At 39.9% G+C, this 121,896-nt stretch overlaps 1 protein-coding gene across 1 annotated transcript; it reads left to right on the top strand.

The window, feature by feature from the left end:
* The first annotated feature begins 1,921 nt into the window (after positions 1 to 1,921).
* LOC114665889 (NLR family CARD domain-containing protein 4-like) lies at positions 1,922 to 54,740 on the top strand. Its single transcript, XM_028820545.2, has 9 exons — positions 1,922 to 2,043; positions 10,541 to 10,637; positions 17,698 to 17,958; positions 24,239 to 26,221; positions 33,165 to 33,257; positions 38,196 to 38,366; positions 44,010 to 44,102; positions 44,205 to 44,372; positions 53,555 to 54,740. Coding segments are annotated over exons 2-9 (3,123 nt in total). The 5' UTR covers positions 1,922 to 2,043; positions 10,541 to 10,636; the 3' UTR covers positions 53,908 to 54,740.
* The last annotated feature ends 67,156 nt before the right edge of the window (positions 54,741 to 121,896 follow it).

Below are 121,896 nucleotides of genomic sequence, written 5' to 3'. Positions count from 1 at the left end.
TTGAGTCTCCTTGCTCCATCCCCGTGGTCCCCTCCTTATCCAGGGCGGTTGTCCCCTCGCGGCCCAGGGGACGTACAGACTGCCTCCCGGTCCTTCCAGGCGTCCCAGCTGGGTCTGGCCCCCAGCCTCCTGCCACAACATTAATTTGGTTCTTTGAGCTTTAAAGACATTCCTAATATGCGGCCAAAACAGAAATCTTGAATGTATTGTAGTCTACCTATTAGGATACTAGAAAACCTGGGGTTATTATGTGCAGTAAGAGTCCTGTTATCATCTGTTCTTGATTATTTATGGTATCTATTATGGATCTAAATAAATAAAGGTTCTTTCTGGAACCTTCAAACAGATGGTTCTTTTGGGAAACAAGAATAGTTCTCCAATGCCATCATCACTCTGAACAACCATTGTAGCACCTTTATTGAGTGTGCATGGAGTCTGCATGTTCTCCTTGTGTCTGCATGGGATTCCTCCAGGTGCTCTTATTTTCTACCACAGTTGACAATGCTAAATTGGCTATTTTGTGTGTGTGTGGGTGTGTGTGTGTGTGTGTGCGCTCACCCTCTGATACACTGGCACCCTGTCAAGGGATTGCTCCTACCTTATGCCCTAAAGGCTTCCTCGTGACCCTACTCAAGACGAAGTGAGTTTGGAAGAAGGACAGATTTTCTTTTATGTCTGCTCTTAATCTTGTCAGGCTTTTTAAGAGTTGGCTATACTCATGCCTGGAAAGCTTATGTGGTTGGATGTGGAACTAGGAATTTCATTGTACTTTATACACTTTAAAGTACTACCAAGAAGTAAAAAAGTTTTTAGTTGCCATTTAGAGGCAGGTTACTGGGGTGAAGTGGGTGGGGACTTAAAAAAAGGCCCCTGCAGCCTGCGGAGTGCGCACCACCTCCCCAAACCCGACACAGAGAGACACAAAGCAAATCCAGCAACTCACATGGCTTTTATTCAGCTGTGGGAAATGCTTCCCAATCATTGCTCACCAATGCACAGTACAATAAAGCACCATAGCTCAATAATAAAGCACCCAGCACTTTGTCTTAAGTCTTCTCTCCTCCTCTGACTCTGTCTCCGTCTTTCTCCTTCTGCTTCCACCCCTCCTCCAGCAAGCTTTGTCCTCCACCTGCTGACTCTTGGTCCCTGATTAGTGGCAAGCAGGTCCTTTTAAGTAATCCCCGGAAGTACTTCTGGTGTCCCTATGGCTTGGCCCGGGAGCTCTTCCAGGTAAGCCTGGAGCCCCACAAAATAGGACTCTCCATTCCCTGCAGCACCCCCCCTGGTAGCACCCACGGTATCCAACAGGGCTGAGTCACAAAACTGATGTCCTGTGGGAAACCGTTGCACTGCCATCTAGCGCTGTGGGAGAGATAATGCCCTATGCATGCTTTCTTCCCTCCAGGTCCTTCCAATAAGGAGGTGTCCCAGCCAGGTAAAGGCTCTGGCCATCCCTCACACCTCTCACTACTACTTCTACAACTTACAACTGACAGCAAAGTTCTACAAGTACTGAGCTATACCTGGTGCTTTAGTTTTATTTATTGTGAAGATGATGGAAGTGATCTGTTACATTGAGTCATTCTTAAATGGAAACACTGAACAAAACCATGGATGGTGTGATGGTAGGTGATTATTTCTGAATATTGTGTTTTTTACTGTAGTACCCTGCTTGTTTGTTGTCATGAAATATGCTAACCTGTTTATAGCCTGGACTAAAGGCACCATAAAACTATCAGGACGCTGACGTGGCCGACCCCCCCAAGTCTTATCTCGGTCTGTCTTTTATGTGCCTGTCGTCTAAAGGTCCGATCATATTCACATGCCCTGCCCTGGCTTCTTCTGTTTGCTTTATTTTATGGTGTGTGTGTGTGCGTGCGCGCGTGTGTGTGTACGTGTGCGCGCGCAGCTTGAAGCGATTAGAAAGAGGAAGTCGCGCATTTCATATTCGCTTCCGTGTGTTATACTTCCCTGAAGAAATAGGAGATAAACAAAAAAAAAATTCAGAGATGCAAACATTGACATTACTTTTGCTTTTCACTTGTAAGTCTGATTTTTGTATTCTTTTTATTTTGACAGTGATTGTTGTAGTTAAAGGAAATGATTTGCTTGACAGCATATAGAAACGCGGATAATAACCTGTGGAGTCTGAGGAGCAACCAGCGTTGGTCTCTGCGTATTCGTCGAAATGATACATTTTGCTGTGAATCACTTCATTCAGCTTCTCCGTATATTCGCTAGTCGTTACGGTTCGAAGAGGGAGGCGCATCGATCGTCTTAACCTATCAGTCGGCGAGTTTAGGGTGTTAGGTAGGGCAGCCAGCTCTGGAGGCACGTCCGACCCGCAAGAATAGCGTTACAGTCATACTGTCCTAAAAGACGTCCGCTCATGTGTAACCCGAAAAAATGAAGTATGTAATATTATAGTGAACAATGAAAAAGAGATCACAGTACAGCTAATTAATACTGAAATGGTTTATAGCTCTCCCGGACAGTAAATAGCTAACGGAGGAAAGAACTGCAGCGGGCTGAAATAACTAAATTGAACAACAGTTATTAACAGTTTTGATTAAAAGTCCCAAATAAGAAAATCGATACAATTCTGGGACCCAAAAAGAGGACTACCATAATGACAGTTGAGCTGTATGAAGACAATTAACAATGGGCACATATTAAACAATAGTAATTTTTTTGTTGTTGGTGTTGACATCCAAGCATATATCTCACATGAATATTATTGCTAAAAGAGAAATTTGAAAAGCAAACAAATTGTAGTGTCTCATTGATGCTAGAAAAGTAGGAGTGGAGTCAGCACTCTGCGGAATGCTGGTGGTAGAGTTAGCCCTGAGAAGGACCGTTGATTTTTTCAGTGGCTGGACCTGCTACTGCTTTCATGGTTCACCTCCTCCACACTTCTCAGGTCTTCTGCAGCTCTGCGTGCCTCCGTCTGTTTTATCCCATTGCCTGCGCATGTATACCACCAGCCTCACCTCATCCCCTCACCCGGGGTCAGAGGCCACCCATTTACCAGATGCTGACCCCCGATTCCAGGGTCAACATCCGAGGTGTGCTGGTGGCCAAGCACACAGGCCGATGGGAAATAGCAGCAGGGACACGCATTCAAAGTGCTCTTTAAGTGCTGGGTCTGCCCTGGTCTTTTCCATCAGCATCAGTCCCAACACTTCCTCCTCCACCTCAGGGTTGGCAGGTTCTTAAAAAATTATAGCCCAAGGACAGCTTATAAATAGCTTTGGTCCCAAAGAAATAGCTCAATAACTGACATAGCCAAAGTTACACACCGGAAAGTGGTTAGGGCCATTGATAGTGAAGGATCAGGTATATACCGGACAGTTTTGGGGGAGGACCTAATACGTATACAAGTGTGAAGTGTGGATGGATAATAAACATGGTAATAATTTGGAGCAATGGGGTGTTTTAAAAAGCAGCCCAAAATACATTGTTGAACTTTTAAAAGTAGCCCAAACTACACAACCTGCACAAGCCCATTTTATTTCCCACGGACACACCGATCAAAATTAGCCCAAATTGGTGGGAAAACTGTGTACCTGACAACACTGCTTTACCTCCATGCTCTCAAGAGCTGCTTTTATGGCCATCTTCCCCAGGTATTCCTATCCCTTTTGACAGTCTGCAGCTAACCTCATAAATGTGTCCCCCTTAATGTCTGCTCCCAGGGTAATTCAATACCATTAATAAAACAATAATTATTATTCAAAATCGGGAATACGTTATTGAGGTGTGTGTCACTGCCAATGTAAATGCTTAATTTCAACTTTAAAGTTTATCATTTTTCTTTATAATGGGTGCAGCATGAGGGTGTGATGATTTCTGAAAGGACTGTATTAAAAATAATCATTGCAATTTGTTTACCTTGTCTTAAATAACATTCTTTTAATGTTTTTCTTATGAGCTCCAACATTAGTACATTCTCCTGAATGAGTTTGCAGATTATTAAGCATATTTCAGTTTTTAAAAACCAAAATGGAAAGAGGGGCATCAGATATACGGGTATGGGTGCATGGTGTGATAAACTCCCAAAAATCCATTAAGTGAGGGGACTTGACAATATATTTGGGGGCTTAGTCCAACTAAATGACCCTGTGGAGCAGTTCCTGGGTTTTCATATAACAATTCAATAAACTAAGTACCAAATGTTAGTCACGTAGATAAAGTTATGCACGATTTGTATTTTGATAAATCTTGACGATGACTTAGGTGAACAGTTCAGTCTAAAATGTTTAAGGCTGCCAATTGACTTTCTGCTGAACGCCGAAGTCCACTCTACAGCCAGTCTCACCCTTTTGATATGTTATGATGTTCTTGCAGGTGTCAATGGTCCAACAAACATATTCAACACTATTGGTAGATTTAAATTTATAGAACCAATCTAAAATAGTGTTAAGAGAAGGAATTCATCATCCCTGAGGTGCGTCAAATTTAATACAAAAATCTTCATCACACCTCTGTTACAGATTTACTGTAGATTCAGTGCATGCCATAATGGATAAATGTGCAATAAGGCACCAACCAAATTATACATGAACATTAAACAGCATAAAACACTGAGTGGCACCATATGTACCTCCACCATATTGTGCCAGCCTCCATGATAACTGAAAATCTTTACATTCTTGTGCTTTTTGATATCTCAGACTAGAGCACCAGGTCCCCTCAAATGCTTGTTACTGACTATCTCTGCATCAAAGAGCCTGTATGTCTGGTCACTATTCAAGGAGTGGGTGTAGAGGTGGTCCAATTCTACAAGTATTTGGGGGTCCGCATTAATGACAGGTTGAATTGGTCTTGGAACACAGAGGAACTGTAGAACAAGGTGCAGAACAGGCTCTTTTTTCCTTAGGAGACAGCATTCCTTTAAAATGGGCTGTGACATCCTTGTCATCTTCTATAACTCTGATGGTCAATGCGATTCTCTTCTCTGTGGTGCATTGGGCTGGTACCATGACTTCAAGTGAGGCCCACCAAATCAACAAGCTAAGTAAAAGGGCAAGGCTCAGTTATGGGATACATACTGGACCACCCGGAGGTTGTAGAAAAAGACAGAATTAAAACAAAACTGAGTGCCATTATGAACAATGCTACACATCCTCTCTGACACACTAACACTGAGGATGTGTAGCTCCTTTATACCAACAGCAATACATCTGCATAAGGCCTCACTGGGACCGAGACTGCCAAGTCAGAACTTACATTTCTTTTTTAATTTTCTTGCCTTACAGTTATCCAGTGTATGTACAGACCAAAGTGTGTGTATGTACAGTAATCCCTCCTCCATCGCGGGGGTTGCGTTCCAGAGCCACCCGCGAAATAAGAAAATCCGCGAAGTAGAAACCATATGTTTATATGGTTATTTTTATATTGTCATGCTTGGGTCACAGATTTGCGCAGAAACACAGGAGGTTGTAGAGAGACAGGAACGTTATTCAAACACTGCAAACAAACATTTGTCTCTTTTTCAAAAGTTTAAACTGTGCTCCATGACAAGACAGAGATGACAGTTCCGTCTCACAATTAAAAGAATGCAAACATATTTTCCTCTTCAAAGGAGTGCGCGTCAGGAGCAGAGTCTGTCAGAAAGACAGAGGAAAGCAAACAAATCAATAGGGTTGTTTGCTTTTAAGTATGCGAAGCACCGCGGCACAAAGCTGTTGAAGGCGGCAGCTCACACCCCCTCCGTCAGGAGCAGGAAGAGAGAGAGAGAGAGAGAGAGACAGAGTTTGTTTTTCAATCAAAAATCAATACGTGCCCTTCGAGCTTTTAAGTATGCGAAGCACCGTGCAGCATGTCGTTTCAGGAAGCAGCTGCACAAAAGATAGCAACGTGAAGATAATCTTTCAGCATTTTTAGACGAGCGTCCTTATCGTCTAGGTGTGCGAACAGCCCCCCTGCTCACACCCCCTACGTCAGGATCAGAGAAAGTCAGCGCAAGAGAGACAGAAAAGTAAGCCGGGTAGCTTCTCAGTCATCTGCCAATAGCGTCCCTTGTATGAAATCAACTGGGCAAACCAACTGAGGAAGCATGTACCAGAAATTAAAAGACCCATTGTCTGCAGAAATCCGTGAACCAGCAAAAAATCCGCGATATATATTTAAATATGCTTACATATAAAATCCGCGATAGAGTGAAGCCGCAAAAGGCGAAGCGCGATATACCGAGGGATCACTGTATATTTATTTACTTATTTACTTATCTACCTATCTTATGTATTTATTTATTTAAAGAGCTTCTGTAAAAAGACAAATGTTCTCCTGCGGACTAATAAAGTATCTATCTATCTATCTATCTATCTATCTATCTATCTATCTATCTATCTATCTATCTATCTATCTATCTATCTATCTATCTATCTATCTATCTATCTATCTATCTATCTATCTATCTATCTATCACAGAATTACACACAGAACTAACAAACTCTGCTAATTTAAGAAATACTGATATTAAGAATAACAGGAAAACAAAACAACCAATGTGAGTGTGAACACTAACAGCAGTTATCTGTTCAGGATCTTGTCTCAGCAGCTCTTGCAGTCAGCACTGCTTGAATGAGTCCCAGAATCTGCAGTTGTGGGATGTTATTCCGTTGCTGCAGAATTGCCTGACCATTGATCATTTGTCTGGTTGCGGGCCTGACAAGAGAAAGGAAAGTAAGATTAAATGTGTTGTTCTTTTTCATTATTTTAATAAACCTCAGAAGGAAATTGCTCTTCACCTACCGCTAAACTGCAAAGGGGTAAAAATCTTTTCTCTGGGCCAGGTGTTGGCTCTCTGCGCCTCTGCCTGGATATTGTAATCTAGGGCATCCCAAAAGTGCTCAATGGGGTTAGAGGAGAAACAGAGGTTAGGAGCATGCACTGATACAGCACATTGCTGCACCCACCACATGACAAACCAACTCAGGATCCCAGATCAGGACCCGTGTTTATCCGTGCAACGGGTGACACCTCAGCACCACACTAGTTCAGATGGATTGGAACAGTGTGAGGTATTTTATGGTGGCTGGAGTGCCAATTCTGCCACCAACCCCCAGGTACTTCCCTGCAGGTTGGAGGGCCTACTTGAAGGGCTGGATGCAGATTAATGTCATACCCAGGATGGAGCAATTGCAGATTAAGGGCCTCTCTCGGAGGCCCAACAGAGTAGAGTCACTTTTGGCGTTTATGGGTTCTGAACTGGCAACCTTCTAATTACCAGTGCAGATCCTGAGCCTCAGAGCCACCACTCCGCCACACCACAATGGGGTTAGGATGAGGAAAAAATACAGGACATGGCAGCGCCTACACATTGGCATTCATTCTTCTGGGCACTTGCAACCTCAGTGACTCTGTGTGGCCTACTTCTAAAAGGAGTGAGGAGAGAGCATCTGAGAGGTCATCTTGCTCAGAGTTCCTCACTGATTCTGCATGCTGTCAGTTTCAGCAGCATTACACATGGCAGATCCGTAATGGTCTAGATTGAAGTGGTAGTTTTGCTGTGGTGTTATTTTATACAAGGGCAATTATACAGTACTAGCCAACCAGCGGCGTAGCATATGCTGCATAATTATGTATTGATGGGTGAACACTTCCTGAACGACACAGTTGTCCATATGGGGTGGCATTGAGGATACGACTGTGAGTGAATGAAAAGATGGACCTCTGGAGAGAGCAACATACAATTGTCCGTGACTGAAAGCGGGATCGTCTGTGACGATGGAGGTCACGCTGGTGAAAGTTACTTCGCCGGTAGGGATAAGTGTCAGTACTTGTTCATTAAGGTGTAGTGAGTCTTCGTTGTTGACGCTTAATATAGCTTGCGTACTGAGTTGTTCCGGAGTCACAGTTGAGAAACACTTTTTTAATGTCTTTTAAGCACAGGGAAAAAATGAACATGTGAAACATCCGTAATGTAATAAGCCACCAAGAAAAGTAACATTGCAACAATGCACGCTACAACCCGATCGCTGTAAACAGAAGTGAAAACAAAATCGAGCCTGGTGCATTCTTTAACTGCCTTGTGGCACAGTGGTAGTGCTGCTGCTTTGCAGTAAGGAGACTGTGGAAGATTGTGGGTTCGCTTCCCGGTTCCCCCTTTTTGGATAGCGCTTTGAATACTGAGAAAAGCGATATATCAATGTAATGAAGTATTATTATTCTTATGCATCCAGCCCCCTCTCTCTCGCGCGCGCGCGCGCACGTGTGTGTGTGTGTGTGTTTGTTTCTCTCTCTCTCTCGCCTGTATGTGTGTGTGTGTCTCTCTCGCGCGCCTCTGTGTGTCACTGTCTCTCTCCCTCTGGCTCACTTGCTCGCTGCATGTGTTCCTGTAGGCATATGCCGCATAATTATTTATTGATGGATGAACACTTACGGAAAAACACAGTTGTCTTAAAGGGGTGGGTTTGAGGATACAACAGTAAGTGAATGAAAATATGGAACTCTGGAGAGAGCAACATACAATTGTCTGTGACTGAAAACTGGTTTTGGCAGATACATGCATATCTTTTTGAAAGTTTGGCCCTGTGCCTTATTAATTGTCATCGCAAAGGCCAATCTAACAGGAAATTGTCTTCCTGTAAAAGTAAAAGGCAAATTATCTGCGACAAACAAACTGTTTTACACGCTGCATACAGCGAATCACATCCGCAACAAACATGCATCTTCATAGATGGTCCTGCCGCGTCCACCCTCGTTCTCAAAGCATACACACCACCTGGTCATGTGCCCGCTCGCAAGAGCAACTCACAGAGACCCGCCCACCAACTGTAAGACCATGGCCTGTAAAACAGTTTGCGATGGTGGACGCGGTTGTGCATTGTAACCGAAAGAATAATGAAAAGTCAACGTGGCTCAGAGGTGCATGTGGACTGTAGCAGAGACGAATGCGAATGACGCCGTGTTTTGTGAGTTGCTGTGTCCAAGTTGGTGGGCTTGGCTCTGCGAGTTGTCGTCGTATCCAATGGTCTTAGAGTTGGTGGGTGTGGCTCCGTCCTGCATGCTCCATGGGTGTCTTGCTCGCTGGCGGCTTAGTGAATTATATATATATATATATATATATATATATATATATATATATATATATATATATATATATATATATATATATTGGACAGTCATTTATTCCTCCAGTCTGCTAAAGCCACAACTGCAATCAGGAAATGTAGAGCAGTTTAATCCACCATATCCAGCAATACTGGCAAATGATTGCTTACCTATAGCATGCCAGTGGCCCTCTCCCTTCCTTCTGGTGACATTCACTGCAGAGAAAAGTGGCCAAGTGTGGCATTTGACTTGCTGTGACATATGGCATCTTTGAGGGTAAGCTGATTGAGTGTTGTTCTGTCTAGAGCACATTTAGCAAAAGTGTACCTGGTGAGCTTTCATGTATTTGGCAAGTTGCAAAGCCTCACTGCACAAGCTGGATTGCTGGTCAGTGGGCTAAAACAAGCTGATCATGTTTTGTGAAAGTAGACAGAACTGTAGGTTTCTATCCATCCATCCATTTTCCAACCCGCTGAATCCGAACACAGGGTCATGGGGGTCTGCCGGAGCCAATCCCAGCCAACACAGGGCACAAGGCAGGAACCAATCCCGGGCAGGGTGCCAACCCACTGCAGGACACACACAAACACACCAAGCACACGCTAGGGCCAATTTAGAATCGCCAATCCACCTAACCTGCATGTCTTTGGACCGTGGGAGGAAACCGGAGCGCCCGGAGGAAACCCACACAGACACGGGGAGAACATGCAAACTCCACGCAGGGAGGACCCGGGAAGTGAACCCAGGTCTCCCAACTGCGAGGCAGCAGCGCTACACACTGCGCCACCGTGCCGCCTGTAGGTTTCTATTCCAGAAAATGTTTTTTTTCACCTATTAGTATATATTTATTTGATTATGTATAATTAGGCTTCCTACCCATCACTCATAAATTCTAACCTCAGTCAGTTAGTTTACATGCACACACATAACTGCCAGTAAACTGTTTCTCTAACCAGAATAAGCAGGTTTCTGTGAATAACCAGGTTATTGAGGCACATGTAAATGGCAGTCTTGTTGTACTTGCTCCTCTCTATTTTACAACTGCTTTTCTTTTCTTTCTCATTTCTGTTACTGGCCTTTCCCCATCTCACTTCTTTCCATAAAAGATGACATTTTAAAGACCAGTTTTACATTGTGGTGCACTGCTAAGTGCTGCTGTCTCACAGATCTGAGGTCCTGGGTTCAGATTCTGCGCCCAGTCAGTGTGTGTGTGAGGGTTTGCATGTTCTCCATGTTTTTTTATGTGCTCTCCTAATATGTCCACAAAAAGTCACTGCTTATTAGGTTAATTGAAGATTCTGATTTAGTATAAATGAGTGTGTGTGAGGTAATTCTTCAGTAGATTGGCATTCTGTTGAAAGACAGACCCTATGTCATCTCTGGAGCTGCCGGGATAGTCTGCAGTCCATAAAGAACTTGAACTGGATTAGGTGGATTGAAGAATGTCATGATAGGTCTGACTGTACTTTTGTCTATTTTGCAGAATTTGAAGTCAGACTCCTGCAGATGAATGCATAAGCTGCAGCAATTTCTCTACATTCTGGATCGCCTTGTCTAAGACCACAAAATTGATCGGAAAAGTAAGTGTTCAGAGATTTGAATTAAAATGCTGAATCAGTTTAAGGAATTTGTATTCTCTCTTTTACATACTAAACTTGAATGTTGTTGATGAAACCATTTCTGGTGTTGTACTGTGTAGTACTTCCAAAAATCTCTGACTTGCTTGAGAGGCCCACCTCCGTTTTACTTTGGATATCTTTTTCTGGCCACATTACATTGGAACATTAGAACACTCTAGACGAGAATAGGCCATTCAGCCCAACAAAGCTCGCCAGTCCTATCCACTTATTTGTTCCAAAAAAACATCAAGTCTAGTTTTGAAAGTCCCTAAAGTCTTATTGTGTACTACACTGCTTGGTAGCTTACTCCAAGTGTCTATCGTTCTTTGTGTAAAGAAAAACTTACTAATGTTTGTTCAAAATTTACCCTTAACAAGTTTCCAACTGTGTCCCCGTGTTCTTGATGAAGTCATTTTAAAGTCACAGTCTTGATCCACTGTTCTAATTCCCTTCATATTTTTAAACCCTCTTAATCTTCTGTTTAAACTGTATAGGCTCAGCTCTTTTAATCTTTCCTCATAATTCAACCCCTGTAGCCCCTTAATCAGCCTAGTTGCTCTTCTCTGTCCTTTTTGTAGCCTGGAGACCAAAACTGCACACAGTACTCCAGATGAGGCCTCACCAGTGCATTATAAAGGTTGAGCAGAACCTCCTTTGACTTGTACTCCACACATCAGGGTGCTATATAATCTGACATTCTGTTAGCCTTCTTAATGGCTTCTGAACACCTGTCGGGAAGTCGATAGCTTAGAGTCCACTATGACTCCTAAATCCTTCTCATAAGGTGTACTCTCAATTTTCCAACCGCCCATTGTGTATTCAAACCTAACATTTTTACTTCCTATGTGTAATACTTTACATTTACACTGATGCTCTGTGCAAGAGAGGACAGAGCCGACTATACTTCCTTTGAAGGTTGGTGTCTTTCAACATCTGCAATAAGATGCTACAGATGTTCTATCAAACGGTTGTGGTGAGCGCCCTCTTCTATGCAGTGGTGTACTGGGGAGGCAGCATAAAGAAGAGGGACATCTCACGCCTGGACAAACTGGTGAGGAAGGCAGGCTCTATTGTAGGCACGGAGCTGGACAGTTTGACATCTGTGGCGGAGCGACGGGTGCTGAGCAGGCTCCTGTCAATCATGGAGAATCCACTGCATCCACTGAACACTATCATCTCCAGACAGAGGAGCAGCTTCAGCAGCAGACTGCTGTCACTGTCCTGCTCCACTGACAGACTGAGGAGGTCGTTCCTCCCCCACACTATGCGACTCTTCAATTCCACTTATCGGGGGGGTTAACGATAAAATTGTACAATGTCATTGACAATATGACTATATTGTTATACCTGCCTTGCACTCTCCACCTTGCACTTTTTAACTTTCACTGTGTTTTTATCACTCTTTAATTAATATTGTTTTTTATCAGTATGCTGCTGCTGGAGTATGTGAATTTCCCCTTGGGGATTAATTAAGTATCTATCTATCTATCTATCTATCTATCTATCTATCTATCTATCTATCTATCTATCTATCTATCTATCTATCTATCTATCTATCTATCTATCTATCTATCTATCTATCTATCTATCTATCTATCTATCTATCTATCTATCTATCTATCTATCCTGACATTAAGTTTCATCTGCCCAAGCCTGTATGCTATCCAAGTCCTTCTGTAATGATATAACGGATTCCAAATTATCTGCTAATCCACTCTATCTTGGTATCATCTGCAAACTTATCCAGCTTGTTACTTATACTTTTTAAATTTTCATCAAACATTATAGTTAGGTATAGTTAGAAGGTTAACTTTAACCTCCATTGAAGAAGGTTCTAAATTATTACAAATGTAGAATGCAGCATGTCTGCATAAGTGAGTGCTATGATGAATTGGCACCTTGGCCAGACTTGTTTTCTGCTTTGCAACCTTTGCTCCTGTGTCTCCTGAGACCCTGTATTGAAGTAACTGTGATGGAGAATGTTATGTTCATGGAATCTCTGTATATATATTTTCCACATGGGCTATCTCCAGGTATTCTGATACAGTTTAGGTTAAATGGTTTCTGTAAATTAGCCTATTATGAATGGGTGGGAGTGTCAATACGTGTGCCATAAATAGAAGTCTCCTTTACTTTGGATGTTCCCAAGATTTGCTGTTGTTTTCTGCGTCTTTGTAATGAAAAAATGGTCAACTAAATAGTTTAATTGATTATCTCTATCTGTATCTATATAAATATATGTAAAATCTAGCATCTGTCTGTCTGTATGTCTATCCACTTTTCATGAGAACTACTTAACAGATTTACATCAGGTTTTTTTCTCTAATTTGCTTGAGTATTCCAGTTAATTTTATTTTGCGACTTCTTTCTTTGCACTATGTATCATAGTTCACTTGTGGTACCGATTTATTTGCACGAATCCGAGAGAGATGCAGTGGGCTGAGGGGAGGGGGATGGGGCCCTCCTCACTCATGTGCCAGCCTCAGGGTGTATCTTACATCCTCTTAGCTAGCGAACGAGAGAACAACTTAACGGATTTAGATCGAGCTTTTTTCTAGAATTTGCTTGAACATTCTGGTTGATTTTGTGACTTCTCACATCGTGCTAAGACTCATAGTTTGCTTGCATGCGCTATATATTTGCGATAATCTGAGACAGAGGCTATGGGCTGATGGGAGGGGGAAGCATGATGTCAGGAATAGGGAGCCGGGCAGGGCCCTCCTAACTGTCATTTTTCACTATTACGTGGGCGGAGTCATGGGGGACAGTTAGAACAGTATATAAAACCCAACGTCTGTCTGTCTTTTTGTCTGTATGTATGTCTGTTTGCTTTTCATGAGAGAACTACTTAACGGATTTAGATCGTATTTTTTCTATAATTTGCTTAAACGTTCTGGTTGATATTGTGACTTCTCTCATCGCGCTAAGAATCATAGTTCACTTGCAGTACTGATTTATTTGCATGAATCCGAGAGAGAGGCTGCAGGCAGATGAGGAGAGTCACCATTCGAGTCGGTCTACCTCTCGCCACGTGTTGGAACGTACCTTGCCTCCGCTTAGCTAGTGATACCCGTTTGATCAACAGACATTATCATCTACATATTTTTAAGGAGTAACGTTTGATGTTTTTGAGAGAGAGAGATCAGAGCTACATGTGTTTTAGTTTGTAGCTGCTCATTGCCAGAGATATCACAGCCACGTGCTTTTCTCCCCACATGGGAGCTGAAAACGATCATATACAGTGCCAACATTTGACGTTGGAGTGTACCTACCTTCCGCTTGGCCAGAATTACATTTGTTTCTTTTTTTTATTGATTTTTAAAGTTTGTCCTGTTTCACTACTATGCGGGTGGAGCCGCAAGGGAAAGCTAGTTATTAATATACTGGTGAGCGAGTATCACTTAAATAGTTTTCATACCTGCTTCTCTATTCAACAGTCACATGCATATTAGGGTAACGGATATGTCTGATCTGGCCCAAGTTAGTGAGTGTTGGAAAATATATCACTGGCCATTGACTGGCACATTGTCCAGAGTTGCTTTCTGTCTGGAATCTAATAGTCTCCATTGACAACAACCATGAACTGGATTAAACTGGTTAGATAAAGGATGGTTGGGTTGTATAAAAAAATGTTCTCCTGTCAAATCAACACTTAAATGAACACTTGTGATTCTTAATTTAATTCTGTCAGGCTTGACTGGCAATTTTAAACTGGCCACCAGTGATCTTATCTGGATTATGAATGTTTTAAGATTCTTTGTTGGCTTAATTGGTTCAGAAGATGTTTCTACAAAAGAGTCATTATATCATTTTATATATCCAAGACAGAATGTGATATACTGACTGACCAAAATCCTAAGTGAAATTGTAAGTTTGTAACCAGAGCTTGGCTACACGTGAGTGCAAACACATATTTTGGGATAATTTCATACAGGAAACATTTGTCATTATCTAATTTCCACTAAATTAAACATAGTGTGGTCTGGCTAATGAGTGCTGGGCTGGAAAGGTGGTAAAAGAAAGTCATTAAAGAAGACACACAGAGACCAGGACAAAAGACTGACCTTATAGTACCTATTTGGGAGAAGAACTCAAACTGGTTCTATGAAAGTCGTTTAAAATATCACTTTGGGTAAACAGACAACAGGGGGCAGCATGCCTAGGAATGCCACAGAGTGCCATAGAAATTATTGGAAAATAGGTATTGGCACATGCTCTGCAAACATGTAATGCTTCCCCAGGACACTACATAAGAAGCTGGCCAACGTTACAGTCATACATCAAGGATATACATAGAAACACTCTTTTCTTATATCTTCTGCTTTCGGCTGCTCCTGTTAGGGGTTGCCACAGTGGATCATCTTTTTCCATATCTTTCTGTCCTCTACATCTTGCTCTGTTACACCCATCACTTGCATGTCTTCTCTCACCACGTCCATAAACTTTCTATTTTCCTCTTGCCTGGCAGCTCTATCCTTAGCATTCTTCTTCCAATATACTTAGCATCTCTCCTCTGCACGTGTCCAAACCAACGCAATCTCGCCTCTCTGACTTTGTCTCCTAACTGTCTAACCTGAGTGGTCCCTCTATTGTTCTCGTTCCTAATCCTATCCATCCTTGTCACACGCAGTGTTTTCTTATATACTCTTCAAAAACTAATTTAATACTTTTGCTGTATAGGGACAGGCAACCTGGAAGACATAAGAGATGCTTTGCAATCAAATTAATATGCGATTATGTGGGATAGACATAAGCTTGGGTATATTTCCTAAATCCACCTGATTGTTATGATTAGGAGTTACAGACCTGACAGGAAGGGTGTGAGACCTCCAAAATATACCACACAAGCAGGCCAGGACATTCACTGTTCTGCCCAGAAGAGGTTCACCCCAAGGCGGCCAGTCGTCATACTGTTACTTGGCAGGTTGCTGCCCACACAAGTCTAAAGATAGGGAGCTTGCTTTAAAAGTTAGAAAATGTAATCATGTCTCAGAATTCACAAATTATGCCTAACAGACAGAGCCGACTCTACCATATAAATGAAGCAGGCAGTTGTCAAGGGCATCCAAGCACTTTGTTAGACATACACGTACACACAAAACGCCACTGGAATAAACCCCGCTCTTTACCCCTGCTTACATTCACTAACAACTTACATGAAAACCCAAGGGTAACCCCTCCATTCTTCGACCTCAAAGACAGGCCCGAGTTGCCCAAAACCCCAAGAAGGGAGCCCCAGCCCACCCAGTTACTCTCTGATCTGGCTTTCAGTGGTTTCGGCTAAATATTTTCACATTTTCCTCGGGCAACAAAAAATCTAGAGACGGCCCAGCCTGTAAGGGAAAGAAACAGTAGAAAGTATGGCTTGTAAACAAAAGTCAACATTGAGTCTTTATAGAGTGTTTATGAACAAAAATGGCATAAAAAGCAGAAACACTTTTAAAGAGCAAAAAAAATGTGCCTAAAAAAGACAATCTATGACAACCAAGTCCAAAATCGAAATCCAAAGATCAGAATCCACAGACTGAAGTAAATAAATTAAACAGGAAACATTACTTGCAATACACTTCAATATTAACTTAATACTCCACTTCTGGTTTATCTTTCTAGCCAACTTATAAAGCCAGAAGGAGGACCCAGTAGCAATGACATCATGGTGGACCCTTCATGGGGTTCCACACACAAACTACACGGAATGGGACCACATTTGAAGATACAGCAGATCGTTAGCAAATTATAAACAAAACTAACAGAAATAGCTTTAGAACATGAAAAATAATAACTCAAACATAACAAAAACAACAGTAAAACAGACAATAAACAAGAGTCAGGGAATAAACCCTGCCTGTAACATAACACCGATGGCTGCAGCCCAGTGTCATATTTTGAGGAACAGAGGGGCTCAGAATTTGGCCTTTTATGTGCATATTGGCACTTAAAGATGAACAGAAGCCTGATGCCACCAGGGAGAGCTATAATGGGATGGCCACAGGACTTTCCAGGGGTGCTCGTAGCCCCAAGCTGGAGTATAATTCCACCGCAGCAACAAAAGCCCACTAAATGTGAAGTCAGGAAGTGAGATAATGGTAAGGCTTATTTTGAGGTTGGGGCAGCTACAAGAGTGCCCCATATTGTTACACTATGAAAACCTTTATTTTAAAACTGTTGTTCAGCTATTGTACTGTCAAACACCATGCAATGGAAACTGTTGTTTTTTGCTGCCCACAGTGAACTGAGTTGAACAGGACATCCTTATCAATTGACCCGTGTTTTATACAGAGCCTTCTACACATCTCTTCACAAGCCAAATACAATTTCAATCACTGTGATACTCACTTAGTCCTGTTCAGGGTCTGAGGGCCAGAATCTATCTTGGCAGCATCAGGTTCAAGTCAAGATGACAGTCCTTTCAGTTATACACACACACACACACACACTCACATGGACCTAGTTAAATTTACATATTAGTGTTTGGGATGCAAGATAAAAAGCAGACAGCCATAGACACTGGCAGAGCATGCAGACTTTACTCATACAGTGAATGGGTCAGGCTGAAGGGCAGTTGCGCTAAATACTACTCCTCGTCAACAGACTTACAATAAAACACATTTATATTTATTTGGGTAACAGCCACTTATTACCAGAGCGATTAATACGTTTTTTTATAAAACATAAATCCCTGTAGTACAAGAAAAGACTGGAAAATTTCAGAATTAGTAACAAACTAACACAAAATTCTAAATTATACTCCCAAGAGGACTACAGATATTTATTATACAGCCATCAGTACAGGGAACTGAAATTCTTACCAGCCATGGCAATAATCTTTATTCTAGAAATACACAATTTAATTTTATTAAATGTTCTTTTTAAGCAAGTGCAATAATAAAATGATAGCGTTCAAAAACTATGAACTGAAAATGTGCAACACAGGCTTTAACTAGATATTTTTTATGAGGATGACATATTATTGGCATAAATAATGAATTACCTGGTGTTTCAACTTCTGTTTTTTATTTAGTGGATTTTATCAAGAAGAACTATGAAGCACTTGTCCAAAGAATGGGGCAAACAACCATCACCCAAATTGTGGACTACTGTTATTCTCAAGACATTTTGGATTCTGAGGAAAGTGAAGCCATCCTTTGTAATAAACAAGAACAGAAGGCAGCACGGATGATGATCACCATGATTAGGAAGAAGGGAGCAGCCGCCTGTGATGCATTCGTTGCTTCTTTAGAAAAGCATAATCGTTACCTTTATGAGGATTTACAGGATAACTGTAAGTTATTAATATTCAGTTATTTTGAAAGTTTTCAGTTATTAGTGTATTGATATTCTGATATTGGTATTTTTTCATTTCACCTATTAAAAGTATTAACCCTTCAGAAACTTTCACATTTTATTGTTATTCAACTATGGATCACACTGGTTTTAATTTGACATTGATCAACAGAAAAAAATACTTTTTAATATTACAGAGAAAACACCTCTCCGCAAATTAAATTACAAAGATAAAACACAAAATAATTGATCTCATAAGTATTCACCCTCTTTAATATGACACACCTCTAAATCACCACTAGGGTAGACAAGTGGCTTTAGAAAGTAAAAGATTAGTAATGGAGATCACCTGTCTGGGGTTTCAGTTGAATGTAGTACAAATGTTCCTGTATCTGGAATGGCCAGCTTATGGTGGGTCAGTATGGTGGTCTAACACACACATGGAAGCCAAAATGAACACTTCAAACAATGAAATGAAAAGCACAAGTCAGGGGATGTTGAGAAGAAAATATCCAAACCACTGAATATTCCTTGAAGTTCAGTTAAATCAGTTATTACATTATGGAAAGAGTGTGGTACAACTGTATGGTAATTCTGCCTAGAGAAGACCATCTACAAAAACTGTGTGATTGTGGAAGATGAAGACTAGTGAGCGAGGTCATCAGGAGACATAGGAAAATTCTGAAGGGGTTACAGCCTACGAAGGCTGAGACTGGGAGACACTGTGCAGACAAAAACTTTTGCTTGGGTGCTTCACCAGTTGCAACTTTATAGGAGGGAAAGCCATTATTACAAAATTATTATGCCATGTTGTTATAACATGTCATCTTGGCTAGAGCTTGCCAGAAGGCACAAGGGAGATGTCAGCTGGAAGAAGTTTCAGTAGTCTGATGAGTTAAAAAATTGAGCTTCTTTGGCCTACAGAGTAAACACCATGTTTAGTATTAAACAAACACTACACATTATCAAAAACATGTCATTTCCACAGTGAAGCATGGTGATGGCTGCATCATAGCTGCTTCTAAAGGTAGAGTTTAAAATGATGGCAGCAAAATACAAGGAAATCATGGAAGAAAAATTGATGTGGTCTGCAAGAAACCTGCATCTTGGGAGAATATTTGTTTTCCAGCAAGACAACAAGCCCAAGCATAAAACCAAAGCTACACATGAAGGGATGGATGGATGGATGGATAGCCCTTTCTTCTATAGTTCCTTTGTGCTCCGAGTCCAGTCCAACCTGTCATTGATGTGGACCACCAAGTACTTGAAGGAGTGGACAACCTGTACATGCACTTCCTGGACATAGAGGCTGTTTGGTGTGGTGAAAGTCAATAACCACTTCATTGGTTTTGCTGATGTTCAGCTGTAAAGAATCCTTTCTGCACCAAGAAATATAGTTCTCTATCTGATTCCTCTCCTCTGTTTCACCCCTGTGAGAGAATAATTTGGAGGTAACAATAGTTAAGTATTTTGGTCTGCAGTGCATATTGAAATATATAAGCATTTGTTTTAGAAATGTCATGAAGATATCTATCGAAATGGTTAAGTGAATAAAAGACAAGAATGTACTAGATGGAAGATTAATGTAATACTCTGTATGTACTAGGAGATGATTAAGAGATCAGTAGATGTCCGAACAACAAGACTGTACAGTTGTCACATACACAGAGATTTCAAGAATAATAGCTGAACCTAAATGATAAAAGAAGAACAAGAATATAATAGAATAGACCTTTATTTTAATAAGGAATTTGGAATTTACCCAACAAACCAATCAGGTTAAATGTATGCATTAATCCGCACTATTATGTAAGTTTAGTTGTGTACAAAACAGAACTGTGCCCTTACTGTTTGGACCATTCTGTAACAGACTGCTGTGATGAATGCTCCCTCTTCGGCATTTACTGAGGAGTAAAGTAAAGGCGCAATGGCCAAGTCCCTCCTGCCTGATTACTGACTCAAAGAGGTTTTTTATCAAACTTGCCCTAGTAGAGGATACATTTTTCTTTAAATAATGATTTCTTCCACACAGACCCTTATTAATACACCCCATAAATGCAGAATCATCAGAGAATTTCTGCAAGTAACATGACCTACTGATATATTTATAGTCTGTGGTGTGCAGAGTGAAAAAGGAGACAGGACTGTTCCTTGTGGTGGTCCAGTGTTGCTCACATCAAATCAAGTTCAGAGACACGGTCTGTTCAACAGACAGTCCAACATCCAGGACCCCATAGGCTCATCCACCTGCATATCTCTGAGCTTACCACTTAACAGGGTTGGCTGGATGATATTGAAGGCACTAGAAAAATCAAAAAACATAATCCTCACAGTGGTGCTAGCTTTGTCCAGGTGAGAATAAGCCTTGTGGAGTAAAACAATAATTGTATCCTTCACTCTGGACTTGATAAAGGCTGTTCACTCATAAACTCCATGCAACCTGTGCAAAGAAGAATGGGGGAAAACAGCAGTGTCCAGATATGCAAAGCTCACTGAGAAAGACCTGCGAAGAACGATTCAAGGCCAGCTTGGCTGCCAGAGGTGCATCTACTAAATACTGACTTGAATACAATTATGTTATATTTGCAATCAGTTATTTTATACTCTATATTTGTAATTAATTTAGACCACTTTGCAGAGATCTGTTTTCACTTTGACATTAAAGAGTCCTTTTCTGTTGATTAGTGTCAAAAAATCAAAATTAAACACCCCATGATTCAATGTTGTATAACAATAAAATGTAAAAACTTCATGGGAGGTGAATACTTTTTATATGCACTGTATATTACAATATTTATAATAAATTCTGTGGTAGCAATTCGGTAAAATGTATTTGCCATGTATTGTAATTTTTAAGAGGAATAGCAAGGTTTACGAAATAACAGCATTAATGAATAAATGATTGCATGTTTTCTTTCAAGGACAGTTTGAATTTGTTCGAGGTGCTGCTTCTCCCACCTCAGAATGTGCTTTGTATTTCAATGCAGTGGTATTTTTAGCTACAAGCCACAGTACATTCTTCTTACCCACAATTGCCCAAATCACTAATCTCCCTAAGTATTAAAAGTAAAAGTGTCTGAGGGTTATGGAGACTGCTGATTTGGAGTAAACATATAATTTCAACATGAGAAAGGACAATTTGGCTGCCAAGATAATCTCCTGAAGGATATCATTCTTTTAAACCAAAAAGAAATCATTTGGATTTCATATTCCAGCAGTGTACTAAGCCGATTCAATGTCATTTCAAGGATTACATCTGACCAACAATCTCTCTACCATGAAAGCACCAGACTCCTTTCACCTTCACTCCATAAGCTCGGAGGAAATTGTGCATTTGATAATATCACTTTCTGAGACAAGGTGGGGTTTTCAGGCTGCATTTGTACGTTTCTATCAGAGAAGCCTCACAAAAGATGAACAGAATGAGACACCCTGAGCACAGTCCATCAGGGCTTATGAATAGCTGCAATTTACTTTTCGGATTTACATGTTTGCAAGGGTTTAAATGGGCAGGCAGGGTCCTAAAATCAGGTTCATTTTAAAACGGTAGTGTGAATGCTGAGAATGATCAATTTGCAAAACTGGTTTTCGTTTTAGACTTTCTTATGGTTTAATCCAATTTATATTTCCAGTTGCATGTTATTTTAAATTTAAAAAAAAGATATGACATGCTCAGGTGAACATAGTGGCCCACTGCCTTGTTCTTTTCTCTGCCCTGACCACTGTATGTGCTAACATTTACATTTATTTGCTTACCAGATGCTTTTATCCAAAGAAACTTGCAAAAGAGGGCAACGTAACTGAGTAAACATCAGTCTGGGGGGCTGTGTTGAAACAAGTATTACAGAAAAAGGTTACACAATTGGGGCGGCACTGTGGCGCAGTGGGTAGCGCTGCTGCCTCGCAGTTGGGAGACCTGGGGACCTGGGTTCGCTTCCCGGGTCCTCCCTGCGTGGAGTTTGCATGTTCTCCCCGTGTCTGCGTGGGTTTCCTCCGGGCGCTCCGGTTTCCTCCCACAGTCCAAAGACATGCAGGTTAGGTGGATTGGCGATTCTAAATTGGCCCTAGTGTGTGCTTGGTGTGTGGGTGTGTTTGTGTGTGTCCTGCGGTGGGTTGGCACCCTGCCTGGGATTGGTTCCTGCCTTGTGCCCTGTGTTGGCTGGGATTAGCTCCAGCAGACCCCCGTGACCCTGTGTTTGGAGTCAGCGGGTTGGATAATGGATGGGTTACACAATTGACCTTTAAACAATACAGAATGAGAAACTAGTTAATCTTTTCTTAGTTATAAGAACATACCAAAGACATTATCAATTAAGGCCACGTCATATTAAACAATTTTTCCAGAGAATTTCAGTTGTAGAATTCATTTACATAATCTTAGTGAGTCTGAGGAAGTTGTTGATGGACTCCAGTGATGCTAGTTGGTAGATTAGATTAGATTAGATAAACTTTTTTAATCTCATGGGGAAATCTAAATGCATACAGCAGCAAAAAAAAAAATAAGAATACAGACTCACAAGACAGATAATACCTTCAATCAATAAATAAACATAATGAGTTAATCTGGCAGAGCCATTAAATTGCCTGATAGTAGTGGGTAGAAAAAAACCCCAGAGGTGCTTCTTAGCACACCTTGGTAGAATGTCATGTGTTGTGACATGACCAGCGACTAACCACAACTTGGCCACAACATGCTGCAACAAATCAAACAGGTCTGAATTTTTCTTTAATCTTCCGGATGGGCACAGTGTTCTCAAGAGCTGATAACCAATGAATGCCCATCTGGAAAGAAACATCATAAAATGCAGCATCAAGGAGTAACAAACACAAAAAAGAGAAATTCATCTGTCTAATGTCTTGTATTTTATGTACCACAATATCATGGAAGAAAGGAGAAAAGGTCCAGAAATACAGATGAACTTTTTTTACATGTTAACCCTTCGTACAGTGCCAGCTCCGTCAGGCAGCACATTACTGGTGGTCACAAAAAGGAGCAAGCATGACTGTAATGAAAGGTTGGCATTCAACCGGTAAAGGTAACACACCTAGTGATTTTAAGTCGGCAATGAGATCTGCACTTGTGGTTGGCAAGTCTGAAATACGCCACGTCTAGAAGTAATGGGAAACCACCTTTAGACATACATAGATATTCACAAAACAAGAGAGTCTTCAAATGCTTCTTAAACACATTGAAAGACTCGGTAGTTTGGAAGAAAGTGGGCACCTCATTCCACTAGCAAGGAGCTACACAATAAAAGATTGAGATTTGATGGTGTGCAGATGCGGCATCACCAGATGTCATTCACTAGTAGCTCTGAGTGGGCAAAAAGGAGCATAGGACATTACAAGTGTTTCCATATACATAGGGGCTGACCCACTGACCACTCTCTAGGCAAGCATCAAGGATTTGAACGTAATGCATGCTGCAACAGGGAGCCAATGTAGTGATCTGAAAGGGGAGTGACATGTGCCCTACCTATCTAAAATGCAAAAACTAACGTCACTCCAGTATGAAACCTGCGCAATCCAACCAAAGCAGCGAGGACCAGAGCCTGTCTTGTCAACATTGTGTGTAAGGCAGGAACCAATACTGGAAGGAGCACTAGTCCTGTGTAGGGCATTCTCACTGATAGAGCTAATGATTAACCTAACACACTTGCCTCACACGTGAACAGTGGAGTACCCAGTGAAGAATGTACTGTACTCCTACACAGGGAGACTGTGCAAACACATTGACCAGAAGACACGAGCTGTGTCCACCACTGTATTGACCATTACTGAAATTCTCAATGAACAAATATCTATATGAGTCGAGGGTAAGGAAGACTGCCACAAAGATCATTGCTGATCCGACTCCCCCAAGGCATCACCTGTTCATAAGACTTTCCACCAGCAAATGTCTTTGTGAAATGAAAACTTAAACAATATGTCACCTAAACAGTTGTTTTCGACATGCACTAATTCTTACTAATCATGTCTGAACTTCTACTGAGTATCTATAAACACCTGCATAGTAGACTGCCTGGTCATTTTAATCCTACTGTATCTTTATATTTTTATATTGCCCATGTATGCTGCATAATATTTTATCATTATCTTTTGTATTTTGTGTTGTTCTTATATATTGTTGCAATATATCAAAACACCAAGTACACATTAGAGTACCTTGGCAATAAAGTGAATTCTGATTCTGATGATGCCATTGAGTATGTTTGTAGTTGGATAGGTAACAGATTATGTAGTGAGTTATTTTATTTTTATAATTTTATTTTTTGCAGGTTTACCACAGCAAATGACTCAAAGGGACATCGAAAAAATGGCTGAAGATTTAAAGGCTTTTTACGTCTCAGCAACATTTCGAAGGTTTCACCCATTAGGAAAAGACATTGACATCATTTTTGATTTAAATACAACATTTACTGATGCTGAACTTTGGGAAAAAGACCTTTCAAACCGAAGGCGGAAATGTTTGTCGTTTACAAAGCTTCTAGATGAGTTTAAGAGTCCCACCATCATTGAAGGTGATGCTGGAAAAGGCAAGACAACTCTGCTGAAAAGAATTGCTGTCCTCTGGGCATCTGGCGAATGCACACCTTTGAGAAAATTCAAGTTAGTGTTCTTTATTCAGTTAAGCACTTCCACTGAGAATATTTATGAAACAGTATGCAGGCAGCTCCTTGGAATGCACAGTGATATAGGAAAGAAAGCCTTTACAAAAGCCATATCTGAGCTAAAGCGAGAGGTTCTCTTCCTTTTGGACAGCTATGATGAATTTAAACCATCCAACTGCCCAGAGTTGAACTCTCTCATTAAAGAGAACGCTCACTTCAAAAATATGGTAGTATTGACAACCCGTACTGAGTCAATATCAAGGGTGCGACAGTATGGTGAAACAATCACAGAAATAGGAGATTTCACAGTAGAGAATGCTACATTACTGGTGAGAAATGTCTTGGAGCCCGAGTTGTCTAACACTCTCCTTTTAGAACTTCATGCGTCCAGCACTATGAAAGAGTTGATGAAGACACCTCTCTTTGTTGTCATCACTTGTGCTATTCGTATGGGAGAAACCAGCTTTATACCAAAAACCCAAACAGCACTTTTCTGCACCTTATATGACCTCATGATTGAGAAGAACAATTATAAAATGCATGGAACCTCCAACCACATGATTAGCGAGAGCATCGAGAGGTGCAAGCAGCTGGCCTTAGATGGAATATTTCAGGAAGAATTTAAATTCACTCTTGATGATTTGCTTTCTGAGCATCATGTGCAAGTATTGCTGGACACTGGGCTTCTCAACAAATATTCTGCACATGTTCTGAAGCCAATTTACCGTTTCTTTCACAAGACATTCCAAGAGTACGTTGCAGGACGTAAACTGACAGAATTATTAACGTCTGCTGTAAATGAGGAGGTCAACCAAGGACTTAAGTACTTAAACAGAATCGATAATATTTCAGACATTACTAACAAATACCACAAGCTGCTGTTGTATATTTGTGGGTCCTCCCAGTATGCTGCAGGAATAGTTATAAAGCACATGGCAGGTATTCATACCCATGGGAGACTTCTTGGCGTGTCTTCTGGTACTAATGGGCAGAATATTGTATTGGATGATGAGCAAGGTGAATCACTGCAAAACTTGGGTGAGCTTCAGAAACTCCAAGAAGCCAGCATGAATGCTTTTGTGGGTTGTGCGCTGAGTTTTTTTTCTGAAAGTTTATCTAAATCTTCTTTAAGCACAGAATTTAAAATATTTTTCCAGGACAAAACATTATATATCAATAGTATGAAGATCTCTGAATCCCTATTTGACTTCTTTAAATATTTACCTAGCTGCCTTACCGCACTGGGCCTCATCCAGTTGGACCTATTTCCAGTTAGGCAAGGCAACGAAAGCCTGAATCAAAACAGACCAAAGACTTTTATTCCCAATAAGGCTGTCTCTCTGTTCTTTGACTGGACGAATACCTTGAGCACCATAGAAGTATCCTTGAAAGACTTTCAGCAATTGTCTAGGAAAGATGTTACATATTTGGCAAAAATTTGTTGTTCAGCTTCAAGTGTAAGGCTGCATATTAGCAACAGTGATGGTATAAAAGGTAAGCTGCGTGACATCCTAGAGGCCTGTGAACAAAACATGGAAGATCTCATAATTGAAGATACACCTCTAACCCTGAGTGATGAGCAGCAGATCTGTTCCATGAAACATTTGAAGACATTATATATTAGCTATCTGGAAGCTGAACAACTGCAAGGTTATTTTTATTATTTTCTTTTAAATATGAACATAATATTGTCAGATCTACTTGATCCAATTTCAGGGCTGTGAAGGAACTGAGCCTCTCTCAGTAGCATTGAACACAAGGTGAAAATCAACCCTATAAAACGATAATCCATCTCAGGTCCCCCTCACACATATATCTACATTCACATTCACTGGTGGTCAATTTAGAATTACTAGTTAACCAAACATGGATGTTTTGGGATGTGGGAAGACAACCAGAGTACCAGGAGGGAGACAAATGAAGAGGTCCTACTACTAGGTGCTGAATGTAAACCCAGAATGCTGGACCTATAGGGCAGTAGCAACAAACCACTGTACTGCAAATTAGTAAAATACATGACAGAAAACATGAATAGAAAGACTGAGGAAATTCACAATGATGTATTATGAGGTCAAAGATGCATTTTTATATATTATAAAACTAAGTTCTCAGTATAGTTCAATGCAAAGTACAAAAGGCAATTCATTGCTTAAAAGCATGAACGGAATAACCAAATAAAATGAATTCTATTAAAAAACTTTCCTTAAAGTTTTCCAGATTAACCATTCCAGAAATTTTCTCTCACTTATGCATATCACATATGATCAGGTAATTTAATTGGGCAGATGGCGTTCACACCTAACAGTCTCCGGCACTCCTCTTTCTAGCCTTTTTTGGGACCTAACCAATAAACCTATTTAGGAGCCTGCACCACTGCTCTCTGAGGAGCACTAAATGGTGGTTGCTTGGTTTATCTATGCCAGGAGATGGGCTTGGTCTTGTATGTGGGCATAGGCAACCTGAGAGCTGCATAAATGGACCATGACCACTGTTGTCATAGCTGCGCAGTTAACTTTGTGTTCTTGTAATACAGGGGTCCCCAACTCCGGTCCTGCAGGGCCACAGTGGCTGTAGGTTTTCATTCTAACCCTTTTCTTAATTACTAACCTGTATTTGCTGCTAATTAACTTCTTTTGAATTAATTTTATTTGACTTGCTCTTGAAGACTCAGGCCCCTTAATTGTTTCATTTTCCTTAATTATCAGCCAAACAATAATGAGATACAAAATGAGCCAAAACATCACCAGCAAACTGTGTCCATGATGCAATATTTGAAAATAAAGAAAGATGACGTTCTCATGAATGTTGATCTGCTCAGGTCCCCAAAACATTTTACCAGTGCTCTTGGAAAAGAGAAAATCAACAATTTCAGAAATGTATGCTATTGCACAATGAGAGCAGCAACAAGCCATGGAATTAAAGAACGAGTTTAATGAACAGCAAGACTCTGCGCTTAATTCAGCAATTGGTTGGAGTGAAACTGGTTGGAGTTTGAGGCCCTGACTTAGGTGGTCTTCTGTTGGCTCACTCACTTCACATTTCATTTGTGTTTGGGTGCCATCTAAGGAAATAAATTCAGAGGAACATACCGAGGCTTTGGAAAACATCTTGCATCACCCCAGTCCCAAAGGTATCACGTCCTGGTGAGCTGAATGACTTCCGGCCTGTCGCTCTAACATCACATGTGATGAAGACCATGGAGCGGCTGCTGCTTCACCACCTGAGGCCACAGGTCCAACACGCCCTCGACCCTCTGCAGTTCGCATACCAGGAGAAGGTGAGAGCGGAAGATGCCATCATCTATATGCTACATCGATCCCTCTCCCACTTGGACAGAGGCAGTGGCGCTGTAAGAATTATGTTTCTAGACTTCTCTAGCGCCTTCAACACCATCCAACCTCTGCTCCTTAGGGACAAGCTGACAGAGATGGGAGTAGATTCATACCTGGTGGCATGGATCGTAGACTATCTTACAAACAGACCTCAGTATGTGCGTCTCGGGAATTGTAGATCTGACATTGTGGTCAGCAACACAGGAGCGCCGCAGGGGACTGTACTTTCTCCGGTCCTATTCAGCCTATATACATCGGACTTCCAATATAACTCGGAGTCCTGCCACGTGCAAAAGTTTGCTGACGACACTGCTATCGTGGGCTGCATCAGGAGTGGGCAGGAGGAGGAGTATAGAAACCTCATCAAGGACTTTGTTAAATGGTGCGACTTAAACCACCTACAACTGAACACCAGCAAAACCAAGGAACTGGTGGTGGATTTTAGGAGACCCAGGCCCCTCATGGAACCAGTGATCATCAGAGGTGACTGTGTGCAGAGGGTGCAGACCTATAAATACCTAGGAGTGCAGCTGGACGATAAATTAGACTGGACTGCCAATACTGATTCTCTGTGCAAGAAAGGACAGAGCCGCCTGTACTTCCTTAGAAGACTGGCATCCTTCAACATCTGCAGTAAGATGCTGCAGATGTTCTATCAGATGGTTGTGGCGAGTGCCCTCTTCTATGCAGTGGTGTGCTGGGGAGGCAGCATTAAGAAGAAGGATGCCTCATGCCTGGACAAACTAGTGAGGAAGGCAGGCTCTATTGTTGGCATAGAGCTGGATGGTTTGACATCCGTAGCAGAGCAATGGGCACTCAGCAGGCTCCTATCAATTATGGAGAATCCACTACATCCATTAAACAGTGTTATCTCCAGACAGAGGAGCAGTTTCAGCGACAGACTGCTGTCACTGTCCTGCTCCACTGACAGACTGAGGAGATCGTTCCTCCCCCAAACTATGCGACTCTTCAATTCCACCAGAGGGGGTAAACGTTGAACATTATTCAAGTTATTGTGTGTTTTTTACCTGCATTTTTTATTACTCTTTAATCTAATATTTTTTGCTGCAGGAATATGTGAATTTCCCCCTGGGATTAATAAAGTATCTATCTATCTATCTATCTATCTATCTATCTATCTATCTATCTATCTATCTATCTATCTATCTATCTATCTATCTATCTATCTATCTATCTATCTATCTTAAAAAACAAGTCAATTAAAATGAAAGGAAAAGGAGTTAATTAGCAATAAAAACTGGTCAACAATTAAGAAAAGGGTTAGAATGAAAACCTGCAGGACTGGAGTGGGGGACTCCTGTTGTAATACATGTTTTTTATAACATTCTTGAATATGTGTTGTGAGAGACGTAATGGAAAGGCTGGCATCCAACTCAGATAAATGTTATTCCCTTATCCAGCCAGCAGGCCCTAATGGATGGATACACATCCCACTGAGAACAGCGGATTCCCCAGTACAATAGGTGGCAGTGCTCCTATAGCATGGCTCTGGTTTGAAAACCCCCAAGGATTCATGGGAATTATAGCTGTGAAGGGCAGCCACATTGGGTTCCCTCGGTGCTCTAGGGGGTCTCTGCTGGAAGAGGATGTCCTTGTTTTATGGCAGTTTCACCATATTTGAAGTGATTCATATGTGCACTGGAAGTACTCCCGGGTCCACCATAAAAGCAGCTGCTCCACCCTACTCAGGCGAGTCACAGTCAGGAGGGAAGGAGGACGAGGGGAGGTAATGAATAACAGAAGGAATAGAGCTGTATTTTTTGGTTTAGGTGAAAAGAAAGAAATTTGGAATTGTTTCTGGCTGTAATAGAGGTGCATTGCCTTATAAAAATAATCTTTTTTGGACCAGAACCTGCATTGTAGTCAGTTGAGTCTGGAGTTTGGGGTATGAGACGCCTTCTACAGGCCATAGTATTTTGTTCTTTACTGCTGTTGAATTTTATGCATAAATTGGTGTAAGCTCTCTGAATCTGTACTCACTGAATAGCAATATATAATAAAACACTGAAGTGAATTCAATCACAAAGACACATTTAAGAAGACAAAAAATGAAGAGGGAACTAAAAAGACTTATGTATTACTTTGGCTGGCTGTTCAGTAATTTTATGACCTATGAACAGCAACTATCCCTGAATCTACTGGTGAAATTTCCATCGACCTTGTGCCATTTACTATTTGAAAGTAGTAAGAAAAGCAACTGTGCAGGATGGCTGAGGCGTTTTTGATTACTGTGTTTGACTGTCTAAGACAGCAAGTGTGTCATATATTCTGAACAGAAGACAAATGTGTGCCAATGCTTTGTTCTAACTTCACTCTCTGCAGTGCCAGATGATGTGATGCATGTGGTGAGGATGGATTCTACTGTTCGTCTGTAGAAGTTTTCTGAGAAAAGATGAAGTTATGCAAGTTTTCTTTGGACATCTGAGGAAGTAAAGGTGCTTGAGAGCCTTCTTCACAATAGCTGTAGTGTGTCGTGTCCACTTCAGTTCATAAGTGATGGGTACTCCAAGAAATCAAAAGATTCTCACCTTTTCAACGGCATCTTCTCTAATAGGTGGGAGCGTGGTCTGCCTTGCTGCATCCTGAAGTCTATAAGCAGCTTTTTTGTTTTGCTGAAGTTAAGTGTGGGATTATTCTCCTAGAACCACTGAGTCAGTAGGTAGATCTCTTCTCTGTAAACCTATTATTTGTGGCAGTCATGGCTGGGATGGTGGTGTCATCAAAAAAGTTAAGGATGGAGTTGGAGTTATGTTTAGCCACACAGTCAGAGGTGTGCATAGAGTACAGATTGGGTCTCAGCACACTGCCCTGTGGAGTGCCTGTGTTGAGGGTAAGAATGGAGGTGATGTGATGCTACCAGTCCAGTTAGGAAGTCCAAAATACAGTTGCAGAGGGTGCTACTGAGTCCTAAATTAAAGAGTCTGGTCATGCTGGTACAACAGTTTTGTATTCTATAAATAAGACTCTGACATAACATTTTATATTTTCCAGATGATCCCAGATGTTATGAAGTGCAAGGGATATGACACCCTTTGTGGACTGGTTGTGACAATATGTAATCTAAAGGTGATTTTTGACTGTCCAGAATATACTGTTTAATTTGTCCCAGCACCAGTCTATCAGTATACTTCATCAAAATTGGAGTGTTAACCACCAGTCTGTAGTCATTAAGGCAGTCCAGTCTTATTTACTAAGGCACAGGGATAATTGTTGTCTTTAAATCAGATGAGGCCCACAGATACTGTCAGCAAAATATTAAAGATTAATACTGATGATGTCAGTAAATTGGTTGCTAAAGGTTTGTGAAACATGCCCAGAAATTCCAGTGGGAGCGGATTCTTTATGGACATTAACTCGTTTCAAATTCTACTTTACATCATGTACATAAACAAGAATGAATAATGTGGTGCTGCAGGCAATCAATGGTGGGCTGCTTTTGTTGTGATCAAAGCAGGCATAGAAGGCATTAACTAAATGCAGAAAAAAGACAATGAAATTGGATTCGATTTTAATTTGTAGTCCGTAACCTTCTCTAATCCATGACAAAATTTCAGCAAATTATTACAGCTAATGAATTCTATCTCTAGGCTACTAATGTACTAATGTTTATCCACTCTAATTGCTTTTCGGGTATAATTCCATGTTACCATTTCCAAATGCATTTCTGAGTTCCTTCAGGAAATATACAGATTATTTTCATAGACGCACAGGCCTCTACAATTTTTTTGATGAGTCCCATTATGACATCAGCATACTTATCCAAATCTGATGAAGGGTCCCTAAACATGTTCCAGATTACACAATCAAAGCAGTCCTGAAGTTTTTCCTGTGCCTCTTTAATGCAGAAATGCATTGTTCTTCTTGCTGGCTCCTCACCTTTCAGTTTCTGTTTGCAAGTTGACAGTAGGATATTTACAGGTGTTAAGGCAGTACAAGATGGAGGCACAGCTACAGGAGGTAAGCATCCTTTACATTTATGCTCCTTTGAAAGTATTGCAAGTACTTTCTGAAAAGCTTCAAAACTGAGAGTGATGATGTGCTTAGTGCTGCTGCCTCCTGCTGCCAAATGCCATGGCCAGTCACGTGGTTCACTTGGTTTTCCACCTGTTTCGTCTTGGTAGAGTATTATATTACTCTACTTTCCCCTTTTGTATTATTAATATGTAGCCTTTATCAGAATGGCTCAAATCTCACAGACTTATCACTGTTTATAAGGTATTGTACCTAATAACTTCTCCCCACCTTCTCTTCTACATCTATAACTTCAGGTAATTAGGTGTAGTAAAAGACAAGCAGGAATTAAGTTACACTTTAAATAATGTATTATTGATAATATTCATAAATAGTAACAATATGCAAAGTATGTTTGAATATTGGCAACCATACAACCTGATAAATGCTGATGTGTAGTTTCAGGCGGCACACAGACTTGTAAGTTACCTAAAATGTCTCAAGGCATCATTTGTGGTCAGCTTTCTTCAGAACAGGCCACATGCATGTCTCAATATGGCTGCTGTGCTGTGCTCTTCATTGTGTTGTCCTTTTCAGTTCATGGTGTGAGATGCTCTTTCATCAATTTGGTAAGAGAGAGTGAGGTAAAGCAAGCAAATTTATATGTTTTCTGTCCAACCCCTAAAGCCAATAGGGCGTCGTGGTACTTAAAGGCTTCTGATACAAGCCAACTGCAAACAGCCATACTTCAGACCAAGGGGGCAGAGAATACGTTCACACCTGCCCCCGTGAAGCTTGCCAGTTAGGCAGTCTGGCTTTCCTGTGGGGGTTGATTAAGAGAGCCATGCAGAGAATCACTGGCCAAACTTGTTTGAGGCACTTCCCCCAACCCTGTCGTAAAAATTACAAAGGACTGGTTCTTAAAAGGGGGGAAGGGGTTCTTAACCATCTAACCATTGTTGTTCTTATCAGTGATAGGCATTAGTGTTACAAGGTACCAATAAAGACATACAAAATATTTATCAACTTGTATTTTAAAACATCACAACACCACCCATATTCTAAAGATGTATAGATTAGGTTTATTAGCAGTTCTAAGATGACCTCTGTATGATTTGGCTCTGCAATTAAATGGCTCACAGTCCAGGGTTAGATTCTGCTTGGTGGCCAATGCTGATGATGATAGGCGACAGCCATCTTTGACCTTGAATTGGATAAAGTGAACATGGAAATTATGTTATGTCTTAAACTGTTTCACTCTGCACTGTTTAAATATATTTCTTTTACAGGTGGGCTTTTTGAATGCATTCAGAACTTGGAGAAAGTCCACAATCTGACCCTGGACAATGTAAAGATGACATACACAGATGCTGAAAAAATTGGTAATTGTTTGCATTATTTTTTGTTGATTTTGTACAGTATATTGTCTGAGCACAATACAATCAATCAAGGAAAAAATCTTTTTTTATTTGTTCTGAGTTATAGTAAAAGTGAAACATATGCAAGGACATTTATAGTATGTTTTGGGTCAATATACAGTTAGGTCCATAAATATTTGGACAGAGACAACTTTTTTCTAATTTTGGTTCTGTACATTACCACAATGAATTTTAAATGAAACAACTCTGATGCAGTTGAAGTGCAGACTTTCAGCTTTAATTCAGTGGGGTGAACAAAACGATTGCATAAAAATGTGAGGCAACTAAAGCATTTTTTTAACACAGTCCCTTCATTTCAGGGGCTCAAAAGTAATTGGACAATTGACTCAAAGGCTATTTCATGGGCAGGTGTGGGCAAGTCCGTCGTTATGTCATTATCAATTAAGCAGATAAAAGGCCTGGAGTTGATTTGAGGTGTGGTGCTTGCATGTGGAAGATTTTGCTGTGAACAGACAACATGCGGTCAAAGGAGCTCTCCATGCAGGTGAAAGAAGCCATCCTTAACTCTTTTAGGGTGGATGTCGACTTTTGTCGACAGGAGGGGTTGAAGGCTAATGTCGACAAAAGTCGACATCCAGGGATAGGGGGCGACAATCAGCTGTTAATGGCGACAAATCTCACTGTCACGTCACAGGCATTCCCTCTGTGCTTGGAGGAATGCTAGACTCGTTGACTCGGCAACTAAACCTTGCGTGTGCGTGAGTTACGAAATGTAAACAAAGGCAAGATGGCACCGACATGTGAAAAGGCAGCGAAGCAAGTGCAGAAAAGAAAACACTCGGCAGACGATGTTTTGCGCATTATCGTGGAGTCAGACTCTTGATTTTTCAGAATCGGATTTTATTGGCAGTGATCAGGAGATCGAGCAAGAGAGTGAGAAGCAGGCATCAGCTGATCAGACACCAGCCGATGCCGCGCCAGCGGATCTGCTGCCAGTTGAGTGCCTTCGCGCAGCCGATGCATCTGCGGCAAGGTTCGCATGGGATAAATACACAGACATTGATCCGTTGAGAGCCGATCTGGCTACCGGAGTTTACAAGACGGCATGGCTTGCTGTTGGACACGACAGATCACCAGCTGCTGTACTTCAGGCTGCTCTCTCCTGATGCTGCTTTTCAGCTACTGTCAGACGAGACAAACAGGTAGGCAGAGATTTTTTTTGAATCGCGGGCTGCGTTTGCATCGCATTCTCGTTTTTCAAAGTGGAAACCCACAACGAAAGACGAGATGAAGCGCGCTGTGGCATTACAAATAGAGATGGGACAGAACTGGTGATATAACTTCAGGGAGCATTGGTCCAAACGTGTTTTGTCCCCTGGTGGCTTAGGTACGTGCTGCTGCAAAGTTTTATTCACTTCTGTAATAAACAGAAGCAAATCCCTTGGGGTGAGCCAGGCTATAATGCCATACATAAAGTTCATAAAGTTTCGGAAGATGAAAAGAGGTGACAATACGGTTTTCATGCAGGCAGAAAACTTGGTGGCAGTGGCATGGCGCGATGGCAAATGGGTGACTTGTCTCTCTACAGTACACACTAACAATATATGTGAGAAAGTGCAGCAACAGACAATTGAAAAATAGGCACCAAAGCAACACATATTGTAAGGAGTGCAATGTGGCAATGACTGAAATTGGCTGCTTTGAGCGAGATCAGACTTTGCTGTGTAAAATGTATGTGATATGTATGTGAAATCATAGAGTATGCAGGCTCATACAACATGCAAGACAGTAACATTTGTCAAAAGTAAATATTTTTTGTTGATTTGATATGTTAAACAATTGCTTTGTGTTCTTTTCTAAAAAAATTTAGTTTTTGGAAAAATATTCAGCCCTGGGAGAAAAGAAACAAAAAAAAAATTAGCCCTAAAAGAGTTAAGCTGCAAAAACAGAAAAAAAACCCATCCGAGAAATTGCTACAATATTATGAGTGGCAAAATCTACAGTTTGGTAAATCCTGAGAAAGAAAGCAAGCACTGGTGAACTCAGCAACGCAAAAAGACCTGGACGTCTACGGAAGACAACAGTGGTGGATGATCGCAGAATCATTTCCATGGTGAAGAGAAACCCCTTCACAACAGCCAACCAAGTGAACAACACTCTCCAGGGGGTAGGTGTTTAGATATCCAAGTCTACCATAAAGAGGATACTGCATGAAAGTAAATACAGAGGGTGCACTGCAAGGTGCAAGCCACTCATAAGCCTCAAGAATAGAAAGGCTAGATTGGACTTTGCTAAAGAACATCAAAAAAAGCCAGCACAGTTCTGGAAATACATTCTTTGGACAGATTAAACCAAGATCAACCTCTACCAGAATGATGGCAAGAAAAAGGTATAGAGAAGGAGTGGAACAGCTCATTATCCAAAGCATACCACATCATCTGTAAAACACGGTGGAGGCAGTGTGATGGCTTGGGCGTGCATGGCTGCCAGTGGCACTGGGACACTAGTGTTTATTGATGATGTGACACAGGACAGAAGCAGCCGAATGAATTCTGAGGTGTTCAGAGACATACTGTCTGCTCAAATCCAGCTAAATGCAGTCAAATTGATTGGGTGGCGTTTCATGATACAGATGGACAATGACCCAAAACATACAGCCAAAGCAACACAGGAGTTTATTAAAGCAAAGAAGTGGAAAATTCTTGAATGGCCAAATTAGTCACCTGATCATAACCCAATTGAGCATGCATTTCACTTGTTGAAGACTAAACTTCAGACAGAAAGGCCCACAAACAAACAGCAACTGAAAGCCGCTGCAGTAAAGGCCTGGCAGAGCATTAAAAAGGAGGAAACTCAGCATCTGGTGATGTCTGTGAGTTCAAGACTTCAGGCTGTCATTGCCAGCAAAGGGTTTTCAACCAAGTATTAGAAATGAACATTTTATTTCCAGTTATTTAATTTGTCCAATTACTTTTGAGCCCCTGAAATGAAGGGATTGTGTTAAAAAAATGCTTTAGTTGCCTCACATTTTTATGCAATCGTTTTGTTCACCCCACTGAATTAAAGCTGAAAGTCTGCACTTCAACTGCATCTGAGTTGTTTCATTTAAAATTCATTGTGGTAATGTACAGAACCAAAATTAGAAAAAAGTGGTCTCTGTCCAAATATTTATGGACCTAACTGTATGTGTGCTAGCAGCCATCTGATGTATCTAATTAGTTTTCCACTTTCTTAACTTTGTTTGAAATTTACTTTATTTTATTGTAAGTGCATTATTGCCTTACCACGCCTCACGTGTGTTATAATTATGTCTACTATTTTCTGTAAGTAACCGAGGAAGAAGTAATGAAATAGCTATTGGAATGTTAGTGGTAATCATTCATATACTATCAGAAATTGTTTTGTAATGAAAGGCAATTCTAATGCTTATTTCTACTCCTTTAAAGAAACACGTTTACTTACTTTCGAAAACCAGCATTCTGAACACCATCAGCCTGTTAGAATGTTAGTGTGCCCTTGTCTTTTAACTCCAACTCCAAGACAGCATTAAACCTTCAGTAAGGAGTGGTTTCCCACATTACGGTAATGATGAAAACTATTTTTGTCTCCCTTGGAGGAGTCTAGATGTTTTATATCCCTGCTGAACAACAAACCTTTTAACTTGGTGAAAATCATATGGTTGCAAGTGAATGCAGAGGCCTGAACTGTACTCATCTCAAACCAGTGATGGTTTGGGCATATGGAAGGAGCCCAGTCCTGAAAGTTGTCAGTCCACCTGCTCCAACAGTGAAATTAGCATGACATAGCAACAAATATGAATGGTACGGAGAAAAGGCTAAAGAGAGACATATAAAAGGACTGCCATAACTATGGGCCCTCATAATAAATCCCCTAGGAGGTATACAACCCCCCAGTGCTTGGTTACCCACATTATCCTTACAGTGAGCACTTCCACAAATGACATGCAGTCCATTCTTGGTCTGATTCCATTAGTTTCCCTGTTTGTGCCTCCTTATATCCTCCACACCATGTTTCTAGGCCAGCACCCTACATATCTCTATATATATAAAATCCAATGTCTGTCTGTCTTGTCCGCCTTTCACGAGAGAACTACTTAATGGATTTAGATCAGGTTTTTTCTATAATTTGCTTGAACATTCCGGTTGATTTTGGGACTTTTCTCATTGCACTAAGTATTATAGTTCGGTTGTGGCACTGATTTATTCCTGCAAATCCGAGAGAGAGGCTGCAGGCCTGGGGGGTGAGGTGGGACCTCAGGAGTAGGGAGCCGGTGTGGGGTCCTCCTCACCCACGCACCAGATTCCATTCAAGTAACTCTACCTCTCACCACATGTTGGAGCGGACCTTGCCTCCACTTAGCTAGCAATATCTGTTTGTTCAGCAGACATTACCATCTAGAGATTGTTAACGACTAACGTTTCACATTTTTCAGAAAGCGATCTCACCTACGTGTGTTTTAGACGGTAGCTGTTGATTAGCAGAGATATCATGACCACATGCTCTTCTCCCCACGAGGGGGACGCTCTCCCATCAGAGCTGAACATGATCAGATACAATGCCAACGTTTGATGTTGGAGCGTACCTACCTTCTGCTAGGCCAGATATACCTTGCCAACTTTTTACATTTTTGGCAGAGATCACAGCTACATTCTTGTACCTGATAGCAAAACCAAAAATATTGTATATCAAGAGGCCCTCAGATACGAAAGCTATCAACACAAATTATTACATTTAGTACATTTTGTTTATTGATTTTTAAAGTTTGTCTTGTTTCACTACTACGCGGGTAGAGCCGCAGGGGACAGCTAGTTATTATATATATATATAAGTATGCATTATTTTTCAGGTAGTTGCATGTGCTAGAAATGATTACAGATTTCGGTGATGTAAAAATGATCATCTTTATCTCATTTAATACAGGTCAAGGTTTAAGGCATTTGAATCAGCTAAGACTTCTGCATTTATCCAGAGTAACAGAAATTGGAGACGGCTTCAGCTTTGTTTTTGATGCAATAACCCACCAAGTATCTCCCCTTGAAAAACTGGAAATTGTCAATTGCTGCTTAACAAAAGAAGCTTTCATGATCCTTGGTTAGTAATTTGCTCTTCTTAATGTTAATATAAGTAAAACAATTCCTCACATTTTCAAACCCCTCTGCATACATAAAGTATTACAAAAATGAGACTCGGCCTGCAAGTGTTTAGATCCAACTGTTACTGTGAGGCATTGCAAAGTATTCTAGAAAAAATATGTTGTTCTTTTGCCACTATGTTATTTTTTCCATCCAAAAAATAGAAATCTATAAATGAAATGCAGGTATTCATTTACACCCTAGTAAATGTGCAAAGCAATAGGATAGGATCAACAAACCCAACAACCCCCCAATCACATAGCCAATTCATCAGCAGCAGTTCAGAAATCATTTTAAAGACAGACTGATGAAATCTGAATCATTTAAATGTTAAGTGGCTTTACATTAAATGTTAAGGGTTTAAAAAAAACTTAAAAATAATTTTAAAAATATCCTAGTACTAAACCTTTTGTCATTATACTACGGGTGCATAGAGTGCAGGTGTTTACATAGGTCATTGTTTTACCTCCCTCAATAATATGCAGTAGGGATGAATGGAAACCTCAGCCTGCCACATTGAACTTTAATGGGATGGCCCAAGGACTTTTTGAGGATGCATTTTGAGGAGGAAGATGATGTTGAACATGACATTGTTAAAGTCTTGGTTTGGAGACAAACGTTTGTAGAGCAAATGCTTTCTGAGCTGGACTGAGTCCTGCCATGATACAACCAACCCATGAAACACCAGCAAAGCAAGTCAGAGGCTACCATGACCACATTAAGCAGAAGGCAGTAACCAACACTGACTGGGATCACAGTTTAATGCTGGGCATTGTCATGGCATGAACTGCATACTTCCATGCTCATTCCTACCGGACAAATATAGGGACTTCAGTCAAAGTTAAGAAGGACATCTTTGGGAAGTGAGTGGAAACTGGTGTAGATAGAGAAAACCTACAGTAATACAAAAAGAATGTATCTGCTACATAGTGGTGCTTCACTAACCAGGAATCAAACCTAGGTCCCTGGAGCTGAGGCAGCCATGCTAAGCACTGTTCCACCATGAAAAACATAATTAATTGAAATGTACAGAATAATAAGGAGTTAGGGCCTATGTCATTTTATACTGTACAAACATACATGCATTCATATACCGTATTGGTTCCATGTTAAGTTGCTCTTAAATTTAAGACACACCTCCTATCAAAAACAGATTCTTAGAAAAAAATTCAGGCATATACCACAATTACTAGTAAATATACCAGTATATTAACACCTTTGTTATTCTTTGTGGAATCACTTTCACTTGTCAAGCCTGGACGAGCTTACTTGCATATGGACTTGTGGAAGGGAAAGTGATTCTGCATGGGCAGTCTTCTGAAAAGAAAAGGGAAATTTTTTTAGTGATTCTGCATCCGCGGGATTCTGATAAGATTTCTTTCAGAAGTCTGCATGCACAGAAACGCTTTTTCTTTCACAAGCCCACGCAAGCTTACTTCCTGCAGCATGTTTTGTTTTCTTATATTGTCAGTGTTTGGGTTTAAATATGATAGTTCTTCCCCTGAAATGCATGACTTCCAAGACTTTTAGGGGCGTAACAGTGAAATACTTCAACATTAAGACACATCCTAATTTTAAATGTGGAAACCTAAAAAGAAAGTATTTTTTAAATTGGAAATAATAATGAGGTGAGGTGTTCCAGGCACGTCCAACCGGGAGGAGGCCCCGGGGAAGACCCAGGACACGCTGGAGGGACTATGTCTCTCGACTGGCCTGGGAACGCCTTGGGATTCTCCCGGAAGAGCTAGAAGAAGTGGCCGGGGAGAGGGAAGTCTGGGCATCTCTGCTCAAGCTGCTGCCCCCGCGACCCGACCTTGGATAAGCGGGAGACAATGGATGGATGGATGGAAATAATAATGTTATATCTGAGGATAAGCTCCTTGTGTACTATCCATCCATCCATTCTCTTCCGCTTATCCAAGATCAGGCCGTGGGGGCAGCAGCTTGAGCAGAGATGCTAAGACTTCCCTCTCCCTGGCCACTTCCGAGGTGTTCCCAGGCCAGCCAAGAGTGCGTAGTACCTCCAGCATGTCCTGGGTCTTCCCCGGGGCCTCCTCCCGGTTAGACGTGACCTGAACACCTCACCAGGGAGGCGTCCAGGAGGATTCCTGATCAGATGCCCGAGCCACCTCATCTGACTCCTCTTGATGCAGAGGAGCAGTGGCTCTACTCTGAGCTCCTCCCGGATGACCGAGCTTCTCACCCTATCTTTAAGGGAAAGCCGAGACAACCTGCGGAGGAAACTCATTTCAGCCGATTGTATTCGCGATCTTGTTCTTTCGGTCACTACCCATAGCTCATGACCATAGATGAGGGTAGGAACATAGATCGACCGGTAAATTGAGAGCTGATGGACCCTCCTTTCCAGGACCCCCGAATAGACTTTTTCAGGGAGGCTGAGAGTGTGATCCCTCTGTAGTTGGAACACTTCTTAAAGAGGGGGCCCACCACCCCAGTCTGCCAATCCAGAGGCACTGTCCCTGATGTCCATGCGATGTTGCAGAGGCGTGTCAACCAAGACAGTCCTACAACATCCAGAGCCGTGAGGAACTCCGGGTGTATCTCATCCACCCCCGGGGCCCTGCCACCAAGGAGTTTTTTGACCACCTCCGTGACCTCAGTCCCAGAGATGGGAGAGCCCAACTCCAAGTCCCTGGGCTCTGCTTCCTCATTGGAAGACATGTTAGTGGGATTGAGGAGGTCTTTGAAGTACTCCCAACACCGATCCACAACGCCCCGAGTCGAGGTCAGCAGCTCACCATCCCCACCATATACAGTGTTGACACTGCACTGCTTCCCCGTCCTGAGACGCTGGATGGTGGACCAGAATCTCCTTGAAGCTGTCCAGAAGTCGTTCTCCATGGCCTCCCCAAACTCCTCCCATGCCCGAGTTTTTGCCTCAGCAACCACCAAAGCCGCATTCCGCTTGGCCTGCCGGTACCTGTTAGCCGCCTCTGGAGTCCCGCAGGACAAAAGGGACCTGTAGTACTCCTTCAGCTTGACGGCATCCCTCACCGCCAGTGTCCACCAACGGGATTACTGCCACGACAGGCACCGACCACCTTATGGCCACAGCTCCTGTCAGCCGCCTCAACAATAGAGGCACGGAACATAGCCTATTCTGACTCAATGTCCCCCACCTCCCTCAGGACGTGGTCGAAGTTCTGCTGGAGGTGGGAGTTGAAGCTACTTCTGACAGGGGACTCTGCCAGACCAGGCCTGACCGGCATCCTCCCCCAGCAATGAAGCCAACTCACCACCAGGTGGTGATCAGTTGACAGCTCCAGCTCCGCCCCTCTCTTCAAATGAGTGTCCAGGACATGTAGCCGTAAGTCTGATGACACAACCATGAAGTCGATCGTCGAACTGAGGCCTAGGGTGTCCTGGTGCCAGGTGCACATATGGACATGCCTGAACATAGTGTTCGTTATGGACAATCTGTGACGAGCACAGAAGTCCAATAATAAAACACCACTCGTGTTCAGATCAGGGGGACCATTCCTCCCAATCACGCCCTTCCAGGTCTGACTGTCATTGCTCACATGAGCATTGAAGTCTCCCAGCAGAATGAGAGAGTCCCCAGCAGGTGCACCCTCTAGCACCCCCTCCAGGGACTCCAAAAAGGGTGGATACTCCAGACTGCTGTTTGGCGCATACGCGCAAACAACAGTTAGGACCCGTCCTCCCACCTGAAGGCGGTGGGAGGCTACCCTCTCGTCTACTAGGGTGAACCCCAATAAACAGACTCCAAGTTGGGGGTCAATAAGTATGCCCACATCCGCTCAGTGCCTCTCACGAGGGCAACTCCAGAGTGGTAGAGAGTCCAGCCACTCTCAAGGAGAATGATTCCAGAGTCCACACTGTGCATCGAGGTGAGCCAGACTATATAGCCAGAACGTCTCAACCTTGCGCACTAGCTCAGGCTCCTTCCCCTTCAGAGAGGTGACATTCCACATCCCAAGAGCCAGCTTCTGTAGCCAAGGATCAGACCGGCAAGGTCTCCGCCTTCGGCCACCACCTGACTCACACTGCACCTAACCTCCTTGGCCCCTCCTACAGGTGGTGAGCCCATGGGAAGGGGGACCCACGTTGCCTCTTCGGGCTGTGCCCGGCCGAGCCCCATGGGTGCAGGCCTGGCCACCAGGCACTCACCATCGAGCCCGACCTCCAGGCCTGGCTCCAGAGGGGGGCCCCAGTGACCCGTGTCCGGGCTAGGGAAAACGGCATCCAATGTTTGTATGCATCATAGGAGGTTTTGTGAACCACTCTTTGTCACGTCCCTCACCTAGGACCAGTTTGCCTTGGGTGACCTTACCAGGGACATAAAGCCCCCAACAACAGAGCTCCTAGGATCATTTGGACACACTAACCCCTCCACCACGATAAGGTGGTGGCTCAAGGAGGGGTCCTTGTGTACTAAAATATGTTAATTTCAAGTTTTAAGTATTTCTTCTGTACAGGGTATGTTTCTTGTCTGTGAACCAAGACAACATGGTTACCACAAACTGCAAAATCAACTGTATTACTTTCATTCAAATTCTAATGCTAAACAAAAGTACATTTTCAGAGATTAACTCTCACCTAGTCAGAGTGTATAAAGATTGGCCACCTTCACAGGTCACGATCAAGACATGAAAAATCTTTTTTTAGGCAGGAAATCTTTCAAAGATGACCCAAGGTTTTATAGTCTTCAAATTTGACAACAGAAAGAATGAGTTTCTTTTTAGTTGAATGCTCATGAACAATTAATCATTATCCAGATATGTGCAATTTAAGTGAATAGATTTGTTACTTCTGAAATAATGCTTTGCCACATCCAGTGCTCCAAGGAGAGTCTTAAGCTATGAAATTCTGATTGGAAGAAACTGAAGAAGTATTTGATAACTTGGGATGAATTTTTATACATCTCTGTGACCCAGAGTGAACTGAAGCAATGAAACCATTGTGATTCTCCAACCTCAAACTCCCTAAACTTCGAACTTTCTGATCAACCTCATAGATATAATAAGACAACACCCAGAGACACTTCAATGGGTTGGAGTACCAGCCTAGTAAAACCCTGTTTAATAGAGAAACCTATTTGCTGTTAAAGAAAATAAAACAAGGTACCATTAGTCAAATAAGTGAGCAAAATAGCCTCTTGCCAATGAAAAGATAAGCTATTTCCAGAGACATGTAGTGATCTCAACAGATACAGGGTCCCAAATGAACACTGACTACTGGGTTAGTTGGTGCTTATCAGTTCCCAAGGTCGGAAACGATAGGATGGAGAAATAACAGTAGACCTCTTCCTTTCTGGGATTGTCAGCTTTGTGGCTGAATGAGAAAAGAATGTAAGTAACAGCACTCCCACATGCTATGGAGAAGAATTAGCGGTATCTCCAGAACCCTGAAGACGTTTCCTAAGCGCTCATGCCTGACAACAGACAGAAACTTAAAATGATAATGGGTGTGAATCATTTTATATTTTTTTAACACTCTCCTACAAATGTACTATATCCTACTCTCATTTTAGCTAAATTTGCTTCTTTCTTCTTCTCTTATTTTATTGTTGTAGTCATTGCAAATTAAAACTGGAAGTTATGCAAATTTTGTCTTGCAGTTGAAAACCTTCAAAACATTCCACAGCTTAAAGTACTTGACTGTTCAAAAACATCCCTTGGACAAGAGTCAAGTGACTGCATTGGCCAACTAGGTATGAATGATTACATACTGCTTCTCTGATGGGTTCTTGTTTAACTTTTAAGTTTTCTTCTGAAATCAATATTTATGACATTTTCATTTCTGTCATTTGCAGCTGAAAAGTTAAATGAGCTCCAGAAGCTGAAGATTCTGATGTTGCCATGGGGCTCAGATATAAATAAAATTCTGATGAAGCTGCTTACCAGTCTAGAACAGAAAACAGGCTTGAAAAAGCTAGGTTTTCAGAAGTGGTTTCTCACAGATGTGCATATATGTCACTTAGGTACGGATTTATGTTTTTCTTGAGGGGAAGGTGTTTAACAGATATGCTTCAATGAAAGGACATTTTATTTACATCTATTTTTGCCTTATGTACAGATTTTCATGAGGGATATTATAACAACCAGGACTTCATCTGTTTGACATTCATTATTTTCAACGCCAATATACTAACAACCCAATTGTGTTTCACTCGATCAGAATATGGAACCAATGTAGGAAGTACTTCAAGATAGAGAAGCTTTTATTTGTGGCACCTCTGCACGAGAACCACCTTTTTCCACCCTGTCAAACGTACGCAGTTTTTAATATCTGGAAAACATTCGGGATTAAATCACATAGAGATCTGTACATAGACAACGTTTTTGCATCCTATGAACAATTACACTCCAAATTTAACTTACCAGCAACACATTTCTTTCACTACCTTCAAAACTGAAACTTTGTTAAACAGAACCTGCCCAATTTTCCTCACCTCCCACCTACCTCTATACCGGAAAAAATATTGATCATTCTCAAGGACTCAGACAGCATCTCCGTAATATATAAAACTATTTTACAGTCCTTCCCTTTCAAAGATCCAAGAGAAAAGTGGGAAAGGATCTTTTACTCAATATTTCAGAAAAGGAGTGGAGAGTAGCAATGCACAGAATTCACTCCAGCTCCATATGCTCAAAGCATAGAATTATTCAACTTAAAATTTTATATTGAACGCATTTCTCTCATTTAAAATTGTCCAAAATGTTTCCAGGGCAAGATCCAACCTGCAAATGCTGCAATCAAGTTCCAGCTTCACTGGGCCACATGTTTTGGGCCTGTGCCAAATCAACATCATTCTTGACCATAATCTTTAAATGCCTTTCAGACAGCCTTGGTGTCACAATCCCTCCTAATCCATTAACAGCTGTTGTTTGGGGTACTTCTAGAGGGGCTTCAAGTGGAGAAGGACAAACAAACTGTAATTGCCTTTACTACACTACTGCCATGTAGACTTATCTTGCTCAATTGGAAGAATCCTAACTCATCTAGTCAGTGGGTAACTGATATTATACACTATTTGAAACTGGAAAAAAATTAATTCGCACTTAGAGGATCTGTACAAAACTCTTTCAAAACCTGGCAGGATCTAATCAATAATATTTTATAATAAGCATTTAAATTGAGGAAGCAGGTTCTCTCCCCTCTTTTACTCCATTTATCTCTATTCATTTATTATTTTGTCTATTCATTTGTCTTTATTAGCATAAAGTTTTACACTGCTGGCCTAGCTCTGTTTCTCAGGGGTGGAGGTTGATTTGTTTCAAAACTTTTTCTTTTTGTAAAACTCGAGTTATGTGTATGGAGTGTTATTTGATTTTAAAAAATTCAGTCAAATTAAAATATATAAATGTTAAAATGTAAATCAGCACATAAATAGTAAGACCAGTCTGTTCATCAAGCTTGATATTTAGCAAATGTTCTAGTATACCGTCTAAACAATTTTTAAACATCATTTTGTTTTTGCTTTAACTGCATTGACGCAGTAGTTTGTTCCACATTATCATGGCCCTTTCTATAAAGAACAGCTTCATGGTACCTACTGTATGTCAAATGTACTTTCACAGATATAATCCTGTATGTTTTTCAGTAATTGGAAACTATTTTTTATAGTATTTTTGAAAATTTTAAATATTTGAATCAAATACCCATGTTGGGTTTTCTCTTCAAATCTAAAGTTCTGTTCCCTTATCATGTCTGAATAGGACAGGCACCAGTAATCCAGTGATGTTCTTGGCTGCTTTTTTAAATGTATGTGATTTTTATATTGTGTTGATCAGAACTGCATACACAACCCCAAATTAAATCTAATAGGCTTATAGCATAGTCTTAGCGTATTTTGTCTTTTTAAATACTGGTTGGTCAAGTTAATTAGAACTTACTCCATTTTAATTATATGTAGATTTTAATGAAATGCCATCCAGTAGATTTTACTAGTGTATTCCATCTTTCTCTATAAATCCTAGAGGTTGTAGTGTGTGAAAATTTCTGCTGTAGTGCAGCTGCTTGTGAGATATTTCAAACATCTTGTCAAAAAGCAATAATCATAGCACCGTTAAAGGCATGAAAGCAACAGGTCTAGTGAGTCACAGGTCACATCCTCTGTGACAACACCTCTAAACAGCAGGCCACTACATAATAACAACAAAGGCACAACGTGGCAGCACCTATGAAAAGAAAATGGCATCAGAAAAGGTAATTGTTCAATTTTTGTTTATTTTTAAATAATCTTAAAACTAACTTGAAAATAAAATTTGGAATTTGAAGACATTGGGTATCAAAACCTTAGACATGATGTCAAACCCTTATGTGAAACCTCAAGGCAACTCAAGAAAAATTCAATAAAAATACTGATCATAACATTCTGCATGTGATATATATTGAGTTCCACTCACAATAATGGCTGTTAGGAGCTGGCTACTTGAATTAATAAACTGGAATATCTTTTAAAGCAGCCACTGAGTGTACATTTCCAGTAGGCAGGCATTTCATTACATTACAATATCCCAAAATGAAGAGTCTAAAACTGAGAAAACCCTTCTATAAACATAAAACAATCCACGAAAATAAACAATGTATAAATTATTCAATAGAATTAAAATGTGATAGAAATACAAGCATAATAAAAAGGGTAGGTGAACTAAAACAGAACTAAAGAAAGGAAAAATACTTGTAAATAAGCAAATAAGATGGAAATCCATAACTAAAAACCAAAGGAAATATGCAAAAGTGAAGACTAAATAATAGAAAGGAAAAAAATAAAACCCCCTGAAAAAAATCTGAAAAGATATAAAAATTTCTGAAAGTTGTAATTTCAACCAGACTCTTACAAAAATCTTAAAAAAGGGACAAAATAAATTCCAAGGAATGACTAACACAAAATAATCTTTAAAGAGTCCCAGAAAGAGAAGAGACTAGAGACATAGCAGCAAAGTTAGTTAATTGAGGACCTTATGTATGGCTCTCAGGTAACTTCACCCTAACCACCACAGCACCTTAGAGTCTTAATCCAGATCATGACTTTACTCTGCTGACACAGGATATACGGGTTAGGGACCGGGGTGGGAAGGTGAATGAAACGTAAACAAAAGATATGTAAAGGACTGGAGGAGAATTGGAGAATTAAAAATACAAAGTTAATCAAACTGAATCGGTAGATGATATACAATTTTTTTTTTTAATGAACAGGAGATGTTTCATTGGAATCAATTCATGAGCACAAATGAATTGATTGAGCACAGCTAAATAGGAGTGCTGTAGTACAGGCGTAATGATACAATTGACTTTTGTTTTGCAGGTTAATGTTTAAAGCACAGTTCCATGTACTGGCCATCTGGTTCATGATTTTCATTCACATCACTTATGATCCTTGTACCTTATCAAAATATTATTTTAATTTGTAACAATTATTTGCTTTCACCTTTAGTTTAACTCACAACTTTTTACAACTCATTGGCTGCACTGGTCATTTGTTATTCACTGCTTCTTTCAATTTTGAACTGAATCATTGCCTGAGAATCAAACGCATAATACTCATTCATTTAATTCATGAATTTAATCATTATTCGTGAGATAGTCACACAATTGTTGTTGAATTTTTATTTCCTGAAGTTATTGTTATTTTTTTTTATCAATTTTATTTAATGCAAGTAACATTACATACATTCAAGTGAAACTTAACAATACTTAAATTCAATTCAACCCCCACCCAAGAGAAAGAGAGGAAGGCCAACAGACAGAGTAAATATTTAAGAGTAGAAAAGAGGAAAGATAATCCTTTTCCCCAATATAAATCCTTATTCTGAAATGCTGTTGATTAAATCCTGTCAGGTTTTTAAAAAGTTTTGAACAGATCTTCTAAGTGAGAATTTGTTTTTTTCCAATTTCAAATAGTATATACAGTGACATCAGTTACCCACTGACTTTAAAAGGTGGGCTAGGATTCTTCCAGTTGATCAAGACAAGTATACATGCTCATAGTGAAATAAAGTAAATTATAGTTTGTCCTTCTCCACTTTAAACTCATCTGAGAGTACACCAAACACAGCTGTTAGTGGATTAGGAGAGATTGTGACACCAAAGCTGTCTGATAGACATTTAGAGATATTGGTTCAGAATGATGTTAATTTGGCGCACATCCAAAACATGTAGCCCAGTGAGGCTGGAGCTCGATTGCAATGTTTACAGGATGGATCTTGCCCAGAACATGTTTGGGACAAATTAAAACAAGATAATAATGATAAAAGATTTTAAGTTGAATAATTTGAATGTTTTTCACATAGGGAGCTAGAGAGAATTCTGTGCGTAGCTGCCTTCCACTCCTTTTCTGAAATGTTGAGTAAGAAGTCCTATTCCATCTTTGAAATTAAGGGACTTTAAAATGTTTTAATATATTATAGCAATGCTGTCTGAGTCTTCAAGACTGATCAATATTTGTTGTGGAATTGAAATTGGAGGGAGGTAAGGAAAATTGGGCAGATTTCATTTAGCAAAGTTTCTAATTTGTTAATATATTGTTAATTGTTCATATAGTGCAAAGACATTATATACAAATCTCTAAATGATTTAATCCCGTACATTTTCCAAACATTAAAAACTGTGTTAGTTTGAGATGATGGAAAAATGTCCAGATTTTTATAGCTTGTATATTTCCTGCACATTAATAAAATTGAAAGTTGGGTAGAGCCATGCTGCCTTCTGCTTTAGGTCGTTGTAGGGTCGCCCTTTGGATACATGAATGTTTTGAATTTCAAATAAATGAGGTTGTGATTGAATCTAATTTCTTAAAAAATTATTTGTTAATGTATATGGGGATGCTTTGAAATAGAAAAAGAAGCTTAGTAAGGATATTCATCTTGAAAATGTTAATTCTCCCTGCTAAAGTGAGATGGAGGGTAGACCCTCTATGCAAGTCTTGCTTAAGTTTTTCCATGCAGAGAGCAGAATTTTGTTGAAAAAGAGCTTTTTGTTTACTTGTGATGTTTACCCCTAGGTATTTAAACTGATCTGCGTTGATAAAAGGGATGGTGTGCAATCTAATGTTGTGTGCTGGAGAGTTCACTGGTAAAGGCACACTTTTATTCAAATTAATTTTGAGTCCAGATATTTTTTGAAATTCTGCAAGTGTTGTTAGGACTGCAGGCACAAAATTCTGTGGGTCTAATATATGTAGTACCATGGCATCTGCATATAGTGATATTTTCTGTCCAAGTCCTTCTCTGATAATCCCCTTTTTATCAGATACATTTCGATAGTGAGCAGCCAGTGGTTCAGTGGTGATTGCAAATAGCAGTGGTGACAGGAGGCATCTTTGTCTAGTACCACTTTATAGTTTGAAGTAGTCTGAAGTAATGTTTTTAATACAAACTGAAGCTTCGGGACTGATATATAGTAGTTTGAGACTTTATGGGTAAAAATATTACATTAAACAGGCATTGAAGATTGGAAGCTAAGTGTCTGCCTTTAATGAATCTGGTTTTGTCTTGTGATATTACCGAAGGAAGCACTTTCTTGATCCTTCTAGCTAGAACTTTGGAGAATATCTTAACATTGTTATTCAAAAGTGAGTTGGTCTGTATGATGCACATTGTCCATGTTTTTCTTAGGAATTGATGCTTGGCGAAACGTTTGAGGTAGAATTTTATTGCCTCTGGCTTCTATAGTAAAAGAAAGGGGAGGTAACTTAATTGACATTTTTTTGTATAATTCATCAGGGTAACCATCAGGGCCTGCTGCTTTCCCACTCTGAAGTGAGTTTATAGTGTCTAGTAATTCTGAGAGTGACAGAGGTTTATCTAATTCCTCTGCTCTGAGAGTGTCTAGCTGTGTTATCTGTAATGCATCAAAAACACATTAGATTGTGTCTTATCTTCTGTAAACTGAGTAGAATATAAGGACTTATAGTAGTCTCTAAATGTGTATTATATTTTTATGGTCAATAATTTTATCTCTGTCTGTGCTGGTAATTACTAATATTGCATTGCAAACTTCCTGCTTGTAGATTTGTTGAGCTAAGATCTTATTAGCCTTCTCTCCATATTCAAAGTAATGATGTTGCATTTTTAAAAATATTCTGTTTCTTTTGTTGTCAAGAGGTTGAGTTCTGATTGCAAAGCCTACCTTTTCCTATAAAGTTCCTCATATGGAGACCTGGCATGTTCTTGTTCTATTCTGGTAATTTCACTGCTAAACACTGATGCCTTTTTGGTTTCCAATTTATTTTTGTGAGAGAGATATCAAATAATCTGTCCTCTTAAAAATGCCTTCCGAGTTTCCCATAGTATTCCTGCAGAGACCACTAAGGATGCATTTGTCTGTAGAAAAAAAAATCAGTTTGCCTTAGATATAAATTCTGTACAGTTCTCGTCGACTAATAACAGGGGCTTGAGACACCAGCTGTGAGATGAGTATGTGGGGCGTAGTGATATGAACTCCATGATCAGAGGGGCATGGTCGGAGATAAGAATAGCATTGTATTGGCAAGATTTGCTCGTGGGCAAAAAATTGTTATCTATAAAGAAATAATCAATTATTGAGTAACAATGATGTACTGGTGAGAAGAAGGAATATGTTCTTACATTTGGATTTAGAAATCTCGATGGATCGGATAAATTATGATCAATTACAAACTGTGTAATTGTTTTTGTAGTGTTAGATGTTATCACCCCTGCAGCTGAAGGCCTATCCAGGTCTGTATTTAAAACACAATTAAAGTCTCTGGCTGTTATAATATTATGAGTGTTCACATTAGGAATGGATGCAAATATGTTTTGGATAAAGTCTTTATCACACATATTAGGTGTGTAGATATTTATCAAAATCACTTTGCAATTAAATTAATTACCCATCATGATCACATATCGACCTTCACGGTCAGATACTACATCTGATACTATAAATGAAAATTTTCTATTAAGATTCCCAAACCTCTGGTTTTCTTTAGCTGGAGTGGAATATTTGGCCAGTCCAATCTCTTTGCAAAGCACAAAACTGATCCTTGCTTAATAAGAGAGTCTCCTGTAAAAGTACTGTCTTGGCATTTAGACCTGTTAGGTGAGAGAATATTTTTTTATTCTTTAATTCATGATTGAGACCTTTGACATTCCAGGTCACTATGTTCACTGGTCATAGACACATTGCCTTTGAGCTTTTATTGACAATTTTTAGTCTTAAATTAAGGTAGTACATTATTACTTAAGATAACTTTAACCTTAATTTCCAGTTTTGTCATGAGATATGGCTATGAAGTCCATTGTTGTGTTGGCACATGTCAGGGTTAAATGGATAGATTAGAAATAGCATGCTCTCTTTCTACTCCCAGCCCCACTGCCAACCCATTTTGCCACCCCAAGTGAGGCTAGTCCACACTTCATGAAGTCCCAGTCCTCTGTCATGCCTAGAGACCGACCACGTCCAAAACAAAACAAGCCCCTCAGCAGCAGTAAAGAAAGGTTAGAGATATCTATTGGCAATACAGTCCCAGTACTATAAAACTAGAACAAAATCTTAAACAGTCCCAAATGAATAAAACCAGGGAATGATGTTAAACACTACCCATGGCGAAGCAGATAATGTACAATTCTAATACAATAAGCCAAGAGTAGGATGTTAAACAATCCCCTTTGGGGGAAAAAAGCTATAATTGTAATTAAAAAGTAAAAGTAGCCGAGAAGGGAATAGAATGTATAATTACTTGCTTTTTCATCAACGGCGGATGCCATTTGTTCAGCTATTTCACTGCAAGTCTTGAACAGTTGCTTTAACGTCTTCAAATTGATCACCAATTGCTCTAAATTTATTCACAAACTTACTTGCATTTTCATGTATTTTTTCCTCAGTTTTTTCAAGCATACCTTTAAAATGTTGCCTCAAAGTGATTGCTTAAATGTTTCTTTAATGGTGTTTAATATCCTGAAGCAGCTTCTTGTTTCTTATGTTTATGTCCTTTTATATCTTTCCTTATATCATTTGTAACCTTCTTTATATTACTCTTTAGCTCCTTTTTGTGATAATCATTGTGGTGATCGTTACCTTAATTTCAGACTGTTCATTTCGGTCTTCTCTGGGCTCCGATTGAAGTCGGTGCCGCTGACTCACTTTGGGGTGTGGGGGGGGGGGTGGCGGGGTTTGCGTGGGGTTGGCAGTGTGTGTAGTAAGGCCAGGCTCAGTTAAAATGAACCTTCTGGAATCAACAAGTTCTCCTGGCCCGACTCACTTGCAGTTTTGCTCCCACTTTTGCAGCGATGCTGCAGTGTCAGGTCCCTGGAGATCTGTTCTTTCGCCTGTGTATTCCAGGTCAGTCTCTAGCAGGCCATACCTTGAACTTGAGGCCTGCGTAGACTTAGATGAAGCTCTGAGTCTTTTTTTCTGTTGCTTATGTTTGTATATACTTGCATTTGCTGTAATTAAGACCCTTTTGGGTTGAGTAAATACAGGATACCTCTGGATGGTAGTAAAAAAAAAGGTAGTAAAAAAAAAGGTAAAATAACACCACTGCTAAAAGAGTTCTGTCTCAGATGTCCATCCCCCAAAGATGGATGAGACCAATCCCCGTTATCATGTTATTTTAATTACGCTTGTTCATTATGTTGTTGTGGTTTATGCTTTTAAACAGGGCAATGTTATACAATATGAATTACGAGCATGTTTAATGTCATAATTTAACTTCTATAATTATGAATAATTTGATTATATATTTCTAATGCTATTTTTTTCAAATTGGAACTCAACAAAGTGAAAAGTTTTTTATGTCACCAGCCCCAAATTCTATTGAAGAAGCAAATAAATCAAATAAATTGATTCACTTGAACAGTTATTAAAATGAATTACAAGCCATCAATAGTAAGCAGTGAGGTGCAGTCTTGACACATTCATATTGCCATTAACTGAACAATTCCTAGACCAGCACAAATCTGTAAATGTACTGTTACATTGAGACAACATTGCTTGGTTTGATAACTGTTAAAGAATGAATGATATAGAAACTAATGCAGAGTTCCATTCACAGTTTAATTATCTATTATAATTGCAGTATCATTATAAATAAATAGGAATATTTGTTAAATAAATGCATTATTTCAGCCTATGAATAGTTCTGAGATTAGAACCCCAAAATCTTGGTCTCATTTATTCTATGTTTGTTTTTCTTAGCTTCCATAATTGAAAAAGGACATCTACAAGATATTGAACACCTGGACCTAGAAGACAACTGTGTGACCAGTGAAGGCTGGAAAGAGATTTTGACATCCATAGGGAGACTAAAGAATCTGAAATATATAAATTTGAGCAGCAATGCCAGTTTTACACCCAGCCCATGGGTAATTAACATGCTAAGCAAGCAAATATCTGAATTGCGTGCACTGCAGGAAATATTGATTCTAAACTGGCAACTAGATGAGCATGATATGGAAAACCTTCATAAAGTGAGGAGCAAGGGCGGTAGAGAATTTCGACTGAGAGTTAACACAGAGATGAAGGAGGAAGATGAAGAAGAGGGCTCATAGAAGACAAGGATGTACAGTGAAATTTTCTTAACTAAATTTAAAAAAAAAGGCAGACTAAAAAAGAAAGTTTTAAGAAATGATTCTGATGTATCTAAAGATAGATTATCCCATATGTTTGAATCATAGAAACTGAAAACAGTCTCACAACTTCTTCTTGTTTTATTCTTGGAATTGCAAAGCAAAACAGAATTGAAGGATCTAAGGTTTTGATTGGGAATGCAAGGGGGTAAACATTCCAAGATATATGAAAGCGCAAGATTATTCAAAGCCTTATAAACATTTAGCAATATTTTAAAATTGATTCTGAAAAGACACAGGCAGCCAGTATAAAGACGCTAATACTGGTGTAATGTGTTCAGATTTCTTAGGATTCTTGCAGCTACATTCTCAACTAATGTTAATAGATTTAAATCTTTTTTGATAGACCTGTTAGGAGTGCGTTGCAGTAATCTAAGTAACTTAAAAGAAAGCCATGTATCAGCTATTTTGCATCCTGTAAAAACATAAAGGAACGAACATATGCTGTATTTCTTAAATGAAAAAGTGTGGTGTTGGTGATATAATTGATATGAGACTTAAAGTTAAGTTCTGAATTTAAAATAACTCAATTTTTTTACATCAGATTTTCTACTTATTTGTAATTTTTCTACTTTTTAAAATTTTTTTTACACATTTTTATTGTACCTAACAACAAGTACTTCAATTTTCTCTTATTTAATTTAAGAAAATTATTTCTCAGCCATTACATAATGCTGTTTAAGCAATTTGTCAAACAGTTTATTACCTTTGTGTCATCTGGGACCATAGATAAATACATCTGTGTGTTATTTGCATAGTTGTGGTAATTGACATTGCATTTTGAGATGATCTGGCCTAAAGGGAGCATGAAAAGTGAGAAGAGTAACAGGACCAGAACTGATCCTAGTGGGACACCATATTCACTGTTATGTGATTGTGATGCAGTCATCAAGGTTTACAAACAAGCCTCTCCCTGTTAGATAAAACCCAACCCAATTTAAAACTACATTGGATAGGCCTACCCATTCTAAGTCCATTATTGAGAATCCTGTGATCTAATGTTTCAGCTGCTACTCTCAGATCCAGGAGAATGAGAATTGATATGCTATTTCTATCCGTAAAAAAACATAGCTCAAGGTGGCAGAGGAACTGAAGAGTGCAATGGAGCACTTGACCAAGGGTTTCATTGGACCATTTGGGCACTGGCAATAAACCATATGGAAGATTTACACGCCTCTTTTCAGGGCTTATTGAACTTGAAGCAGTTAAGAGTACAACAGCTGTTTGGTACAGGTGAGCCACCTGAGTGTACCAGATAACCAGACAGACAGGTGAAAGGTCATTGGTTTGGACTTTGAGTTTGTGTACAAACCTTTTTCATTATTTCAGATTCTATCCAAAATCCAAAGAGGCCTATCCTTGATCATCAAATGCCTTTATTTTGTGTATTTTTTTAATAGTTTAATAGATTTTTGTCCTTATTGAGGTAACATTTCTTACTATATACAGTTTATTTGAGTTAGCCCAGAACTTAAAAATAATAGAAATAGAAACTAAAAAGTCAGTTACAGTCATCACTTTCCATTTGTTTCCCATATTTGCGTTTAACATCCCTTCTTCTTCCTCTTGTTGCCATTTCTCAATGTAAGCCTCACAGTTGATGATATGCAACTAAAAATTTGTGTTTGTTACTGTGCCAGTGAGTCAACCTAGCCACAGGGGATGTACAAACCAGTGTGTTACTTCGTGCCAGTCAGGAAGGGCATCCAGTGTAAAAGTTTGCCAGATCAATATGTGGACAACGATACAAATTTCCATGCCGGATCGGTCAAGGCCTGGGTTAACAATGGCCGCCACCAGTACTGTTAGTCAACAGGGTGCTAACGGAAATTGGGCTACTGTTGGCTGAAGAAGGAGAAGAAGAGGGGGGGATACACATGTCAGTCACACATGTACAGTACCTCCTTGACAGTTCTTTCAGTCCTTGACATACTATTACTTTCACTATCTTGTCTCCTAATGTTACTTGGTCTCCAATATTTCTGTAATGATGTATCTTACTTTTATAATTTAGATTTTGGAATGCAAATTGTTTTCATCAGCAGAGAATATGATCCTGATTTTTTTGATACAGCATTCAGCCAAGTTAAAACCAATCCTGCCCTATTATAAATAACTCTTGTAATCTAGTTGTGGGTCATAGAGGACTGGAAGCTGTTTTCTGACAACATCAGACACAAGGTAAGAACCAACGGTGGATTGCACAGCAGTCCATCACAGAGACCCCTCACAGATACACCCACATGGGGCTTTTTTAACCAAAAAAACACATCTTTGAGACATGGGGGAAAAAAACACAGAAATGGAAAGAAATGTGCAAACTTCATACTGATAGTAACCAGGGGCAGGATTCTAACCCGAGATACTGGATCAGTTAGGCAGCAATACAAACCGCTATACCAATATTTTATCTACCCTGTACCTGAAAGCAATATGGCACCCTGTTCAAATTTACTATCCCTTCTAATACATTAGCTCTTGCTTTTTTCCGGGTTTCTACAGCTTCGTCCATAGGTTATTTACATTCCAGAGATGGATACTTTTTATTTGTGACAGGAGCAGGGCACACCATTCACGCAATTCTTCCGAGTTGCCAGGTGTTGTGACATGCAAGGTGTCAAGGATTATTGTGAGCAAAAAGACCAGGGACTTCATGTATAAATGGTGTGTACACACAAAAATTTTGTGTATGCCAGTTTCCATGATCACATCGCAATGTATAAAAACTAAACTTGGTGTAAAGCCAAAAACATTCTCACGGCAGCACCCCCTCTTGCATATGCACCTTTCTGCTTGGTTTTGCAAACAGGCAGTGCTACTGTTCCTGTGTGGTTTCTCTTTCTTTATTAGATTCACATCCATGATGTGGGTTTTATCAAGTACACTGAAATTAACCGCATATTGTTTATAAATTGAATGCACCTGATTGTAATCAACCTGTAACAATATAATGGCACATGGAATGGCCAAACTATTCCAAATACCATAGCTGCTTTAGCATTGTTACTCTCAGTGCACCACTCAGTGAATTTTAATCCACTATATCTGAGTGTGGAATCACAGCTGTACAGCAGCTGATCAGTAAGCTTTATGGCAGATTGTGTCGTGAGCGTAGAGGATTATTGGGATACAGCTTCCAGCTTTAGAGGACATTTATGACACATGCTGCCTCAGGAAAGCCATCAGCATCTGCATGGATTCCACTCAGCCATCCACATAGTCTATCTGAATTTCTCCTATCAGGCAAACACTTCAGAGCCTTTCCTGCACAGACCACGAGGCTTAGAAACAGTTTCATCCCAAGAGCTCTAAACACACTCAATCAGTCCATCAAGTGCTCCCGGTAGAACTGTGTGTATTTATAACTACAATTACTTCACTGTAAACAACAGTAATATTGCACAATCTGAGCCACTTTGTGAACCATTTTCACTATCTGCACTATATGGTATATGTATATTATAGGCATACTTTCATATTGTATATTTTTCATTGTTTTTTTATAGTTTTATTATTGTTATTGTTACTGTTATTTTATCATTTTATAGGAAAATAAGTTTATGGAGGATTTGCATATTGAATCTTTGTACCATACAATGACAATAAAGGAATTCAATTCAATAGAAGAGAGTGTGTATTTACAGCTGATGATGACTGGCTTCTAAGTCAATTTAGATTTCCAAGAGCTATTCTCTTGGAGCTGTGTGCTGTTAGAATACTAGGATGTATGCTTGATATCATTTTTAAGATGAAATGCATTAAAGTACAGTTGTGCTTGAAAGTTTGTGAACCCTTTAGAATTTTCTATATTTCTGCATAAATATGACCTAAAACCATCAGATTTTCACTCAAGTCCTAAAAGTAGATAAAGAGAAACCAGTTAAACAAATGAAACAAAAATATTATACTTGGTCATTTATTTATTAAGGAAAACGATCGAATATTACATATTTGTGAGTGGCAAAAGTATGTGAACCTTTGCTTTCAGTATCTGGTGTGACCCCCCCTTTGCAGCAATAAATGCAGCTAAATATTTCCGGTAACTGTTGATCAGTCCTGCACACCGGCTTGGAGGAATTTGAGCCCATTCCTCCGTACAGAACAGCTTCAACTCTGGGATGTTGGTGGGTTTCCTCACATTAACTGCTCGCTTCAGGTCATTCCACAACATTTCAATTGGATTAAGGTAAGGACTTTGACTTGGCCATTCCAAAACATTACTTTATTCTTCTTTAGCCATTCTTTGGTAGAACGACTTGTGTGCTTAGGGTCGTTGTCTTACTGCATGACCCACCTTCTCTTGAGATTCAGTTCATGGACAGATGTCCTGACAATTTCCTTTAGAATTCTCTGATATAACTCAGAATTCATTGTTCCATCAATGAAGGCAAGCCGTCTTGGCCCAGATGCAGCAAAACAGGCCCAAACCATGATACTACCACCACCATGTTTCACAAATGGGATAAGGTTCTTATGCTGAAATGCAGTGTTTTCCTTTCTCCAAACATAGCGCTTTTCATTTAAACCAAAAAGTTCTATTTTGGTCTCATCCGTCCACAAACATTCTTCCAATAGCCTTCTGGTTTGTCCACGTGATCTTTAACAAACTGCAGACGAGCAGCAATGTTTTTTTTGGAGAGCAGTGGCTTTCTCCTTGCAACCCTGCAATGCACACCATTGTTGTTCAGTGTTCTCCTGATGGTGGACTCATGAACATGAACATTAGCCAATGTGAGAGAGGCCTTCAGTTGCTTAGAAGTTACCCTGGGGTCCTTTGTGACCTCGCCGACTATTACACACCTTGCTCTTGGAGTGATCTTTGTTGGTTGACCACTCCTGGGGAGGATAACAATGGTCTTGAATTTCCTCCATTTGTACACAATCTGTCTGACTGTGGATTGGTGGAGTCCAAACTCTTTAGAGATGGTTTTGTAACCTTTTCCAGCCTGATGAGCATCAACAACTCTTTTTCTGAGGTCCTCAGGAATCTCCTTTGTTCATGCCATGATACACTTCCACAAACGTGTTGTGAAGAGCAGACTTTGATAGATCAAAACACAGGGTGCCCACTCACACCTGATTGTCATCCCATTGATTGAAAACACCCGACACTAATTTCACCTTCAAACTAACTGCTAATCCTAGAGGTTCACATACTTTTGCCACTCAAATATGTAATATTCGATCATTTTCCTTAATAAATAAATGACCAAATATAATATTTTTGTCTCATTTGTTTAACTGGTTTCTCTTTATCTACTTTTAGGACTTGAGTGAAAATCTGATGATGTTTTAGGTCATATTTATGCAGAAATATAGAAAATTCTAAAGGGTTCACAAACTTTCAAGCACAACTGTATGTATATTACATTATACCGATAAATTGTTAACTTCACTTAATAATGTATACTGTTAATAATTTCAAAAATCAGGATTAAAGACCCCTGTGAGACTGGTCTGCTTATGTTATGTTACAGTCGGTGAGAAATGCAATTTGTTCATAAATTACAAGTTTACTTACTTTTTTCTAGTCTTAACGTCATGTTGCAAGGTACAGATGCGGCACCAAGATGCAATACAGAACGTCGTACAAAAACAAAGAATAAACAATGTGAGTGTCAGGTTTATGGTGACTTTTGTTCTGTTTCATTTTCATTATTGTCTTCTTTTTACTTTCTCGCATACGAAGCATAGGGAAAGAATTATAATTGTCCAAAAATTCGATTTCAAAATTTTGATGAATCTCAACGTTTAGACCTCCCTGGGTCTGAAAATACCATTTTTGGAATTATGTCTGTGTGTCTGTCTGTCAGTGGGTGTGGGTGTGTGTGTATGTAAACACAATAACATTAGTACGCTTTCAGTTAGGTTGACCAAATTTTGCATACAAGTATTAGGTACAAAAGTAGATTTCTGTCAAGTTTTGAGCTATTTCTGCTAACCGAAAGAGGTACTTTTTTATTCATGCAGCCGCAGAGTCTGATTTATTCAACTTTACTTTTATAATAATTGTTCAGTATATTATTAATTTGATTTGTTGTTGATTGTTCTTTAATGTACATAATATAAAAATATAATCATTGTCTTGCGGTTTACTCCTCAAATATCCATTCCTATATCTGAGTATACGAGAAAGTCTAGGGGAGTCCACTCCCAATTTTTCTACATTATACTTACAATTTATATTTGAGCTTATTATTATTTTTTTTTAAAAGTTAGTTACTTTACATTAAATGCTGTCTTCTTGTACATTGTTTTATAATAATGTTTCTCTTTTAAAATGGCTATGATGTTTTTATTTTCAGCCTTTGATTTTGAGCCCAAGAGGGTGGGGCCCCCAGTTACACAGGTAGACTCCCTTTTTTAAGGGGATTCTTAGCCTGGTTGCTGGGACATTGGGTTTTTCCCTTTTTATCTCTTGTTCCCCTTCTCAGAGTGGCCTTTTCCCTTGTAATAGCAATTTTTGAGGATTCTTCTGTAAGAAGAAAGTCTTTTTCAATGAAGTTTTGAAACTTCCATTCTCTTCTTTTTCCCCATTTCGCCTGACTTTAGATAAGTTGTTGGGCTAATTTTTTTAGACTCTAATCATGTGTAAACATTTCATGAATTAATTTCTTCATTTTTGAGGCATTGAAATAATCATTTTATTGCATGTTCCTGGTACTATTTTTTCTTGAGGTACGGGTCAATGTCCCTGTCTTCACCTATGGCCATGATATTTGAGTAGTGACCAAAAGAATTGGAGTGTGGATATAAGCAGCAGAAATGAGTTTTGTTTACAGGGTGTATGGGCTCATCCTTAGAGATAGAATGAATAGTACTGTACAGACATTCAGGAGGAGCTCAAAGTAGAGTCACTGCTCCTCCACATAGAAGAGAACCAGTTGAATTCTTTCGGGCATGTCCAACTGGGATGGGACCTTGGCGCAGAATGCCTCAGCATCCCCCAGAGGTCACTGGGAAAAGGGACGCCTGGGCATCTTTGCTTGTATAAGCAGCAAAAAATGGATCAATGAAAGGATAATGACTTTTCATGAACAGTATTTCCTTCTATCTGAAAGCATAAAAAAAATGGTTCAGAGGAAGTGTCTGCAAAATGTAGAACTTTTATTACATGTGGTGCTATTGATACACATTTCTGACTTGCTGCTGCTGAATTTACGTAAATGACCTTTATGTACTTTTAATGGTTATATACATTAAATCCTGTGCCCATACCCTGGATAAGCAGGTCAGAAGATGAGTGGATGGATAGATGGATGTACATTAAAGCAAACATTTATTTAACATTTTAATACATCTTCTTTGAAACAGAATATAAAGGCACAATGAAATACAGACATTTGCTACTAATGTTACCTACAAGGTGAGGTTTAAAGGAAGCTGAATTTAATGGAAGAAACAGGCACACATGGACATGAAACTCAGACAGAGGAATCCATTTGATATTGTAGTAATTAAGCAAAATGACCACAAGGTGGCAGAATAATCCAATGAATAGTATTTTTTTTTTTTATGTTTGTGGGGTGCAGTTAAAAAAAAAGATCTTTTAATATTGTGTCAGTAGCTTGCTTTGCACTGGCTTAAAATGAACTTTCTTTTCATTTTATGTAAAATGGGGAAATAGCCTACATTTACTTGTACTTTTAATACTTAAGTACTCTTAATATCAGATACTTTAATACTTCTACTTGAACAGTTTTCTCATGGCCAAATCTGACTTTTACTTAAGTCACTTTTTTCCTGAAAGGTAGCTCTACCTTTATTCAAGTGTGGTTGTTAGGTACTTTATACAACACTGTTAGCTAATTTAGGCAAAATGAGAACAAATGAAGAAGACTACAACTCCAGATGAATTGAACATTTGCCAAGGAAACCTAAAGCACCATGAGATTGTTTTATCTCTCAGATACATGCTATGTGGGTATTTGACTTCTGCTGAATGTTGCAGTGAAGGTTTCTAAAATTTATTAGGAGACAAAAGAAAATCTGTGTTGAAGAGGCTGGCTACTGGAGAAGGTGGCAGATACTGTATATTGAGTGTGAAAAAACTCTTACTGGGCTGGACTCGTCACCAGTGAATGAAGTGGGGGGATAGATCTGCAGTTCGTGTACTTGTTTGCGTCTGAGTGTGTTCCATTTTCATTGACTAGAGTTTATTTTAAAAATGTGGCTTATTTAACAATATTTTAATAAAAATGCACGTGTTTGGGACATTTTGAGCATACTATTGGATGACATTACATATGGATTATGCGACACGAGAAACATGAGATTTTTCTACAGACATTTTTGATGTTGTTTGCTCCTGTCCGATGTAATTTTTTTTCATTAGTATAAACTATATGGGGTAGTAACATATGGAAAAAAATTATCATTTTTGGGTGACGTGGGTTTCCTCCGGGCGCTCCGGTTTCCTCCCACAGTCCAAAGACTTGCAGGTTAGGTGGATTGGTGATTTCTAAATTGGCCCTAGTGTGTGCTTGGTGTATGGGTGTGTTTGTGTGTGTCCTGTGGTGGGTTGGCACCCTGCCTGAGATTGGTTCCTGTGTTCGGATTCAGCGGGTTGGAAAATGGATGGATGGATTTTTGGGTGAAGTGTTCCTTTAAGTCTTCATTTAGTCTTGGTGTACAGCCCCAGTTTCTGTCCATTCCCGGATACCTGGAGCAGCCTCTCAGGCAGACGTCTTTTGTCTTTAAAGTTCACGGTTCTCTCACCATTACACCTCCTCCCTTGGTGACATCCTCTGGTCACGTGTCATCTCTTCCTTGTTCAGTTCTTACCTGTGGACTAAAGATGGCTGACTTTGCGGTATTCAGAGTCCACTGCCGCCTTTATAGTGGTCTGCTTTATTCCTCCTCATAATGACATAGAGTGAATGGTCTTGTAATGATGAATGGGTGGATGGATGGAATGAAAACTGAAACAAATCAGCCAGATTCCATGTTAAAATGTGCTTTGAGCAAGTATGTCAAAACAAAATTAATTTGCAGCTTGACTCCAATAATGTGTAATCAACAAAAAGCAGAATTCTCCTGTTTTCTGCCAAAGTGATGATCTCATTCTGCTGCAGATACGAGTTGTTCATTTTATCAAGGCTTTTTTTGTTATTTATTATGTTATCAAAGCTGTTAGGAGATGTACTGCTAAAGGACACAAAATCAGAATTACAAAATGAGCAGACTGGCTAAAATAAATACTGATAAATAACATCATATGACGTTTGTGCATCACCCTTGATGCAATAACAATTCATGGGTTCAGACACATAGCAAAAGAAAAAGTTATTTTTAATGATGAGATATTGTTAAAATGAAGTTCTTTGACATACCTCAATCAATAAAGCAACTAAACTATTAAATGCAAATATCAATAGTGCACTGAAGTGTAAATATCTCTTTATCTCTTATTTTTCCAGCCCATAAAGACTTTAGCCAATTAAGAACAAAATGAAGAAAAGCTGTTGGCATGTGAAACTTAATTTGAACTTAATTCCCTTTTTCCAGTATGGCATTTGTCCCATTTGGGTACAATGCAAGTTCTTAGGTTCAGTATCGTGCCACCCAAACCCTTCATTAAAATCACACCCTGCCTCATAAAGCCTAAAATAATTTAATGCAAGAAGAATGCTTTCAAGTTTTTGAGCAATTACTCCAAAAAAAGAAAAAACGAGAAGTTCATTTGCAGCTCCAAATGTGGTCTGTCCCTTTGTGGCTTATGTCACAAAAACTCTCCTTCTGGACCACAAACAATACCATGGCCAGCTCTTTTCACCAGTCTGGTATCCTCTTAGGAGTTTAACAATGCAGCTATAAACCAGAAGAATGATATAGATTAGGAGAATGTGAATATTTCAGTGAAGTATATGAATCATAACCATCATATTCACTCAGCAATAAAAACACAAGGGCTGAACGATGGCAGCAAGTGCTCAGGACTGACAAGTCTAAGTTTGAATTTTTGTTTTGTTCAAACAGGAGGCACTTACGATGTAGAAGGGCTGGTCAGCAGTACATGGATGACTGTCTGCAGACAACATGGAAGCATGGTGGAGAGCCACTGCAGGTCTGGAACTGCATTTTACCAAATGGAGTTGGTGATCTGGTCAGAATAAATGGAATCCTCAACACTGAGAAGTATAAACAGATTCTCGCCCTATCACACATACCCATGAGGGAGGCTTCTGAACTGTCCCATCTTCATTCTGTAGCAAGACCCCAAACACACAGCCAAGCCCATAAAGAATTGTCTTCAGCAAGAAGAAACACAAGGAGTTCTGCAGCCGATGTTATGACCCCCTCAGAACTCCGATCTACGCATCAGCGAGGTTGTCTGGGGTTACCAAATATTGATTTCATTTAGTTTTTTACAGTCTAAACTCCTTTATAGTATACTGTATATTTTTAATATTTAGAAAGATTTTATTATTTTTGAAAGCATCTTTGCATTTTTACATCTGACTTTTGCACAGTACAAATATTTGTTTTTGTAAGTTGTTTAGATGTCTGCTAATTAATAATAATATTCTCAAACGTATTTCACCTGGGTTCGCTTCCCGGGTCCTCCCTGCGTGGAGTTTGCATGTTCTCCCCATGTCTGCGTGGGTTTCCTCCGGGTGCTCCAGTTTCCTCCCACAGTCCAAAGACTTGCAGGTTAGATGCATTGGCGATCCTAAATTGTCCCTAGTGTGTGCTTGGTGTCTGTGTGTGTGTGTGCCTTGCGGTGGGCTGGCGCCCAGCCCGGGGTTTGTGCCCTGTGTTGGCTGAGATTGGCTCCAGCAGACCCCCGTGACCCTGTAGTTAGGATATAGCAGGTTGGATAATGGATGGATGGAAACTTATTTCATCCAGCCCCTGGCTGGGGTGCAAGTCCATGGCATAGCCCACTTACACACACGCATTGTATCACTCACTGAAGGCCAACTGAGAGTCACAAATTAATCTAATCTGCACAGTATGGTGGATATGAGAGGAAAACCCGGAGAAATAGCAGACATGGGGAGAGCCAGTAAACTCCAGATGTGAAATAATCGGGCAGCAGCATAAATAACAGCCATCGTCGCCTAAAAACGATGTTCAGGTATTTGTCAGGACACAATCACTTTGATCTTCTTTCTTGATTTGTTTTGTCTGAATGCAGGCTCAGCCAGCATATCACATTCATTTTTTATTCCCCGATGTTGTTTGTATGCAGCTTTCATTAATCAGTCTTTAATTTAAATCAGAACATTCACAGGAAGCAGCTTCACAAAGCACGCAGTAATTTACAATCCATCCAGGCTCAATGCCTGCTTTAAAGAAACATCCTGAATTAACGATAGCGTTGGACTTCTTTTTACTGCTAAAAGCCTTATTGGTTTATTGGTTCTGGGCAGAGTGCTAGGGCAATTTTAGCTTACATTTTGATATATCACTTATATCACCCTAAAAAGTTCATATATGAAAAAACACCTTAATAAAAGGATAAGTGTTGTGGCATGCGGCCAGGGCCTTTGCCCAGCTGGGACGCCTCCACGCTGGAAGGACTGGGAGAGGGAATGTATCCAGAGCATTACCTCCCCTGGAGCGCTAGGTGACAGCCCCCCTGGGTTGCAGTGGTGCCTCGGACTCCCGCAGGGCTCCATGAGGGTTGGAGTGTGATACAGCCCTGTTGGGTTCCGTTCTCAGCTACTCCTGAGCCCTTATGCACAGCTCTTCTGCCACACCCGGAAGTGCTGCTGGAAATGGGTTAATGAGCACCTGGACCACATCTGGGTGCCTTATAAAAGGAGCTAGCAGACACTACTCGGCGAGAAAGAGTTGGGAAGTGGAGGACAACGCTTGCTGAGAGCGGAGTGGAGGCGGCAGAGGAGAAAGAAAGAGATAGAGAGTGAAAAGGGACTGAGCAGAATTGTTGTGCTTGGTTACTGTTTATTGTGTTCTGAAGTGGGGAGTGGGAAATAGAGCTGCCCCACAAAGAAAATAAAGAGTGTGCTGCTTTTGCACTTGTGTGTTCTGCCTGTCTGTATCCGGGTTTGGGGAGCTGTACTCTCCAAGGTTTTCACAAGTCTGTATGTGTATATCTGGGAGTCCATCCGGTTGCTGTATTTCGGGTGGTGCATGCCTGTAGTAGTAAAACGCATTGTATTTGTCATTCCAAAAGATGGCAGTCTCAGTGGGTTAGGATTCCCACACAGACACTCTCAGGGAATGCTGGAACCTGTTATCCCTTGGCGCAGCCCTGTTGGGTTCCGAGGGGTCCATCAGTGGGAGTTGATGTGATTCACAACCCCTACTTTTTGTGACTTCTGATTGACCAACGAGTACTCCCATCGGGCTGTGCCCTAGTACTGGAAATACTCTCATGTCCAAGATAAGAGTCTGCTCTGACCTCATCCAGGTGAGTTGGACTCGGTTGGAAGAGTGCAAGGCAAGGGGAAAAAAAGAGAGAGAAAAATTACTGTATATTTGGTTTATGTCACTTTTGGGGCCTTTTGTATTTGGTAGTCTTGTTAATACCTTTTATTTATATTGGAACTTGTGTCAATGAGGTTGTTTTCTGGGGTTTGGGCTGGTCACTATATATACGAGGTGAGACACAAAAATAACCGGACTGGGCTTGGGGCTTTCCTGGAAAACCGTCTGGAGGTCAGCCAAACGTGAATCAAAAAACTATATCCCCTCCTACATGCTCTCTCAAACTGCCGACCGGCTAGGTATATCCTGTGAATAGCTCAATATTTGCACAACAATTGCTACACGAGTTGCCGCAATAATGTCGGGTGAATCAATCAAATGGCGAATCAACATCAAATTTCTCTCAAAATTGAACAAAATGGCCACAGAAACTTATGAAATAATAAAAAAACTGTGTACAGTGATAAGTTTGTGTCGTACACAAGTTTTTGAGTGGCACAAACGTTTCAAGGAAGGACAAGAAAATGTGGAAGACGTTCAATGCCCAGGTCACCCACGCGCGTCTCGGACAGATGAAACATCAAAATGGTGAATCAGATTGTTCAAAATGATTGTACTGCTTTTTCTGTAAAGTAGTTTTTGACTGACAAAAACATTCCTGTCGTTGATCATCCTCCCTATTTGACCGATTTAGCTCCCTGTGATTTGTACTTGTTCCCGAAAATCAAAGTGACCTGAAGAGAACACATTTTTCTTCAGTGGATAAAGTGAAGACAGAAATGGCAAGCCTGTTGAAGAGCCTCATGGAAACGTATGGATCGGTGTAGAGATTGGGAAGGGGAGTATATAGAAGGTGACAATGTTTAGAATGCTGTAATTCATCAATCTATATATATATAAAATCCCTGTGTGCGTCTAGGTGACCGTGTGTCAGTGTCTTCTGGTGAAGTGCGCATGCGCGGGGCACGGTGCGATGCGCAATATTACTGTCAGAGAAAGTTAGAGGCGTTTTACGGAAATACAAACCAGTATTACTGCGAGAGGAAATTAAAGGTACACAATACAGTGACGCATATTACAGCCACATACAAGCCAGTATTACTGTGAGAGGAGATTAAAGGCACATTACCGACGCGCACGCCTGTATTACCGCCAGAGAAAATTAAAGGTATATGACGGATGTACGAGCCAGCAGACATACAAGCCAGTGGACATACAAGCCAGCGGACGTACAAGACGGTATCCTTCAATAAGGGTGTGCACAGGCATCCTTCAATAAGGGCGCGCACAAAAAGGCGAAGCCTCAAAAGGGCGACCTCAATTGGGCACAGCGAATAAAGGCGCGCGTAAATAAAGATCTGCATCTTTGTTGCTCTTCACATATTCCAGAGCCTTATAAACTAAATTATCTACGAACGCCTTTATTCGCCAAGCTCAATTGAGGTCGCCCTTTTTAAGCTCGTCTTTTTGTGCGCGCCCTTATTGAATAGAGCAGTACAAGACAGTATTACTGTCACAGAAAATTAAAGACACACAATACACGGCGGCAGCCCACGAAGAACGGTCAGCTCAGCAAGTAAACATCAACAAAAGAAAGGCTGAAAGAAAGAAAAATACGACCAACAGAAAGAAGAAGGTCAAAGTCCCTTGCCATTTAATATTGACTGTTCCTACTAATGTTTATGCACTACTGTTCTAGCGCCCGTTATTGTAACGGACTAAATGACTAGTAATTATATATTTTTTTTACCAATCTCGTTATTTATGTGTCTCACCTTGTATATATATATATATATATATATAATATTTTAGAGAGAGATAGGGAGAGAGAAGTAGTACTTTATTTGTTCCAAGGGGAAATTTAGGTTAAGAAGAGAAAGGTTATTCCTACTGTGAAACAGTAAGAGTCGCGTTTTGACTGCATGGCTACATATATTAGTGTATATATTTATGAATGTGTATATACAGAATTTACATATGTATAGTCTGCGGTGGCTGGCACCCTGCCCAGGGATTTATTCCTGCCTTGCACCCTTGTGTTGGCTGGGATTGGCTCCAGCAGACCCCTTTGACCCTGTGTTAGGATATAGCGGGTTGGATAATGACTCACTGACTGACATATGTATATTACAGTGGCAATGTGGATTTGCTCTTATAAAGTATTTTGATATGCTGTTTATTATACTGTATAAAATAATTTTCTTGCCTACTAGCATCCCGTTCAGGGTCGATTACCTGCCTTGCACTGAGTGCTGTCTGACGAGGCTTTGACCCTTGTCAAATCCCAAGCATTAAGCTGGGTTTAAAATAAGTGGATGGACATTGTTTAATTCTAATCTAACTGAGTGATAGCATGCCCAAAGTGACAGAGTGGTAGTCCATCAAGGGTTGCTTCTCACTTTGCCCTCAGTGCTGCTTGGATAAACAGTGGGTTGTTGCAACTCTGAACTGGTTAAATAGGTTGGAGAAAGGTTGGATGAACTATAAATCTAATCTACAGTTGTGCTTGAAAGTTTGTGAACCCTTTAGAATTTTCTATATTTCTGCATAAATATGACCTAAAACATCATCAGATTTTCACTCAAGTCCTAAAAGTAGATAAAGAGAAACCAGTTAAACAAATGAGACAAAAATATTATATTTGGTCATTTATTTATTGAGGAAAATGATCAAATATTACATATTTGTGAGTGGCAAAAGTATGTGAACCTCTAGGATTAGCAGTTAGTTTGAAGGTGAAATTAGAGTCGGGTGTTTTCAATCAATGGGATGATAATCAGGTGTGAGTGGGCACCTTGTGTTATTTAAAGAACAGGATCTATCAAAGTCTGCTCTTCACAACACATGTTTGTGGAAGTGTATCATGGCACGAACAAAGGAGATTCCTGAGGACATCAGAAAAAGAGTTGTCGATGCTCATCAGGCTGGAAAAGGTTACAAAACCATCTCTAAATAGTTTGGACTCCACCAGTCCACAGTCAGACAGATTGTGTACAAATGGATGAAATTCAAGACCATTGTTACCCTCCCCAGGAGTGGTCGACCAACAAAGATCACTCCAAGAGCAAGGTGTGTAATAGTCGGCGAGGTCACAAAGGACCCCAGGGTAACTTCTAAGCAACTGAAGGCCTCTCTCACATTGTCTAATATTCATGTTCATGAGTCCACCATCAGGAGAACGCTGAGCAACAATGGTGTGCATGGCAGGGTTGCAAGGAGAAAGCCACTGCTCTCCAAAAAAAAAATTGCTGCTCGTCTGCAGTTTGCTAAAGATCACGTGGACAAACCAGAAGGCTATTGGAAGAATGTTTTGTGGACGGATGAGACCAAAATAGAACTTTTTGGTTTAAATGATAAGCGTTATGCTTGGAGAAAGGTAAACACTGCATTCCAGCAAAAGAACCTTATCCCATCTGTGAAACATGGTGGTGGTAGTATCATGGTTTGGGCCTGTTTTGCTGCATCTGGGCCAGGATGGCTTGCCTTCATTGATGGAACAATGAATTCTGAATTATATCAGAGAATTCTAAAGGAAATTGTCAGGACATCTGTCCATGAACTGAATCTCAAGAGAAGGTGGGTCATGCAGCAAGACAACGACCCTAAGCACACAAGTCGTTCTACCAAAGAATGGTTAAAGAAGAATAAAGTTAATGTTTTGGATTGGCTAAGTCAAAGTCCTGACCTTAATCTAATCGAAATGTTGTGGAAGGACCTGAAGCGAGCAGTTAATGTGAGGAAACCCACCAACATCCCAGAGTTGAAGCTGTTCTGTACGGAGGAATGGGCTCAAATTCCTCCAAGCCGGTGTGCAGGACCGGAAACATTTAGTTGCAGATATTGCTACAAAGGGGGTCACACCAGATACTGAAAGCAAAGGTTCACATACTTTTGCCACTCACAAATATGTAATATTCGATCATTTTCCTTAATAAATAAATGACCAAGTATAATATTTTTGTCTCATTTGTTTAACTGGTTTCTCTGTATCTACTTTTAGGACTTGAGTGAAAATCTGATGATGTTTTAATTCATATTTATGCAGAAATATAGAAAATTCTAAAGGGTTCACAAACTTTCAAGCACAACTGTATGTTATCTTATACAGTACCCTTTAGAGAGAATACTACCAATAACAGTAACAAATCTGAGTATGAATGTTCACAGTTGTGAGTTTAGATTAAAAATAAAGTTTTCTTATCTCATCTTCCCATCTATCCTTACTGGTGAGTTCACAGGTTATATTATGTAGTAAATATGCATCTATAAAAATAGTGCAAGCAAATAACGTACGTTAAAGTTACAATATTGGACCACTTTTGTTGTAATGCAATCGGCAAGCATCAGATTGTAAATGGTATTTCTGCCACTTAAAGGCACTTGGATCCCAAATTCAGGTGCTAGATATTTCATGTTGTCTTCATGGTCATGTAAGTTTGGGTTGATGTTAGGGTTAGTACGATATTAAGCACACTCTAAGTCGATTTGGTTTTCATGAACGTGCACTTTCCCTGCTATTTAATGGAAACATTTTCAGTGAAAGTTCAGACCGACAATGCCCAATTGTGAGTGCTCCTCCTTATAAGGTCTTAAACAGGTTTAAGTGAGTCTGTGAGTTTTAGCTAAGCAGATTTTAATGGGATCAGATGAGCTTAAAAGGATCAATCTGCATGCAAGCAAGGGTCTTTCATAGTTAGAGCGTATCATTAATTGTGCAGCACTCATTCAGCATGGTTGCCCATTAAAGAACAAAATTCTCAGATCACAGAGTCCTTTTAAATACTGAGTGATAACATATAAGAAAACTATTTGGTGTTTCACCTGACATTATATTGTAGACAAATTTTATAAAAGACATTATACAGAGCCTTATCCTTTTTAATGCTCCAAATGATTCTCAATTTTTGTCCAGCAGGACCCCTCCTTTTTGGTTTTTCACTGAACTCCAGCCTTTACTTAAGAATGCTGTTATTTCCAAGTTCCAACACTTTTTGTTTCAATCCAGAAATAATAAATCGTGGTTGTTTAATTCTTACGCAAATGTAGCAAGTGTTTGTATGTTGCAGGAATTAAATTGTTGCCGTTGTCCTTTTTTATAAGATTGTTCTCTCATGTTTGGTTTTTTAAGCAGTTGCTTGTCGATGACCACAGAGATGGATATGACACCAAAGCTGACCCTCCACATCAGTATTCATTGTTCTTTGCCCCTAAGGGAGTAAACCATGCAGACAGTAATGAAGTAAATGGAAAATGATAAAAGACACCTTTAAGCTATTAAAGCTATGAAAAATACAAACTTTTTTGATATTTATTTAATGTAAATTTCACATTACTTAACATTCAACAATTCCATACAAAAGTTTGGACACCACTTAATAAGGGACATATTTTGTTGACATTTGGAGTAATAAACCGTCTGAATTAGCGTAAACCACCCTAATTCGGGGTGTTCATAAGAATTTTATTTATTTATTTCATCAGGTAGAAGTACATAATAAACAGGAATACTTGCGTCAGATATTTGAAATACTAAAATGTGAACTTCAATTTACATGTGTTTAAAGTCCAAATTTTCACAATTGTAATAGAAATGTGTCAGTTTTCACCTTCTGATAGAGGTCCATAGCGGGCTACATCCCTAGTAAAGGATCAAAAATCAAAAATATCATCATATTTGTATTCAGAGACCTTGAAACAGAGTAAAATGATACCCCACATGCTTATGTTTGAAGTATGGCATTTGTAACCTTCTGGGAGAGTCTCTTAAAGGGCTAGGACCACCAGCAAAGATTTAAATAACAAAAATATTATCGTATTCATGATCAACAATCTCGACACAGCATAAAACAAAATTCCACATGCTGTTGCTGGGTGTGGGAATGAGAGGTCTTCCAGACAGCAAAAGAAAACTCGGAGTGCCAACTGGATCACCCGTTTTATTGTCCGCAGACAAACAAAAAGCAAAACAAAATAAGACTCTCTTTGGCATGTATCCTGTATGTGGGAAATAAATAAACAAGAGGACTGGAATGGAGTTGTCTCTAGTGGAGCTGGAAGTTGCTCAAGCTGGTAAATGATGCCTCATTCCAGGACTTTATGGTGGCTGGACTGGAAGGAGCAGGTTAAATGCCTTCACCAGGTGCCTTCTCAGGACTGTGGGGAAAGAAGGAGAAGACAAGGTTAGCGACAGTGCCCTCTGTTGTCTCAATGGGTTACTACATATCTTGACTGAGCCTGTAAGAAGGTCCTTTGACACACATGTGTGATAATGCTTATATTTCCAATCAAAGCTTTTTCGAAGTTTTGTGAAAAGGAGTAACTTTGACCCCTTGTATTCCATTAGGGGTTGAACTCTTGGGGTCGGTTAACATGGCATTCTTCAAGTCCTCCTGATCATTTTTGCTGATGTAAACTATTGGTTTATTCTTTTGTGATGCCCCATGTTCTCACCCCATCTTCCAATGGTTCCTACACATGGCATAAAGTAGTCACGTCTGAGCCTAAAACAGGGTGAGTCCATAAGACACAGACAAGATGTTAAACAAAAATATATACAGTTCTTTATTAAAGGCAAGAAAATATCAGTTTTTGGTGTCTTCCAAAATCATTGGTTGAACAAATAAGGTGCAAGCAGTGCAAAATCCATATCTATGCAGCTTTTCCAGAGATTCACAATGCATTCTCCACTACAACAGCCACTTTCGAAGCTTGTGTGCTCTCCCTCTTCGGTTTAGTGCTTACCTCCCTGACTGCAGCCTTACCCTCCTTAAACATCCTTCAGATTTCTGCCTCCAATCCTGACAGATTCCTCACCCCACTTCCACCAATCACCACGCACGGCCCTTAATCTGTTTTACATGCCGCGATCCAGAAGAAATTTTACAAAGCCAACTGCTCTGTACCAGCATGTCTATTCACAACACGGCCCTTGCAACTTCCGATTACTCTTCCTGTAAGTAATCACTACTCATTTCACTCTCCCAGGGTCCTGCTTATCTCACTACACGAAGCTGCACACTTTTTCATTCTTCTACATGCAGCTAGGAACCTTGGTGTCTGGACGTGCTATACATTGCAGCCAGGTCGTCTCGTGTTGCGCACCACAAACTTCCCATCTTGCTGCTGAACGTGCACCTCCAGCCTGCAGCCGCTTGCCATTTCTCCTACTACTACCGGAGCTTTGACCTCACCTAACCTGCTCAAGAATACAGTAAGTGCCACCTATTTAACCTACTATACCATGTTCTACAAACAGCTGCACCCACCTATCATTCTCACTTACACAAACACACAGGCAAACACTGTCACCATAGCACGACTTACGTATTACATCTTTATCATAAGGATGGAATTTCCTGCACAAAGTATGTTTCAAAAATGGCCTAAAAAGTCTCTTTTTTTCCATATGGCCAAAAAATACAGGGGAACCCTAAAAAGCTTGACATATCTTACACAACTAGAGATCATGGTGAGTCAAATGGTATGTCAGATGTGAAGGTTTTCTTGTACCGTTGAGTCAGGAGGTGCTGGAAAAAGTAAGTAATATATTTTCAACAGCAAACAAATCAATATAATGGCAAGTTCATAAAAATGTTAATGTACAGTTATGATTTATTTGATGAACTGAAAGAATGTAAAAAAAAATGAAAAAGGAAATGAGGCACATGCAGAAATCTGGCCTCCCTTTCAGTTTTAAGGTCTCAGAACTTTTTTGGATTTTAGTCTGGTTGGGCTGTCATTGTGAATATTCTATAACTATATGGCATAACAACAGAAAACAGAGATTAGAGAAGCATTGTGGCCTGTATGCATACTACATGTTAGGATGCTACGACTATATTCAGATATGGCATTTTTGGCATTTACAATTAGACAGTTATTGTTAGCTGACTTTAGTTATTCATTAAGATGTGCAGTCAGAACTTGAATGTGCTGCAGCCTTGTCTGCCAGAATGCTCTCAGTGTCGCACATTTACTGTTTACGGTGTACTGAGTGCCAAAATCTGCAAGATTTATTGGCCACTTATTGGTTTAGAAATGTTGCACTGAGTGAATCGTCTATTTGTTCCTACACACTTTTAAGCCAACTTCACTCATGGTTGTCTTGAGACATGCAGTATGTATTATACTGGCTCTATGAGACTATGACGAGGGTGTCTCTTGCACAAGTAATTGAAGAAGGTTTACCTCTAGAGATCCATACATGATATGGTCTACCACCCCTAGTGGTCCCTTCACAGTATTATTAGAGATAGATAGATAGAACATTAGAATAATAGAACAGTCTAAATAAGAACAGGCTATTCAGTCCAACAGAGCTTGTAGCGGGGCCACATAGTGTTTAAATGTCAGTTCTGAGTGCGTCTCGTTTCATTGTCCCGTTTACTGTTTGTGCATCAGTTTATGCCGTCCCCGTAAAAGGGGACGGATGATGGAAGGAGACCACAGCCACAAACCTGGAAAACACCTGTTTACAATCATTCAATCACAGCCGTCACAGGATTATTTAAGCCAGCAGGAGGAGAAGGAAGAGAGAGGAGAGAAGGAGATTTTTTCATTCACGACCACGAACCAACGGTACCAGTTATTTTCCACATCGCGCTTGCCAATCCAGTTTGTTTTTCCATCTGCCGGATTTATTTCAAGGACCTCACCACGAAAGACCCCGGGGTAGGACTTAATCATCCACCATACACACGAGGATTCACGGTGAGGCTGTTCCATTTTTTCCGGGGAGATTCAAACAACTCAATATCACTAATTCAGTCATCCGCTTTCAGGACAGTTTCATTATTACCGGACTCACGTTCTCATTCATTTTCAGTTTATCATTCATTGTTGTTTTCGTGTTGTGTGTTTATTTGTTACAGGGACAAGGGAGGGTTTTTGTTGTGTATATATATATATATATATTTGGTGGTGTCTTGTTATTGCTGGGGTGGAGGGATATTTATATTTGTTTCTATTTTTTTTATTTCATTTAATACATATAATCTGTTTAATTTTATATCCTGTTTGTGTGTGCTTATATTTTTCACTGTCGATTGTGGGGGGGAAAAGTTTAATTGGTAAGAAGTACGGCTTGATAGTTAGATTATTTCTCAGTTAATTATCCAGGCCACTGGTCTTGGAGGTGTAGCTGCCGGCTGGGTAAAAGGGGTCGGCCGTTACAAGCTGACCAGTCCTATCCCCTTAATTCTTCTAAAGTAACATCAGATCTAGTTTTGAAGGTCCCTAAAGACTTACTGTCTACCACACTACTTGGTAACTTATTCTAAGTGTCTATGGTTCTCTGTGTAAAGAAAAGCTTCCAAATGTTTGTGCAGTATTTACCCTTAACAAGTTTACAACTGTGTCTTCATGTTCTTGATGAGCTCATTTTAAAATAACAGTCTCAATCCAGTGTACGCTCTTAATCTTCTTTTTCTTAAACTGAAAAGGCTTATCTCCTTTAATCTTTCTTCATAATTCCTACCCTGCAGCCCTGGAATCAGCCTAGTCGCTCTTTTCTTGGCTTTTTCTAGTGCTGCTATGTTCTTTTTGTAGCCTGGAGATCAAATCTGCACAGAGTACCCCAGATAGAGCCTCACCAGTGTGTTATAAAGTTTGAGCAGAACTTTCTTGGACTTGCACGTGACACATCAGGGTGCTGTATAACCTAATATTCTGTTAGCCTCCTTAATCGATTCTGAATACTGTGTGGAGGTTGACAGTGTTGAGTCCACTACAACTCCTAAATCCTTCTCATAGGGTGTACTTTTGATTTTCACACCTCAGATTGTGTATTCAAATGTAATACTTTAACTTCCATCCATCCATTTTCCAACCCGCTGAATCCGAACACAGGGTCACGGGGGTCTGCCGGAGCCAATCCCAGCCAACACAGGGCACAAGGCAGGAACCAATCCCAGGTAGGGTGCCAACCCACCGCAGGAATACTTTTACTTCCAATATGTAATGCTTTAAATTTCCTTACATTAAATTTAATTTTCCACAAATCTGCCTAAGCTTGTATGCTGTCTTTCTGTAATGATTAAATGGATTTAAAATTATCTGCCAGCTCACCTACCTTGGTATCATCTGCAAACGTAACTAGATAGATAGATAGATAGATAGATAGATAGATAGATAGATAGATAGATAGATAGATAGATAGATAGATAGATAGATAGATAGATAGATAGATAGATAGATAGATAGATAGATAGATAGAAAAGCCAAGTGGCAAGTTAATGAAGGATAATACCAAAGAAAAATAAAATAACAGGAGATTCAAAGAAATAAACCAAGCACAAACTGTACAGGCAAAACAATAACAATGGCCATGCGTGTATAAAATTAAGCCTTCAATTAGAGCCTACAATAACAAAAGTTAAGAATGAAAGCTTCAGTGTGACCTATAGGCAAGCAAGTAAAATAGGTTTTTAAATGAGCTATTCAACTTTCAATTGTGGAGGCAGATCTTATCAGAAAAGGCAGACTATTCCGGAGCCTAGGGGCCACTACCATAAATGCACAGTAACCACTAAACTAGAAATGAGTTCACAGAACAGATAGCAATATTTTGTTGGATCTGAGAAACTTAGAAGGGTAAATATGGGCAGAGGAGATGAGCAAGATAAGATGGAGCTGACGCATTTAAAGCTTTGAAAATGAAAAAAACAAAACAATAAAATCTTAAAAGTTCATCCAGTATCTTGCCAATGAGGAGATGCCAGCACTGGTGATGTGTGACCTATTTTCTTATTGTTTTGAACTAACTGTAAATGGGGCAAAGATGAACGGCAAACGCTAACATAAAGGAAATCGCACTAATCTAAGTGAGATGAAATAACAGCATAAGTAAGCTTTTCATTCATTAAGTAATAGAAACAGCTTAAATTAAATCAAAAATGATGCCAAGATTTCTGACGTGAGACCTGATGTGTAGTGTTAGTGGACCCAGACCACTGACTAGCTATTATTGGTGGTGGAATTACCATAAAGGATAATGTTAGTTTTAAATTAATTTAACTAAATAAAATTGAATACCATCCCAAACTTAATATCCTCAAAGCCATTAAAATGAGTTGTGATAGTAACCTTATTGTCATTTCTGCACACAGGTCAAGTTTAAGAGTGGCCCGAGAGAGAGAGATGAGAAATTAGAAAAAGGGTTAAAACGGGGAGATCAAAAAACATGAGCGTCAAAGCCAAAATTAGAGACAAAAATCAAAATGATCAAAAATTCAAGAGCAAAAAGTCAGAACCAGAACATATTTAGAAGTGAAGTGTCTTTGAGGAAGAGCGATTTGAAAGCTTGGATAAGGAAATTAAATCCTAGATGACCTTTTAACCCGTCGTATCATTACCCCCTGAAGACACGCTCCTGGCGGATCCTAAAGACGGGTACCAAAAATAGCAACAATTGTGAAAAATCCAAAATGACAGATGACATGATAAAAAAAAATTGATAACACTAAATATAATTGGAATTCAACAAATAAACATGAAATGTATATATTCAGGAGCCTCAAAAACACTTAAAATGAGTGTCAGACCTGAGGAATCCATGAAGAAAAAGGCATAAAAAATTAAAAAGAATCCACACCTCTGTTGCATCATGTTGGATCAAAGGAAATTGGACTGAGAATAGTCTATACAGTTTATAAAGCCTTAAATAATCTCGCCCCATCTTATATATCGGAATGTCTGACATTTTATATTCCAAATCGTAACCTCAGATCCTCAACTGAGTGTCTCCTTAGAATTCCAAGAGCAAAACTTAAAAGAAGTGGTGAGGCGGCCTTCTGCTGTTATGCACCTAAAATCTGGAATAGCCTGCCAGTAGGAATTCGCCAGGCTAATACAGTGGAGCACTTTAAAAAAACTACTGAAAACACATTACTTTAACATGGCCTTCTCATAACTTCACTGTAATTTAAATCCTGATACTCTGTATGTCCAATTCATTATAATAACTATTCATGGTGGCTCTAAAATCCGTACTAACCCCTATTCTCTCTTCTGTTTCCTTTTCCGGTGTCCTGTTGGTGGTGGCGTGCGCCACCACCATCTACCCAAAGCACCATTTTGTTCCAACAATGATGGATGGATTAAAAGCCAGAAGTCTGTATGACCATCGGCATCAAGTGACTCCATGAAAAACCCGAACTACAAAGAGGACTATTTCATTTATGTTAGGTAGAATGCTAAGAGGGGACTGGGCGGTCTCGTGGCCTGGAACCCCTATAGATTTTATTTTTTTCTCCAGCTTTCTGGAGTTTTTTTTTGTTTTTTCTGTCCACCCTGACCATCGGACCTTACTCCATTTCTATGTTAACTAATGTTGTCTTATTTTAATTTCTTATTTTGTCTTTTATTTTTCTTTTCTTCATTATGTAAAGCACTTTGAGCCACTTTTTGTATGAAAATGTGCTATATAAATAAATGTTGTTGTTGTCTGAATAACAGTGAAAGTACAACTTAGAGTGACCAACTGGGTGAACATTTCGCAGTGCATCACTCAGCCAAATTTTTCTGCCGAAGCAGCTGCAACTTCTTCTAACTTAGTTCCACAGGTTTCATCTTCTCTCTAGAAAGTATAACTCTGTTAAATGGGATGAATACCAGAACTCAGTCAGTAAAGAGGAGAGCCAGGCTTCCATCTGCCAGAGCTCAATGGTTTATGCTGGGAACCATTTCTAAGGATGATTCCAAGGGGGGTAACACTGAACCCTATGGGCCTGGCTGCCTGTTGCTGTCTTGTACATCTTATGTTTTTTTTTTTGTTTTTGTTTTATCTTTCTTCAAACTTAAAATAATGTGTGAGATGACAAAACCAGAGACTGGTTTTTAAAATCGCACAGGTTCAGGCTCTTAACAATGTATAACATGGAATGTTTTTCCTTTCCATGAGAATTCATTCAGTTCTTAGTACTCTGTTCTGCTGGGCAGATAATCAGCTTTTCCAAATTTATTTTCATTTGGAATATTTCCCATGAGTGGCAAAATTGTGTTTGCAATACTTTGTAAAATCTCTTTAATCATCTTAAACCAGAGTGACTGTTACATTAGGAGAAATCTATCAGTCTATGTATTAGGTCTAAGGGTTCAGCTCACAGCTGTGTTCTCTTCTTCTGAAACAGTAGCACGTATTAACTTTCAGAGGATTTTCTTTTCTTCTTTCCTCATTGCTAATTAAAATTCTTCCCCAAGGAGCTTGGCTCACAGAAAGGTCTGACCTACCTCGTTTGGTGCACTGAAGTGGCAGTCACCTTGAATTAGAGTTATGTGGACATGTGACAAATATTCTGTCAACATTTACGACAGTATGAGCTTCTAATAGCTAACTGGCACGCAAAGAAATTGTTAACCTGCTCTTTGCATTGCTAGGCCGCACGAGAGGGTCAGGGTAAACCTGGAAAAATTAGACAAAAGGGTTTGGATCCTAGGGAATAAGTTCTTGGTTGTCACACACATGCAGAACAACTTCTTGTAATAGGAATTCAAAGAAGAAAAAACTGTTAGATTCACAATCTCCATATCTGTTTTTATTTGACTCTTTAGAAAAAATGCAAATACATTGATTTACATTTTAATGTAAATCAACTCCTTGTGTGTAGAGCATTGAAATGTTGCAGAACTCAATTCTCACTGCTGAATTACTATAAGATCCTTCATCAATAAGTGTGCCCATTGTTCCCAGATGTTCTCCTTTTCGAGCCTTTGTGAGACTGCGAATGAGAGTCGGGGTTCAATAACAATAAATATGGTTATATCTCCTGTCGTGGTGTTGCATATTTTGTTGAGATCTACATTGTAGTTTGACATCTGATATTTATTAATTTTTCTATAATTACTGTATTTTGAATTACATGTTCATTTCAGCCTCAACACTGGGACGCCGCAGGGTTGTGTGCTCAGCCCGCTCCTTTATACCCTCTACACATATGACTGTGTCCCCACTCACCATAGCAACAAGATTATAAAGTTTGCGGATGACACGACGGTGGTCGGACTCATCTCGGGCAAGGAGGGTGAGCTAGCATACAGGGACGAGGTGGAGCGACTGTCAGAGTGGTGCACAGTCAATAACCTGCTCCTCAACAACAAAAAAACAAAGGAGCTTGTTATTGACTTTAGGAAAAACAAAACTGACATCCAGCCACTCATCATTGGCGGGGCCTGTGTGGAGAGGGTCCCGGTGTTCAGGTTTCTGGGTATGGAGCTGGAGGATGACCTGACCTGGAGCGCCAACACCAAGGAGCTGCTAAAGAAGGCGCAGCAGAGACTGTACTTTCTGAGAATTCTCAGAAAGAACCACCTCCCAAAAAATCTTCTCCTTGCTTTTTATCACTGTTCCATCGAGAGTGTGCTCACGTACGGACTGTGTGTGTGGTACGGCAGCTGCACTTCCTCAGAAGCGCTCCACAGGGTCGTCAGGATAGCGGAGAGAACAATTGGTTGTACCCTCCCCACTCTGGAACAAATCTACACATCCCGAAGCCGCAAAAAAGCAATAGACATTTCACAGGACTCATCACATCCCGGTCATTGCCTCTTCCAGCTTTTGCCATCGGGCAAGAGATACAGAGCTATGAAAACTAGGACAAACCGCCTTAAAAACAGCTTTTATCCGAAAGCAATCACGGCCCTGAACTCAGAATAAAACTGCTCCATATTATTCTTCCAATGTGCAATATAGACCTTAAGTCAACAAGTGCAATTTGTATATTTATTACTATTCGGTTTGTTATTATTTTCTCTCTTCTTGTCTTTTTGTCTTTTTAACTCTTATTCCTCACACTGAGTCGATTGCACCTTCAATTTCGTTGTTCCTTTGTGAAAGTGACAATGACAATAAAGATCTATCTATTTAATTGATGTTACTCTTTTTAATATTTTTTGTCTATTGTATTATTGTATTATATTGTGATCTGTTTCTGTTTTTGATTTTTGCTGAATTATTTGTTAAATATTCTCAAGATATTTGTCGACAGTTTGAGGTTTTGATTCATGCAGCCTGTGAATATTGATAATGCTTTTTTATTAGACCTTGTACACATTGTTGTAAATGTGTGTTTGCACCTTTTCTAACACTATTTTTGTTTCTTTAGGGTCACCACCATTTGTCATTACATCGGCTTTGTAACAACCTGGACATACATGTGTGTAACAGGTAAAAGGTTCCCCCTGACTTCCTGTCACTAGATAGATAGATAGATAGATAGATAGATAGATAGATAGATAGATAGATAGATAGATAGATAGATAGATAGATAGATAGATAGATAGATAGATAGATAGATAGATAGATAGATAGATAGATAGATAGATATACTTTATTAATCCCAAGGGGAAATTCACAAATTCACACTTTCCAAGACTGTGGATTTTCTTTTCTTTTTTCCTCATTACTAACTAAAATTCTTCCCCAAGGAGCTTGACTTCCTGTCACTCTCTGAGATTGTGAATGCCAAGCCTAAAAATTCCTCATTCTTATTCTTATAGTTTACTTTTATTGTTTAAAGATCTTATGATATATTTCTTTGACTCTTAATTTTTGGTTTTTGATTCATTTTTGACAATAAGTCCTTACCTGTTTGATATGGTTATGGATGAGATGAGTCATGCGATAAAAGACCAATCCCCCTGCTACATGCTCTTTCCTGATGTCATTGTGTTGTGTTGCACCAGAAAAGAAAAAGTGGAGAGGAAGTTGGAAGAATGGAGAAGAGCTTTGGAAGACAGAGGGCTGAGGATAGGATGAATACAGAATAAATGAAGTTTAATGGTAATCAGGACTGAGAAGTTAGCCAGCAGGGAGACCTATTGAAAAGAGTGGATGACATTTAAATATCTAGGATTAGTGGACACCGAAGATGGGAAATTAGATGCAAAGATAACCCATAGAGTACAGTTTGGATGGAACAATTGGAAGAAGGTATCAGAAGCATTGTATGATCGAAGAATTAAGGGGAAGGTTAAAGGTAAAGTTTTTAAAACAGTGGGAAGACCAGCAATAATGTGTGGAAGTGAGACATGGGCAGTAAAGGGAAAGCAGGAGAAGAACTTGACTTTTTTGAAATAAATAAAGTTTAATTGCCATTTTCCATAATGAAAGTTGCTATTAGATCAGATTGGCAGTTTGGAAATCGCCAGAGAAAACCCAATATGATTACTTCACACAGAAGGTAACACACAGGCTCAGATTTTAACTTCTGGAGGAGCTTGTGAACTGACTAAATACTGTACAATATTCTGCCTATGATGTTATTCTATATTTTAAAAAAAAATCAGTATAATATATTCATAAATATCTGTCACAACAGCAATATTACTTTCTCTATTTAACTTTTTAAAATGTTCAAAAATGTGTGTGAAACTGTAGGATTCAAAGAGCATTTTTTGCTAGATGGCAGTCTATCCTGGGGCCCATCAGTGAATCATATTTAAATAAGTTTTATTTAATTTGTACTCAGCATGAATGCACAGCTGCATGTTTAAGCTTGTAATGATGAGCCATTCTAACCTTAAGTATTACAAAGTGTCTCTGGCCCTTGCATGTAGGCTTCTTCTGGCATTTAGTCCCTTAGCCTCGCAATTCTAACACATATAAATTTAAAAAAATAATTTGAAGAGGTGATTTGAAAATATTGCATCTCACAAGCTGTTGTGCCAGGATAAAAAATACCTATCTCTCTTGTATTGCTTGTGAAAATGAAGTTTTCACAGAATAAAAATGCATTAGCAGTCTGGAGATTTCATGTAATTACATATGTCCAGCACTAGGTGGTGCAATAAACTCAAAAGTGTATCCTCAAATTGTTTTGTTACATTTACAATAGTGCTAGGGTCCGTGTTAGCCATTATGAATGTAGAGAAAAGCCAAGCAAAATGACACCTTTTATTTACATTTACAATGAAAGCATCCTGGGGGCACTAGAGCATAATGAGCATTTAGTGTTCTCAGTTTTAATGGTAGTAAAATAATCCATCCATCCAGCTTCCTAACTTGCTTATCCAGTCAAGATCGCTGGGCAGCTGGAGCCTTTCCAAGCAATCATAGGGTGCAAGGCAGGGACAACACCTTCACAGGGTGCCAGTAATAAACTAATGGTTTTCATTAATTGTTAAATTTTGAAAGTAGTTTAACAAAGCATATACAGACATTTTACAGAGCAAGTGGCCAATGAGTCCTCTGCCCCTGACTTTGATGAGGTCACACCATGCACTCCATTCTTTCCTATGGTATTTTTGCACCAGTTCCTCATACTTGGTCCCTTTCCTGTCATTAGCTTTCTAGGTCCTGTATTTCCAGGTTCATAGTGACAACCTAGTGTGAATCCTCTGACAGCAGAAGCATGTGTGGCTTCAGCACTGCTGTCACTATGGAGTTTGGGAACTTAGCTGTGTGTCCTGGTTGACTGAAGCTGTTGGGAGTAGGCCAGCTGGCCTTCTCTCCTGTGGTTGTGGATGTTCTCCTGCCCTGAGTAAAGTAACTAGGAACTTGTCTGAACAGAGCTTTTTGGTGTTATTGATAGCTATGTGTGTAGATTCTGCTACCACCTTTAATACTTGATTGTGGGACACCAGCAATAATGCCCTTCTGCCAGTGCTTTTGGGTAGCTGCTGAGGATCTGCTCCTCCTTGAACAGCATATTTATCGCCAAAGAGAACAGGATGACAGACATGGTGCAACTTCTAATTTTTCCCTTCTCTAGGCTGTGTCAGCCTGATGTTACAGAGTCCAAGGAGATTCTGTGACTGATGTTGTCATTGTTGTCCATAATCAACTTGATCATCTGGAGGCTGTCCAGTGCAGCCTCCATCAGCTTATGTGACATTGACCTGTAGGCATTTTCCAGGTCAAGCCACAGCACAACCAGGTGTCCTTTCACTTCATGTTTTTCCCTGATTAACTGCATGACCACCCCTTGTGATCGAGACACTCTGGCACTCCTGGAATTCCACCCTTGTGTACAGATGGGTCAATTAACATGTTGTAGAGCAAAAACACTGTCAGACGCCAGGCAATGATGCTTAAAAATATCTTCCCTTCGATGTTAAGCTTCAAAATGGATATAAATTGCTCAATGTTTTTAGAGGCCTCCTCTTTGGGAATCCAAACCCTCTCTGAATACCTCCACTGATCTGCAACCCGGACCCTATGCCAAATGACCCTCAAGATCTTCTAGAGTTTATAGACTGTGTAATGAACTCCACTGAATTTTGGGGCAGAGGTTGTTCTGGCACTTCTTACAACCTCCTGGACCTCTGTCAAACTAGGCTCTCCGACATTAAACTCCACTGTTGGAGATGATTTCCCAGCTCCTGTCCTCTATATGGGAAGCTTAAGATGCTTTGAAAGTAGTGGGTGACCATTTCTTTATAGAATAATAGGTGTCATTATGCTTCTTCTCAAGCAGTTGTCTATTGAATCCAAAAGGGTTTACTCTGAAGGTAGCCCCTTTGTTTGGAGTCAACTATAGATGATGATAACCAACAAAATAACAAAACATCTCATGAAATTGTCTTAAGAGACCTTTGTCACCAATGATCCTTGCCATAGACCCTTCAAGTACTGAAGACTGTACTGGAGAGATGAGACACCATTCTTCTATCATTTAATATTTTGACAATAGTTGTGGAAAACACTGATTAGTACAGTTGAAATATGGTGGCTGGGATGGCCATGTTACACAGTTTACGTATATCATTTTCATTCTGATCACAAAAGTAAATGACCATTCAAGCCCTATGGATGGGGTACTGACATTCTGAGAGATTTCAGTTCCACCAGGAAAGAAAGATTCCCCCAGAATGCACGTGATTACTCATATTGTACCTTCATTTATGTTACACTCCCAATGCATCTAAAAGTGACTCAATTCTAATTTAGCTCACATCTGATTTTTTTGTTTGGCTGTTCACATGAATTATGCATGCAATCTAAATTGAATATGGATGCACAAAAATAATAACATTAAATTAATCAGACATGTGCAACCTAATACATCACCAAGAACACCAACAGCATGCTGGCTGGTGTGTTATTTCATTTTTTTTTAGTTCAGAATATGTTTTAATATGTCAGTTCATGATGGAAAGGAAAATAAATGAAAACAAAAAAATTGAAGATGTTGCTTTGAGAGTAATTATCTCTGCTGTTTCTGTACTTACAAACCTATGGGCATGAGAGGGGAGTCAGGAGGGGTGGGGACGAGATGTTTGATGGAAAACAATGCTTTGACAATTTTAGAATGTTAAGGGGAGCATTCAATTACTTATTCCAATGTCTCTGCAAGACACGCTTGAGGAGTACCAGTTTAGTCTGAAAAACATGTAGCAATTTGGCTGTATTGGCTGACGACAGACACCCCAAAATCTTATTAAGTCCGTCACCTCACTTTTTTTCCAGTAACGTACTGAGTGAGTACCGTCATTCATTTTTATTTTGAATGCAGACATATGACCAAGTAAAATTAGTTCAAATGCAGGTCACATTTAAGTGGCATAAACACTGATCTAAAATTAGTTCAGGGGCAGGTCAAGTGGCATATGTCTGTATCAGATTTATCACCAACTACAGATGTAATCTAAATCTTATCTAAAAAGTTTAGACTGCGTGTTTTTTTCTATTAATACCTCCCTAAACATTTCAAATCTGTGTAACATTTGAATGAAAACATCCAAACTGAGCTGCAGGATTAGAGAATTATGAGTTATAAACCATACCAGAAAAATACACCACACACCAAAACCCCTTCACTTTGAGAAACAACCACTTAAGCTCGAAGATTGACTTTGATGTGCACCACACTTACAATTGTCCACTTGTTGGGGAAAGAGATGAATGACAGCTTATTCCCAGTGCAACATACAATATTAGATTGTTAGGCTATTAAGTTAGTCCCACATCCCAGTTATAGCATCCCTCTTGGTGAAGTACTCCACTTTATGTACCGTTGTTAAGGAAAGTTCCAGCTCCCTCCATCAGATGACACTTCAGGGATGCCAATGTTCTAGCCTCTTTATCTTGTATCTTGAATCCATGCAAGTCTGCACTTTCACCCACTGTCATTTCTAATTGCTGATGTCTTTTCCACTGTCTTCTGTATCATCACCACCACCACCACCATAGCCTCTGTTCCTAATGGAAAATCAACACGGAGCATGCAATTCATCACTGATGCTCCTTCTTAAACATGCCACAGTAATCAGCCCATTGTCAAAGTCAGTGAGATATCTTTGTTAAAAAATAATATGACATGAGCAACTCAGATTACCAGATATTTTTGTACACTGCCTTTAATCCTGATGGGATGTTAACTGCTTAATGATCGTAATGACCATGCCTGTAGAGAAGCACTAACTTTCAAAGGAATCTGCACTTCATTCATTGAAGTGTTGCTTTATTTTGTCAGTTATCTATCTATCTATTGTGGTGCGCCCAGGACGACAGGAGGAGGGTTCATACCTCCTCCAGAACACAAGGGGGCGTCCGCCCTGGTTGTATTGGGGGCCATGGGTTACAGGGCTTGGAAGCCCAACCCTGTAGGGGCCCGTGGTCACCGCCATGGGGTGTTCCCCTGCCTGAAGGACCCTGGACCCCAGTACTTCTGCCACACCAGGAAGTGCTGGGGGGAAGAAGAGAGGGAACACCCAGAATGCTTCCAGGAGGACAGCTGGCACTTCCACCACACTGGGGTGTCTGTGGGATTGCTGGTGCACACCTGGAACACATCCGAGTATGGATAAAAGGGGCTACCTCCCTTCATTCAAGGCTGGAGTCGGGTGGAAGCAGGACAAGGTTGGAGAAAGAGAGAAGGAGGCGGTCCGAAGAGGCAGAGTGGTTGGCCTGGACTTTGGGGGAGATTGGGGTTTGTGGTGCACTTAGAGACATTGTAAATAGTAGTGTAAATAAACGTGTGGTGGTGCTTAGCAACATGTCTGCCTGTCTGTGTCCAGGGCTAGTTCCACACTATCTATCTATCTATCTATCTATCTATCTATCTATCTATCTATCTATCTATCTATCTATCTATCTATCTATCTATCTATCTATCTATCTATCTATCTATCTATCTATCTATTGTCACACATGTGCGCATGGGAGGCAGTCAAAGGGCTTAACTGAGGGCAAGATGTCAGCTTGAGGATTGATAAAGTGCACTAATCTCTCTTCTCCCTTTTCCATAGATCAGCAGAAGGGAAACCCAATTAAACCACCATCAACTTCTGCCCTTCTATCCAGACAACGCCCACTTACTGATCTCACTTCCACCATTCCTGGCACAGAACCACCTCTTTCTGCACAGCCACTATAAAAACACACACCATTTGTTCCTCAGTTAGTCAACTGGGACTCAATCTTTTGTGATTACTCTCCATAATTAATTGTTTTTGCCTGTCAATATACAGGGTGGATCCCCCAAACCTTTTTCCTTTTTTGTCTTTTCATTACACTATCTATCTATCTATCTATCTATCTATCTATCTATCTATCTATCTATCTATCTATCTATCTATCTATCTATCTATCTATCTATCTATCTATCTATCTATCTATCTATCTATCTCATGTACAGTGTCCACTATTCAGCTCCTTGGAAGTGTTCACATTTATTGTTATACAATATTAAGTCCCTGTGTATTTCATTTGGCTATTTTGACATTGATTAACAGAAAAAGGCTCTTCTAAGGAATATTCTATGCAAAAATTATATTTTTGTTACATACACAATGGTTTCCAAGAAAAGAAATGAATGTCATGTTTTTATGCAGAACAAGAGAAAACAATTAATGATATAATGGAATGGTATTGTGACCCATACCGTACAATAGCAAACAATGTGGAAAACTTCCATTGATACATATGCATTTTGCATAATCCACATATCCTTTATCCATTTGTATGGTCAAAACATGCAAAATGGATGCATTTTTTGCTAAATACTTACTTACGGACAACTCAGCATATAAACAAGAAGGATGCATTCCCATAATGCTGCACATTTGAATTGAAAAACCACCTGTCCTCCACATTCATTGCTCAAGAGTCCAATCCTGTCAAAGTGTTTATCTAACTATGCCCTGACATAGGGTGACACAAGGCTGATTATTTAGGCTATTTTTTTGTGTTTTTTTCACTTTAACACTCATTTTCCCTTTATTTTCCATTTAGATATTCCATGTTTCCATTCATCATTAAATTTAGTCCATACTTCTGAACTTAAGTCTTGCCATTCATATTTCCTTCCTTATAGCTCTATACAATGTTAAACTTTGCTCTTCAATTCATGAATACTCATTTCACCAAAGTATCACAGATTGCCATCACATGCAGAAGGCTCGTCTCTTCTAATGCATGTTCACTTTAGCGTGGTCATTTTCGATGATGGGTTTCACTAGTCTGTAAATGTCATTGTTGATGAGCCACCTTTTTTAGACATGTCCACCTGTGAACTGGACTCTGAAGCACTTTCACTTTGCCAGGTTCTGATGTGGATGACCTTATGCCGGCAAACCTGAATTAGACATGTGCTCTTCTGGAAAAATAATACAGACACAGGCAAAGGTAGCTTAGTTACCATAGCAACAGAAACATGGAGAGCTGTGGGACAAGCAGAGAATTCCTAATCACGGAAACTACTGCACGCATGGAATTGTACTTAATTTTTTATAGTCTGGTAATCTTATAAATTTTTTTACATATGATAAAAAGTTTATAAAATAAAGGTTCATTGTTTGGTTGAAGGTGGCACAGTGGGTATTGCTGTTGCCTCACAGGTATAGGGAGTGCGATGTGTCGTATTTAACGCTTTGGACTTCAAACCCTGAGGATCAGGGTTCATATTATGCTACTGAGACTGTGTGATGAGCAAATCACTTCACCTGCCTGTGCTCCAATAGGAAAAAAGAAAAGTAATCAAGTGTATCTCCAATGTTGTAAGTCAGCTTGGATAACAATATCAGCAAAATAAGTAAATGAATTGGGTTTTAAATTTGGCCTGTTTATTTCCTGTGTGAAGCTGACATGTTCTCTATATGTCTACATGGTTTTTTGCCTGATACTCTAATTTTCTTTTTACATTCCAAAATGTTAAGGTTAGATTAAATAATAACTTTAAATAGATTATGTGAGGGTGGATGTGTGTGTGAGTGTGCCCTTTAAAAGGTTGTCACCTTATCCAGGGTTGTGCCTGGTGCTGCCAGCTCTTTGTGAAAATGGACTGGACAAGTGAGACAGAAATTGGATTGGTGGTCATTGGTGGTGGCACCATGCTTAGCACACTGCCTCATACAGTAATCCCTCCTCCATCACGGGGGTTGCGTTCCAGAGCCACCCGCGAAATAAGAAAATCCGCGAAGTACAAACCATATGTTTATATGGTTATTTTTATATTGTCATGCTTGGGTCACAGATTTGCGCAGAAACACAGGAGGTTGTAGTGAGACAGGAACGTTATTCAAACACTGCAAACAAACATTTGTCTCTTTTTCAAAAGTTTAAACTGTGCTCCATGACAAGACAGAGATGACAGTTCCGTCTCACAATTAAAAGAATGCAAACATATTTTCCTCTTCAAAGGAGTGCGCGTCAGGAGCAGAGTCTGTCAGAAAGACAGAGGAAAGCAAACAAATCAATAGGGCTGTTTGGCTTTTAAGTATGCGAAGCACCGCGGCACAAAACTGTTGAAGGCGGCAGCTCACACCCCCTCTGTCAGGAGCAGAGAGAGAGAGAGAGACAGAGAAAAACAAACAAGCAAAAATCAATACATGCCCTTCGAGCTTTTAAGTATGCGAAGCACCGTGCAGCATGTCGTTTCAGGAAGCAGCTGCACAAAAGATAGCATCGTGAAGATAATCTTTCAGCATTTTTAGACGAGCGTCCTTATCGTCTAGGTGTGCGAACAGCCCCCCTGCTCAATCCCCCTACGTCAGGATCAGAGAAAGTCAGTGCAACAGAGACAGAAAAGTAAGCCGGGTAGCTTCTCAGCCATCTGCCAATAGCGTCCCTTGTATGAAATCAACTGGGCAAACCAACTGAGGAAGCATGTGCCAGAAATTAAAAGACCCATTGTCCGCAGAAATCCGCGAACCAGCAAAAAATCCACGATATATATTTAAATATGCTTACATATAAAATCCGCGATGGAGTGAAGCCACGAAAGGCGAAGCGCGATATAGCGAGGGATTACTATATTTCCAGAGTGCTGTATTTCAAACCTAGACCATTGGCTGTCTGTGTGAAGTGACCTGTTGGGTCAATCTGGCCCTGTCTATGGTGCTCTGGATGCGGAACTGGTGTCTTTGGTCCCAGGCAAGAAACCTGCATACTGGGAAGAACAAGAGTGTCCTGATTAAGACTTTGTTTTATAATTTTTCAGCCTGATTGTTGGCCTCTAAATATAATGGAGATCAATTAGGGCTTTTAGAGATCAATGAATTTAATGGTCAAATCATTTTTTTTATGTAGAACATTTTTGAACACATTATTTTTTAAATAGCTCTGGTGACGCAGAATCTCCAGGCTGTTGCTAAGCAAGACACCTTGGAGTGTGTAACGTCTTTACCACGTGTCATGCTTTAGCCAGGGTCTCAGCCCAGGCTGGAGCATAATTTCATTTGCTGTGATCTTTTTTTGTTTTTCTTTAAACATTAGTACTATGCATGTTATGTCAATGAAAATGTTTTTTCTTCTTTTGTATGTTATGTTTTGAATATTGTTTTATTTATTGTCAAGTATGTACGTATTATTAGGATTATTTTTGTTTTACTGTACAAATATTCAGTGTCACAAATGCACGTCTGAGGACCTCCTCACAGTCCTATTTCTAATCTACCCTTCATTTCCAAAATTCTTGAAAAAATAGTGGCTATTCAACTTCATTCTCATTTATCTCAAAATAATCTGTATGAACAGTTCCAGTCTGGTTTTCGTCCCCCCCACAGTACAGAATCGGCACTTATAAAAATTACTAATAACCTCCTTATGGCAGCTGATTCTGGTTTAATTACTATTCTCATCCTCCTTGATCTGAGTGCAGCTTTTGACACTATTTGTCACACTACTCTTCTCAATAGATTATCTTCGATTGGCATTACCCACACTCCACTAGATTGGTTCAGATCCTACCTCTCAGGCCACACTCAGTTAGCTTAAAACTTTCACATCCCAACCCACCGCTGTTACTTCAGGTGTGCCCCAGGGCTCTGTCCTGGGACATCTTCTTTTCATTATTTACCTCCTTCCCCTTGGTAATATGTTTCATAAATATAACATTAGCTTTCACTGTTATGCTGATGACACCCAGCTCTATCTCACTAGCAAACCTACTGCTTCCTTTTCACCCTCCTCGCTTATTGATTGCACAGCAGAAATCAAATCCTGGTTTTCTTCAAATTTTCTTAAATTAAATAGTAACAAAACTGCGGTCCTCCTCATTGGTACAAAATCAACATTATCCAAAAGTGATCATTTTTCATTTGTTATTGATAATTCCTCTGTCTCCCCTTCCCTACAAGTTAAGTGTCTGGGTGTCATCCTTGACAGTACTCTATCTTTTCAGTCCCACATCAATAATATCAACCATTCTGCATATTTCCAATTGCGTAACATTAATCGTATTCGCCCCTCCCTCACTCCCCACACCACTACTATCCTTGTTCATAGCCTTGTCACTTCTTGCCTGGATTATTGTAATTCCCTTTTCTTTGGTCTTTCTCGCAAACCTCTTTATAAGCTTCAACTGGTCCAGAATTCAGCTGCCCGGATCATTACTAGAACCCCCTCTATTCACCATATCATTCCCGTCTTGAAGCAACTTCATTGGCTTCCAGTTAAGTTCCACATTCAATTCAAAATTCTTCTGTTATCTTTTAAGGCTATCCACAACCTTGCCCCTCCATATCTGTCTGACCTCCTCCATGTTGCCATTCCCTCCCACACCCTTAGATCCTCTTCTTCCATCCACTTGACTGTCCCTTCCGTCTGTCTTACCACCATGGGGAGCAGAGCATTCAGTTGAAAGGCGCCTACAAATAAATAAAATGTATTATTATTATTATTATTATAACCCCCAGGATTAGAGGAGGGCACAATCGCTAACACTGTCATCTCCTTCTTTCTCCACAGCACATAGAAACCTAGTGAGGGAAACTGACTCTACCCCTCCCAGTTCAGCTGCCATGAAAGCCCAGGCCTACGGGAAGGAGCAGTTTTTACCGTCTTGAGTAACCTGGAGCCTCATGTATAAATGGTGCGTACGCACAGAAATGTTGCGTACGAACGTTTCCACTCTCAAATCGCGATGTATAAAACCTAAACTTGGTGTAAAGCCACGCACATTTCCATGGTACCTCATACCTTGGCGTACGCAATTTCTCCGCTCGGTTTTGCAGACTGGCAGCACCCAGCGTCAAAGCAGTGCTACTGTTCCTGTGTGATTATCCTTTCTTTCTTAGACCCACATTCCTGACGCAGCTTTATAAATACACTGCAATTATCTGCATATTGTTTATTAGTATCTGCGGTGGGTTGGCACCCTGCCCGGGATTGGTTCCTGCCTTGTGCCCTGTGTTGGCTGGGATTGGCTCCAGCAGACCCCCGTGACCCTGTGTTCGGATTCAGCGGGTTGGAAAATGGATGGATGGATGGATGTTTATTAGTGTAATGCATCTGATTGTAATTAACCTGTAGCAATATAATGGTCTAGGGAATAGCCATAGTATTCCAAATAACATAACTGCTTTAGCGTTGTTACGCTCACTGCATCTTCTTCTTCTTTCAGCTGCTTCCATTCAGGGTTGCCACAGCGGATCATCTTTTTCCATATTACTCTCACTGCACCACTCAGAGTATTTATATCACTGTATCTGAGTGGGGAATCGCAGCAGCAGCTGATCGGAAAGAGAATAATCGGTATACACTTTCAAGCACACACTACCTCAGCCACGGCAAAATGCGTCAAAGTCTTTCCTGTACGGACCTCCCATTTCAGAAACAGTTTCATCCCAAGAACTATAAACGCACTCAATCAGTCCATCAAGTGCTCCTTGTAGAACTGTTTGAACTTATAAGTGCAATTACTTCACTGTAAACTTGCACTACAGTTATAATATTGCACAACCTGCGCCACTTTATAAAAGCGCGTATGATGACGATATCATTTTTAAGATGAAGTGCAGCAAAATATGTTGCTTATAGTATACAGATAAAACTTTAACTTCATTTAAATAATCAGTATTGTTAATAATTAAACATGTGAGGACACGGTGCCGCAGCGCTAGCTAGTTCACTGATAGCTCCTGCCTTGCGCTGTATTATTGCTGGTGCTGACGTGACACTGGAAGGATAGACGGATAGAATAATTAAACATGTACTACGAAGATATTTCAATGTTCCTTAAAAGTTTTGAAGAATCGGCGTTCTAAGCTTACAGATGGCTTAACGTCTATTACAGAGCTGATTGTGTGGCAATTGGGTATTTGGAGAAAGAAAAGTAAGGACAGGAATTGGAGGTTAGTACATTTGAAAGAGACAGTACTTCTGTAATAAATTATTTCATCGAAGGTCGCGCATGGCGCAGCAAGCCTCTTGCGTGAGATATGAACAATCACTGCGCCACCGTGTTCCCATGTTTAATAACATGCTTTCATTCCTATCATCATGAAAAAGATATCACATACTCATCTCAGTATTTTAATTATTCAGAGAGCTGTAATATCACGAATGTAATGGATTCTGTGTCCTGTCGGAGAAAGAGAAAGAACGGAAGCACGTAGTGATTCACACACATAGAGCACATAGAAGATCAAACACAGAACAAAGTATTTAACGTCCTACTTTAGTTACGATGGGATTTGAGAAACTAGTAAAATAAATTATTTTAAGATGAAGTTTATGATGTTTTACTTTAATGACAAAATAAACTATGTGATTAAAGTGGAAATTTCGAAATTAAAGTTGACATTTCGTGCTTTTTTCCCACTGTGTGCCTATTTGTTTTTCTCTGTACCCTAATAAGCTTTCATATGACACTCAGACGGTCCGCTACGAGTCGCCTTTTCACGCCGACTTTGATATGTGACAACTTCTTTTTTATTTCGGGCACTGTGCGACTTTGTGAACTTGAGCTTTCGAGTTTCTCAGACACTATGTCACTCGATCAGCTTCCTTTTGTTGATTATACCACTGTTTAAACCAACAAATAGTACGTTTTTCCTTTGCCTCCACTTGGTATTCGCTGAAATTCTTATATTTTCCCCCGTGCTTTTCCCATTGTCTTTTCACAGAAGGCTATTTATATCAATTTGCATATTCAAAGAGGCATAATTCTGGGAGGAGTTGGGGCGGGACAGAAGGCACATGCGTTACTTTTCATGCTGATTGGGATTTATGTAGTGGAAAAACGTGAAAGTTTGCGTGCGCACAGATTCCTGCATCTGGATTTTTCTGTGCGTATGCACATTCCCACTTTTGTGCTTACGCCATGTTATAGTGTGAGTTCTACGCACGGCGTTATACATGAGGCCCCTGCTGAGTGGAGCTCCCCTAGCAATTAGTCCTTGGCTATGCAGGCCAACAAGTCCTTTTTGTTTTTCGCCTTGAGTACCCCACATAATGGGAAGCATGCTGAATAGTGTTTCATTTGGCTTGATTCTGTCCTGTCTGTGGACAATAAACGGGATAGCCCAAGTGGTGCCCCAGATTTTGTGGAGCTGTCATTCCTGCACCTGGCCACAGTAGTTATTTCCCCTGTCCACTTTACAGTTTCAGAGTTTCAGGGGCCTGTCATGGTTCTGTCAAATTGTGTTTTTTGTTTTCTATTTAAGTTATTTTATGTCTTCTTGGTGTAATTTCATATGTTTCACATGTTTATCAAATGTATTTATGTTTTGTTTAGATGTGTAGATTTGTTTCTATATGAGGTCAGGTTTTCTGTTATGTTCCTTGTGGCTCAGGAGAGGTCCCCCAAGAGGTGGGACCACCTGCCTGTTTCTGTCTCACAACACCTAACATAAGCAGATTTCTTTAAACATACAGTAAAACAAAACAGTTCACTGTCCCAAACTGATTAACATAAACATAACCTGACAATATATGTCCATTAGCGTTTGTAAGGTGGAGTGGCTTATAACTTGAAGGTTGCTGGTTCGAATCCTGGTAGTGACAAAAGGAATGTTACTCTGTTGAGCCCTTGAGCAAGGCCTTTAACCTGCAATTGCTCCAGGGGTGCTGTACAAATAGCTGACCCTGCGCTCTGACTCAAAGAAAACTCTGGAAAGTAAGTTGGGGTATGAGAAAAATGATAAATTCCTAATACAAGAAATTTTATATGGCGATTCTTCTTCTTCTTTCGGCTGCTCCTGATTAGGGGTCGCCACAGCGGATTATCTTCTTCCATATCTTTCTGTCCTCTGCACCTTGCTCTGTTACACCCATCACCTGCATGTCTTCTCTCTCCACATCCATACACCTTCTCTTAGGCCTTCCTCTTGCCTGGCAGCTGTATCTTTAACATCCTTTTCCCAATATACCCAGTATCTCTCCTCTGTACATGTGCAAACCAACACAATCTCGCTTGTCTGACTTTTGAAAAATTAAAACAAATATTGTTCAACTATGGCCAGTTGACAACAGAGAAAGCAAAAAATCCAGTTAGAAGCATCCTTAGAGAAAATAAACCTCTGGACAGTCAATGATCAGTTATAACAAAGAAAGTCAGATAAAGCCAGAGTCTAGGAGAACTCGGCCAACTGGCTGCCCACAACCACCTGGGCATTCTACAAAAGGGTCTCGGCTATGTCATTTTAATATGGACTTTTTTCTTTTTTAAAAATACCTGGAGTACAAAGCATAAGGATTTTTTTCAAAATATAACAGAAACACCGGTGGGTTTTCTTTCTAGTATCATATACCTTGAATTAAGTTTTCTATGAGTAGGTTTAAAAGAAAAATGATGCTGTTGTTACAGTGCAGATGTGTTAAATGTTCACCCATCTGTGTCCCCGTTTTATCCGTTGTATCGTTATGGTGAGCAGTATCCTATTCTGTCATCGCTAGATGCCAGTTAGAAATTGCTTTGCCTTGTTCTGCTGCTTCTAATTAACTGAAACTCCATTCATCCATCCATCCATGTAGTTAGAACCTGCTTGTTCCATTACAAGAAAGCAGTAATGCAAATTAATGCAAACTTGAAACAGTTCTGACATTGCAGAGGAAATGCTTGCAGCCTGAAAACAAACACATGAGATTTTTAATATTTCCACTTTTGGGTCTTCAAATAGGTTGAGATGTCTATTCTCAAGGGAGCAGCCAACAGCTTTTAATTGGATTTACACTGAAGTTCCAGGGGGTTTGCACGCAACCTGGAATAAAAAATAGAAAATTTGTCCAAGATTGGATGATGACTCCTTCTGATGGAAAGATTTGTGGTCTGAAGATAAGGGGAGTTTGTTTAATTGAACTTTGGGAATGCCAGGACAATTTCCCCTTCAAAAAATATTATAAACATAGCAGGAAAACACGCCTAATGTGTTAACAGCTGCCCTCATAGCTTAAAAAATAGACATACATGAAATAGAATTTGAATGATTTTATTATATTTGCAAATTAATAGGTCTTTGAATTTTTTTGTTTTGAGTTTTTAATTTCCCTACACATACTATTTTATATAGAGAAAATGTTGCGACAGGTTGAAAATTTTAATTTCCAATATTTAAAGGATTTACACATTTTAGGCAACTCTGAATTCGACTTGACCATTTTCAAAGTCAGGTTTGTGTGTCCATGCGCCAGAATGTGAGTCTGCGAAACTGATAACTCAAAACCAAATCACTCAGTCCTAATGAAACATGGCGCTGTTATTGGTATTGTACTGACACTCAGACACCAACAGCTGTTGAACGGCCCTTTAAAGGACCGATTGCCAACTCTTTAAAAAAAGAACACTGATCAGCTCCCGCTGTTGGCCTCAGGGGAATCCCCCTGTAAAATGTAAGTCTTCCTCAAGGGGTCCTCATGATCTCTCACACAACACCATTCGTGTTTTTATTCTTTGCCTAGTCCAGATCTCTTAAACTGCTCAGTGTATCTTCTTTTAACCCACTTCAGCATGCATGGCCTTGCCGGTCCTCTCACAGCTCCGAGTCACCACACTCCCAGTCGCTACAGTATTTTAAAATGTTCCACTCATAATGATTGTGGACTTTTATACAAATTGGCCTCCAATATTTGACTGTTAAAAATGACAGTGGTGCATTCATTTCCTTTACGCAAATTTGTTTTCACACATGATGTTCAAATCCTTTAGATGTTGAACCTGCACGATATTTCTGACAACCTTGTTGGATTCTTGTGAAGTGAGGTGTTACTTGAACTATTATACAGTGGATTCAGAAGGTATTCAGAACTCTTCATTTTCTACACACTTCATTGTGTAGTAGATGTAATATTAGACAGATAAATTGGCCATTTGTGGCCATCAAGCTACACTCGAAAACCCATAATGACAAAGTCAAAACATGTTTTTAGAAAGGTTTCCAACTTTATTAAAAATCAAAAACTAAAAATTCTTGTTCTTAAAAAAATTCAGACCCTTTGCTGTGATACTGCAAGTTGTGCTCGGGTGCCTCCTGTTTGCTTTAACTCTCTTTGAGATGTATTAAGAACATAATCGGAGTCCACCTGTGGCAAAATGAATTGATTGGAATACACCTGTGTATTGTCACATACGTGCGCATAGGAGGCAGCTAAAGGGCTCGAAAGAAGGTAATTCCCGATTGGACCAGGAGGGTGGCAGAGTGCACTGACCCTTTCACATTTTTCCCAGCAGACCAAATGAGGGAATTTCCACCTGGGCCCTTGAACGTTACTTCCGGTTCCTCCTCTGAAGACATCACTTCCAGTTCCACCCCTGAAGATGTCACTTCCTCCCTCCATCTATAAAACCCATCATGTCTGTATCAAACCTCAGTTCTGTTTTGGACCATTGTCTTGCAACCTTTCGATTTAGCAGCCATTTTTCAAGTATACGGGAGGCTGCCCCAAATCTCTTTTTTTTGTCAAGGCTCATTTATTTATCACAGTATATAAGGTCACATGCTTCACACTGCGTGTCAGGGCAAAAAACAACTCATGAAGTCCAAGGAATGCTCTCTTGACCTCTGTGATCAAATTGTAGTGAGGCCTACATCGGTGCAAGGGTATAAAACCTTTTATAAAGCTTTGAGTATTCCCAGGAGCACAGTGGTCTCAATAATTGTGAAGAGGAAGACGTCTGAAACCACCAGGAGGCATCGCAGAGTTAACTGCCAAACTGAGTTTGAAGGCTTTGGTCAGGGAGGTCACCAAGAACCCAATGGCCAGTGTAGCCGAGCTGTTGAGATGGAAAAACCTGTCTGAAGGATGACTATGTCTCCATCAATCAAATGGAAATCACTCTTTTTTTAAATTTTATTGATTTTATTGTAACCACACAACATTCCATACAAATGGATCAATTTTTACAAAAATAGGATCGAAAACAAATCAACCCCCACCCCTGAGAAAGAGAGCATGGCCAGCAGAGTAAAACTTAAAGCTAGTGGAAATAAGTAAATAGATGAGTTAATAAGGGGCGGCACGGTGGCGCAGTGGTAGTGCCGCTGCCTCGCAGTTAGGAGACCCGGGTTCGCTTCCCGGGTCCACCCTGCGTGGAGTTTGCATGTTCTCCCCGTGTCTGCGTGGGTTTCCTCCGGGCGCTCCGGTTTCCTCCCACAGTCCAAAGACATGCAGGTTAGGTGGATTGGCGATTCTAAATTGGCCCTAGTGTGTGCTTGGTTTGTGTGTGTCCTGCGGTGGGTGGGATTGGCTCCAGCAGACCCCCGTGACCCTGTGTTCGGATTCAGCGGGTTAGAAAATGGATGGATGGATGGATGAATTAATAAGTGAATAAAGATAAATGGAGAAGAAAACGAAATGGGGAGAGAATCTGCTTCCTCAGTGCTGTAAAAGCTTATTCTAAAATATTATTGATTAGATCCTGCCAGGTCTTGAAAAAGTTCTGCAGAGATCCTCTAAGTGAGGATTTGATTTTTTCCAGTTTCAAATAGTATATAACATCAATTACCCATTGACTTAAAAGAGGAGAGTTAGCATTCTTCCATTTGAGCAAGATGAGTCTACATGCCAATAGTGTAGTAAAGGCAATTCCAGTTTGTTTGTCCTTCTCCACTTTAAGCCCCTCTGTAAGTCCACCAAACACAGCTGTTAATGAGTTAGGAGGGATTGTGACCCCAAGGCTGTCTGAAAGGCATTTAAAGATTTTGGTCCAGAATGATGTTAGTTTAGTGCAGGCCCAAAACATGTGACCCAGTGAGGCTGGAACTTGATTGCAGTGTTTGCAGGTTGGATCTTGCCCTGGAAACATTTTGGACAATTTTAAATGAGACAGATGTGCTCGATATATAATTTTGAGTTGAATAATTCTATGCCTTGCACATATGGAACTCGAGTGAATTTTCTGCATTGCTACCTTCTACTCCATTTCTGATATGTTGAGTGAGAGATCTTTTTCCCACTGTCCTCTTGGATCCTTGAAAGGGAGGGACTGTAAAATGGTTTTATATTTTACAGAAATGCTGTCTAAGTCCTCGAAACTGAGCAATATTTTTTTCCAGCATAGAGGGAGGTGGGAGATGAGGAAAATCGGGCAGGTTCTGTTTAACAAAGTTTCAAATTTGAAGGTAGTGAAAGAAATGTGTTGCTGGAAAGTTAAATTTGGAATGTAATTGTTCGTCAGATGCAAAGACATGGTCTATGTACAGATCTCTCAGTGATTTAATCCCAAATGTTTTCCAGACATTAAAAACTGCACATGTTTGTGAGAGTTGAAAAAGGTGGTTCTCGTGCAGAGCTGCCACAGATAAAAGCTTCTCTATCTTAAAAGGCTTCCTACATTGGTTCCATATTTTGAGTGAGTGAAGCACAATTGGGTTGTTAGTATACTGGTGATAACTTGCATTTATTGAATATAAAGAAGTACTGCAGGATTTTATTTCTATTGCAGACCAAGCCTGTGTATGTTCATCTATTTGTGTTCATGTCCAGGTTTTTACAGCTTGTATGTTTGCTGCCCAGTAATAAAATTGAAAGTTAGGTAGAGCCATTGAAATCACTCTTGAGTAGAAGGCATATGACAGCTCGCTTGGGGTTTGTCCAATGGCATTTAAAGGACTCTGAGAGCATCTGGTCTTATAAGACAAAAACTGAACTCTCTGGACCAAACGACAAGCACTGCTCATCACTTGACTGATACTATCCCTACGGCGAAGCATGCTGGTGGCAGCATCATGCTATGGCAGCACTTCTCAGTGGCAGGGACAGGGAGACTGGTCAGAATTGAGGGAAGGACAAATGCAACCAAATAGGAGTACCAAATCACCTAAGCTGCATGTCTCTGGACTGTGGGAGGAAACCATAGCACCTGGAGGAACCCATGTGGACATGCGGAGAACAGGCAGACTCCATGTAGGGAGTACCCAGGAAACAAACTCTGGTCTCAAGTACAAACTATACGAGATTGTAAATTAGCTTACCTGTTGTTCATTTATGCTCCCAGTTCATGAGTAAGTCAGTTCTAGTATTAGTCAATAGGCTTAATCCAGTTCAAGGGTGCAGGCACAGGCAAGAACCTCCCCAACACGTGGCACGTTCAAGTCTACTACTTCACTTAGTCATACTGGGCTAATATATGTAGATGTTAATTGTAAAATGATCATATTTATTTTATCCATGCATTCTTTTTCTGTATTTTATTTGTAAATATAGAAATATAGCGTACATTCTAAAGTTTTTCAGTGGGAAATACATCACATGAGAAAAGGAATAGAATTGAATTATAATAAAAAAAAATTGAAAGAAGAAAAAGATAGATAGATACATTCATAAGACATGCTAAAATCGTATTTATTTTCCAAAACTAACAGTTCCCTGAAACAAAAAAAAAAAAATTCTGTTTAGGAGGGTAATAAAAAAAATATTACAACCAACCTTGGCAGCACTGCAATCTCAAGGCATTCCTGCTTTGTGTCTCTTTGCCTAGAACTTAAGACATTTAGCCTGGAGTATATCTAATTACCACAAACTAAATAGACAGGGAAGGGCCAGGACATTTTCTGTGTAAACTCCTACAGGAAAGCAGGAGAGATAATGAATAGCGCCGCTCACTAGTCCTGCGATGCAATCCAAATATGGTGAAGTATCACATGCAGCTTCTTGCATGACGCTCGGAGTGGGGAAGATCACATTCTTAAACGTCAAGGTCTCCAGCTTCCCATAAATCAAAGAGAAAATAAAATTTAAAATGGTTGTTTTGTTTAATTTTGTAATGCACTTTGGGATGAATTCATTGATGAAATATGTTTATAGATAAATGTATTATTATTTTATTATTATTATGAGCAAGTTTATCCCAAAGAAATGCAGTACAGTATTTCCCAATTTAGATAAATAGACACATGTAGATAGATAGGTAAGTCACTATATGATAGATAGATAGATAGATAGATAGATAGATAGATAGATAGATAGATAGATAGATAGATAGATAGATAGATAGATAGATAGATAGATAGATAGATAGATAGATGTGAAAAGCACTATATGATAGATGGGCGGCATGGTGGTGCAGTGGGTAGCGCTGCTGCCACGCAGTAAGGAGACCTGGGTTCGCTTCCCGGGTCCTCCCTGCGTGGAATTTGCATGTTCTCCCCGTGTCTGCGTGGGTTTCCTCCGGATAGATACTGTAGTTGTCTCCATAAAGCCTCAGTAATATTGGATGGGAGCCATATGTATAAATTTAAAAAATTGTTTGTTTCTTCAGGTTTTAATTGAGGCCAGTGAGGTATCAGAAGAAATTGAAAAAAAAAAAGAGAAACATCGACTCAGAAATTCTAACATTATCCATTAAAAGTGCTTTAGCGTGTCAAGGGCCATCCATAAAGTATATCTCAAAGCTGAGCCCGCCCCCACCTTGACACATTTTGTCACAAATGTCCTAAACCCCTCCCAGTAATGACATCACAAACTTAGGATCCTCCTCCTTATAAACTACAAGTGAAATTAACATTCTCAAAATAACAATGCAAAACTCTTTTTATCAGTTTGTGTTTTACTGAAGCAAATTATCATTAACAGAGTTCACAGTTTCAGCATTAACCGCGCATACAGCCAGTTTATAATCTGTTTACTGTTGCTAATCAAGTACCTGAGTTCAGTGATCTGTTTTAGTCTAATACTTGTTTGTCCGATCTGCCATTGTGTAAACAGAGACAATGCTGACATTAACATCATTTCTGGGAACTAAAAGTCCACCTAGATCCAGATCATGCTCATCTTGCCGCTCCACACTTTCTCCATTTTCTGGATGTACCACCATCAACTCACATTGCTAACAGGCAGCCAGTCTCATGGTCTGATGACTTTGGTTGGAATTACCTGATGTTTGTGCATTGCTGTGTGGTTTCATCGGATCAGCCGCGAGGCAAAATCTTGATGGCAAGTCTTGCATATTCTGTCATTTAATATTGACTGGATTAACGTACAGTACAGGCCATATGGAATAGAAATAATGATAGAAAAAGCCAAGGCAGCCCAGTACCATTTTTTAAAATCCTGTTGTTCAGTGCACTTACAGCAAAAGAACTGAAAATGACTTTCCGTTCCTCCATAGGTCACCAACATGTTATCAAGTTTAGTGATTCTTTTTATCGAGTGCTGTGTACTGCAATATAGAAATTTTGACAAAGTAGTCACCAGTTTAAATACAAAGGGTTTGTACTACACGTGTGATGAAGTTTCCAATAGGTTAGAAACAAGCATGACATACTGATAAGTTGAATGCATTTTTATAATTACATCTCGGGTATTATAAATGACTAGTTGCTAAACTGTAAAAAAAAAAAAACTCCCATAAAAATACATAAAATGAATTACATTTTACAATTAGGCATGATATTGTTGTTAAAAAGATAAATGCATATATGTTTAAATATTAAGCAGTGTTTTACCTGTTGGTCCCAATTAATTCGAAAAATATTTTATGGATATTTTTTATTGCCACAGCCATACTGTAATTCTGTACTAAAACAATATTTGTAAGAATCTTGTATAAAATGCACAAAAAGCATAGTGCCTGTTTTTTTTTGGATGTTCTGATCCACCTCATTTTTCTTATATTATACTTAAAAAATACAAAACTCTACCATTGAACACTTTTCTACATTTTGGTAACTGGTGTCTAGGCCACACTTATAGTAAATCTAACCTAAACACGGTTAAAATATTTGACTACGCCACCCAGTTTTATTAAGAGTCTGGGGACTCTTGAAATTTAAAGATAATAGTCCACCGTTTTTTTTTTAATTTGGAGGTAAGTAAACACACAATGAAAGACACAGCAGCAATTTCAAGAGAAACAGCAGTAACTTCTATAACACAAGACAATATAAAATATATCAAGAAGATAAAAGTAGATAAGAGTTTAAAAATATCAGGAGCGAAAACCTTTTAAGAAGAGAGCACACACAGTCCCCAGTTAAAACATTAACAGTGGAGGATACAACCTTTGGTGGTGCAAAGTCCAAGTTGCATGCTGTGTTAACACAATGATTAGTCTTCCAAATGTCCCACTGAAACACTGTTCGCCAAATGCTTGTTTCCCAACAGAAGTCTTGCTTCTTGTCTGCTGGCTGGACCCAGTGTCTCAGTAGTGAAACTGTCTCTTCCTCCTCCGGAAGTAGATGTCACCATCTGTGTGACTTACGTCTTTTCAGCAACATACTCTTGTCTGTCTGTGAGTCCCTGCACTTAGTGTGAGTGATCTTGACAGCATTCTTGGTGGACTATCTCCTTCCTACACTCTCTGCCTTTTCACACCATCTTCTGGACTCTCTCCATCCCTTCTGCTCATGATGTCTCTCTCTTCTTACCGTCCAAACAGCACCCACTACTCAGAAGTATATAACTAGATCAACATGACAATTGATTAAACAATGGTAAATATCAATTTCTTTTGCATATCAATAGTGTAAACACATTTTCATTGGTTAAAAAAGCTTTGTTGTCTGTTATCAAGAAGTACATATACCATTGTATGCTGACAGAAACTAAGTCCCGAGAACATGTTAATTTTCTATCCAGGTAAATATAAACATTTTCCAAGGAAGACAGAAGTGCTGTTATCACAATCTTGTATGCTGATGAGATACAAGGCAGTTTAATCTTCAAAGCAGGAGACTCTTTTGTAAGACACATAAATATCTACGTCCTGTAGACAGACATCAACAACAACCTACAACAGAATTATTCAGGAAATTTGCGTTTTCACTTATCACCCTGGTCTCAACAAAGGGTGTCTGTTGCCCCGTCATCTATTGGCTTACAGAGAGGAGGTGAAGTCATTTGTGGAATGGTGTGATAAAAACAATCTGATACTGAATGTCGAAAAAACAAAAGAACTGGTGATCGACTTCAGGAAGAAACAGCTGATACACATCCCGGTCTACATTAAGAACACTGCTGTGGAAATTGTGCAGTCTACTAAGTTCCTGGGAGTAAATGTGACGAACAACCTCACCTGGTCCCTGCACACCTCCTCCGTCATCAAGAAAGCTCACCAGAAGCTTGATCTTTCTGCGGAGGCTAAAGAGGGCCCATTTCAGTAAGTCAGTCCTCACCACTTTTTACAGAGGGACCATAGAGAGCGTGCTAACCAGCAGCAGCTCTCTGTGGCAGGAGAGCTGCAGCGCTTCGGACTGGAAAGCACTGAGGAAAGTGGTGAGGGCTGCGGAGAAGATCATTGGAGCCTCGTTGCCAAATGTACAAGATTTGGCAAAACAACGCTGTCTGGCCAGAGCTGTGCGGATTTCTAGAGACCCAACTTATCCTGCCTCTGAACTCTTTTCCCTCATGCCCTCAAGCAGAAGGTACCGCAGCCTGAAATGTAGAACTACCTACCAGGTTTAAAAACAGTTTTTTTCCTACTGCCGTTCATCTTTTAAATGAAGCATTCTAGTATTTTATTGTAGGCTGATTTTAACTATGTGTTTTTATTAATGTCTTGTGCATCGTATTTTCGTTCTGCAGCACATCTTGGATGTTCTTCTGAATGACAAATAAAATTGAATTGAATTGAATTGAATTGAATTTTACATTTATTAATTACTTGAGTTTTTTTTTTTTTTGCCTAAGAGACAAAGAAAACTACCCATGGTACAAAAAAGTTCCCCTCTGACATCTTACTGAATGTGCCTCTTAATAAAACAAAAATGTTATAAAATGTTTAGTTATATTTTATATTTAAACTAGCCATCCCCCATGGCTTTGCCCATGTATAAGTGAAAAAGGACAGTGAGGAGGGCCCTGCCCAGCTCTCTACTCCTGACATCACTCTTCCCCTTCCCCTCGGCCTGCAGCCTCTGTCTCGGATTAGCATGAATTTATCACTCCTGCAAGAGAACTATGATTCATAGCACAATGAGAGAAGTCACAAAATCAACTGAAACGTTCAAGCAAATTATAGAAAAAAAAAGATCTCTCGTTTGCTAACTAAATGGAGTTAAGGTTACACGCCGAGGCAGACGCATGAGTGAAGAGGGCCCAGCCCCTCTCCCCACTGCCTGATGAGTTTCTCTCGGATTTGCGCTAATAAATCAGTACCGCAAGCTAACTATGATACAAAAATCAATGGAATATTCAAGCAAATTATAGAAAAAAACCTGATCTAAATCCGTTAAGTAGTTCTCTCATGAAAAGCAGACAGACATACAAACGGGTCTAAAAAACTATAAGAAATTTTGCACTTGGACCATCCATCCATTCATTTTCCAACCCACTGAATCCGAACACAGGGTCACGGGGGTCTGCTGGAGCCAATCCCAGCCAACACAGGGCACAAGGCAGGAACCAATCCCGGGCAGGGTGCCAACCCACCGCAGCACTTGGACCACAAAATTTTTTAAATCGGTTCTTAGTGAGCACCTATGGGCCAAGTGTATCCCACATTCCAAATTTCAAGTCCCAAGTCCTCATGGTTCAGGAGATTTCATGATGAGTGAGTCAGTGGTATTTGGCTTTTATATACAGAGATTTAACAGCTACTAAGCCATTTTAAATGTCTCTATTTGAAATAGTTTTATCAAGTGGTAATGGTTATAGAGTTTTAACTCTTTACTGTATTAATTTCACAGATATAAAACGTGTTGGCGTCTGTGCTTCTGACTTTTTCTAAAGTTCACTGGCAGTAATTTAACTGTTAATTTTTTTTTTCTACAAAAGTAATGTGAACTGCACATTTTATTTGAAATGTAATATTAACATTGTTAGGTTTCAGTGCCCTTATCGAGTCTGAAAAACAGTTTTAAATATTTGATAAAGAAAAAGGGCTCCAACAAGATCTGCATGTTGGCCACCATGAGCCATAATCCACTACAGTGGTCAAGTAGTCAAGTATTGTTTTGTTCATATCAGTGTCCAATTGTCTGGAAGGAAAAACAATGATAACAAAAGGCACCATTTTAAAAAGGATGCTCCCCTTTGTTGCCTAATGTGTAACTGGGGTGCACTTACCACATACAACAGCTGCCTTCTCCTACAAACGACTTCATTTTAATGCCACACATAACCAGCAGCCGACACACAGCTTTGTATTTGTGTAAACACATATTTTAAGTAACAACTGACAAAATATGCAGGGCCTGTACACATTTAGAACTGTACTTCAGATCAGCCATCCTCAAGGACCCTTTATGTCTGAGAAACCCTCTACTCCAGATTTCTACATATTTGTTTTTCTTTTTTCAATACTTTCAAGTATTTGAAGAAGTGCAGCATAACCACAAGAATCTTAGTTTTTAAAATTTGCTTCCATGTGCTGCTTCTGCTTGCCTAATATCAGCAAGATTAAAAAGCTGTTTCGATGTAAGTACCGCTTTCATTTCTTGCATCTCCTACTGCAAAAGTTTATTTGTAAAACTGTAAGAATATCTTGTTTCAACTGAAGGCTTTGCTTTTTCAAATGAGACTTATATTAAATAAATACAGACTTCATTGTTAGCTGGTATTTAAGGATGATTTGATTACTTACTTACCACACATTTGCTAGGAGTATACAGAATAAATACAATTTGAAACTGAATAGCCATAAACATTACACTGTTTGTAGTCATCTGTGTAGGCTCATATTTGTTATTAATATGGATTTTGATAAATAAAATCTATAGTATCACTATAAATATTTTGCTTATGCTTTCCAAAGCACAGCATGTATAGTTAGGGATATTTATTAATCTAGGGTAATTTCTATCTTAAAGACATTAAATTGTACTTTTACTTGAGTAACTAGCTGTGCTACCCAATTAACATGGATTGAAATCTGAGTAATTAATGTAGACCTCAGCGTTAACATTTGCATTGCACCATGCAATGCATGCATCATCTCTGTTATATGCCATGTGGTGTGGGATTTGTAAAAGCAGCGTTAATGTTTGTGATGCGCCCTCTATGGGAGTGGCAGAGCCACAGCAACCACATGGACTCACATACATGATTGTTCTTTTATTAGATAGATAGATAGATAGATAGATAGATAGATAGATAGATAGATAGATAGATAGATAGATAGATAGATAGATAGATAGATAGATAACTTTATTAATCCCAAGGGGAAATTCACATACTATAACAGCAGCATACTGATAAAGAACAATATTAAATTAAAGAGTGATAACAACGTAGGTATAACAGACAGACAATAACTTTGTATAATTTTAACGTTTACCGCCCCCGGGTGGAATTAAAGAGACGCATAGTGTGGGGGAGGAACGATCTCCTCAGTCTTTTAGTGGAGCAGGACAATGACAGCAGTCTGTTGCTGAAGTTGCTCCTCTGTCTGGAGATGATACTGTTTAGTGGATGCGGTGGATTCTCCATTATTGACAGGAGCCTGCTAAGTGCCCGTCGCTCTGCCACAGATGTCAAGCTGTCCAGCTCCGTGCCTACAATAGAGCCTGGATTAGGTGGATTTTTTCAGATTGTACTTTTGAACATTTTCTTCAGCAGTTTGCATGTCAGATACTTTAACTTTTACATAAGTAAATGTTTCTCTAAGTAACAGTACTTCTACTTGAATGGAATATTTTAGTATTCTTTCCACCTCTGGTAGGAAGATGACTGAGCAATATTCAAAATTTAGTTCCGACTCTGCTTCTAGTGCAGTAGACACCCCTAAATGATATCCAGATGGTGTCATGATAAATCACAATCAGTCACATCCAGACAATTTAACAAATTATTTTGATTCAAATGTCACTGCCAATATGGAGTCACATTCTTCCATCAAGCCCAAAGGCTGTGTATGTGCAAAAAAAGTTCTGCCTAGAACACTGCAGGGTGGCATATGCTAGGCATAAAGAAAATTTTGCATACTCCAAAAAGAAGTATTTTAATAAATATAAAATTGCATTGAGCATGTCCTGTGTGATGGACACGTATGGACTAGCCAGTTTTGATGGTAGGTCTTGCCTTACCTGGCCAACAGGCTAACATTATGGTTGGACATCCAGTATGAATGGGAGAGTGTCTCTTAAGAATAAATACACCCCCAGTACATTAGGTGGCGGTCCTCCTCTGGTGTGCCTCTGGTTTGGAATGGGAACTGTAGTACAGAAGAAAAGCCCTGCTGGGTCCCTCAGTGGCCACCAGGGAGCGCTGCCAGTAGAGAACTCCTGTGTTTTGTGGCTATCCTGCCTGACCCAGGAGGGCTTCCTGTGTACAATGCTGTGGCACTGGAAATACTCCTGAATCCGACATAAAAATGACCACTCTGCCTTACTTGAGGTGTTGGATTTGGGAGGATTTTGGGAGGTGGAAAAAGCTTATTTGAGAGGAGGAAATGAAGAATTTGTGAGAGTACTGATTCTGTGGAAAACAAACCTCTAGAAAATATTTTGTAAATAAAAAGTATTATGAACCCGGGACTCGTGTTTGCTTAGTCGTGTCTCAGGTTTTGTGGTCTGAAGTGCCCACAAATGGTCACACATGGAAAACTGGAAAAATTAGATTTTGACAACCATATTGAGTTTGCTTTAAACATTTTAACAATATATTAAATTATTACCTATTCAATTTTTGCACAACAGCACTATCTGGGAGATCAGGAGATTGGAAGCAGAGCCCCTGTTGTCCTAAATAAAGCAGAACCAGTAGTACCTTGTGGTTAGTGTTGTAAGATGCCCAAAGATACCCTGACTAGATTATTACTTGGATCCTACTAATGACAACTTTGTTTCTTAAGTAATGTGTGTTCAAGTTCATCAAGAGGCATAAAAAAATCTCTTCAGCTCATACAGTTGTGCCACTACTTGGTTTAAAAGGCTTTATAGATGATCATGTTCTCTAAAATATGCTTTCATTAGAAATGTTGGAAAATGTGAGGTTTTAGTATGAAAGGAGCAGCTTGTATTTTCAGTTTCCACTGGCCTACTGCTATGTCTTCCATGACTTTTCTATGCACAAAGCTCCTTTAGAGTCACTTTACTGTGTCCAAGCATAACTTAACCTTAGTTTAGGAACAGTATTAGAGTTCTATAACTCTCTGTATTTTATATTTTCAGAACATTAGACTAAATAATGTAAAGAAAAGTAATGAGAGGTAATCAAAGAAAACAAAGTCCTCATTGTCTTTTAACAGTCACTAAGCTTTCCTCTAGTAATAAATCAAGTGTACAGCAAATCAAAGTTACTGAGTGGCAGCACTGTGGTGACGCAGTTGTCAAAGCATAAGTTGCCACCTGGGACACAGTGCCACTAGGGCAGGCATTGGTTCCAGAAATCCTTAACAAAATGAGCAAGTTAAAAACTAGATTAACTGATAAACAGGCCACTGTGTAACAATAAAAGTATTCCCAAAGAAAACCCAAACAGTCAGTAATTGAATGAAAACTGAAAATGTATTAATGTTCATTTTGCATTTCAACTTTCAATAATGAGTATTTGATGCTGATTTTGAAAAAACATTTAATATTGTCCTTTAGTGGTTGTATTGTATGGTATGTTGACAGATCTTGTATACCATGCCTCTCCCTCTTCTTCCTAATTGACTGATCTTCTATGGCTCCTTCCATGTGGCCTGAATGATCCTTTTTTTCTTACTTGCCTAAACATTTCTGCAAACCTCACACCAACCAATTGGGGTCAAAGACAACACCTGTGTTCACTTTCCACAATCCCATGAGATAAGCCAATCCAAGCCTGGATCCTTCCCTCGCTCACCAGTAGTTACATACCCAAGCCAATGGATTTAAGCAAAGGAGCGGGTCTCATAAATTCTGCTCTTTAAGTGCTTGGTCGTCTCTCTCTCTGTTCCTCCCTCCACACACACACACACACACACACACACACACACACACACACACACACACACACACACGCATACACACTCTCTGCATGTCCTTTCAGAATGACTTCCCTGAAAACAGCATCTCTTTTCCAGGTCCTATAAAATTTTAGTTAGGATCATTGCCTTGGTGTAAGTTTATTTTTTTATTTATAACTTTTCTGTTTATTGTTTAAAAGATAATTCTGTATGTTTTCTGTTTTTTATCTTTGTATTTTTTTAATTTTTTTAATTTCTTTGTTATTTTGTGTGTGTTCTGCCCTGCCTCCTGTATATAGAGCCTAAGGCAATGGGGGCAACTAATATTACAGCAGGGGTTCTATCCTTAGCAGTACCTAAGATGAAGCTTTAGGATGTTTCAACAGCTTTGATAAAAGAGTGGTGGTAGTTATCGATTTGCTTTGTTTTTGTTCACCTGATTATCTATTATCTATAATTTTTTTTATTCCCGCTTTCACCATAAGGGGCCATTTCTGATTGGCATTTGTTAGATTTTTTTTGCTTTTAGGCAAAACCTGCTTTTGCTCCTTTTTGTTCCTGTCTTGCTTTTCCTGTTTATATTTTTGAATTCCTTTTTGAACAAATCTTTAAATATAAGGATATAGCTTTGTTTTGTATTAGATCAGAAGTTTCATGGTTTTTCTCTTTTCTGTTTTTGTGAATATTTTGAGATGTGTATTAGTTAAGAGCTTTAGCCCCATTTTGAGGCTGTGCATGCTAGAAAGCGGCTGTCTGGGGTGAGGCCTATCCAATGGGCCCAGACCAGTAATAAAGGAAAAAAAAAGTTCTGTCCTTTTGTGTGAGGTTTTGGAGGTCTTCTCCCTTTTTTGTGTTTTCTGTGGAAGGATTACTCAAAATGTCCGCTTGGCTCCACTGGAATTTTCAGGCATAAAAATTATTGGTTCTAAAGACCTGTGGATTTTACTCTTCAGAGAGATGCTATTGGATTATTTTATTATACACCAAGAAAGGAGGAACATGTGGGCTATCCAGTGTGCCAGCATCCCAAACACACACAATATTCAAATCACAATGGTCTACTGACATTATAAGATCTACACTTGTCACCAAAAGATATGGTTGTCCACTTGATTTTTTTAAGGCATCCACTTCCAGTGTCAGCTCTTCATTTATTCTGACTTCCACCTCTCTCCCAATATGTACAGAACAGGAGCTTCATGCATAATGCCGTGCATAGAATTCACACTAAAACATGGTGTACGGACAAAAGCGGATATGTGAGTATGCACAAAAAAATCCAGATGCATAAATCCATTTTCTTCAGCTACATAAATCTTGGTCAGTGTGAAATGTAACACATGTGCACACGCCTGCTGCCCAACCTGACTCCTTCCAGAATTATGCCCCTTTGAATATGTAAATCAATATAAATAGCCCCTTACCTTCAGTGCTTCAAGAACACAATCGCGAAAGCACAGGTAAAAAAAAAAATCTTCAGAGAATGTTAAATGGAGGTCCTGCTAAGTTAAGTAGAGGCAAGGAAAAATGTATTATTTGGTAGCTTAGGCAGTGGAATAAGCAATAAAAGGAAATTGTTGGAGTGGCATAGCATGGCAGACACACTCAAAAGTTCAAGACCAGAAACTCGCATTGTGACCGAAATAAAAAAGAAGTAGTCAGACATCAAAGTTGCAGTGAAAAGGAGAGTCACAGCCTATCGTCTGAATGTCAGCACCACTGGAACAGGTAATGAACTCCCGGGGCTCACGCCATTTGAGCTTTGCTTTTGAGTTGCTGCAATTATTGGTGACACACTTGTTACCGGCAATTTACCAGCGCAGGAGGGAGATTCTGACATCACCGCAAGTGATGGTGAGTTTTAATTTCTTTTTTGCTTACCTTTATCCATACTCGTGTAAATAATTTGCATGTGTAATAAGACAAACAATCAGGCAGAAGATGCTGTATTAATTACTGTTTATTCAGTTCCAGACAATAGTTCAAAAGCAAAACCCCCATGCTGAGGACGTGGCTTCTGGCGATGACGATGTTGCTTCTATTCCGACCACATCTTCGGGTGCTACCTGCTCACTCACCCTGCCTCGTAAACTGCTGGGCGATCATCTGACCGTGTGCTGATGGACGCTGTAGTAGAATCACAAAATGCATTAGAGAGAGATGTATCCAATGCACAACAGGATGTTGCCAATGAACTATGGAATATAAAGGCAGTATTGTGTGATATTGACCAAAAATTAAATGAACTTGTGAAAAAATAAATGATGCATCTGCTTACCGGTTTTTACATTTTGTTAATAACATTCATTCAACAGTTTAATGCTGTTTGATATGGCTGATCATTTGGTGTATGGGCAAGCTACGAATGTGTGCATATTATGTAGGACGCTACATGCTTGCATGATGCGACACACTTTCTGTGGACTATAGAGCAGCACTCCACCAGTCATTATAACGTCACTCTTGTTCAGTCAGTGGGTTGGCAAGAGGGGTGAGAAGAAAACTCCTCTTGGCTAAAAATCCGAGAGAGGACAGAACTTGCAAAGGAACTGGTAGAGCACAATTCCTCAATGTATGCCTTTGTAAAGCCGGTGCCAGTTCAGCACACATCTCCAAGAGGATAGCTCTTGGAAATCTAAACTGACTAAGAAGCTAGTCATCATCATGTGCCAAGAAATCAGTATGACTCTGGACACGCGTTCTCCTATGATCCTTCCATTTGCAATGTCCTTTAACAATGCTAAAGCAGCCATGGCAGTAGAATAGTTTGGCCATTCTGTGCACCATTATATTGTTACAGGTTGATTACAATCAGGTGCCTTAAATTTATAAACGATATGCAGTTAATTTCAGTGTATTTGATAAAGCCCGTGTCGTGGATGTGGATCTAAAATAGAAAGGGAAACCACATGGGAACAGCAGCACTGCTTTGATGCTGGGTGTTACTAGTTTGCAAAATCAAGCAGAAATGTGCGTATCCAAAGGATTGAGCTGGCATGAATATGTGTGTGGCTTTACGTCAAGTTTAGTTTTTATACATTGCGATGTGAGCATGGAAATGGGCATACGCAACATTTTTGTGCGTACGCATCGTTTATACAAAAGGCCCCGGGTAAGGTCAGGCAGACACATGGTCCAGTCTCGCCTGTCGGAAATGATCATCTATATGCCACAGCCAGATGTTACGTGGGCACACTCTTGGCCTGGTCTAACCACTCAGGTCCTCAATAATGAGGATCCTGCGAGCTGGATCACCCATGAATAATCACTCCACATGGTCGTAGTGCCATAACTGACACTCCCTCACAATGCAGGTAATGTGCCTTATTTGGGACTCTGTAAGCGACCACTCATTCGACACAACGTCAAACCAGCGGTACCCAAGGATTCTCTGAAGAGACAGTACCAAGGGAGTCCAGAGATCGTCTCAGGTCACTGGATACCGTCCATGTCTCACAACCATATAGCAAAATAGGAAGCAGCATGACGCTGAAGTCTTGGACCTTAATCCTTTTCCAGGTATATCAGGCGTGGAACACTCCCCTTTCAGCGACTTCATGACCAAACCCCCATGCATTTCTAATCCATCTACTGATTTCGTAGGAAGAATCACCAGAGACATTAATGTCGCTGACGAGGTCAGTATACCTCTCAAAAACGTCTACACTCTCTCCACAGACAGACACACTGCTAATGGCTGTGCCCAAGAGGTCATTAAAGGCCTGGATCTTGGTTTTAACCCAGGACACTCGCAAGCCCAGCCACTCACTCCTCACTCAGTCTCTCGAGTGCCCCGATCAGAGCCTCCATTGACTCCACAACGATCACACCATCATTAGCAAAGTCAAGATCAGTGAATCTTTTTTCAGCAACAGATGCCACACAGCCACTGGACGACACGACCCTGCCCAACACCCATGCAAGGACTGAACAGAGTAGGAGCAAGAACACACCACTGATGAACCTCGAATCAGTTGTGAAAAATGCAGATGTTCTGCCTCCTCTTTGCACAGCAATCACAGTACCAGTTTACAGGTACAGTGCAAAATGCTAACAGATTTGGAAGAGGGCACCAGTGCTTGTGGTCAACCAATCAGCACAATTCATCACATAAGCCCCACCCACAATAGCTCCTGGTTGAATGAACAGTACATACCTTGGAGTAGGAGCTGCATAAAGTACCTGGAACTACAAATGGCCCGTGTTTCTGTGGTGAGAAAGCTGCAAAGGTTCCTGAGTTTCTAAAAAGTCCCTGGTTCCTAAAAAAAGTTCCTGTATTTGGAAAGCACCCGATGACAGTTCACATCATTCACAGTTACTCACACCAAGCAAATTAGGGACACTAATTAGTGTAACATGCCCTAAAAAGGACATGGGATTAAATCATGGTCAAGTTACTGTCTGTGTGGACTAAAATAGATAGATTTATTTAAACTTATTAAAGCATGTGAAACTGAGTGCCTTCATGCCTACTCATTACGTTATGATGTCAGTGTCTAATTTTTTGGCTGATTGGTTGAAGGTAAATAACCATCCTGGAATGACAAAGCTGATGTGGTTAAAGGAACAACATAAATGTAACAACATCAGGTCCACCAAGAGATCTGGAATGTGCCACTGACTGCAGTATCCACTGTGACATTTTGAGAGTTGTCTCTCATGTTCACTTATGCACCAGACAAAATTTATCCACTTGCTGTCTGCTTGGAGTGCAGACCCCTATTTTTATGATAGTCAAGCATGCCAAGGTATAAATAATCTTTAAACTTTGAGGTCAGATGCATTCAGCGAGGTCTGTTTACAAAAACATGTTATTGAAGTTTTGTCCCCTGGTTGTGGTTTTGGGTTCCACTAAATAAGACTCTTGGATGTGAAGTTCTGTTTAAATTCTCATCCTAAATGAATTTTTTTTTTCACAGTTCCCCAGATGCTAGTGAAGCTAAACAAGCAATGCAGCATGGATCACCTGCACTTGTTGAACTTCCAGTCCCAAATCTCTGTTTGAAAAACAGCAAAAAAATGAAGCTATAAGCTGTAATGAGACCCCATGTATTTTTTGTGACTGTGAGCCTTGTGAAGTTCCTCACCCGTAAAAGAAGAATTCAAAAAATATTGTTGGCATGTAAGTTCATTTAGGAGTCAAATCACCAAGTTGAGTTATTGGGTTATTTTTCTTCCGTTTGTTTTTATTATTTTGGATCTGTGCTTCTATGTCTGATCATTCAGGCACATACAGTCAGATGGCCTCTCCTGTCTGCAGTCTTCACCCCCACTGGATTTGTTTCCTGCCAGGTTATTTTGAAGACAAGAGTCTACACATGTAAGGCTGAAAGCCTCAATGATTTACGGCCCAGAATTCCAAAGGCCGAGGGTAGCATCATATCAGATCATCTCAAAAAAGTTTGGCAGGGGTTGAGTTACCAAATTTCAGTGATAATGCTAAGCTGCACGTTTTCAGGTGACCTAATAAAACAACAAACTGAAAAGATTTACAGAGGAACTGAAACTGTGCTCTAAACGTGTGCAGATTTCAAATGTTTAGGAATGAATGTGTTTTATTCTTTACTAGCAAGGTGTAGAAGGTAGCAGCAGAACGTTTCTTGTCATGTTTGTAAAGTATACTTTTTAAAGATACTTCAGTCCTTTGTGGTGGACGGCCGGCATTTCAGTTCGGCCAGGACGTCCCTCAACTAAAGAAACCAACCTTTTCAGGGCACTACATCCCCCGGAATGCTAGATGGCACCTCCCCTGGATGGAAATGGTTCCTCGGATTCCCGCAGGGCAGTATGAGACATGAGTCCGTCTCTTCAGCCCTGTTGGGTGCCGTGGGTGCTACCAGGGGGAGTTCACCAAGAACCCGGGGAATATTACTGTGACGCTAACCCGGAAGGACTTTGGAGTCACAAGGATGGAAACCCGCAGTACTTCGGGGATACCTGAAGAAGGTGTTTGACCCGGAGAAGGAATACTTCCGGGTCATGGACTTTAAAAGGATTGTGGGAAGCCCAGCAGTTTGAGCCGAAGTTGGGTGGGAGTGTAACGGAGCTGCTGGGTGTGGAGGACTGGTTTTGTAATTGATTATTGTGATTATTATTGAGAATTGTGGAGTGTGCGGTGCTTTGTGCACTATTATTGAAGAAAATATTAAAGAATCTTCTTGGTGCTTTTAAACGGGTGTCCTGGACATCTGTCTGGTGGGTTCAACGGGGCAACAGCGCCTCTAGCGTCCACACCTTATATAAGGAACAAATATATTCCCTTGTGGTTATCCAAAGTGTAACAGGCTAGTACAACTGCAGCACTTTGGGGTGCCTAGCTGATTGTCCCTGTTTACTTAGTAGAAAATACAAACAAAATAATGTGTGATGGTGTTCAGTAGCAGTGTGAACAAAATAAGGTATCCCTTCCACGATGAAGGCTTCTTTTAGGAAGGCTCTTTTCAGTCATGTTGTGAAGCCCTTGTGCTGAGTTGCTTAAGTCATAAATGACCTCTTCCTCAGGGCTGTCTTGATTTTATAGCCCAGGGACCAGAAGGGGCAAAGTTAGTTGCCCTCACTGGCAGTCATTCTGTGCTACAAAAAAAAGGAAAGACAAGGTAGTTAACAGGGACAACACCCACTCTTGGCTTGGGATGGTATCACCTATCTGTGGAGACCTTGAAAGGTGGCCCCCTGATGTGCATGCGTGAAACCCTATATGCATACAGTGACAGCCATGTCCAAATGCTTGGCATTAAGTCAAACTCGTTCACTATGGGTTCTGGACTGTGGTCAGGCTGTGTCTTGTCACCACTCTGATTTATGGTTTTCATGGACAAGATACTAAGGTGCATCCAAGAAAGTGAGGGCGTCCAGTTTGGAAAGCTAGGGATAGCATTGTTGCTGTATGTAGATGATGTTGTCCTCATTGCCTCCACTGAATGTCAACCTTTCGGTATACACTCAAGCGAGTGTGAAGTGGCTAAGATGAAAATCAGCACCTCCAGGCCTGAGATCCTGGTACTGCTTTGGAAAAGAGTGGATTGCTCTCTCCAGGTGAAAGAGGAACAACTGCTCTAAGTGGAGGAGTATCTCAGGATCTTGTTCACGAGTGATGGAACATTACATTAGATTTGATCTTCCACAAATCTGTCCAAGCTTACATATTATCCATGTCACTCTGTAACAATATGTCTGATTCTGCCTTATCAACCCATCCACCTAGTTTGATATCATCTGTAAACTTAACCAGCTTATCAAAACATAGTTTATAATGTGTATGTGTACAAATGGGAAGTGAGTGCAAAGAGACAGGTTCAACCGCATGAATGTACTTACCAGATAAACAAACCAACACACATTCAGAATTATATGTTAGATTTGAATGTTTGCTCTTTATGGAATACCAGTAATGGTATTGACTTGATCATTCATAGTTTTCATGCTCTTCTCTGTACGTTTAGCATTCATTTGCTCAGAGGTTGATGCGCTTGCTGCTTCCTGAGCAGCTCTTCTTTTCTCCACCCTAGTGGCTCACTTCTTCTCTTCTTTCATCGGCATCTTTTCATGTTAAAAATAATTAAGTCATTGTTTGTGTTGCAATTGCTTAGTTCGTTTTCTTTAATTTTTCACTTAAGCTGGCACTTCAGTCTTCAATCTGCCTCAAGAATGATTTAAGATATGAAGATGTAGGGGAAGTGATGGTGAAGTGGTAAGGAATGAGAACGGCGCCCGTACACATACACCACACGGCCGCCCTGCTGGCCGCTGCCGAAGAATTGATTCTACAATAAAATAAAAGAAAAAGAAAAAGAAGAATAACTTTGGAAGTCAATCATCACCCCGAAAGAGGATAGTAGACGTCATGTAGTATATGTGTACCAAATATCAGGTCAATAGGTCAAACAGTCTGCGAGCTACAGGTGATTTAAAATCCTGGATAGACAAACGGACAGCTATAGTAGCATATTATATAAGAAGATACAATCCTGGTAATCAGTTGACCTAAGTTCTGTTTCATCATGAATGCAGTTTTAAATTGACTCATACTCTGGGTCCGATAAGCAGGCAAATTACTTTTTTCCCACGTTCTAAAACTCTTACCTCACTATTAGCTCATGGGGAGTGAGAGCCTATCCTGGCAATATTACACAAAAGACCAAAAGCAGTAGCAAACAGAATGCCTTCCCGCATACCCATGGCAAATCCAGAATCCTCGGCTTAAAAAATAATATGCAAATGTTTTCAGAAAATATCTTAGGAAAGGCACAAAAATGACAAATCATAACAATCAATACACCTGGCACTATGAGACAACTGCAAAACTGTGCCACACCATACACACTGCTGGCATGTCGTTTTCTAACCCGCTTAATCAAGACCAGTCGCTTCATTTGTAAAGCTTGCATACACACAAAAAGAGGCCAGAAATGTGTGCAAACAAATTCCCACACATATGACGGGATTTGTAAAAGACAACTTGACAGGAAAACGTGTGTATATTTGTTACAACTCTGATCCGTGTGTACTCAGCATTTTAGAGAACCTGGAAAATGAGGACACTGCTGGTCCAGCTGGGAAATGTAGCCAAAACAGCTAAACGAAGACTCACTAAATGACTAATCCACATCTACGAGCCATTATAACAATGTGCATTGATGTGACAATCAGAAAGCACTTCAAAGTGATGAATATGATGTACAGACTGTATTTAATTTATTTTTATTTGCAATGAAGAACTTTTTGGGTTTTTCATCAGTTTATATCATCTACCTGTTGTCACTTCTCGGGGGACTGACTGACAGGTCAGGAGTATCTCAGCCAAGCTTCACTCCATTGTGCCTGCTGAGCAGGAAGCTAACAAAGTGCAACATCCAGTTTTCTTATTGTGTGGGTGTGTATACATATAATATGTTGTTACCAACATAAAAAGGTAATTTACACCAGTGTCCGGTTTTCTTTATGTAATCAGAGCACTTTAATGCTCTCATTTTGCAATAAGGGCACCTAGTGAAAATGAAGCTGCTTCTGTTAACTGTAGGCAGTTATATTCTATTAATATACAAATCATCTGTGATGCTAAGATGCCTAATGTCATGCTGCATAAAAAGGCATTTCCGATTACAGATGAGCATTAACGTATTTTATTTTCCTCCTACTGTTACATACACACTTTGTTGCAAGAGATCACACCCATTTTTAAATTTTTTTCAGTCATGGCACAGCTGCAATTTTACAGCATTTACAGCAGCCGTAACATGTTTGTGCTTATTGCTGATCACTGCACTTATAGCCACTAAATAAAGGTTCTTTGCGCGCCTCTAAATTAGGGACAAGAACTTCTATCTCGTGCTACTGGATGCGTCATGTAGGAGGTTGCTCTACTAACCAAAGAAGGTCTGCAGCATTGTGATTACATACAGTATGTATGAGGTTGATTAGTATGGTCCATATACAGTGGTGTGAAAAACTATTTGCCCCCTTCCGGATTTCTTATTCTTTTGCAGGTTTGTCACACAAAATGTTTCTGATCATCAAACACATTTAACCATTAGTCAAATATAACACAAGTAAACACAAAATGCAGTTTTTAAATGATGGTTTTTATTATTTAGGGAGAAAAAAAATCCAAACCTACATGGCCCTGTGTGAAAAAGTAATTGCCCCCTTGTTAAAAAATAACCTAACTGTGGTGTATCACACCTGAGTTCAATTTCCGTAGCCACCCCCAGGCCTGATTACTGCCATACCTGTTTCAATCAAGAAATCACTTAAATAGGAGCTGCCTGACACAGAGAAGTAGACCAAAAGCACCTCAAAAGCTAGACATCATGCCAAGATCCAAAGAAATTCAGGAACAAATGAGAACAGAAGTAATTGAGATCTATCAGTCTGGTAAAGGTTATAAAGCCATTTCTAAAGCTTTGGGACTCCAGCAAACCACAGTGAGAGCCATTATCCACAAATGGCAAAAACATGGAACAGTGGTGAACCTTCCCAGGAGTGGCCGGCCGACCAAAATTACCCCAAGAGCGCAGAGACGACTCATCCGAGAGGTCACAAAAGACCCCAGGACAACGTCTAAAGAACTGCAGGCCTCACTTGCCTCAATTAAGGTCAGTGTTCACGACTCCACCATAAGAAAGAGACTGGGCAAAAACGGCCTGCATGGCAGATGTCCAAGACGCAAACCACTGTTAAGCAAAAAGAACATTAGGGCTCGTCTCAGTTTTGCTAAGAAACATCTCAATGATTGCCAAGACTTTTGGGAAAATACCTTGTGGACTGATTAGACAAAAGTTAAACTTTTTGGAAGGCAAATGTCCTGTTACATCTGGTGTAAAAGGAACACAGCATTTCAGAAAAAGAACATCATACCAACAGTAAAATATGGTGGTGGTAGTGTGATGGTCTGGGGTTGTTTTGCTGCTTCAGGACCTGGAAGGCTTGCTGTGATAGATGGAACCATGAATTCTACTGTCTACCAAAAAACCCTGAAGGAGAATGTCCGGCCATCTGTTCGTCAACTCAAGCTGAAGCGATCTTGGGTGCTGCAACAGGACAATGACCCAAAACACACCAGCAAATCCACCTCTGAATGGCTGAAGAAAAACAAAATGAAGACTTTGGAGTGGCCTAGTCAAAGTCCTGACCTGAATCCAATTGAGATGCTATGGCATGACCTTAAAAAGGCGGTTCATGCTAGAAAACCCTCAAATAAAGCTGAATTACAACAATTTTGCAAAGATGAGTGGGCCAAAATTCCTCCAGAGCGCTGTAAAAGACTCATTGCAAGTTATCGCAAACGCTTGATTGCAGTTATTGCTGCTAAGGGTGGCCCAACCAGTTATTAGGTTCAGGGGGCAATTACTTTTTCACACAGGGCCATGTAGGTTTGGATTTTTTTTTCTCCCTAAATAATAAAAAACACCATTTACAAACTGCATTTTGTGTTTACTTGTGTTATATTTGACTAATGGTTAAATGTGTTTGAAGATCAGAAACATTTTGTGTGACAAACATGCAAAAGAATAAGAAATCAGGAAGGGGGCAAATAGTTTTTCACACCACTGTACGTAACCAGGGTGTAAGCAGGTGGGGTTTGAGGCGCCTTCATGAACGCACATTGTACCTT

The sequence above is a fragment of the Erpetoichthys calabaricus genome, chromosome 15 (genome assembly GCF_900747795.2).
Source record: "Erpetoichthys calabaricus chromosome 15, fErpCal1.3, whole genome shotgun sequence".
NCBI lineage: Eukaryota > Metazoa > Chordata > Cladistia > Polypteriformes > Polypteridae > Erpetoichthys > Erpetoichthys calabaricus.
The sequence above is the reverse complement of the archived record's forward strand: the minus strand, read 5'-3'. Positions and strand labels throughout refer to the sequence as shown.

What these genes read in the sequence shown, in the direction of transcription:
- LOC114665889 (XM_028820545.2), top strand. An exon ending in TGAGGATTTACAGGATAACT is followed by an intron (nt 17,959 to 24,238) that starts GTAAGTTATTAA and finishes TATTTTTTGCAG; the next exon opens with GTTTACCACAGCAAATGACT. An exon ending in TGACTGCATTGGCCAACTAG is followed by an intron (nt 44,103 to 44,204) that starts GTATGAATGATT and finishes TGTCATTTGCAG; the next exon opens with CTGAAAAGTTAAATGAGCTC.